This window comes from Lathamus discolor, chromosome 5 (assembly GCF_037157495.1).
Source record: "Lathamus discolor isolate bLatDis1 chromosome 5, bLatDis1.hap1, whole genome shotgun sequence".
NCBI classification, from domain to species: domain Eukaryota; kingdom Metazoa; phylum Chordata; class Aves; order Psittaciformes; family Psittacidae; genus Lathamus; species Lathamus discolor.
In genome coordinates, this window is record NC_088888.1 from 96,633,443 (window position 1) to 96,777,621 (window position 144,179).

Sequence of the window (144,179 nt, forward strand, 5' to 3'; positions counted from 1 at the left end):
AAAAACGAGCATGTTATTAATCAACTACAATCAACATATTCGTTCCATTCTGTGAGACCTGGATGCTGCCGTTGTCAACTTTAAATTGACTACAAAATGTGATTATTGAAGAATTTAGCAAGTCAAAGGTTTTCCTATGTAACATAAGGTAATTAAGTGCTTTTGCAAGATTCCTCTGTTTTTGCAATGTCCATATGGACAGCAAACATGTGGAACTGCTTACAGAAGGATGTGGATAAAAGACAGATCTTTTGGCACTCTAGCTGATAGCCCTCCACCTTAAATAACCCATGATCCTCATTATACTAGACAGACTGCATCACTGAGCTGCATCAAAAGAAGCATGACCAGCAGGTCAAAGGAGGTGATCCTGCCCCTCTACTCTGTCCTCGTGAGACCTCACCTGGAGCATTGTGTGCAGTTCTGGTGTCCTCACCATAAAAAGGACATGGAACTGTTGGAACAAGTCCAAAGGAGGGCCACGAGGATGATCAGGGGACTGAAGCACCTCCCGTATGAAGACAGGCTGAGGAAGTTGGGGCTGTTCAGCCTGGAGAAGAGAAGGCTGCCTGGAGACCTCAGAGCAGCCTTCCAGTACCTGAAGGGGGCCTATAAGGATTCTGGGGAGGGACTCTTCATTAGAGACTGTAGTGACAGGACAAGGGGTAACGGGTTAAAACTTAAACAGGGGAAGTTTAGATTGGATATAAGGAGGAAATTCTTTCCTGTTAGGGTGGTGAGGCACTGGAATCGGTTGCCCAGGGAGGTTGTGAGTGCTCCATCCCTGGCAGTGTTCAAGGCCAGGTTGGACAGAGCACTGGGGGACATGGTTTAGTGTGAGGTGTGCCTGCCCATGGCAGAGGAGTTGGAACTAGATGATCTTAAGGTCCTTTCCTACCCTAACTATTCTATGATTCTATGACTTACAGGGGTGAAGATGCCAAAGTAGCTTGTAGAGTACCTTGCTAATACCAGGCACGACACTGAAGAAATGCCTTATATGGTGCCTGCTTCAGCTTGCAGCAAGGCAGATCCATGGTTTTCCAGGTTGCGGAATGATAGTGATCAGTTGGAGGGTGACTCGAGTTGAAAGAGGGCAAGTCTGCAACTGCACATGACAAGGTAAGAATTCCAGGGAAGACAAAGGAAATAAAGAAAATGAAAGAAAAATGGTGAAATTAAAATTTCCTCCTATTAACTACATCACTTTCAACACAGATTTGCTGAATATGATTGTTATTAGATAAAGAACAACAGTTTTTTAGTGTGTTAGTCCAAATTCACTTCCAACACAGGCAGAAGCACAATAGCAGCAGTGACAACCGAGAGGAAAAAAAGAAATTAAAAAAGGGATAAAATGACTGCTCTATGAATATAGAATGAATAATGAAGGTGTTACAGGTTTACTTATTATAGGCATTTTCACAGCACAACATATAAATCAACAGCCATACTGAATGCTGGACAGTTGTGGAGTAGAATTCTTATTGCCTGACTCCTGTGACAGGGCCTACCCTACTCAGGCAGACTGCCTGTGGTGGTGACTGGGATCTCAGGAAGACTACTTCCTGGAAAAAGCTGATTTGTTCTACCCTGAATTTTAACCACATTCAACAGACAGCCAAGGTCCAAAACTAGGGAAGGCCACTATTCTCTTTAACCCAGGGTTTAGGACATTCCTGGTTCAAATCCACTCCTTCTCTCATTCAGCAAAAGGCTCCAAACTGAGGGTCTGCCATCACAAAACAAACTCTAAGGTACCCTGGTGTGGGTAACCTGCAGTACCTCCTGTTCACAGGAGCAGGTACCAGTGCCCAAAATCAGTTATTCAAGGGCTAGAAGACTGTTTTCTCTCCTGTGGATCAGTCATTATCTGAGTTACCTTAGAGAAAGCAGAAGATCCAACACAAGGATCACACACTTCTCAGAGTGCTTGCAATGCCTTTCTCCACCTCCCTCAGGAGTACACTACTTCACACCCGGTGGCCAGGGCAACGTCCTCAGTTCCAGATTCCCTTGGGCAGAGGAATCAGTGAAGCCCTAGGTCTCTCACATCCCAGCCCCAACCACCTACCTTGCTCATTACAGCTAGTGACCATGTGCTGGGCTGTAATACCTGAGCCTAACCTTGCAAAGATCCTTTAGCTCCTCAAACAAAGAACTTCTTTGTGGATGTCGAAGCACCAGCTCTTCCCGAAAGGTTAAATAGGGCCTCGACTCCTTCAATTACTTGGCTTGGAGACAATGAGCTTTAGCAGGCAAAGCAAAGCTCTGCATGTGAAAACAACTGAACTGACATGTATTTAGTATGTTGCTGGCTTCTCCTCCCAGAAGCTTTGATCGATGTTCAGAGAGCAGGTAAAACGTGTAGTGCATGCCCAGAACTAGGACGCCAGTGGCAGTTCCAACAAGACACCCAGGTGAAAAAACAAATTTGATCGGACAAAAAGGGAGGTCTGTGATGCAAATAATGAATACCACACAAATCCTCCCATCTGCTGATCTAAAGAACTCTGCTGATGGCTCCCCAATGAGTTTTGCAGGCACTATGGGAGCATTTTCTCCATTTTCAATGCCAAGAGGCTGAAGCTTAGGGAAATTTGGCGGAAGCCACAGAGCAAACCTGCCATGCCAGAAAAGAGCTCCAAGCTTTCAGCTCCTATTCATGTTTCAGCTCCTCTGGTCTTGCTGCCTTTTGGTGCACCAAGAGCAGGGACACCAGTGAAGCTATTTGTAAGTATGACTGGAGACCACATTGCTCCAGTCATACTGTGTAATCAAGTAGTTCTCCTGTGTCCCTTGAGCACAACGGAATGACAGGGTGACCTCTGGGGTGCTGAAAACCCTTAGAGATATTTCCCTGGGTATTAATATGACCACTTTTATTTCAGATCATGCATTTGTATAACAATGACACCTTTAGGATTTAGAAAAACGGGGGTGAAGACACTGGACAGTGAGGTGCAGAGTAATACCACACTCACCCTTTGATCTAGAGGTCAATGGCCCACCAGACCACATCTGTCCAGCTTAGATTTCTGCAGCAGGTGACCACAACTGAACCACTTAGTGAGACTGGGTCCAAGTCCATGGACTGAACATTGCCTCAAGGTCCAAGCTGGTTCAGGTCCAAACCATGCTGGGCTCAGTAGTAGCAGGTCAACAGGACCTCACAAACACCACAACAACAGGACCTCACAGACACCACAACAAGATGCAGCAGTGAACCTCCTCCATCTTCGGAAAGGGTGCCGAGTCCAGCTCTGAGTGTTCACACACAGGCTGTGAACAGACTTTCAGGGTTATTCTGCCAGCAAAAGGCGTTTTAATTGCTAGGGGAACAATGGCACCTTCTTACTCACAGTGGCCACACCTGGGCTCTACCAGCAGGAGGGACCCTCTACAGCAGGAGTCCCCAACCTGCCGTAGTCAAAATCAGCTAGATGATTTTAATGTACCAGTGTGGACTGTTCAAACACATGCAGCTGACTGAAGCTCACCAGAAGCTGTCTATACGGGCTTGTACAGCACCAGAGCTCTGGAAATGGTCACCTCCAGCAAAGGGACAGTCACCTACATCCTGAAGAGACAATAACATATTCAAACGGCATAGCTGACAGCAAAGTGGAAGTTTGCTTCTGCCCTTACTCCTGGGGCACTGACTTCTCTGTTCCAGCTGATGAAAAGCACCGTGTCAATTTTTCTGTAAAAAGAGCACAGGCAACACACCACGAGGAGAAAATCCAGACAGGACAGATGCATCCAAAGGCTCACAGCATCTTGGTGGGGATCAAGCTGAGAGCATGTTAAGCTCAGTTGTGGTGGTGATTTATGACAAATGGGACTGGATTGCTATCAACATGAATAAAGCATGTCAAACAGACACTAGAAAGCTTCCAAAGAACAACCTATCTCAGTCATGACCCATCCAATTCATAGCCAAATTAGCAACCTAGAGAGTGAAAGGGTCCTTATCACGTTACCCATCCAGCCCAGAAGCTATCTTCAGACACAGAAGGAGCTCTGTCTTGTCTTCAGACCATCCCAGATCTCTTGGGTGAGTATGAGGAGGCAAGAATACGAAGGTGGAAATGTACCATGAAAAAAATAAAGCAAGCTTAGTCCCGTGAGCTGGAAGTGAAAAAGAGATCGTAAAGAAGAATAACCAAAGTAAACTGACTGAAATGAGATATTGGACCTTTAATAGATGAATAGATTTAATGGTGTTGTGAAAGTATTTTAACTTAGGTGGTATTTCTGCTGCTTTATAGCATATGAAGAAGGGTGGATATTTTTTTGTTTTACTTCCTGTCTTTTTAAAAACTCATCTTCTCCAGTTATATTTGGCACATTCTTAAGTAGCAAGGACAAGATCTGATATTCTACCAGTCCTTTTCAAAGTAGCAAAGAAGTGTATTGTCTTCTGATTTGAACTGTCACTGTTGTACAAGTAGAAGCTGGTTAACACTGTGTGAACTGTGTTAACAGTGCAAAAACCCCAAAATGCTCAGAGTTCTGCACCAATGTAGTGATGTGCTTTGAAGACTGGTTTAGAAAATGGCTTAAGGAAAACTATATTCAAATTGATTTCAGCAACCTGACCAATTTGCCAATATTAATTAACAGGCTATAAAATGTGCTAGTTAAACCAGTGCTAAACTGCCTGTGGGAGATGGTTCAGAGCTCGTGCAAAAAAATTCTCTGGTTGATCACCAGACTGTTGCTGTTTGTGGATGTAGAAGAGCCTTTGAAAACATGGGTTTAAGCAAAGCCAAAGCACAGCTGCCAACAGCTAAAATAGCACAGCTATCTACTTTAAACTGCAACAGCATGTGTTACCTTTGGAAACAGGAGGAGCCATTTCAGAAGTGGACAAAATAAGTAATTTTAAACAGACTCATGAGTGCTGAGCCCATCTGTCGGTGATGGCAATGTTGTAGGAATGTACTGTCATGGAAGCCTTGTGCTAACCATGAGGAAAGACTTTTCTTCATGGGCAAATTTACCTACACACAGATCATTACAAGTTATACACAGCAGGGTAAAGTCTCTCCTTGTTTCTAGGCTGCACACTTCAAAGATCTCTAGCTAAAAAAAGCTGAATGTTTTGTCTATAGGAGACAAGACTCCTGCCACTGCGATACTTTTACCACTATCAGACAGCATCCCTGAGTGGCACAGCCTATGGGCTTTTCCTCTCGTACTTGTTCGGTTCTCATGACCATGTTCTCCCATTAAGCCACAATTTCACGACCTTTTTTCCTCTGAAATAGGGAATTGCTCCTGTTCCTAAAATGCAACAAAATGAAGCAGTGTTTAAATGACTTTCAAAATCCCATGGGAAAGTGTAGGTAGAAACTACAACTGCAGTTCAGTCCTACCAGTCCAGTGTCCCAATTGTAAGACCATCCTTCCTTCTGAGCTCTCAGCTTCAGCAGGAAGCTGAGATAAAAAAGGAGGTTTGCCGTGCTGCTGTGCCTCACCGCTGCCTGCTCCACAGAGCAGGAAGCACCATTGTTATTCTGAGCTGGGCAATCCCCATACATCCACCTCTGCAGTGAGAACACAGCCAGTAGCAGCAGCCACAGCCAAGGACACTGCTGATGAAGATGTCATGTTGAAACAGACATGCAGGATGTTTGTGATCATCAGAGTTGGGCGGGGGGGTCTCTGCACCTGGACCAGTTCCAGCACAGAGCTTTACAACTTTCAGCGGCCCAGATCAGAGCCTGCCCCTTTCCTGGCTCCCTGCTGCTCTGTAGTTGAGTGTGACAACGTTTTTGCTTGTGTGGGGAAAAATACAGACACAAAGGAATGTCCTTTGCAACATATCGCATGAATGGGAAGACTCCGCATCCACTCCAACCTTCTTCAATTGGTTTAGAGGGCATAAATCCTACAGCAGCTAAAAAGATATGCGGGCCCTACCTGCTGCCACAGCCTTGGGAAGGCAGAAGTTCTGGGGGTCCCAGGATGAGATGGGGAAGCAATCCCGTGCCTGGATACACATTCATGGTGGCTTCCTGGAGACCGCTGCTGGGTTGCCAGGACTGTCCTGGACTCCCGCACCATCCCGGGTGAGCCTGTCACCCTTTGCACATTTGAGCTCACGCGGGTAAAACCCCTGCTGCCTTCCAGCGACGGCTGCAGTTTTACAGCGTGCAAAACAAATAGATCCCATCTGAATGAACAGGCCCTTCTGCCAAAAGGCTCAATCATAGAAGCAGTCTCATCGGCCTTGCGGGGGCTGATCCGATGAGTAAGGACTAGTCCCATGAGTAAGACCCATGGGACTGGACGCGGCTTGCTGGTTTTTCTCAAGTGCGTGCAGGCCTGCTAAAGCTGACCTGCAAATCGGGAAAGAGAGCAAACAGCACAGGATACACGGTTCTCTCTTCAAAGGCAAATGCCGGGGTGCCTGAAGCACTCTTTGTTCCAGTCGTGCTCCCTTGGTCTCTCCAGACAGCCCCAAACTTGGGTTACGGCACCCTTGCTTGAAATGAGAAATAGCGTGGCCAGCAGGACTAGGGGAGTAATAATCCCCCTGTACTCGGCACTGGTGAGTATTCTGAACACTGTGTTCAGTTCTGGGCCCCTCACTGCAAGAGGGACATTGAGGTGCAGGAGCAGGTCCAGAGAAGGGCAGCAAAGCTGGTGAAGGGTCTGGAGCACAAGTGTGATGAGGAATGGCTGAGGGAACTGGGGCTGCTTATCCTGAAGAAAAGAAGGCTCCGGGGGACCTTATCACTCTCTACAACTATCTGAAAGGAGATGAGGTGGGGGTTGTCTCTTCTCCCAAGTATCAAGCTATAGGACAAGAGGTAACAGCCTCAAGCTGCTCCAGGGGAGGTTTAGATTGGATAATAGGAACAATTTCTTCACAGAGAAGGTGCTCAGGCATCGGAACAGGCTGCCCAGGGCAGGGGTGGAATCACCGCCCCTGGAAGTGTTCAGAAACAGTGTGGATGAGGCCCTCAGTGACACGGTTTAGTGGTGGCCTTGGCAGTCCTGGGGTAACGGCTGGACTTGATGATCTTCAAGGTCTTTTCCAACCTATCTGATTCTGTGATTCTATAAACTTGGATGAGCCCCACCAATTTCCCAAACCTCGTTGGTTCTCTTTGCTTTACCTGGAGTCCCCCCAGTGAAGCAGTTAACTTGCCGAACCCCCATAGCATGTACTTAGAAACAATCTTCTTTAAAAAATGTGTGCAAAAGTGCTAATGCCCGCACGGTGAGAACGGCTGGAGCCGGGGCTACGGGCAGATAACACCACCGGCTTTCCTCTGGTCAGCATCCCCTCCGTTTTCCGGGGTGGGCCGGAGCAGAGCTGACCTCTTGCTAGAGCTCCTTGGATGAATCATTTTTCCTTTAGAAATGTTTTTACTGATCCTATAGCAACTGCACAAACCCAGACAGGGAGGCTGGTGGAGGTGAGCATGCAGTTCACATTCCCTCCTACTCCAGTAATTCATTCATACAAGTACATTCACGATAATGTATGTGTAGCATGTGTGACAAGAATGAAGAGCAAACAAACGCACATCGCAAATGCTGGTTTAGTAGGGAATGCCCCAAGACAGGAGTCACTGGAATTTGCCATGTGCCAAATCACAGTGAAAACGTCTGCATGCTATTCTCAGATTTGTTATCACCAAATAACACATGCATGCAAGATGCATATTATCAGCTCCTGTATGTACACAGGATCATTTAATGTCCTGATGTCTCTGAAACACCTCCTGCTACCATGGCTGACACCGGACAGAAGAAAAGAGAGAAAATATCAGTGGTGACACTGACCTAGAAAAAGGCTTGCTGCAGCCTGTTTACAGCGGATTACTACAGTGTGCTGATAAAAGAGGTTACGATTATCTCTTTAAAAGAGATTTATCCACTGTGATGGTGTGCATGTAAATACCTCACTGTAGCTAGAGGAAAAGCTATAGTCTGACAATATCAGATCCAAGACCAAAATATTTGGGATGAGTAACAGGAAATCTCTTAGAAAGCAAAGAACATCTAGCCAGATGTCACTAAAATGCGGCTACGTATGATTTCATCTGACAAAGCCAGTGTCCAATCCCCCATAAGTCAAGAACTGGCAAAGCTCCAGTGATCAGCTGAAGAGCTGGCCTATCCAACAGATCCTGTCTTCCCCTTCTGCTTCCAAAACAAACCAGGCAGAAAGTCAGGAAACCTAGCAGTGTCAGAAGTGACAGGCTGAGGTGGATTGCCATAAATCAGCTTTTAAATCAGCCTTTGAGAGGCCCTCTGGAGTTGCAATGACGTACCATGCACCATACACAACACGGCTGCAGTAGGTCATATCAAATCTATAATGTTGCAGGCATGAAGCATGGGAGAAATCCAGGCCCATACTTTTTAGAGCATTAGTCTACGGATTATTTCACCTTTAAAATAAATGTTTGAAGATTCGAGGTCACACAGGGGTGGTGTCAAGCTCACCTCCATCACAAGAGATCAACTTGCACCATTGCTGACCATGTGGTGATGGAAGGGCCACCCCAGGGGATGCGGACACAGGGAGCCAGAGCCTAGACTTTAGCAGCAGCTGAGTTCTGTGCAGCCCTGGTTGAGGCAGCTACAGCTCCGAGACTCAAGTGCCTCCTGCAAAGCTTTCCCTGTAAGCAGGATGCTTTGCCTGGTTGATTGGTATCCTTGGAGTCACTGGGGGATGGAACTGCTTAAATCAGGGTGTTGCAAAACCCAAGACTTCAGAGCAGATCAGTGACAGCCTGTTGTTTGTGATCATCTCTTCTGGCATGACTATGTGGGAAAAGGCCTCTTTTAACTCTGGGCTCTGGCAGAGCAGCTCTAACCAATTTTGCTGCAGTGGTTTAAGACACCCCCTTTATCGTGCAGTGCATCCAGACAGATGGAGTTTGCAACTGCACCCCAGCTACCCAGCTCATGGCACAGGGAATTAACTTGTCCAGCACACAGGCACCGAGCCCAGTTGAAGGCACCCGTACTGCTCTGCCACCTCGTCGCCTCTGCCATTGCCTGGACCAGCATGAGGAGGGTGATGATGGGGAGGATGATGCTGCAAAGCAATTCAGTGACAAAATCACCCTGCCAAGCCAAGACTTCCAGCACACAGCTCCTGGAAAGTCCCACTCAGGAGGGGTTACCTGCAACAGAGGTCACTGACAGCCCAAAAAGCAGGAGCCACATTCATTATAAAAGAGGAGAAGAATTCAGAGCCAATAAGCATCTTCTGTGCTGCAGTCCAGAGGCTAGTTCACACCTCAGAAGAGATGGGAAGATGTATCCTAGGCTCCCATGTTTGTGTCTTTCATCTTTAACACCTGTCACACCTGGGTAGCCCTATCCAGCACCCCAGGGATAGCCTCTTAGACTATGGATCCTGCTGGCAAGAGTGGTCCTACTCCAGCCTGAGCACTGGGATACAAGTCAAACGAGGTGGTTCCAAACATAGTCCTCTCAACACCACTGATTTTGGAACTAGATGTCCCTTAAGGTCCCTTTCAACCCAAACCAGTCTGTGATTTGCCTGTCTGTTTTCCTAACTGGTGGCATATTTCAAGCTTAAATGACCTGCACCATAGAGTGAATTAATGCTCACCTTTAGCTTTCCAGATCCTTTCTGCAGCCTATACTTTGGACTTCTGTATCCCCACAGCACACCCTCACAGTAAATCCAGTTTCTGCCTCCTTTCACGCTTGTTTTCGGTTACAAGGGTTAGGAGCAGGAGATGGAGTGTCCTAAGACAGGCTGGCAGGACCAGGGATGCATCGGCCATGTGCTGGCGTCTCCTGTGCCCCTGCCCTGGCTAAGCTCCTGGAGAGGGCAGAGGGAGGGCTAGGGTGCAGCCCCAGTTTCAGACCTTCATCCTCATCAGAGCCCTAACCTAGCAGAGGGTCAGGGTAGAGGCCTCAGGGCCGATCACAGGACTGTGCCTTATAGACAGTTGCTCAGTCCAGATTCAAAGGTCACTGAGTTTCTTTGCCAGAGCTGGGAGCTGGAAGGGGAGAGGTTTCCTCTGGGAAGCAGGGCCTAAATATTGAGATACTTTTTTTAGAAAGCAGTTATTCTTACCTTCCAGTTCAGTGAGGGCAAGTGATTTACAGTTGCCTTTGTCTCCTATACTGATGTGTTATTCCCCATCCCCTTCATTCTTTCCACCTTCCATGTTCATCACTCCTCAGTTCTGAAACCTGGCAACTCTTCCCTGGGCTCATCCAAGTCTACTGTCCAGAAGACTGAACTCTGACACTTTCTTTTCCTCTTGTTTGCACTGATACAGAACAAATCAACATCTGCTACCAAGCCTTGTGGTAAAAGGAGAGCCTTGCATAAAAAGTCTCTAGCACTGAATGCAGAATTTTATTAGAATAAGAAAAAAACAAATTATTAACACTATTCTGCCTCTCTCCATGCTCCTGCCAGGGACATACCCAAATTACTCCCATCTGCCACCCTGCTGCAAATTAAAAGCAGCAGTAATCCGTAGATCATTGCAATTACGATTAATTCTATCTGTGAATGAAGAAAACCTCAGAATTCAATGAAGTTACCACATACAAAAGAGATGTTGCCTAATAGTGGCCCACTTTTATTTTATTAGTACAACACTGAAATCAGTTGCCAATGTTTTGAGGTCTGCCTTTGATCTTAATGATGTATGTGGTGAGAATTGGACAAATCGGTAATTGTCTCCAGCTGGAGACAAAGCAGTTGGAAGAGAAGCCATTTCAGGATCTTCTGTAGTTGCTTAAGTAAATCCTAAGATTAGGAACAGGCAAATTTTACTGGGGAAGGGAACAGAGGGGGGACTTGCAGTGTTGAACAGAAAACTGAATAAAAACTATTTTAGGTGGGCTAGAAATTGAAAATGTTTGATTTTAATTAATTTCAAGAAAATGGAAATCTCAGTTTTGGCCTGCTCTATCTGCAGTGAAAGCCATCGGCCGAGTCCCCAGCTGCAGGTGGCAAACCTATCACGAAAGTTTGTCAGAGTTAGCACAGAGAGGAAGAAGAGACATGGCAGAGAATTGCTTTGGAGGCTTCTGTTATATGAAAGCAGGCATGAGGATGGAGACCTCCCTCTGTGTGGTGTCTGTTAATCACTTCCACACACCATTCTGGAGTTATCCCAACCTTACCTGATGAAACTGTTCTAGGATTTGGGTGCAGCAAATCTCCACAATGGAATGTTTGAACTATAGGCTATAGAGTAAAGGATATTTGTTCTGCTGGCTGAGCAAAATGCATTGTTCCTCAGAGAGGAACAGATTTTTCCACTCAGCCTGTGTAAGAGACCCCAGTCTTCTTCCTCCTGTTGTGACCAGTGCCCAAAATCTTTCAAGAGTCCTGCCTAAAGAATCTGGGGAATTCAGATTGAGTTTAAGCAGGCCAAAACTGCACTTCTTAACAAAAAAACCTGCTCCCTATAAACACTCATTAGGAACCTGGTTAGGATGTTGCAATGTAATCTTTGATTCCACTAATGTTGGGAGCTAATAAGGACACACAAACAACAACGGTCTGATACCACATCATCTTCCTCCTGCAACTATCATGTGATAGCTCCAGGATACGCCTAGCTAAAGCAAATGTGATTCTTTTGGTCTATCTATGTTAAATACAAAAGCACTTCAGGAACAGCAGAGGTTAATTCCTATCAGGCTCTATTTTCCAGCAGGATTACAGAAATGCCACCTTCAAGGCTACAAGCAGTCAACCGGCATTCTTCCAACCAGGTTTTACTCCACAAACACATCCCTTATGCTCTAATTTTTTATGCTATGCCTGCATTTCATAGAATCACACAATGGTTTGGGTTGGAAAGGACTTCAAAGCTCATCCAGTTTCAACCCACCTGCCATGGCCAGGGTCACCTTCCACTAGACCAGGTTGCTCAAAGCCCCGTTCATTTAATGAATGCAAATTATATAACAAAAAGTAAACAAATGAAACACACACACTCTCTAATAACCAGAGGTTGTCAGCAACAGCTACAAACAAGCTAGAAGTATTTTCATTTGTTGCTCTGGTTTCAAAAGGTCTTGCCCCATATGAAAAGGAGAGGGCTGGCAGAGGTGGAATGCATTTATGGACTGCAGGTTGCTGTTTGCAATTATTATTTGTAGGACATACCTTAATAGAACTACACTGAAATGGTTTTCCTGTGGTTCCAAGACTGGACGTTACTCACACTTCACATGTAGTAGACACTATAAGGCTGACTTGGGCAGGAGCCATCAACCACTTCTGGCTGTTCAACCTCATAACATGCATGATATGGCCATGGAAGGCATCTTCGAGTCTCTTCACAATAGCTAGTCAGAGCTTGGAAGCTGTTTTGCCTCTGAGGAGGGATTACCAGAGGAAAGTTTGGATATTTGCCTCTGGAAAATATCCAGAGGCATCTTTGGGTATTTGTGGTTAGATGCAGTTCCAGTCTCCTGGACTGAGGGCTGACGAGCTGGACTGAAAGGTACAAGTTCGGCTATCTTCCTGGCAGTCCTGCTTGTCTGTTCATAACAGAAGACCTCAAAGAAAGTCGGTGGAAAAAAAAGGCTGTAGCTCACATAAATCTTCAGTCATTTTAAAAGAGGACATAGGGGAATATGTACTAATTCACTGTTTGCTTATACCTTTTCTTGAACGCTGTGATTTTCAAATGCCAGTTCTTGCTATGTTCTTTGGGAGCTCAATTCATCTCTGTAACTGCAAGTATAGAACTCTTAATCTTTTTTCATGTTTTTTTTCTCAGTCTGTTAGCTCTTCAAGTCTATTGCTGTCCATTTTCAGGGCTATCTACGGGGATTCGTTTTGTTGGGTGAGAGAGAGCAGGAAGCAGACAGTCAGGGCTAACTTCCCTATGGTATTGCCTTGAACGTGCATTCTGAGAATCTGCTGCAATTGCCCTCCCTACCATGAACATTAGCCTGCATCTGGCAACAGGGTCCTGCAGGTTAGCTTACAGTCCAAAACCACAATCATACCAAAATCAGAAGCTAAGAGCAGTATGTAAGGGTGAGATTGCTATCTGTCCCGTAAGCTCATTCCTGGTCTGTCCTTTTTCCCATGGAAACCTCAAGGGCCAGATGTGTTATGATACTGCTTCATCTAGATCTTCACAGCTTCTGCTGGGAACTTATAACAACCGCTCATACCTACAGGCTCAGTGGTTGCAATTCCTTTCTCCCAGGGCTGGAAACAACGTTGTTCTGCCACTTGCACTCCTCCATGGGCAGGCTGCCAGTAACACAGCAGACTGACATGATGTTGGCTCCAGCGCCTACAGACCTGGCTTATGGCTTAGCCTGGCCTTTGAGTCACATCCTGGCATGTGTGCTCTGGTGTAACTCACCCTCAGCCTCCACAGTGATTGCAGCGGTGGGAAGATTACATGAAGGCTGCAAGCTCTGCCCTTGTTTCAGATTTCCTCTCCTTTTAGCACCCAGGACTACTTTCTGTCGTGTCCTGATGAAAGCCCAGAGGTGGGAAGTGGAGAAGTAGGCACTTTCATTCACTGTCTCCACAGAATTGCAGGAAATGGGATCAAAATGATGTTCAAAGGGTCCCTTCCCTCCTGAAGCAGAATAAGCTTTATCTATCCCCTGTCAGAGAGACCTTTAGTTAATCTGCTCTTAAGCTCCTGTGATGGAAATCTCACAGCCTTCAGCATGCTCACAACAACATACAAATGCAGGCAGACCAAAGTTACCTGCTCCATTGCAGATACGTCAGGAACGGATAAGGAACAGGACAAGTACAGAAGGATCTTTTTCTCAATACATGCTTCCAGTTTCAGGCAATCACTGATTTAAGGATTTCTTGAGCTGAAATGGCATCCAGGTTCTCAGGTACAGTAAATCTCAGCAGATTCATCATTTGTGAACGTTATCGTACCCCTTCTAGGACTAGTACCTGCATTTGGCCTCCATAATAGCCTAAGATAACTAGCTTCATAATGTACCTATACATCATATACATAAATACATCATATACATAAATACTCCCTCTGTTTGTCTTAAACCTGCTACCTGATAATTTCACTTGATGGCGCCTGGATCTGACATTCTGAAGAATATTTAGTAGTAGTTTTGTAACGTTCCTCCACATACCATTCCAACTATTTTATGGGCTTCTATCATATGGCTTCTCAGGTGTCTTTTTTTCCAAGCTGAAAAGTCCCACACTGTTTAACCTTTATTTGCAAGGAAGTTCCCCATACCACTTATAAAAATGCTGCTTCTCTTCAGTGCATGGTTATACCACACCCTTTCTTAAAGCGAGGTGATCAGAAATAGAACACCCAAGGTACAGGAGCTCTCAGGGCTTATGTGTAGCACAGACAGTTACTGTTTTGTTTTCTCTTCCTTTCGTCTCATTTCCAGCGGCATTTGACTACTGCTGAACACGGAATCAGTGTTTTCAGAGAGCTTTCTCCCGTGACAACACCTTTCCTGAACACCAGTTAGGAGCTGAGGGCTCACTGTTGTGTCCCTGCAGCTGACTGGATTTTCCTGCCTTGTCTCCATGAGTCTGCACAGCTGGCAAGCCGCTGCCATGTCACAGCATGTGACAAAGTGACAGCTGTCTCTTTGTTTTCTACCCAGGTTTACCGAATTCTCCTGCAGCTCTTTGCAGCCTTCCTTATTACTTACTTCCTGGGCGACGCTTCATCTTTTCAAATCACTTGTAAATACATGAAAGAGCACAGGGCTCCACACAGGTCCCTGGAAAAAAACCCCACCACTACCCTCCTCCTGGCAGGGAAACTACCCATTTATTGTCACCTTTTCTTTCCTATCTATAACAACTTATTACACACAGGATGAGCTCTCCAGCTGACAGAAACCAAGCCTAGCTTTCAAGTAAAAAACAAACTATATTATTAACAGCATTTCAGAAAGGCAAGTGCTTTGAACTGTTTGCATGTTTATGGATATCCCAAACATGGAGCAGCTTCTGCATGAGGAGTGACTGAATAGTTCAGGAATTTAGTCTGGAAAAGAAGCAACTTACAAGGGTCACGAAGGAAGTTCTACAAAATCGAGAATGTTGTCGCAAAGAGGATAAAAAGGGAACAGCTGTCTCACTGTTTCCTCAAAGCCACCAACTGGAATGAAACTCAAGTGAAGCCATGAAGCCAGGCACAGCACTGGAAGTGTCTCCCCATGCAGTGGCAGTACATTTTGTGGATGTTAAAATCTGCAGGCTTCAAGGGGAAGCTGAAGGAATACCAAGACACAGAAGCCGTACCAGCTAAGCCTGTCCCCAGGCTAAACAGTGCTGATCACTAGGTGACTATTAGGTAGACACCACTGCTGTAGAAAGAAGTGTCACATCTCCAAGTAGGTATGAGCTATACCATAACTATGCACTGCTCAAAGAGAAGTTTCACAAGAAAGGTACCAACTCACCTGAAGCTGCACATGTTCATAGGGGTTTTGTCTCTCCCCATGCACTCTGACAGTTTGCAATCCCACTGCCATTTTCTAATCCTTTAACCACATAAGAAAATGTGCAGTCACCTACAGATACTCATTCTCCAGGGGAAACTTCAAATCCTTTCTGCATACAACACTCAAACAGACACGGCATTTAAGAACTGCTCCTGATTGTTGTAGTTGCACACATCTTTGTAAGCCAGATCCATAGTTTCAAGGGCACGAACCACACAGAAGTCAACTTCTGCTCTCCTTTAGCTCATCAGAAGTAAAACGGAACAAGAAAAGCAAAAATCAGCAAATTGTTTTGTTTAATTATGAATTTTTTTTTTTAAAGATACTCTAATTTTTCCTTTGAGATTATATCTTCTCAGAGAAAAGTGTCTGGTTTAAATGGTTAGCAACACAACTGGGGACAGAGATGCTTTGACAAATACTGTCTCTAATTAAGTCACTTCTTAAGTTGAAGGGAATGCACCTTTTTTCCCCTGCTTTCTGTGTAAGGCAGAACCCATTTGCATTTAACCACCGTCTGGGTGTGTGATGTACCCTACTGTCAGAAAATCAAGGCAAAGATGTAAAAGGTCATGTTAGTCAGAGCAGAACAACACTTCAGCTCCTTCCCATGACAGCTAAGACAGTGCTCTGACAGAATCACCCAGTGGATTCAGAAACTTCCACCTTGCTTCTCAGAGACATAATCCTTGTCTCATCTCTTCCAATTTTGGGATCCAGCGTAGCACATACATTGGGAATGGCTGTGAAACAAGGGAACAGCAGAAATCTTACAGAGTTTCCATTGTTTTCCTATATGTGCCTTCCACTTTGAGAAATCATTTGGCAGCCAGAAGCCAGGTCTATGCATAGCATACAGCAGATACAACACCCTGAGGAGGGCACCCTGACAGACTTGTGCGTGATCATCGGAATCATGAGCTGCTCTGCATGGCCATCTTTAGGCATCAGGGCAGCAAATGTTAGAGCTACTGAATTCCCTACTCCTAAACAGCTATTTTCCCCTACCCCAATCCAATATACACCTTCCCTTCAACTCCACCCACCAGAACAACCCAGACCAACATGCAGCCCATAAGCCTGACAGTACCTTGCATTTGTCACAGTAAACACTGGTCGTCATCTCAACGCAGGCAAAACTCCGTTGATGTCAGTGCGAGCGTGGCTTGCGTCAAAGCAGCAGGATTGACCCTGTTGTTTTGGAGGCTGTGTAGGTGGAAAAGACAAGACCTGCAGGTGGAATAAAAGCCCAAAGAGAATGAATTGAGAAATTATTCAGAAACAGTTCAAAGCCTTACATGTGGGATGAAAGCTGGCTTATGCTTCATAAATCTAAGAAATGATTCAGTAATAGTTCATCCTGTGCAATGGGTTCTTCTCTGTAATTAATGTAAGCAGCATCCATGAGAGCCAATACAAATTAAGTACCAGTTGTTCAGATTAACTGTCTGCCTTTGGGCTGCTGCAGTTTGTGTACCAAAGTAAGAACTTTTAATTGAGAGAAAAGTAAGCCTTTCTCAACAATCACATGCTAGCCAACCTGAGCTACAGATCTGTTGTTGAGGGATTTGGAGCACAGTCACCATAGTTAGCTCTGACAGCATCATTGCTTCTCTGGTTAAAACACCCATTGATATGGCAGAATTTCCTTTTAATGCTTGAAATCCACATGCAAAAGGATGCTCAAAGAAAACAGAATAGCTTCCCGATTTCTTGTTTAATTTTGAAGCATTTGCATCAGATGCTCAGAGACCAACACTGAAATGCCTCAGAATCATTACTGTCCCTTGTTTATTTATGCCCTTCTGCCTTATTCTTCCTTTCTCTGAACCCAGTGGCCAGCTTTTCCTTACTTCCAGAGACCCTTAACATTTATGGAAGAAAATAAAATCTACTAAGCATAGTTTTGGTTCTATCGCTCTTCAGCTTGGTGAGGTGGCCCTGCTAGGGAGTGTGTGGTACCTTTCTGAAGCACCAGAGATATTTCTAGATGCACTGGCCTCAAAACACACTGACATACTGAAGGCTTTCAAGAAAGAGCAAGAAGATTGCTCAGCAAATGGACTGTAGAGGGAAGGCTGGAAGCACGGCTATCGCCAAGCTTTTAGGACAGCCTTGTGCTGAAGATTTTTGAGCTGTGGTCTTAAAGGCTTAACTTTACTCCAGAATTCCCTGTCTCCTCCCCTTCAATGGCACAGGGGGATGTGCAATGGGGGCTGCGGTCAGTTCATCACATTACCTCTGTCGCTCCTTCCTCCTCAGGGGCGGACTTCTCACACTCTTCGCCTGCTCCAGTGTGGGCTCTTCTCCCCACGGAGCTATGGATCTTGTCAGAAGGCTGCTCCAGCGTGGGCTTCCCATGGGTTCACAACCTCTTCTGGGCATGGTAAAATTAAAACCCATAAAACCCCAAACCAGAACACAGTAGTTTCAGCTGTGTTTCAGCTCTTAAAAATCTGACATCTACATTGATAAGCTTTTTTCTCTCTTGAAATGTGTTTTAAAAGAAACACTTGGACAGATCTCAAACTATTTTCCACCTCACTTTTCTCCCCTCTTTCCCAGCTCCTTTACTGACCGCCCTACTAGACACTTTTCCCAAATTTTATCATTTTCCATGAGAAATTCCTCTAATTTCATATGGAGCCTCTGAAGGAAGGAGCTCTGCTTCCTCAGATCCCCAGGGATAAGAGGAAATAGTAAGTCTTAACTGACACCAAAGGTCAATTACTTTTCTGGCGGTATCACTGGCACCCAAGCAAGATATCCACTGTGGGCATTACTCTCTAGAAATTGCTTCAGTAGACATCATGTACACATCATGTAACAAGGGAAATTAAAGAAAGGTTCTCTGGCACAACAGTGGAGAGGAGGAGCTGCCTACCTTGACTGCTTGGTTATTTTATCCACCAGTATCCTGAGGCACAGTGTTCTCTCCACTTGGGTGTAAAATCTCACTTGCTTTGGTCACATTCAATATCCACCACATGCTATCAGCCCTGCACTCACATCTATCCAAAATGCCACCACTGAAATCAGCTTTCATTGCCACTATACCATGGAGGTTAAGCATCTCCTGAACACCTGAAATAGCTTTGTACCTCATGCCTGCTCTGGAGAAGCTTCCATCTTCTTCCAGTTTTGACTGGAACTTAGAATTCATAGAATCATAGAATGTTTAGGGTTGGAAAGGACCTTAAGATCATCTAGCACCAATCCCCCTGCCGTGGCAGCGATGCCTCACGCTAGACCATGTCGCCCAAGGCTCTGTCCAACCTGGCCTTGAATTTCTCATGGCTTGAGGCTGACAACAGAAATAAAGGACCATCGGCTTTGAATTCTCCCAAGCTAACTTTTTTTAACCTTATCAATGCTTCTACATGTCTTTCTTCCCTTAACTGGATAAACTACAGTTAAGTTAGTGATACTAGTCCCCAGCTACACACATGAGATGTTACACATTATGTTCTTGCCCGTTTCTATACTCGTAAACTGAAGAGCATCAGGTCCCATCCCAAGCACTGGAGCATGATCATCTGTGCTCTGCTCCTAGTAATATTTAAATTGAAGCAAAGTAGTTACCATGGCAATGTGCAAAAGTGATTTGTTGTAACCTGTCTATAGTATCTCAGATAGAGGATAGTTATTAGCTGTGGAGAGCCATTTAAAACATTGCCTCATATTTTCAGTGTAAGAGTGTCACAGGCCCATTGGGCAATCTCCCGTTTACATCTGGGAAAGGATTAAAACACAGTAGCTAGGGAGTGTTGCAAACTTCCTTTTTGATTCAGTTTACAAGGAAATCAGCAAACCCCTAATAGACAAGATAATTACTGTTCACTAAGTTCTCATTTGCACAAAAAGATTAAATCCTTACAGGTAAGCATGTAGGCTTTTATGACCCCTACTGTATGCACTCCACTTGTGGTATCTACTTGCAGTATTACAAAGGTTGAAATACATGAGAAAATATATTTACAGAAATGTTGGTAAATGGAATGGACATAATATTCATCACTGAAACCAGATGCTAGATAATTTGAATCATAGAATTGCGTGGGCTGGAAAGGACCATAAGACCATCTAGTTCCAACCCCCCTGCCATGGGCAGGGACACCTTCCACTGGACCAGGTTGCTTAACATTGAACCTTTTGTGTAATTGTACATAATGTAACTGGACATGTATGTAATTGTACACTGCAATTGTACTAACACAGTAGTAAAATTCTAGAAAAACTATAAAACCACAACCACCCCACCCAAACCACCCAGACCCCCACTGAAGCAGAGCTAGCACAGTGGTGCAGATGCACACAAAGCAGTACGAGTGGAATTTTGGGGGATAAAAACATCCCCCCCTGCCTATTGTCAATGACATGCACAGGAACATGCGCCAGCTCTCCGAACCCCCACCGTGCACTTTGGTGTCACAGCTCTCCATACCTCCGAGTTCAAACAAATACATCTTGCTCAAGATAAGCCTATACACAACCTATCTACTATTACCATTTTAGCGCTCAAATCTGTGCTGTATCTGTACAAATTTTACTATAGATCCTGATATTAATAGAAAAAACAGTAGAGATAGGCACCTCACAAGAAATAGCCAGATGTTAAAACAAGATTAATAAGCAGAGTAGCTTTGGCAGAAACTGCTGTAGGGAAGGGAAGGGTGGTTCCAGGAATTAGGAGCATAAATTTTGATTAGGGCTGGGCTGGTATTTCCCACTTCAACTGCCTAGTTTTCTCTTTAATAAGGAAATGGGATTTTCACTTCTGCTCCACTCGATGTAGAATTAAATGCACAAAGACTCGCCTTCATAGGTAAGCTGACCCAAATGCCACTTGTAAAGCATGATGACACTGGCAACAACAGTGTTTTAAACTCATACCTCATCTTGCTGTAGAACTATTTTACTTAAGATCTAATTGAATGTAACTGTCACAGGAACTGCAGCACTGTTGTGGTTTAAACTCAGCTGGCAACTAAGTACCATGCAGCCACTCACTCACCCACTCATCCACCACCCTGGCGGGATGGAAAGGAGATTTGGGGGGTGGGGGGAGCAGGGGAAGGTAAAACCTGTGGGTTGAGGAAAGAACAGTTTAATAATTGAAATAAAGTAAACTATAGTAATAATAGTTGAAAGAGAGAAGAATACAACCTCAAGACAGCCAAGTGATGTCAAATGCAATTGCTCACCAGCCACTGACCAACACCAGCCTGACCCAAGCAGCGATTGGTCCCTTCTGCGTAACTCCCCCCAGTTTATACACGAGGCATGACGTGCTGTGGTATGGAATACCCCTTTGGCTAGTTTGGGTCAGGTGTTCTGTCACTGATTCCTCCTGGCTTCTTCTGCTCCTCCTCACCGGCAGACCATGAGACTGAAAAGTCCTTGATCAGGGTAAGTGCTACTGAGCAATAACTAAAACATCGGTGTGTTATCAGCATTGTTATCAGACTAAATCCAAACCACAGCACTGCACCAGCTACCAAGAAGAAAATTAACTATTTCAGTCCAACCCAGGACAAGCACTTATCTCTGCAATTATTTCTTTCAAACAGTAAGAGAAAAATGACTCCTTCCTGAACATGCTCAGGGTAAACCTCACTCCTTGCACATGCACCACTGTCTAACACACTAAACAAAGAACAGTGAGATACTGAAAAACACTGTCAACAACAGCCAAATACATTTCTGAATTTACAGTAGTGTGGATGACTTCGTCATTGTGGTCTTCATGCACTTGTACAGAAATCAACTTATTTTACCTCTGCTCATGTGCAAGTGTTCAAACTAGTCTGGTCCATGGGATGCTCACAAGTATTTCATACAGAAATAGCACTCTTACAGTACAAATAGAGGATAATGTGACATTATAAACAGAAATTTGCCACCAGGCACCATGTGGATCAAGGACCTAGGCCAAGTCAAAAAACAGAGGAGGAAGGAAGTGATACTAAAATTCAGTTAACACAGAGTCATCAGAGAGAGGAATGGTGCAGAGAGTGAATGCCTAAATTATAGGTGGAAGAATGGGTGTGGAAATTAGCAATACCTAGTTTAATAGACAGAATGACTTATGGACCATGTTGGAAGGTTTACAATTATGCATCTACAGTCTTTAAATGCAGGAATTCTTTTTCCTCCAGTTGTGTGAACTACAGGCTCTGCTAAAGCTGATTATTTTCTGCAGGCTGTACTATAAATTGCTCATTTTGGCGACAGAATTACTTCATGTTCTTCACAAAGAGTTAGTTGTTGAGTAAAATGGGCTTTGAAACAGAGAGATAATGATCAAGGGCTAAAGTTTATTAATAGATTTATGTGCTTTCATTCAGCTTAAAAACCCTATACTTCCCAAGATCAGACAAAATATATTAGCTATGGAAACAAGCCAATAAAAGTATTTAATCTTCATGAAAGAGATAAAAAGATAAAACTAGCGAGTGATTCAGTTAAAGGATGGCACAAAGGGAGAAAATTACTCTGGTCAATTAATGCTGAGTGTGTCTTCCTTATGCCTTACAACATTTGCAGTCTTTGGGATGGAGAGATCCTGTGAAGTTCATTAATCCATTCCTCCTTGTCGTGGTTTAAACAAAGTCAGCCATAAATCACGCAGTCGCTCTCTCACTCCCCCCCTTCTTGCCCTCCCCCTACTCCCGGAGGGATGGAGAGGAGAATCAAAAAGAATGCAACTTCCACGGGTTGAGATAAGAACAGTTTAGTAACTAAGGTATAACACAAACCACTACTGCTACCACCAATGATAATAATGATAAAGGAAATAACAAGGGAAGAGAATACAACACCTCAACACCTGCTGATAACTCGCCCCCCCCCCCCCCCCCCCCGACCAAGCACTGCATGATACCTCGTCCAACCCCGCAGTGCACTAGCCCTTCCAGGGTAACTCTCCATTACATCCTGGGCACGATGTGCTGTGGTATGGAATACCTCTTTGGCTAGTTTGGGTCAGGTGTCCTGTCTCTGCTTCCTCCCGGCTTTCCCTCCTCCCTGGCAGAGCATGAGGCTCAGAAAGTCCTTGGCCAGAGTAAAACATTTGTGTTACCAGCACTGTTCCCAGGCCAAAAGTCAAAACACAGCACTGCACCGGCTGCTAAGAAGGATTAAAACTGACTGCTACTGCTGAACCCAGGACACTCCTCATCGTCCTTACGGCAGGCTCCACTATAGCCAGGGGGGTTCCTGCAGATGTTTAGTCTGACATCACAAGTCTTTCAGTGGACGTTACACAACCTCCCTAAGTAAGCTGTTTCTTCTGCATCTGAAAGGCAGCCCATCCTCTCTTCCTGGGATTCAATTCTACTACTCGTTTTCTCATCTGGAAGCACAGAGAACACAAATATACAAGGCTGTTAGAGTGCAAGATGGAGTAATGTGAGAACTGTTGCACCCTCCCTCACAACCCTTCCTGCAGCTGGTAATCTCAATCATACCTACCTTAAGCTAAACACATAAACGAACCCCATGAGTATAAAAATGTGTATATACATTTTACACACACTTGCTATTTATGCAGGGCAATATTTTAAATCCTATTTCACCATTTTGCTCAGATATTAAAAACCAGTAGTGTGGTACAGTACATTCTTTCTTTGTTTTGTATACCTAATGGATGCTTTCCATTTCAGACAATTACACTGGCCACAGAACACAGCATGCTTCTTGGCTTGGCAACAGCATTTTGGAAAGAACATTTCACAGATAATTTTGGTTTGATGTTTGTTCAGTGATTAACAGCCTACCTGAAGTAAGCCCTCTTACTTGTGGAGTGAGAAAAGTGCTGAAGTATATATAGGTGATGCATCAGACCCAGGTCTTTTCTTTATCTCTGCACTCACATTTAACCACTATCTGCAAGTTTATTTATAAGGAGTTTTTTTAAACTGATTCTCACCGCTAAATTCTCCTGTGTATGAAATAAGCAGGGTTTCACGAGCCTACAGCATCTGATCACTCTAAAATAAGAGTATGAACCTTAAACCTCAAAAAGGATCCCAGCAGTTGCTCAGCTTCTAGGAACGGCAATACTGGGTCAATACCAGTTCCTGCAGTCCAGAAAATGAAGCAGTGCTGAGAGAAAAAAGGCTGATGTAATCAGGCTGATAGCTAACAAACACCTGCTTTGGTTGCATTACAAAGTTAATCAGTTGCAATGACACTGCATTAGTATGTCAGCTTGTCTGAAATTTCAAATCTTCCCCCTGTTCAAGGGCATTACCCTACTTTACCAGTCTCAAGAATCTAAACACGCTTCATGCAAGGTCCTTATGTGTGCTGTTGGACTCTGCTACCTCTCCCCCACCTCGCCAAGGCTTTGGCTGGCTGTGCAGAAGGCCAGCTCTGGTAACAGCAAAGCCAAACAACTGGGGACCAGACTGCTATGAGAGGAACTGTGTGAGAAAGAGCTCTCAACAGCCCCACCAGACCCCTGCTCCTACTTTGCCAGGGAGCCCATCACCCTTGGTCCTTGCTTGAGCTATGATGCAGGTCTGCCCATGCCTGCCCAAGTACTTCATGATCCTGATCTTCTCTCTTGACTTTGGATGTGCCCCATTACTATGAATTTGTCTGGTCCATTGGCTGAACCTAGTTTCTGTCACCCCACTGCCGCTCTTGTTTGAGGACTGCACCTCCTGTCAGAGAGGTCACTGCCCCTGCCAGCCTTGCCACTCTGAGCTCCCTGCCTTCCCCCCAGAGCTGCCCAACTCCTGCTGCTCCCCGATACCTCAGAAGCAAGGCTGGCAAGGAATCTTCATCCCTATTTCAGCAGAAAGCTCTTGGGCTTGAATGTGTGCCAGGCAGCTGGGCACAGGCCACCAAGTACAGCTCACCTGTATTCCAGAGTTCTAGTGCTGGACATCCTGAAGAGCCATGCCTCACTGCTAGCAAAATACAAACACCAATCACTTCTCCTGACCAAAGCGAGCAATATATAAAGACAACCACCACCACCCCCTTTCAGACATTTAATAGCCAGATCAAGGCTAGGAAATTGATTTTCTGCATGCAACTGGTTCTAATCAGCTGGCAGTTCATGGGAAAAAGGAGCGTGAGATTAAGAATTAGTTCACTTAATTTATGAGTTTTAAAATTACACACTAGCTTTCTGTTCCAGAGACATGCTGGTTATCCAATCTGCCTGTATTAGAGTAATGTGTGCCTCCTTCAGGAATGTATCCACAGCAGGAAAACACCTTTGGCACTGAGACCTGCTCCTGTTTAATTCTCCCTGGTTCTTCAATTCTGCATCACTCACTGGTTATCTAGCAGAGCATGAATTCAGCTATAGCTAAGATGGAGACAGCTTTGCCTCTTCTCCACCTTACACAAATGCCCTGTTCCACCACAGTCTCACACAAACCCTCAGCAACCCAGAGTTTCTTCCAATGAAGAAATTGTTGAATGAAGAACTGTCCATCACGCAGGTAGGTGTTCCTGGGCAAAGACAAGCAGACAAGTTTACAACCCAGTCCAGTCATGTTTACCATTCACAGATATTCAGATTCTTGGGCCAACTCTTAACGCTCTCATTCACAATTACTACCTGTGACTTGCGGTTTTCCAGGATTCTTCTGCATAATGACTAAGTACCTTCTACTTGTATTTCTATCTCTAATTAGCCTGGTTCTAGCAAGATTATACATATATATATATATAATTTACATATGTTGCACATAAAAATACAGCAAACTCACAGGCAAACGCTGCAGTGCTTTGGAAACCCAATGCAGTAGGGACTATCTTCAAACAACATAAGCTATGAAAAATACATCAAACCCGTCTTCCAGTTTCCATATTTGCTGCCTATAATATGCAAATCACAGTCACAGCCCTACCTTTCCAGTCATCTCACAGGTGATGCATATTTAAACACTGTTTAAAGTGTATCCCAAATTCTTTTATGTGAAATAAACAGGGTGCTAAAGACAGTTTGCATGTGCCTTCTCTCAAAACAGTACCATGTATATTCCTTTAACTACACTGGCTCCAACCCAAATACATGATCAGTTTTATCATAATGAGGTACTCTGTAAGTGCATGAAAAGCAAAACACTGACCTAAGCCAGTGTCAGTAAGAAGAATCTCAAAACACAAGTACACTTCTAAGCTGTGTGGTCCGGTTGATACGCTGGAAGGAAGGGATGCCATCCAGAGGGACCTTGACACGCTTGTGAGGTGGGCTGATGCCAACCTTATGAAGTTCAACCACGACAAGTGCAAGGTCCTACACCTGGGTCGGAGCAATCCCAGGCACAGCTACAGACTGGGCAGAGAAGAGATTCAGAGCGGCCCTGCAGAGAAGGACTTGGGGGTGCTGGTTGATGAGAAAATGAACATGAGCCGGCTTCAGTGTGTGCTCGCAGCCCAGAAAGCCAACCGTATCCTGGGCTGCATCAAAAGGAGCGTGACCAGCAGGTTGAAGGAGGTGATCCTGCCCCTCTACTCTGCTCTTGTGAGACCTCACCTGGAGTATTGTGTGCAGTTCTGGTGTCCTCAACATAAAAAGGACATGGAACTGCTGGAACAAGTCCAGAGGAGGGCCACGAGGATGATCAGGGGACTGGAGCACCTCCTGTATGAAGACAGGCTGAGGAAGTTGGGGCTGTTCAGCCTGGAGAAGAGAAGGCTGCGTGGAGACCTAATAGCAGCCTTCCAGTACCTGAAGGGGGCCTATAGGGATGCTGGGGAGGGGCTCTTTGTCAGGGACTGTAGTGACAGGACAAGGGGTAATGGGTTAAAACTTAAACAGGAGAAGTTTAAATTGGATATAAGGAGGAAATTCTTTCCTGTTAGGGTGGTGAGGCACTGGAATCAGTTGCCCAGGGAGGTTGTGAGTGCTCCATCCCTGTCGGTGTTCAAGGCCAGGTTGGATGAAGCCTTGTGTTGGATGGTTTAGTGGGAGGTGTCCCTGTTCGTGGCAGGGGGGTTGGAACTGGATGATCTTGAGGTCCTTTCCAACCCCAATTATTCTATGATTCTGATTCTAAGCTGAAAGTTAACCATTTTATACTTGGTTCACTGCTACCCTGCAGATCAACTGTCTTTTTGTACTGCTCTTGACAGCCAAGAGAATCACTGCTGAAATAAGGATGCCTTATGCCATAAATGTACCTCTAATTCTTGATCAAACATAACGGGATTCAGGCCTACCCTGAGACAGAACAAACTCCTCACAATTCCTGTTCTTCTAGTGCCAATTCTGTCCACCTCTTCCCCAGTTCTCCCTGTATCAACCAGAATGGTGTCATGTTTCCACCATTAATCTTTCCACACTCAATATAGTCACGCAGATGAAGCGAACACACCTGCATTCCATGCAGATAATTTTTAAGAGATAACACAATGCTCCAGGGGAAAGATGTTGCACCAGTACAAATTTTAACTTGTCACTGTGCAAGGATTTTAAAAGGCTTGAACGTTATCAAAAGACAAGGTTCCAAGAAGAGGGACATACCCTGGAGCACTCACAACTGCATTACATTTTCTCAGTAGCGACAGAAAAGTACTTATGGTACTTGATACACAGTATGGGTGAGACTGACACAGGAATACTGGATAGTCCTGTGTTAAATGGAAAGCATGAGAAGCTTATGGTCAGTGCAGGAATTTGACAGCTAGAGGTTAAAAATAGGTAATGAGACTCATCATTTAGTTGAATGCAAAGACAGAGAGGTGCTGGTTACAATTTATGTTTTAAAGATGCAAATACCAGGTGCAAAAGGCATTTTTAACTTGAAGGAAACCATATCATTAAAAACAGAAGCAAGGAACTAAAGCAGGCAAAATTAAATAAGGGAGAAGAGGAAAAAAAATATTAACCATGTGACTGATTAATCTTTTACCTAACACACACCAAAAAAAAGTATTTGGCTATTAGAAACTAAGGTTTTTACTGAAGTAACTGCAAAAATTTCATGGCAAATACTGTCCAGGAGACCTGACCACATTAACAGCCTCTCTGGTTTATAAAGCAAAACACTTAACCTCCAAATCTCTTAAAAAGACTTAGAGCAATGCACAGATTCACTGATTATTGCTGGATCCAAAGTTCACAGTTTCTTGGATATAGCAGAAAGGACAATTTATAAAGTCTTTTAAACAGCAATAAACAAAACTCCTTTAGGATCAAAGGTAAAAAATCATTTATTTTCTTAACTAGTGAACTAGTTATGTAAATGATGGGTTTGCAAGATAGAAGTCAAGAAGAGATGCCGTACCCTGGTTAGCAACAAGTATGATTTGGGGAATCAGAAGGAGACATAGAAAAGATTCACCATTTCCTTAATATAGGTTCTAGCTTCTCAAGTTAATTTAAATTAACTTTTTGAAGGACAGGAGGCTACTGGTATGGCCTTAATATGTTTATTATATGAACATACATCATTTGGTCTATGTTGAAACACGGCTGGCTTATCAAAATGTGTTAAACCTGGTCCTAAGGATTCTTAGTAAAGGCAGTATTTATGAAGTTTAACTTAACAAAACTATGTTTTCAAGATTACACTTTGTACATCAGTGTGGCAAGACAGGCTTCCTTATAGAGTGCCTTAGAAGAATATGAATCAGGCATTCCCAATTGCCCTCTTGACAACCATTTGTACCTCTTCCTGGCTACTAAGGCAATCCAAGAAAATAAAGCCAAAGTCAGTTTTTGAAAAACACAATTGTGTGTCATCCTTTTAGAACCGTAAAAGTGTTGTGCCCTTGTAAAGGTAAGTTTTTAGACAAAGCAACTTACCCTTGATCACACACGCAAAGATTTCAGAAAACAAAACCCCACAGCTCTTAAGTTAAATAAAAACCAGGCAGCCTTGTTGTAAACATAAATTCTTATATAGAAAACATCCCGGGTTACAAAGTAACCAGTTGCTGGTGATTTCTTCACAAATACAGTTCACACTGGAGTTTATAGTTTATAACAAACCATACCTGTAGTGTCCTCTGTCAATGCTTTCACCTTTATACACTTTCCAATAATTAACACAGGGTTTCACAAGTTCTGGCTTTTGTGTTCATCAATGAAACAAAATACAAATACATTGGTACAGTGTCCCCGTTAGAAAAAGTCCCCATTTCAAATAAAAAACTAAGTTTCTTAAAAAGATAACATAAATCAATGAAACGGTCGTCCTCTTCCTCGTTTGCTCTTAAGATGACTAGCAGGGCGCCTAAGGGTTTTCCTCTCTTGACGATGTTGTTTCTCAGCTTCCTGCTGTTTCCTTTGCTGCTCTGACTGGAATATCAAAACAAAAATAGACTCAGGTTCTTATAAACCTACATATCACCTCATTGTTCAAGTATCTAGATACCAAGTCAGAATTCCATTACGGAAATCTGGATATGTTACTGTAAATGGTCCCATGCTATCTTGTCTTAATTCTGGGTGTCCCTAGGCATTATCATTCCAAGTAACTCAGAGCAAATATTTAAGACAAAGACAGCAAAAAACAGTGAATAAAATAATGCATTTCAGATGAAAACCAGTGTTTAACAGTCGACTGTAAAAATTACAGTCCAGATTTTAACATTTAGTGCCCTTAAGAAAGTAAAATACAATTTGAGCCATTCAGAATTTATCGTTTAATGTCCTTAAGACAGCAGAGCACTACTTGAGGCTATTCGGTACCCCCTTTGGTTAACTAGCATTCCCACATTTAATATTTGCACAAATAGATTTTAAAAAGACAGACCAGTTACTCAAATTTGCTGAAACCTACAAGTTCTCTAAAAAGTGTTCTTAGAATGATATGCTGTATGCAACCCTAGAATGACTTGCCACATGAAAATAATTGTAAATCTCTGCTGCTGTGGCACATGCTCTACTGTTTTTCTTCTTCAAAAACACACTGAAAGGGTTTCATTTACACACCACATAGATGAAGTGGCTCTTACAGCCATAAACTATTTTCTTTGGAAGACTAAGGCTAGTCTTCAAACTAAGCATAAACTGAAACTAGCAGACTTGACAGGCCAAGCTCAGGCAGCAATTACAGCAATTTCATTAGCAGCACAGGGTAACTGCATTCATAGTGTGATAGAAGAATTACTGAATGTGTAGCTGCATCCCCACTGCACCTAATTCTATCAGCAGCAGTATTCATGCACCAGCCCATCTGTCCCTGAATCTCCCACTAAAGCACCATTTAAACTTGAGCTAGAGATTTGCATGCAGAGGCAGCATTTTGGCTGAGGCAAGATATGAACCAGTTTATCATCTGTAGCAGTAAGCCCTTAATGGCATCTTGGTAATAAAAGCTAGTGGTCTCTAGACTTTATAGAATTTATTGACTCCTGTTTCACTGCAAGAATTTAAATATGTAACTAGTTTCTCCCTCCAGACTTCACGTGAAGCAGTCTTGGGAAATCTTAATTTAAATGTTGACTCCTACTGCTAGTGTACTGAAATGAAAAGATCGTGATTTTATTTGAAGCTTTTTGGTTTGTTTTTGTGTATTTTGTTGTGGGTTTTTTTAATGTCCTCTATACCTCCTTAGTAGTATAAGTGCTTAGGTATAACAAAATAGCAGGGTTTCTAAAATATATATTTGCTATGATAAAGCATGCTGAAAATGCAAAAACAGGGTATCACACTATACCAACCCCCCCGAGAACTAAACTGGGAAATATTAATGACATTTTCACTGTTGGGTCTGTCAGTGGTTGGTGGGCGTTCAGGAGGCTGGTAACATACTGCAGCTGCAGTAGCCAAGTTCAGTCCCAATTCCACTGACTTGCAAGGTTGAGTGATACCAATCCTATTGAAGCACAAGTCTCTCCCCTATTAAATCTTCCTACCTACTCCTAAACACACCTGTGCTTTAAGGAAATGGCACCACAAAGTGGAAGTTGATGATGAGAGTAACACTAAAACCCCTTTTTTGGCTTGCCAACTTCATCTCTTCATCCTCTGAAAAGGAGTGTGAGAACAGAGCATACTGCATAGTATTATCTCTTCCTAGCTCTCCCTGCTTCATTCCCGGAGACTTAAGAATATATACACAGGGTCTGCTTATTTGAGAGAAGACTTTTAAGTCTTATTTTGCTATTCTGTTGATAGGAGAAAAGATCTCCATTGCAGATGCATTAATTTTTCTTTTAATTAGACTTTAAGAAGTGTTTTAATGCAAATGAGTGCAATGTACATATTTCAATAAAGCAACATCAGTTAAAAGAAAAAAATCCATATATGTTAGCAGCAAAATAATTTAAGACTTCAAAGCTATAGCATATCTGATGGTATCAAGTAAAAATGGCATTCTGAAGCACAGCTGTATCTGTCTTCTCCCACCTTACTCCCAAATCTTTACAAAACTAAGAAGGTGATAGTTCATTGCTCATCACCAACTGCAAGAAACCTTGTGGCTTTGTGCTTTATAAGTTAAAGCTACTATAAAAAAGGCTGTGCTTTCGAAGCCTGCAATGCCCATTTAATTAGCTGCAAGACACTAACATATCAGTTACAGCAGTTAGTAAAATCCCCTGAACTGTTATCCTACACAGCACTGCAGAGGAATTCCACAGTCAACATGTTTTAAATTCCAGCAATAAAGGAACCAAAAAAGCATATGAAAAAGGATGTCTGCAAACATAAAATAATCAAGTAAAACAGGTAAGATAGAAATAGTCCATCTGTGTTATTTAATTTTTTTTTTCAGGCATACCCCATGTAAAATCAAGTAACTACTTTTAGCCATTTTTTGACAGCAGTTTTACTGATGAGAATAACATTCGACCACTGTTAAGGAGAAACATACTACAGCATAGAGGCTTACCTGAAGAAAAACAGTTCTAACTCAAGTACATTTTGTCAGCTTAACATCAATTAATATGTGTCTTCTGGTTTTATACTGTGTCCCTTTCCCAGTTCTAAAGCAAATTTCTATCAAAAAATCCGTAAGTGTTCTACATACAATTAACTCTGCCCACACTATAAATTAATCACCTGTCTGTGATTTACAAAATTCCTCAGGATAGGAAATCAAAACCATTTAGGAAAGGCAGATAGGCAAGAGTCAACTACACACTTCCAATGGAATTTGGCAAGTAGAACAGGATCAGAGCTCATTCTTGTGAGATCTGCTACACAAGTTCAATGACAAAGCTAGTTAGGAACTTTTTTATCATGCTGAGGCCTAGCAACATTATCAACCAAGAGAAAGCCTGTTATCTACAGCATTTGGACCTGCGATCAAGATCTGATCAGTCCTGGCACAGAAGTCAGGTAAGGTCACAAGCTTCTGATGGTATGTCTGCACATAAACTATTAAAAGATGGGAGCCATTATTTTCCACCGGAACATAAGATTTTATGAGTGCTCCCTGAGTTATAAGGATATAAACACACAGAGTACTACCGGAGGCTTTCATTCTCCTGGCAAGAAGCAGAAGAGTTGGCAGCTTATAAAGAAACGAAGAGGGACATTTGTTTGACGGTTTTAAAGTTCCTGTTCTTTCATGCAAAAACTAAAGTTACTTGTGTATTGTCTTAAAAAAAAAATACATATATAGCTTACCTTCTTTAATTTGAATGTTGCCTGTTTGCTGCCTACCGTGGTATCAGACACATTCAGCGTGCCAAGTTTTTCTTCAAGCTTTAAACGATCTCCAAGAGTTTTCCTGCAGAGAATAATTAACATTAGTCCCTATTCTTGCCATCTTTTTATTATAATAAAGACTGATAATGCAGTGAAAACTAATCTCAATTTCTCTGAAACGCCAGAACTCTAAAAAATAAATATTCAGTAAACAGAAAACAGACAAGTTCAAATCATTCCCTCCAGACACTGCTTTCAGCAGAAACACTTCCAAAATTTATGTAAAACTCATTGGTTTTTTTCTGCTAAAAAAGCAACAGGACTCTAGTTGAAAAAGAAACCACACCCTTCCATCGCTATAGCTTTCTATGAAATGTCAGAAAAAGTCAGGAATATTCAGCTGCAGAGTAAGAGATACCTGCACACACACCCCCTCCAAAAAAGGGCTAGATACATACAATTTTCTTGAAATCTTATTATTTCTGAATTGGAAACTCTTTTGAGGGAAGGAAATAATCTCAAGTACATCATCACCAAATAAATCACTTCAGTGATAGAGACGAGTCCAAATGCAAATGACTGCTCGGACACTGTGTTTGCTATAGTCTAATGCAAACAGTTTTCTAAATAAAAGAACACTGCTAACAAGTGAATGTGATAAGACAGACCCTGACCCCAGAGAGTAGATCCACATAAGCACATGCCTTCAAATGCACTGTGCTTGTCCATTAGTTTCTGTAAGCAACCTGGTACAGAACCTCTCCCTTGGGCATTGAAGTGTGGCATTTCTACAGAGGAGGAGATAGTAGCTGTTGCGGCCTAAACAGATACCGCCTTCAGCTCTCCTCCACTGGAGGATGTCCTACAAAGACAAGACACATGGATGTGCCCCAGCGGCTCTAGGTTGCAAGCTGATATTTAATATTACCATCGCTGAGTTCAGTTACATTGGGTTGTAAACTGGAACAGCTGAAGAGTGGAAATACACCTTGTTCCCGCATAGCCTCCAGCACAGGGTGAGGCAGGAAGGCAGGCAGGGATGGTGCTGGCTTCAGCCAGCCTCCCAAAAGGCACCTGTGAGTCCTGACATGGCTTGTCCTCCCTTCTAAAATGTGGGTGCTTATGAGTATGTAGTGCCACCTGATAATATGACATGGCCTGTAGGATGAGACAACCTCGCTCTGCAATACGCTTAGAAAACATTCACTTAGCTGTAAATGCTGTAAATGAAATTAGTTGCTGCAATTTGAGATGTAATAGAGCATCAATAGCAACATCTCTCTGAAAAGGGCTAAGACACATTTTTTGTACAAGTTTTAAAGTGGAAAATAAGTCATCATGAAAATACAGACGATTAGCAGCCAAAGTTGATGACATTTACTAAGGATGACGGGCTCATGGACTGTGGCCTATGCACGAAGCCTCTGAAGTCCACTGAATTTTGGTTAATGAGCCATTTTATGTAACAAAGACTTTTCAGATTAACAATAAAAAATTAATGTCAAGAATTACTTTATTTCTCATGACTAGGTACTTTGTATTTTTTTTCTGTAGTACATTTTTCATTCAGTACATGTAAAAACTTGTTTCCTCTGTGTGAATCAGGAAGACAAGCTAAGCCTTAGAGCTAACTATGGCAGAAGATCAGTCACTGACATTGTGGTGGGATTTCTACATTCAAGTGAAGTCCTATTTTCCTACCCTTTGAAAATGAACTGGAGAAATATGGCTACTACCCAGCAATTATTCAGCATGACTGCCTAGATAATGCTTCAGTCAGGAGAAAAACTAAAATGAGTTGATACTAGCAAAACACTGTGGGGTTCCTATTTTACTGAACAAATGCAGGTATGGCTGTATTTATCTGAAAGTGTGCAGACCTCAAATGATAGTGAATTGCACACACTGATACACACACACAACAGCTGGGTCAGTTGTTTGTTTAAATCATTCTCAACAAACTGATTCAAGGGATGCAGCAACACTGTTATTAAAAGCAACTTCCCCTGCCCTGCAGTAAAAAAACAAACAACAAAGTTGCCCAGGCACTTCTTTTTTTTCCCCTCATTATAAAGAGAGCAGCTTTTTAAGGCTTCTCTTGCTGTTTTACTTTACCAATACCTAGGAATGTCAACTATGCTTTTGTTGGCTTTCTTGCCCACTTCTGAAGATGTATACAGTGACTGTCCATCATACTTTATAAAGCATGACTACTGTAGTTTTTCATTTTGACATGCTCTAACTTCAATAACAAACCTTTTAATGGGACATCAAGAAAATCAAAAGGGCTCTCAGCATGCTGACAAACCCCCTTTCCTTTTCTGGATTCCTTTTAAGTCACTTTGCAAAGAACTTTTGCAGTAAGTGAATAAAGCAAAGTTCTGCAGGTTTTTATGTGCAAGCATTGGAGTGCAAAAAGGGAAAATGAAATGTAGATGGATTTGAGACAAGGAAGTTTTTACAACCACGAGTAAATTTTGCAGCTTTCCTGTGCAAAGAAATGCGTAGACTGTTGGCCTATGAAGAAATTTATAGTACACACCAGTGCCTTAGAAGTTGGGCTTAGAGCCGTGCTGAGTCAGGAACATGTCGAAAGAAACACCCAGTTTTATATAAGTCATAAACTGTTTCCTCAGGTAGAACATTATACGATTAGAGAAAAAAAGAACACCTAGCCATTAAATGCATAGTGAAGGTATTAAGGTACTTAATTATATTGGTCACAGACCATCATTCCATAACTTGGATAAATCAAATCAAAGACAAACATGCCAGCCTCACCAGATTGTACATGCCACTACAGTCTGTCCAATTTTCAGTATGTTACTTGAATTAATTATTTTTATGCTGACTACTTATCAGTGAATAAGGCCAGCTGAAAACATATTTCAGTATTTTCTTCAAGAATTCTAATATGTGAAAATGCTTTTTAACCAAACAAGTTAGCTCACCATGCAAACTAAGTCATTGTGATTACAGAATAACATGTAAGAAACAGATACCAGCTGTTAATTTATATATTTTGCCTGAGAATTTGACAAATATCAAACTCCATACTGGAGTTTCTGGATGAACACAAATGGCATCAGTGACTAGAGAGCTAACTACTTAGAAACAAAAAACAGGAATGAAAAGCCAATTCAATGACAGCAACTCAGAAAATCAGAAAGGATGTGATGCTGTCATATCCATTTTTTGGTCATCCTATTCCACCCTCAATTTTCTATCCTCTCTCGTTATTTTTTTTCCTTTTTTAACATTTTACATTACACTCCATCTGTGCATCTGCCACAGAGAGGGTATGTAACCTGAGCCTCCTAATTATGATTCTATGATTCCAGATATGAGGAAGGTATTTTTTACAATGATGGTGGTAAAATGCTGGCACAGGCTGCCCAGAGGTGGTGGATGCCCCATCCCTGGAGACTCTGAAGGCCAGGCTGGACGTTCTGAGCAACCTGATCTAGTTGAAGATGTCCCTGCCCATGGCAGGGGGTTGGAACTAGATGACCTTTAGAGGTCCCTTCCAACCCAAACTATTGTATGATTCTATCACACCTTGCAAAATATTCTGCAAAGAATTAGCATCAAATCTTATGACACATTCTCTTTTTCCTAAAAGCAGTCTTCTAGAAGTCTTTCTGTGGTTTACATCATTGATATTCCTTCTTCCACTGGACAGGTCTGTGGTATTTGCTTTCATTTTTCACAAGCTGAAGCAATGATTTCTCTTCCTCAGTACACCAGATGAAAGAATTTACTTTGTCCTGTGTTAGACTGTACTATTTTTTTTCCAAATGTTTCTCTTCCTTACATTTGTCTTGGCTTATTTACTTAACTTTCAGTATCCCCGTTCACAGTTAAGCCTTCCATGTTTTGAACAAAATGAAATCCTAATATTTCAAATGGAGTGTCCTTGAGAATTTTCTTTTGAGGTCAGCAGCTGAATATGTGTAAAAAATTCAGTATGTGAGTAGGCTGCAGCCATACTGTCTTTTAGTGAAGTATTTCAATGGCAATGAGAATACAGTGTCTTTTCACCAGTATCTTGTTCCTTTCAAGTCACTTGCTAATATGACTATAAATCTAAGTACCATGTAAAAAACATCCTTAACCCACAATACTCTGACAGAGTGTCCAGTGTCGATTTTCTCCTGACAAAGAAGAAAACCTGACAAAAGCAAAAATTTGCTTCATCTTCTGGAAAAGAAAAATAATCACAAGGAAGTTGATGGAGAAATCTAAGAATGTTAAAGTTCAGAGTGAATGGATATATTCAACATGAAGAACAAAGAAACACCTCTGTGTTAAAACACTTGCTGATAAAAACCAGCTAAGGAAAAGGGGGGAATTAGTTCTGCAGAACTGCTATAAACCCCAATTTATAAAACCTACTACTTCTATTTAAAGAGGTCTTATAGGTACAACATGGAAAACAGACTACTAGGTTACTGTAGAAACATTTTCTCAGTAATCCTTAAAGTCCATTTTACCTTATAATTCCAGTTAAAATCTTGCACATTTAAGGGACAGGCTGAATTTTTATCAAATATTTCTTGATGTAACTCCAGAAAACTTCCCTCACAAAACAACTAAGTTGTAGAGTCAGTCATTAGTGACATGAAGAAACAGCCCCATTATATATATATTATTCACTTCCTTTGACTGTATAATTTCATTCTAAGCAAAAATGTAATGGCTATTACAAGATCCATCTAGCCCAGCACTTGCTTCTAACATTAGTTCTGCTCTGCATCCAGAACACTGGAAGATCTTTGAAGCTATTGTGCTTCAAATTTTCAGCATTAGTGTCTATCCAAATAATAAAAGGCTATTAAATCTCATCTTCCAAAGGGCTACAAAAAATATCAGTGAAATTTTCAGGCATTAAGCACTTCAAAGTGCTTTAGTTTGACATATTCAAAGACAAGTCATTTAGTATGACGTACTTTATACAGTACCCAATTACTTTAGTTGATCATCAATTCAAGGAACCCCAAATTAAAAAACAAAACAACAAAACCAAATCTGATTTTTCTTGTATCGCAAAAAGGAAACCAGAAATAGTAAGGCCTGACAATATAAGGCCAGCATTGTTTTTTGGAAGTTTCTGGATGTCATAAAAATACTCAGAAAAAACATTTTTATTTTTTTACCACCTTGATCTTACCCTCAAAACCAGTGACTACTGATGCAGTATTCTACATCTTTTTGGAGGGTCAGATGAGAAACATCCACACTGTCAACCTCATTCTGACATAGTGGAGAAATATAACCAAGTATCACAGTGTTATTTGTGAGAGCAGCAGTTTACCAACACTGAGTAATGGATCCTCAAATCTGGCTCAGAATATTAATCACTTACTCACCTGTGTCTCTGACATATTTCAAACATTGTATTTAACTACAAAACAAAGCTTTCAACAACTATGATGCTTTAAGTTATACCCTTGAGTCGCCAGATGTGGCATTACTAGCTAGCATTTCCAAGCCAAAATGCCACTGGCCTGCACTGTAGGGAAATACTTGAGTATCTTCCACCCCCAGCTATTAAAATAGGAACATTAGTCTTACTTCATTAATTTTTGTTTTTTGGCAGAGTCTTTGAAGCTTCTGAATTCCTCTCCTTCTTTAATCTCAAAAAACTGAGGTTTCAGTAATGTTTGCTGATCCTCCTTGAGCCTTTCCTGCCGCTTTACTTTTTCCTCTTGGCGTAGAAGCTTGCGCTGTTTCCTGACCTCTTCAACCCAGCCTTTTTCATCATCTGAACTCTCAGAACTTTCTGCATCACTTGCTTTTCCTTCTGGTTCTTCCTCCTCTTCCTGCAGACAAAAATAGTATAAAATAACAAATCATCATCTACTTTTCTTTTCAAACCATTCCTGCAATTAGAGTACGTGACAGCTTTTACATAGATACAGCTGAAGAGAACTAACATTTGAAGTAAAGAACAGCAAACTAAGCAGCAGGTAGATTATAAATTTGTTTCCCCACACATATTTTACGTTTTTCAAACCTACATTCATGTAGACACAATACTGATCACATCTAAAAACTTGGACGACATTATAAATTACACTTAATTACCACAGCTGTTAAGATATTCTTTTATTGCCTTTGTCTTCTAAGGTGAAAAATCTGAATACTTGAAGCAAAGGGAAAAATTCTAATTCAAATGGAAAATATTTTACCTGTTCTTGTGCTTCCAGTTCCTCCAACATCTTTAGTTTCCTCTTTCTTTTCTCACTTATTTTAGAAACAAGTGGGTTAAGTAGCCTAAATTCTTCACTCTGCTCATCCACCTGGAAGTCCGGATTCTCAAACATGACTTTAAAACGATCATCTTTCAGAAGACTAGGCAGATTCTAGAAAAGCAGCAAAGCATGAATGAGTTATAAAATTCTGAAACACACATTGGTAAAATAAATAACACCTTTTTAATTAAACAGAATTCAAAACCACTATTTGAAATGCCAGTTTCTTTATGCTTCCAGGTCATATAAAAATCAAGATTTATGCTTATTATATTTCATTACATAAATATCATTGAAAGCTACCTGTAAGCAAGTCTTTTTAAATGCACACTACAGACACCTTAAGTACACAATTACTAATATTTCTGAATTAATGTTTCTCATACATTCAGCCAGCTAGTCTGGAGACATGTTTTTATCTATTGACTAATCAGAAGTACCTCCAAGGCAAATACTCTGTCTGACAGGGATGATTCTACAACATGTGCAACAACTTATCAGGGTAGACATGTCTTTATGCAATGCTACTACTGTTTTACTGAAAATAAGAATGTTTCTATACATCTTACAATATTTCTTCTTCACTGCCCATGCATACAGAACAGAAAAGGCAGTTTCATTCAGTAAAATGAACTCAGTATAAATTATGCTACTGTTGAATCAGAAGCAGTTCAAGCTACGCTTTCAGCTTATGTAAATACCTCTTGTCGTCATTTTAAAATCATTGAATACATAGCTTTTTACTATAAAAAGCTGATCTTTCAACATTGCCAAACTTACACCAGCACATTCATTCCACCCCAGCATTAAACTTGCAGTGTTACCTAAGAATGGGGGGGCCGTGGGGAGAGAAGATACAGACAAAAATAAAATTTTCTTCGTAAGACTTAAATGCCATTTCAGAAAAATAACCAGAATGTGCATCTTTAAGTATGGTTTGTTAGTCTGCTTCGTAACACAGTCTGTATGTACTCCTAGACACATCAGCCCCCAGTTACTGAACTCCTATTTGCATTGTAAAACTGGCTTAGACAGTCTGCATTTAAGGTTTTACCACCACCTACTTCTTCAGTAGTTAATGCTTCCAACCAGCTATAACACACAGGATTTCATTAGATGCCACATGAAGCTAATGCCTGCCTTACATGTATGCTATATGCCTGTGGGAATGAACACCTATGAAGTGCTACCTATAGAAAGCTCCCCCCCCCCCCCGACTAGATATTAAACATTAACTCGTTTTTTTACTTTAGACTTCAGTTAGGATAAAAATGGATTCTTTTCAACATCAGGAAGAATTCCTAGTGCACAAGAGCAAACAATTTTGGCTGTATTTGTTAACCAGGTACACAGAAGCAATTTTATCTTCCAATAACATCATCTGTTTTGTCACGGTCAGCACCAAAATATCATCAAATGCAAACAGGTCTTTTTCTGTCAACTTTGGTATTGACTCTGCATTTAGCAGAGTCCTACAAGGCCCTTCACAGTGAGTATTTCATAATTTTAAGCTTTAAGTTTCTACATGGCCTTTTTGGTGCTGCAGCTACTGCAAAATCCACCTTGAAGCCACCTACCAGAATAAGTTATATATGAGAAACAGATACAATGGAATTTTGAACCTGTTTGGCTGGATAACAGCGGAAAAAAAAACCCCACAAACCCAACAACAAAAAACCTCAATACTGTAAGCATTACTATTTCTGTGCCCCCAGTTACAGAAGTCCCCAAAACAAATGCTCACCTTCTGTTTCCTTTTCCTAGTAACCTGTTGTTCTTCTCCTTCTTCTTCAATGAGTTTGAGTGCAAGCTCTTTATTGACTTTCGGAAGTTTCTAAAAGCAATTAATCAGTAAATTACTCTTTTACACATGCTTTACATTCCTAAGTGTGGTGAGGAGAGAATTCTTACTCATAACTTTCAGGAAAGCTCCATGACAGGTTCCACATATTTCTAGGTACTATTAAAGCAATAGTACTTGGGGAAAATTTAAGCAGAACTACTTTATAATCTTTTTCCCTGTAATGCATCAAGAACTTAAAGTACCTTAAAAGAAATTATTTTTTCCTGTATGTCAAGCAAATTCAATCTAGAAAGCTACTAGTTGTAAAAACAATACTACTTTTATATACCTCTTTCCAGAGTATTATGTTTTAATGACTTAAGTCATTTAGTTTAATGACAGAAGTAGAAACTGCGAATTTCACCAGTGGGTTATCTGCTTAAATGGTAAATGTGGCGAGAGCTACTCTTTTAAACTTGGTATCTGTATTTTTCATTTGTGGGTATCACACACACGGGAACTACACAGCTCCATTCAAAAGGTTCTATAAATTATTTTGTGTCTCTGATGATATACAGAATCAAATCCTACATCATTACATCTCTGAGATATTCTTAAGAGTATATTACTTTTTATGACTAGTTTTCCCAGAAGTACAGTCACTGTTTACAGTATTTACCTTTAGTTGAACTCTCTGTGCACGTGTTTCTTCTATCTTCTGCCTTATTTTCTCTCTTCTGTATTCTTCATAGGCAAAAGGATTGGCCATCATTTTTGCCTTTGAACAAGCAGGAGAAAGCAAAAAGGAAATACCTTTAATACAGGACAGAGTCCATTGTTTGGAGAAACCCCCCCCTCCCAACCAACCAACCACCACAAAACCCACAAAAAACCCCAAACAAAAAATCAAACCAAACAAAACCCTAACACACAGATTTTATTGCTAAGATTAAAAACTGACACGGATCAGCCTTCTTTACCTTATGATAAAGTCTTATGTCCATGAAAAAGCCATGCATATAGGCTCTGAGCAATGATGATCCAATGAGATGAGTAAGGCCTAGGGAAAAAAGTTACAGAGGATTTCAAAGAGCTTTCATATTTAGAGAAATCCTGTTCCAAGCCAGGCACTTCACTTACCTGACTCAAGACAAACGAGAAGTGCCAACACATCAATCTACCAGTCACATCCATTACATCAAAACTAAGCAAAACCGCAAAAACACAAACCAAAACAGAAAAAAAATAGCACCCCACAGTTTGGCCGGCAAGAAATTTGAGCCGCTTCAGAGCCACAAAAGATCCATTTTTCTTGCCATAACATATATTACTGTGCACTTCTTAAAATGCTCACATGCTCTCCATTCCGTAACAGTTTAGAAAGGAAAATTCAAGATGATTTTTTTTGAAAGCCCATAGATGTTTGACAATCACTCTTCTAGTGTGGTATAGAGATGTTTTTAATTAAAGTGTTTTGCCTTGTGTAACTTTCCTTGAAGAAACAACATATTGAAAAAAACATGTCATAAAAGTGTCACCCTAAGCCCTAACCTACGTAAGAATGAGTACTTAAAGAGTTCTCTCATTTTCTTTTCCCGTATCAACACCAAATTCCAAGACTGAGAAAAAGAAAAGGTTTTAACAGCAAAATATCCTCCACAACCCCCAAATCTTCAGAAATTAAGAATTAACAAACTTCTTCCAGAACTAAATAACAAAAAAATTGAAAGAAACCACTGCATGCCTCAGAAAGAAAAGTTTTTGCTAAAATTTTAATTGTTTCCAGGAAACAATCTTTCCCCATATTCCAAAATATGAGTACTCCTGCTAATGGGAGTATTAATATACAAAGAAACCCTGACATACGAAATATAAAATATCCCTCAGGCTGGTTCTTCATTTGAAAGCTTAAATTTATGGCAAAATAAATTTGACCAAGTTATAGTGAATTTAAAGCAGAATAAGTATTCCAAGTCAAGTCTCTGTAGATAATACCACATTGCTTTATTCTGTTACAATGTGGATAGGGGTCTGAGGGCTACATTCAGACCACCTACTCTAAGATTCTAACACTGAAGATGCAGGTCCTTTGTATGACCTCCTCCTTGTATGGCCTCCTGCAAGGCCAAACCCAACTCCCATATCCAAAGGCAAATTAATTAAACTGTATCAAAACACTGCAATTAAAAATATGTAATGGACAGAAGAAGGTCTAACTGGCTTGGGAGAAGCATGCTTGCCTTCTCTGCTATGTAATTCTCAGGATTCCAATTCCATGAACTTGTGCTTCTATTAGCCCCAGAATGATTAGTATTTTCTGGAAATTACGACATTCAAATAGGGTAGCCTTTGGCAGATTTTGCTGTGAGTTCCAACATCCTATTTGAGCACCCTGAAAATACATTGAAAACTAAACCAACTTCTCTTCCTATGCCTTTCATTTAGTGTCTGAAAGCACACACAATACATTCCAAAATATATTAAATCAACCAATTATCATCTAGACATTTGCAACACATCTCTAATGATGCACTGGTTCGGAATCAAAGAACACAAATCCATCAGTCTGGGATATGACTAACCAAGAAGACTAGAGGAAACTTCTGCCAGTGAATTTCTAACAGTCCTCATACATCACAACAGAATTACAAAACTTGCATGTGAAAGTAATTAAAAACTGAACAAAGAAGCCACCTAAAGAGGACATTCAGCTGCTTTACCTAAGCTTTCAAGGTCTTTTCTGGTGACGAATTTGTAATCATCATAAACTGTGCTCTCTGGATTCTCTTCCAGTTCTTCGGTCAAGTTGTCCAAGAAGGAACACCATTTTGGGGCAGGTCCTAAAACCTGTGGACATTATCGAAAGTTAGAGCTGTATATTCTTACCAAAAAAACCCTACATTTAGGGTCCTAACTACTGTGCTATAATGAAGTAACAAAGGAACCCCTCTGAAATCAAGCAGACCTGAAGAGCAACAGCGGTTAGAGAACACAATTCAACCCATTGCTTGCAGTACCAGTAATGAGTACTATAGATTATGTAACTGTTGTTTTCATTTAGGTCATTTATTTTAGACCAACTATCTAGAGTTTCATGCTGTCCCAGTCCAATTGATTAATTTATTAAAAGCTCAGAGCCAGACATTATGAGTTAATGGTACTACATAGCAACTGATCTATACAGCACTGTTGGAGCCTGAACTCATTAGGTTCACTATGCAGTCATATTAAAACCTATTCTGCCCTATTGATTTTAATTAAAACACTACAGATATACTTAAATGTATTTTTATTCAAGGATAAGCCCAGACTGTATGAACAGATAACAGGAAGTATTTTAAAACTTGCATATTTCCACCATGAGGCAAAGGATTTATTTGAGCAATATCATATTGCACTATCAATGTACTTTTCCATACAAGTTTCCTCCAACTTCCCAAGTTAACAAATTAGCTCTCTTCACTTTTCCCTCCTGCTGTTCTGATTGAAATTCCTCTCTATCCTGCTGCATGCATCCATACTCAGCTGTTCCAGTACTATTATTTGAGTAGGCGGGTTAGCTAAATGGAAAAATCCAACACCACTTTTTTTCTCTATAGCAAATCTGCTGACATTTTAAAACATCAAGTGGCAAACTCCTAGAAGCCTTATTAGAAGTGTAGCTCTGATTTGTTTGCTGAATATTCACATTAAAAACTCTGCGGTCAACAAGACCGTAAGAATTGTTGTGATTCAACAAAACCATTTTAAGATCCTATTTGATTATGGAAAAAAGTAGAAGTAATTTTATGTATATAAAATACATATAGTTTGTTTTAACATGACAGTGTGGTAACAGCATGAGATAATGCTGTTCCTTAACAAAAACAAACAAAAAAGTCTTATTTGTAGGGCAACTATACACAAAAAGTTATAAATTTCTAACCCACAATATTCTAGACAGTAGAACTCCACGGGAACAGATTGTATTCCAGACCACTACAGTCTCTGTATCAAGTATGATTTATCTTTAAGATTTCAGCTCCAGCTGAGAACTGTAATATGCCAAATGAAAAAAATAATACTTTTTTAAACAGTGCTGCGTATTTTACTCCAATCAGGAAGAGCTTCCAAGGAAAGACCTGAGATGTCACTAAGAGGAAAGCTTTTGCCTACTCAATGATTAACCAAATCCCCATGTCTGCTCCAGTATTACTCAGCTTAAACACTATATATATATTTTCTTGCCACCATTGCAGAAGCTTTTGTCTCCACCCAGATTTTAATTTTTTCAGTTATTCCTCAAAACCAACTTCTTCAAATCTGAATGCCATATTTTTGTATTAATATAAGAAAGCAATTTAGATATATTATAGGTACCACTGGTTTCATGCCATTCAAGCAACCCGTTATCTGGGCTTCATTACCAGATCATCAAAGCATGACTGGGGCAGAAAAATCTTCTCTAAAATTTACCTATAGTTTTGTTTTCAACGAAACAAGTTGCTTATTAACTAGGAAAAAAAAAAAAAAAGAAACAACCCAAAACAACTTCTCTTGCAATCAAATTTAAGTACAACCTCTCTGCTGAAGATTATTAGAAATGAAGATTAAAGAATCCTTGACTCACATCCATTCCCATTAAATACAAAGTTCCCCTTCATTCCACCTTGCTGACACATCATGTAAAGATCTCTATCACTTCAATGAACCTTTTTCATCACTTCCATGTCTACAACACGATCTGCTCAAACCTTACAAAGTTTACATTATTCATTAGAACTCAGGCCTCTCCAACCAGTTCGGGTAATCCCGCAATGGGATCTTGACTGGTATAAATCTTTGAACAAGTAACTAAAGCAGAAGTCTCACAAGAAAAGGAAAACAGTTTATCTGCTCTTCAGCTGTAGCCCCACTCACTGTACTCAAAATTGGTATCAAGAGTAAAACCTTTTGTGGCACAAAACCAAAAGACCCATTTATTCATTATAATCTGCCGAGTGAGTAGGATGATCAGAACATAGAAAACAAGGAGAGGGAAGTGAGATAATTAATGGAAAAAAAGCAGTGGCAGGATACCAGGAAAACATTGAAAGTCCAACCATTATTCAAATTTCGCATGCAAACTGACAAAAAGGAAAACCCCACCGAGATGCCTGTATATGCTTTATTGCCTTATTTCCCTCTCTCCCACCCTGCTGAAACCACCTGCCTACTTATTCTAGGACACCTGAGGAGTTTTGCTTCAAATATTAAAATGGAACATTTTAAACAAAGTTTAGGAAGAAATTTAAGAATAGAAAAGGCAAATAATACCAACCATGACAAAAATATATAGACAAAAACCATCCTCCTGTTGTAATTATAGAATCGTCTAGGTTGGAAAGACCTTTTAGATCATCAATAGTAATTCTTCACAGAATTTAACTGCTACTGCATTTTAACTGCAAAGTCTAATGTTCCTCTCTTATACCCTGTCAACCAACAGACATGCCAGGATGGCACCACTTCGAAATGTCAGGCTCTGCCACTCCTGTACCCAGACACATATGGAACAGTTCAGAGGGCTGCTCTGCATTGTGTCATCAATGACGAAGCAGTTCGGTGATGCCAGCCTGTCCCCCCTGCAGTCCATATGGGTTTCCATACAGCACGACTGGGACTCCCCAGAGATCCTGCCACCACCTCAGCCTGGTATGCAGCCCCCAACAAAAAAGCCACCAAACTGTGGAGCTTATGCAGGCTAATTAAAATAGTTGTCAATTTAGACTGGGAACGTACAACTCTCACTACATCTAGGGGACAAAAATGCACTGGAATTTACAGCAAGGATAAGGAAATGTTACCAAGGTAGGTAACACATGACTAAACTGACAGACCTCATTTTCACAATATTTATGATATACCAAATAAGTTTCTCTGCAAGCTTCAGAAAAGTTGCACACAGCTAATGTGAAAATCATCATGAAACGAGTGCACATCTACACTTGGGTTTTACTCAAATATCTCTTAGGATAGGAAAACCAGACATCATCACCACCAATGACTGAACAACTATTTTTGCTATTTTCATTATTTTTCTATTTTCAGTAGGAAAACCACCTCTTGGAGACAATTTCTGCCAACTGCTGGTGAAAGCTAAGATGATCATCTGAAATTATTTTTGCCTGCCCAGAGAGGAGCCTCACCTGCGGGCTGGGCTCTGCTGGCAGCGAGCAGGGTGGCCTGCTGTTGCCCCCCTCCAAGCACTCTCCTCCTTAACCCACCGAAAATAGCACCCACGAGGTGACCGAAATGCAGTTATTGCACCACCACCCTGCAAGAATCAGCAATGGCTGGGTCATGCCAGGCAGCAGATGAGCAGCAGCCAGGGAGCACAGCCCTCTCCTCCACACAGGTACCTTGCCATTGCCTTTTGTGTCTTATACCAACCAAAAGAAGATGTGGACTTTATAATTATTAGTATTGTGCCATCTAATGCCAGGGTTTTTTTAGTACTTATTAGAATGTTTTCTTTTAACTTCAGACACAGCAAACAAAATATGAGTATCTAGCACGGAACCGAGCAGAGAAAAATGCAAGGCCAAATTGTTCAAGAAAAGGAAGATAAAAACATTGACAGAAAAATATTTTTTTAAATATCACAAAATAAGTTCAAAAAACCACAGGCCTTTGTATCTATTTTACAAGATGTTTAACTTAACAGTCTTGTAGAACCACAAATCTTACGTGGTACACCTCTGCCTTATTCCTGAGCACTTCTGTAGAAAATACCATGCTGTCATCAGTCTGTAATTCCCCTGAAATTAATCAACGCTGGGAAAGAGTAGTATTATTCCCAGCCCACAACAGATGTTCCTTGTCTTCAATCTGGAACAGCAGAGAGCACTTGTATGCTTTTAAATACACTCAACATGACAGCCAGCTCCACAGAGCCCTTAGAGCCACAGAAAAACTGGTCCAATCCCAACGAGTATTAAGCATATTCAACAACTTGAAAGATGCCAAGACGTGTAGAGACTTCCAGAGTCAGATATCATGAGATTTAAATTAAGCGACTTTGAATACACCTACAGGTGAGTATTAGTAAGTATCCTTTTGAAGGTTTCAGCAGCCAGTCCTACACGAGTGAACTGAAGAGCTGACCTTTTCTTTTCAGAGGGTCAAAACAAGCTCCAAAATCTATTTTCCAGGATGTTAAATAGTAAGTCCCTGGAAGATTTCATACAAGGCAGTGATCAACTCTTCAGTTTAAATAAGTTTAACTTTTCAGCTGTAAATAAGGTGTCAAAACATATGAAGACTCAACCAGCAGAAACGCCTCCCAACCTTCACTGATGCATTTTAGCAATCAAAAATATACAAAATACTCACAGCATAAATCAGATTTGAAAACAATTAACTAGAATTTGCTAAGTTTACACTGGCTGAATTGCCTCTAGAAGACTAACTCAATGTCCACAGACATCATTCAACAGAACACTCCCAGAGGCTTTGGAAAGCAGAAGTATTAACTGCCATGGCTGTACAAGACAGTAAAACAAGCAGTTTCACAGAAGCTTTGGATTCACAAAGATTAGTACTGTGATGCCACATCATGCCATAGCACAGTAACACAGCTAATAACAAGCAAGTATGAAAATATAGACTGCGTCATTGCTCTTTCAAAATGCATTTTAGAAGTTAAACCTTTTTTCAAAAAAAAAAAAAAAATTCAAATTGTTTGTTGTGGTACCTTCTATGAATTTAGACTGTAAGACCTTTACCAGGTAGCAGAAATGTACTAGCTAAATCATTCCCTGCTATACTATTTGGGCAATGTTGATTACAACAAAAATAGCATATTTCAAGGCCTTCAAACAGAGTTCTGGATACAGTATATTGTGTAAAATTACTAAGTTAAGAACTTTAACAACTGTGAGGTTAGACAGAAACTAGCTAATGAGAAAGATTTCATGTCAAAAGCTCTGTCGCTGCACAGAAAGCGGGTTACAAGTGAAGCTCCAAGGACTATCCTATTAAATATTTACAGTAAGGACTGCCATATGTAGTAGGAAAACACCTATAAAATCTGCTGATGACAAACTGTCACACAAGAAGGGTCAAAACCTCTCAGGGAAAAAAGCTACCTTGAAAACAAAGATTCTGGAAATTGGATGAAATGTACAGCCAACAGCTATTAGCTGTAAAAAAGAGAAGAGGAGAAAAAGATACTAACTGTATACAGTATATATAATTACACTAAACTCAAGAGAATAAAACAGTCATAGAAGGCCATTGTATTAATATAGACTAGGAATAAAGACTCAATGGAGACCTCTCATACAACTCCATGCAATAACATGAATGCAGACTGTAGCGTGTACACTTTGCGGGTTTTTGCTTATTTGTTTTTTAATCAAATGGTACAACAAAAAGCATTTTAAAGTTTTAGCAGGACATATTTGCTGGAGAAAGCAAACGCACATCTACACATGCATGTTCTCAGCTTCAATCAGCACAGGAGAACGGAGATTACAGAAGGTCTAATGAGGGAGAAGAAAAAAAAAAAAAGAGGTGATCCCTGGGGTGTGGGCAGTGATTGAAATGTGCAATTGTGTTTTAAAGGTAATTAGCTCCCTAATTGCATAGCCAAGTTTAATTAATGCAATTACATGAGTAATTAATTACTATTCATTTTAAGAGTATTGTTTTCAATGTTTTGTTCTCTAATTTTTAGAATTAGACAGATCTCAATATGTAGTAACTTTGAAGTTTCCATCTATATGCACTTAAAAAGCAAGAGAAGAAAGAGCACCTTTTTAACAGTCAAGATTAATTCAACTGCAATTGGTAACTCTCAAAAAAACAGATGGATTATTTCTAACTTATAGACATGAAAAGCTGTGGGTCTCCATTCCCATTTCTATGCTTTTGGGCTTCAGTCATACCCAGCCCAAGAGCTTCAGGGAGCCCAGGAGATCAGCCTGTGTCAGAAAGGAGCACTGGAATCACATTACCTTGGTATGTTTTTATCCACCACGTTTCCATATACAGCGTTTCCCTTAGCAACCAACATGCTCCCAACAATTTGCGATTTTGAATTTTATTCTGCCATTCTTTTTTAATCTACTTTCTTCCCATGAACACTCTACAATCAACTCCAATTGCACCCTGTTAATCTCATGAGTAATTCCATTTAATGTACTGAATACAGTTCTTTAATTCCCTAAATTAAATGGGGTTTGGGAATAAACTCCAAGCACATATCTCATTTTCATTTTTTATAATTTCATGCTTTCATTCACTCTACATGATATGGTGTAGATTTCATGCTTTTATGGCCGTCAAGTACAGCTATGGCCAGGAGAGGCTGAACAGTATATTTTTCCTTTTCAGCATACTACTGAAAACAGCATTGCATTTGGTTTTAAGCCCACACACTCATAAATTTTACTGAGCTATACAATGAATTGGCTCTCTTATCCTAACTCCAGCACATCCAGACATTTTTGGCAGATTCATTAATCAGAGAGGTTGGTTTTCCTACCTTTCACTATGCTATGGTAGGTGCCAAATCAACAATGCAGAGGTTTTACTCTTCAGAAAGCCTATTGAAGGAAACGTTGCTTTTAAGATCTTCCCAGTGTTAAATAAAAACTGCTGCAAGAACTTGCACACATCTTCTAGGAATGAGATACTAAATCTTTCAGCCCTGGTAGTTATCAGATAGTAAGTACTTCCAGCCCTGGTAGTTATCAGATAGTACTTCTTTTTCTAATCCTAAACTGTTTGGCTTTATAGTGTGCTTTGGGGTTTTTTTAATCTCATACTGTGGTCTGACAGGTATTACAGTCAGTTAACTAGTCACAGGTCTGCTCTCACTATTTCGTCTTGATAAAACTACCACCTTTCAAAGGAGGCAATGGTGCTGTTGCTACTGCTCATAATGTTGGGGAAAAATGCCCTTCAAGACAGGAACAGCAAATAACTTTCTAGCAATGAAACTTACTCCTTAGAATTGTAAATAAGGTTAGCAGAATAGTTCTCTTCCTCACAAAGACAGGAAGGAAATGGGACAGTTTTCATGTCATCTGTAACTTACCAGTCATGGCATTAAGAGTAAGGAGTCTGATGCTTACACTGTTATCCCTATCATGTTCTGACATGCTAACATACATAAAAGATAAACACTTGTCACTATTGCTATGGATCTTTTAATTTATCAGACTCCCTACACATTTTAGATCTTTAGATAACAGGAGCTGAGACAATCTGAGCTCAGAAAAACAGACAGAAACTGGAAGTAGGAGCCACTATTTTCACATTAAGTCAGCTCATCAAAACGAAGCTCAAGAGGTAAGAACAGAGTGGCTTCTCAAAGCATGTTTCAATGATAACCTGCATCAAGCACTTTCCTGTAAATATGAGCTGGACATGAATTAGAAGTTCCTGAAAGCCTGTTCTCACATAGCAGCTTCTTTAGCGTATCTGCTGTAACAACAGAGGCATGCAGGTAAGTTACTTGAATACTGTGCAATAAATTCAGCTGAGACTCACTTCACATTATGTATTTACCTGTGAACATCTGCTGATAGATATTTCTTTATCCATGAAAATAAAAGGTGCAGATGAGGTATGATCTGCTGATCTAATGCCTGGCTAACAATAAAAGGTAGCAACCACACTTTGGCCATCCACCCATCCCACCCCATATCACATCCGTCTACATGTTCTTACAAATTTGCTTGCATAGGTTCTGGTATTCATCAGACCTTTAATGAAGCCAATTTACTGTTCAGTGACTCAATGTCACTGAACCAGCACAACCCCCCGACAAACACAACTTCCACATTTTATATGAAGTTTAACAAAAACCACCCTAACCTTTCCCTACCACAGTACTTTCTGAAGAATATGTATCTCTCACAAAGTTCTCCCCCTGCCCTTAACAACTGTGACTGCAGGTGAGACAGATAAGGCAATAGAAAGCGGGAGACTTAAATAAATGCCTTAGCTTTTTTCTACTTTGTAGAAGTAGAGAACTTCTACACAGCTTCTACCTGTTCCAACATGCTCAGAAATCTGTTTCTTAAAATACAACAGCATTTCTTCCAATACTAAGAGCGTAAGCCACCAATGGACAAAAATTCCACTACTAATATAGATGCAACATGTACACTGATTTTAGCGTGTACATAGAATCATAGAATAGTTAGGGATGGAAAGGACCTTAAGATCATCAAGTTCCAACTCCCCTGCCATGGGCAGGGACAACTCACACTAAACCATGCAACCCATGGATGGCTTTGTCCAACCTAGCCTTGAACACCACCAGGGAGAGAGCATTCACAACTTCCCCAGGCAACCCATTCCAGTGCCTCACCACCCTAACAGGAAAGAATTTCCTCCTTATATCCAATCTAAACTTCCCCTGTTTAAGTTTTAACCTGTTACGCCTTGTCCTACCACTACAGACCCTAATGAAGAGTCCTTCTCCAGCATCCCCATAGCCCCCCTTCAGATACTGGAAGGCTGCTATGAGGTCTCCATGCAGCCTTCTCTTCTCCAGGCTGAACAGCCTCAACTTTCTCAGCCTATCTTCAGGGGACTGGAGCACCTCCCGTATGATCATCCTCGTGGCCCTCCTCTGGACTTGTTCCAACAGTTCCATGTCCTTTTTATGTTGAGGACACCAGAACTGCACACAATACTCCAGGTGAGGTCTCACAAGAGCAGAGTAGAGGGGCAGGATCACCTCCTTCGACCTGCTGGTCACGCTCCTTTTGATGCAGTCCAGGATACGGCTGGATTTCTGGGCTGCAAGCGCACACTGAAGCCGGCTCATATTAAGTTTCTCATCTACCAACATCTCCAAGTCCTTCTCCACTCCTGCTCCGAGTCTGTCCTCTTTGCCCAGTCTGTAGCTGTGCCTGGGATTGCTCCGACTCAGGTGTAGGACCTTGCACTTGTCGTGGCTGAACTTCGTAAGGCTGGCATCAGCCCACCTTACAAGCGTGTCAAGGTCCCTCTGGATGGCATCCCTTCCCTCCAGCGTATCAACCGAACCACACAGCTTGGTGTCATTGGCAAACTTGCTGAGGGCGCACTCAATACCACTGTCCATGTCAGCAACAAAGACGTTGAACAAGACCGGTCCCAACACCGATCCCTGAGGGACACCACTCGTTACTGGTCTCCAGCCAGACATTGAGCCATTGACCACAACTCTTTGCGTGCGGCCATCCAGCCAGTTCTTTATCCACCGAGTGGTCCACCTATCAAATTGGTATCTCCCCAAGTTAGACACAAGGATGTCATGTGGGACAGTGTCAAATGCTTCGCACAAGTCCAGGTAGATGACATCAACTGCTCTACCCCTGTCCATCAGTTCTGTAGCCCCATCATAGAAGGCCACCAAATTGGTCAGGCAGGATTTCCCCTGAGTGAGGCCATGCTGGCTGTCACCAAGCACCTTGTTGTTTTTCATGTGCCTTAGCATGCCTTCCATGAGAATCTGCTCCAAGATTTTGCCAGGCACAGAGGTGAGACTGACTGGTCTGTAACTCCCCGGGTCTTCCATTTTCCCCTTCTTGAAAATGGGGGTTATATTTCCCTTTTTCCAGTCGTCGGGAACTTCACCTGACTGCCATGATTTTCAAATATGATGGACAGCAGCTTAGCAACTTCATTTGCCAGCTCCTTCAGGACCTGAGGATGGATTTCATCAGGTCCCATGGACTTGTAGATGTTCAGGCTCTTAAGATGGTCTCGAACCAGATCCTCTCCTACAATGGGCCTAGGGTCTTCATTCTCACAGTCCCTGCATCTGCCTTCCAAGACTTGGGTGGTGTGGTCAGAGCATTTGCCAGTGAAGACTGAGGCAAAGAAGTCATTAAGAACCTCAGCCTTCTCCAAATCCAGGGTAGCCTAGATTATAGTAACAGCCTCAAACTGCAATCTAAATTAACAAGCATGAACCACCAAGAATAAGACAGAAATGCAAAATTCTGGCATGTTCCCTCCTCCATTTCTCTGATGGGACAGGAGAATTCCAACTGTCACGCTGTGCAAAGACTTGCTTCTTGTGCTTTTAAGTGTCTGGGACCTACAGGGAATAACTCTCAGAGTACAAGCCAGATGCCAAGGAACATTACAGCATAAGTATCTTTACAGTTATGAAAAGAAAACTTACTGTTGTGGAGTTTAGAGCATGTCCTGCATTTTAGGGACATATGGGGAATGCGACAGATATAAAGGCAACAGCAAATCCAACGGTACTGGAAATCTAGGAAAGTGCGAGCTTTGTAACAACTCTCTACCATAGCAGCTTTATTTCTCTTTCCGAACCCGAGAGAAAGATTGCTTTGTGAGTTTATACAACTACTGCCAGACAACACGAAGAGAAGGAAAGGCAACTACCTGTTGGGAATCTAAAACTCCTCCAGTCAGATAATGAAGATAACCTCAGTAAAACCAGAGCATAGTGCTAGAGAGAAGAAATCTTACAGATCTTATGAAATAAGATCTTTCAAATATGTATCTGAAACCTTCTATATATTTGATGGTTTTATTTACCTCTGAGATTTGTGTGATAGAGATCTTAAATCATCACAAGTTTGTTACTGGTTTTGTATGAAATAGTCATAACTCACAACAGATTTGGTTTGCTACTGAATGCAGTTCAGAAGATGACAATACAGTTAGGCCCCAAGTCACTTGCCTCTGCTTTCAAATATAATGAAATACTTACTTGAAATTATCACAGAGAAAATTCTCATGTACTTTGTATCTTTTTTGATATAAAAGCTAAAAGAGACACTGATTGTTACTACATGCTAATAGACCATAGTATAGCAAAAAACTTCAGCAATTACATCTTTCATTATCTGTGACTGCTTCTCTCTTCACTGACAGATGCTGAGCAACTGCATCTGAATTTTCAGAAGCCAAGTGAAGAATAGATGGCCCAAAGGAAGGAACGAATGCAACTCAGGTAATTAAAATAAAAAAATCTTTCAGATACTCAATGATTATATTTTCTTCCACTTAAAACGGGGAAAATAATCCTCCCTCAAAATACAAACTCATGAGCAGAGGGTCCTTTACTACCAATTGCTTAAGAAAGTCACAGCACTAAAAGACATCTGAGTCTATCAACTAGCATAGCCGAGCTATAATAAACCTGTACATAACCTGTAATAAACCTATAAATAGCCTGTTATAATACAATAAAACTTCAGCTTTCAAGAGTTTTCTCCTTTGCCCGATGAAGAATCTGATGTAAACTATAAGGAAGTATTGACTTATCAGTCAGCATGTTGCTGTATCTATTAAAAAAAGAAAAAATTAAGTGCTGCCTATCATACTATCATCTACAGCAGTAAGCAGGGATCATACACCTTCATAATCTAAACATTATACTGAACTACTACATCATCAGCAACAAAAAACATCTAAAACAAGTTTTACAGGAAGACCAGAAATTGTTTCCTGATTATCAATTGTTGGTATTTTCCTTCTATATATGTGTGATAAATGGTACAGTGTCCTGCAGCCAGTGCATGGGAAATGGAGGATATCCTTTGTTGGGAGTAAGCCCAGCATGTTATTTTTCAGTTTGAAAGTGTTTAGGTCAAAAGTAGGAAGCTCACATTTCTGTTTGTGAAGATAAACAACTTTTTTCCTATGCTTGTAAATACTGTGAGATAGGTAATGCATCATTCACCAGACACTCTTTTTATATTGTTTGCACAATATTCTGTGTAAATGATTAGACTGTTCTGGATGGAAAACACAGTTCTAAAAGACTGATACAACAAAAATCAGAATCAGTTTAAAAGCCAAAGATGCACTCAAATGTCCTGTTATTAATGGAAAGTTTTTTTTCTTAATACTTGGCAGCCCCAAAGCACAACTGTAATACGCTACTTCATAACAGTCCTGCTTTCCACTCATTTCACAGTTCTTAAAATGCACAAGTGACCATTAAGACCAACACTTCCTATTCTACCTCACAGCTACTGTATTTTATTTTACTACATTTTTTCCCAGGGAATGAAACATTTTTCTACACTACATGTTGTTTCAGGAAAGGGAAAAAAAATAAATAAAAAAAAAAATCAAAGAATCTCTTAGCACAATTCAGTTAATTCAGTTCCATGGCTGCATTGAAGGAGATGAACTCTAAAATACAGCCTCACCATAGGATCTCCAAGACAACAACTTAAGACAGCATTAACCCAGAATGACCTAATTCTGCCAATCAGAAAACATGAAAATATCCTAAAATAAATCAAAATTTTCACTCTAGCCTACTCTGTTCTATTATTGCCAAAATCCCAGACACAAATCTTAAAAAAATTGCATCATTTGCTTCATAGCTTTTACCATGTAGAAGCCAAAAATCAGTTCAGAAGATCTTGCTCTAACTCTTAACAGCACCCATAAACTATTTGAAAGACACCTGACTGTACAGAACGTCAGTCTTAAGGGCATGAAGTACAAGGTGTGAGTAGGTGTTTTTCTCTAATTGCATCCCCTCCATATGAAGACCCAAGACAGAAGACAATTAGTAGATCCCAGAATAACTGGGGTATGAGAAGGCAAGTCTTAGAGCAATTAAATTATCCTGAAAGGCTATCTATGACCATAGAGGTAAGTGTGGAGTGTGCCACATGTGAGAAACATCCCACATCTTTTAAAGTGAAAAATGACAGTCTGTAAGGATGGATGTCTGATGATCATAAACCCTTGTGAGAACGCTGTCACCAGACTGAACAGAAATTACCAGCTGATTGCAGATAAATGTTTTATCTGTCTGTGAGTGAACTGAACACAACTCTTTGGCCAATTCAGTCACAAGTAGGTTTAGAGGCAGCTAACCCAGCCGCCTACAAGCGAACCAAAGCATGTTCATCCTTAATTTACAGTCCAGGACTGTTCAAAACTAGTATGAAGAAAACAAACAAACAAACAAACAAGGGGATGAACTAAGGTCTTAAAAACTGCCTTCATTGCCATTTCCTTCAATGCGAGTTCCCTCTCTGGATTTGTTTTAGCAAATATCCAGTGCATTAAATGAAGATATAAAAGCTAGTAGAATTTGGTGTCTCAATCTGTGATCATGCTATTTCAGCATTAGCTACAAAGGAAAAACTAGCTTCTAACTTTTTCTATAGCTTTTCTTTCTAAATCTAAGGAATTTTTTTATTCTTTTTAAATAATGAGCATTTTTGAAGCATATTCATAGCAAGAAGATGGTGATAAAGAAGAATTAAACCAGGCAAGTAGAGGACCTAAAAAATGGACAAATGAAATAATTTAAGATGTCATGTATGAAAGTAAAATAATACCAGGAATATCAGGTTTAGCTGAAAAGTCACCCAATTTGAAGACGGCAAAATTCATAAATATTTCTTGCAATAAAGAGATCCACACATCCAAAGCGGGTATTGTATTAGAAACCAGACCCATTTCAAAGATATTCTTGGAGAAACTGAATCATTGAGTAGGCAAGAAATACTTGTCCTTGAAACATTTCCAGTTTATAACTCCAGCAATCCTGAACTAGGAGCGTGCTAGAATATCAAATGATTTTCCAAAACCACCTGAAAAAAAGCCAGAGACGCTCCAGGATTTATTTTTTTCTTAAAGAGCTTAGTATCTTCTCTACACCAAAAGTACATTGCTTCTAGCCTTAACAGGGAATTTTCTGCCAAGACTGCAGGAAAGTAAAAAAAAAATCCAGGACACAGAATATTACACTCAATTAATTACACACTTAATTGCTCTCTTAACAGCCTAATGAATAGAACAAGTTTCAGTTTCAGTATGTATATGTAGCCCAAAGTTTCAGGCCCAATAAAGGAGACGGGACTGATTTGAAACGTCTGTGCTAAGATCAGACATGTTCGTGTAAGCAGTACTAAACACTCAGAATAAATAACCCTTGCTTTCCACCCTGAGCTAACATGTAGGTTGCTTTCTGTACAACCTGAAAAGAGAACATTATGTGTCAGGGAAGCTGTCAGCCTCAATTAAACTTAAGAGAACCTGGCTCATCTTAGATCCCAGGCCAGTGGACCATCATGTGCCTGTCAGTGGATCTTCTTCCTTTCTTCACTTCTTTGGCCAGGACCTGGTTGCACTATTGACTCAACTTATGTTTCTGAGTCAGTAGTCTGAAAAGTATCCCAAGGCACACACAACTTTCATTTCAACCTTCCTGAGGCACACATCAAAGCGATATACCAGGAAGCCAGCTGGCAAGAAATAGGTTTCAAATGTTTGCATAAACTGCAAGTTAACTATTAAGCTATTGGCAAACAGCCCAATTCCAGTCAGAGGCACTTGCCCTCATTAAAGCCCAACAAAATAAAGTCTCTTAGCTAAGCCACTGAAGATGTTACCTATGTAAAACCAACATCTCATTTTAATGGTCAGATTCAATTTGGCTATACTCACTCTCTGAACTGTGTACCTGCGTGAGGCATCTTGCCATTTAAAAGCAAACCTGCCTGTCCTTTCTAGCAAACCAAAAATCGCTTTCTTTTCCCTCTACTAACAGCTTTGCAAAAGAAATAACTGATTGGGGTTTTTATTAGCTTTTTTTTTTTTTTTAAGAAACACATAGTTCTCTCAGACATTCCCAGTCTCCACTTGCATACCTATCTTATTGAAAATTCTGCACGAAAAGCTGATGCATGCCATTTCATTTGCAGACATTATGATGATACCTGCTGTCAATTCTTTTATTAACACTGAAGTTCAAGACACAGTCATTTTTTGGTTTTGCAATGGAAATTTAGCTTTGGCATTAACAATGGAGAGAATGGGCACATGTACACAGATAATTCAGTCAGACATGAGCTCAGTCAGACCGTACTCCAAGCTGGCCGGACATGAGCCAGCTCTCGTTCACAAGCCATGTAGCTGTGTTAGCACAGCACTGTGCCCACACTAATAAAACCTGCTGAGAAGCAGGGTATATTAGATTGGGCACAGTCCTACACTGTCTGGCCAACTTCAATCAAGGACAGAGGATGATGGGTATGTCTGCACCCATCGTGTACATACGCATGCCTGCTCTGCAGGACTCCGACTTCTGTGCATATCTTCTCCTGAAGATTTTATTTCTTATGCTGTAAATTAGAGGGCTAGTGCACATCACCATACATTTCAGAGATTTTAAGTATCTTCCTTGACCATAATAATGATAATTCCCTGTAGCTGTTTCAGTGAAGACTTACAAAAAGAGGGTAATAACTAGCACTATAGGGCAATGAGGGGCTAGGGCAACTGAATGGATTCTACTTACACAAAAGTACTTCCAAGAGCTCTGAAACATAACTGTCCTTTCTAGTAGTACCATTTCCCCAAGGCATTTATTCTGTTGTGGAATTCAAGAACTATAATTAAGTTCTTGTCAACATCTCAAAAATGGAAAATACATTATAAGGAGTATTCACATCTATCTCAAAGTAAACAAACAAATAGAAAATTAAGCTATTCATTGGAAAAACAATGAGTCCTAGTTGTTACAAAAAGACAGAAAATGAAATTATGAAAAGAGATCAGATAATAAAACAAACCACTAGTTCTTTAAAGTTTTGCTCCAAAAACACATGCAACTAAACTCATCTTTGCCCATGCAAGGAAATTTACTCAGTGTTCCAAGGACGGAAAAAACCCATGTCTTAGTAATCTACTGACACAGAAACCAAAGGACAGGTGTGCATCTCTGAGCTCAAATAACTAGCCCAAAAGATCAAGGTACAGAACTGTAATATGAACACATTAATAACATCAAGTCTTCCTTAATAACAAATGCCCTGGAGCAGTTTGAGGCTGACACGACTTCGCCACTTTATAGCGCCTTCATTTAAAAAGATTTAAAAAACAAAAACAGATTTAGTGAGCTACAGATTTGATTTTTAGGAAATGCAGTAAGAAACCCCTCAATTACACAACACTATCCCAGCCCATTCTGTTCTGGTCATGAAAACGAAGACAGGGTAAAAAAGCCAGTTATGAGACTGAGACTTCTGTCCTATTTTAGAGTAACTTCTCTGTACCTTTAACTTTTCTGTTGTCTAAAATAAGCATCCCATGTTTTGAAATTAACTACAGATTGTTGAATACTTATTGTATTTAAGGTATCCTCAGCATCCTTCAATCTCAAAGCCATTGACATGCACTGGAAAAATTTAGCTTATGGAAAAAGCAAATCTCATCTGGGTAGTAGCCTTAGAATCAAATTGTAAGTTTTCTTAATACACAATGCTATTTTAAAGACAGAACTCTTAATTGGTTTTACGCTTTAACATTCATAAATTGAGTCAATTTGTACACTCGTGTGCTACTGTGAATGCAAAACCCATAAAAAGGGAGACTGAGGTACCAATAATCAGAGAACAGAGAAAAAGGAAGAAGGTTTAAGGAAAGATTTGTGTTATTTCTCATTGGAATAGCCTGCATGCTGCAAAAATACTAGATAGTATTAGTCAGTTTTAGTTTTGCAACAACATCTGTTAAATATGATTTAAGATCTAACATACATTGTTTATTTTTCTTGGGTAAAATTACTTATCTGACTTCAGGAAGGTGAATTCAGTATTCACAGAGGATTTTATGAGAGCAAGATTTTTGAAAGAGTGAAAAAGAAGCATTCTTCATTTTGATTTACAGTATGTGGAAGAATACTCAGAATAATACTGGCTAGAACAAGTTCTAACATTCATTGCTGGTGACAGTCAAGACAGCTAAATAGTTTTTTGGCTAAGCAGCAACACTGCATATGTGCCTGCAATGTACTATAGGTGTAAAGTCCATACATCATACACACCTGCATAAAAAAAACCTCAGTGCACAATTTTCAGAGAGAAGCTGAACCTTACTCTTAGTGACAGAAGGAATGTTTTTTCCATCTGAACTACTTAAATTGAGTAACTAGTCCATTCAAGTTTAAAAACTAAACAGACTTTGAAAATATGGGAGTTTATCTTCCTCAATCCATTAGTTAAAAAGAGAGATAAAAGAATGCTTGTAGAGGTACTCTTCAAAACCTTACAAAGGAGAAAGTGAACAGAAACAAAGTATTCAGCTTCTAACTACAGCTAAAACTTTGCCTTAATACAAAAACCTTTGTTGTCCCCCTACCCCTTGTTATCCAAAGCACCAAATAACTCCAGTTAACAAAATTTAAGTTGGTTAGGGCTGAATTAGAGACATAAATAATTTACATCCAAAGAACAACCTGACATAAATGACACACAAAGAACTCATGTATAAATTTTTAAGTGCAAAAATCTAGTAATACCAAAAAGTTTAACCAGACCACAGAATTGTTTAAAGGGATATACTGTTCTCTCTAGACACGTACGTACAACAGGTATATAGTGTCTACTCCATAAAGAAAGATATAAACCGATGAATCTCCATATTAAAATGTAATCAAGATCATACTAGGCACACAGGGATAACTCAGAAATAAACTAAAGAAATTAATTAAAATTAGTTTAAAATTTATAATTTGAAGGAAGATTTCTCAGCTGATTTAAAAACTAATTAAAATATATATTTCAAAATTAATAAATTTTATCGTTTATCTAGAATGTGATTCAAATGACTCAAGTGTACATATTTTTAAAGTCTGGTCAGATACTCTGTGTATATTCACATGTATATCCTACTATTTATCTCCTACCAGGCCAAAAATAAAATGCACTGCAGAACTGAAAACAAAACAAGAGTGAAACACACATGCAATTTTCTGTAACATTCCCTAACCCCAGGCAGCTTGCTCTTAAGTCTCCTGAAACCAACCCACAGAAATACAACATAGCTAACCTACAGTTAAGCCCTTCAAGTGAAGAGTTTCTCAAGAGAAAAGCTGCAATTCAAGTAGGGCATTCGGCAGAAGCTACAGACAAGAGCTGTACTTGAAGCCACACAGTAACATTTCTTTGTCAGAACAGAGAAGAGTATCTACTGCCATGACCATCTTACTATACATCACATATTAAAAGGCAGTAATGAAACACTTCACACCAAAGAAAAGTTATTGTCTTGAAAGTAAGTTACATGGTCCCAACTCAGGAATTTTTTCTGATCAGCTATCAAAAACCTACTTTTTCTGGCAAAGCTCCATTTGAATCTCCTTCTGTCACTAGCCAGTTTTGGAACTGGTAGCATAAGGCAACTTACAGGTTGTTTTTTCAGTAATTACATATGCTACATTAATAAAATATGGCAGACTTAAATTTACTTTATCATGAGAAGTCAGAGAATGTAGATGGGAATTTGCATAAGTAATTTTCCAACATGAATACTTCAATGGCACCAAACTACTAAGTTTTAAAAAAGCAGTATCAGCAACAATTTGTCTTACTTACTGGTATATAATAGATATTCATTTTAGGGGCTTCATTGGCAGTCATTAGCATTCCTAAAAAGAGATTTCCACATTTAAAAAAATTGGTCACAAAAGGATAAAACTACTTTTTAAATATATATTTATTTATTTTTATATATATAAAAATAATTTTTTATATATATATATATATATATAAAAAAAAAAATTGAGGCTTTTAATTAACATTTTTTTGTAGATTTGTACATCAGACTTAAAATATTTTTCCAGGAAAAGAAATGGGAAAAGTGGAAAAACTGATAGCACCAAAAGCAAAATAGTAAAAATATCAGAATGGCAACCTGGGTATTTGTAAGGAAAGAACTCTTCCTAGGTTAGGGAAGTAGGGTGAAATCACATTACCTGTAGCTCGTACAGGGAACATTCTTGTCCTGCAATGGAACAGCTAATTTGGATCTATAATCAGTCTATGTTGTATTAAATGCTAAAGTAAAAAAGGTCTGAAAGCAACACAATTAACAAGCTTCCTTTCCTACACATTCATCCCCTTTTGTGCTTTACCTTAACTGCTCAGCACCACTTCAAGTAACGCTAAGTCCTGGCAACTGTGGGTTGAGAATTTTCACACCAAATTTAAACAGTTCATCCCATAATACTATTTAGAACAAGTCCAGTTAGTACTGCACTGAAAACCCTACCTTAGGCATAAACTTGCATTATGAATACAAGGGGGTTTGGTTTTGTTTTGTTTTAACACACACCTACAGTCTAAACAAATTCGTAAATCTTAACATGGTTTATAATACCTCTGTTGATATTTTATCTTGGGAAACCAACACAAGAGCAGCTTCTCAACAAGAAATGAGAGAAATATTGTGGCTTCAAATGCAGTAATATTAGCCAACAGGGGCAAAAGTGAAATTCTGAAATATCTATAAATATACCTAAGAAGCACCACAAACAAGGGCTGTAAATACTCTAAATACAAAATACTACTGGAGAAGTGTTAAAACCCATGGAAAATCTCCAACTACCACAAGACTTCTTGTGAGCTCAGAATGAGAAATACCCTCAACTTCCTTTCACATAAGGGAGTAATAAGGACATCTGGCATATACTTTGACATTTATCTCAACTTTTTATTTCAAACATAGCTGATCACCAGGTAATGCAACAAATGGAATATGAAGAAGAAAAGAACAATCAAGTTAGATAACATTCTGATCTAAAAGTACTCTAACATATGCCACTGAGACTATGAATAATTGGGTCAATTACTACACACCCAGAGGGTAGAAATATAATTTACACCCAAGTAGAGAAACGCAATTAACATGGGTGGAGTAATCCTTCCTACCTAATCCTTTTATTAAAAATACACAATGCAGCTGGACTCAAAATGTCAGAAAAAAGGGGGCTTTCTTTCCTGGCAAAGCAGGGCATTTGTGAAAGCTTAGTCAGCACACTGAGGCTAAAAACCATACATGGAAAGGTCTGCACGCAATTGAAGGGAAAAGCAAGAATTTATAGTATATACATATATATACAGACACACACACAATGTACTATAGCCTAGTATATAGGTTACATGCTCCGGTAATATACCAGCGTGCTCACTACTGTTTCAGGAGACAAAACATGTCTCCACTGACTTAATATGAATCACTAGAAATAAGAGGACAGAAATTAATTCTGCAGGTGCTTCAAAGATATCAGTAAAGGGAAAACCTCCTCTTTGAGTCTTCCACCAATAATTAAAGGAGGCAAAACCAGTCTTTGGAACAGTACATGGGTGTACACTGCAGGCAAACTGAAAGAATAAAAAAAATAAGGAACAACTCTGTGAATGGAGAAGCCTACTCCACACATTTTCATTGTTTCAGCTCGTTAGTTTTAAGCAATTTTTATGGGAAGAGAGACCACACCCTAACAAACTACACAGCAGCCTAGTTTGATCACTTTAAAAGGCAAATAAATGAGAACTCTTTTTTCAGAGGGAATGTTTTAATAAGACCGTCTTTGGAAAGTTCTCTGCAATACAGTATCTTCAATTTAAAGGAACCAAAACAAGAATATGAAGCGACAGTAAAGGGGAGAAGCAGTTTTATAAAACACAGTTTTAACATAAGAACTTGTTTTCCAGTAATTAAAACAAATGAGGCACAGATTTCTATACCCTGAAGATGCCACTGAATTTCATTTATAGTCTACAACTTAACTGAAGCTGAGTCAATGCTACTCCTAAGTGTAAACCTTTTTTCGGGTAGCCCCATTCTGTGCATGTGTGATCAGAGAAAAGAGATCCACAGCTACTTTAAGACATCCACACTAAAATCTGTCATCATGCAGTTTGGTCAAAGACACAAAAGGGGTTGCTTCCCATGAAAGACAGCAATACTCAAGCTGGTTGGTAAAATAATTTAAAAAAAACCCCAACTACAACAAAACTCACACAAAGCTACTGAAAAAGAACAATTTCATGCAGCCCAGCATACTGGGTTTCTGGTACATACTGCTGGGTCATGCCCAGCTTGTCAACCACCAGCACCTCCAAGTCCTTCTTCACAAGGGTACTATCAATCCCTCATTCCCCAGCCTGTACTGATACCAGGCTTTGCTCTGACCCAGGTGCAAGCCCCTGCACTCAGCCTTGTTTGCATGGGCTCACCTTTGAGCCCGTCCACTGTCCACTGGGTGGCTTCCTATCCCTCAGGAGTGTCAACCGCACAATCAGCTTGGTGTTACTTGCAAACTTGCCAAGGGTACACTCGATCCCACTATGTCACTGATAAAGATATTAAACAGTACTGGTCCCCGTATGGATGACTCAGGGGACATCACTTGTTATTAATTTCCACCTGGACATTGAGCTGTTGCCATAACCCGCTGGATGCAATCATCCAACCAATTCCTCATCCACCGAACAGTCCTTCCCTCAGATCCATACCTCTCCAATTTAGAGAACCAGATGACATCTGTGGTTTTTCCCTTGTTCACTGACATTGTAACGTAAAATGCTCTGGAATAGTGACTACGTAATTTCACCTTTCCATTATTTTTTTTGATTGTGGCAATGCAGTGTTAAAACCATTTCCTAAGGGTGAGATTAGGGTATGGACTTTCTAAGCAGCAGTTTCACACCAAGTGTTAAAACACAAGCTAGGCAAACATCTTTTGGGTTTCCTGTGCCATGCTGGCTTCACAAACATTCAGCACTGCTCTGAGAATGCTGGGGCACCAATAAGAGCACTGAGCCATAGCTATACTAGCACACAGATATTATCTATCCAGTTTTCCATAACTACAACCTCCTATTACTGGAAGTATTTCCTTATTTTTAGATATTCAATTGTTATTATTCTTTAAATTCTGAATAAGCATGTGATGGACCTAAGCATCCTAAATTCTGGAGCAACAGTACTTATGACAAACATGCAATGCACCACCTATTACCTTAAATCTCTTAATTTCCACTGCAACATGCCCTAGTTTTTCCCTTCTGCCTCTGTGTGATTATAAAATACAGCCTAACAGTTCTTACCAAAAGATATCAATCTGCTGCCCTACAGACATGATCAAAGAACAAAAGAGTAAAAAAAAGCAGAACTGACTTAAGGAGGAGATCCAAGACTGGAACACACAATCTAGATCACCAACAGGTGAAAAAGTAATGTCCAATAAGCAACATTAGGGATATATGCAATTCTTAGGGAGTGCATTCAATTCTTTGTGCTACAAGATTCTTCCTCCACAATCTCATGAAAATGATTTCTGCAACAGCACTTGAGGTCTGCCTACGTACCAGAGAGACTACAGAGCGCCCATTGCTGAGTAACATCCATTCTTGTACATATTCAAACTTGACTGGTTATGACCCAAGCAACCTGATCAGACTTTGAAGTTATATACAACTTCAACTTTGGCCTTGCTTTGAGCAGGAAATATATGACCCTCAGAGGTCCCTTCCAAACTAAATTATACCAAGATTCAACACTATCAAATAACTTACTTCTGTTTCACTCCCTGTCATGAGCTCTTTGTTATCAATGCTGCACAGATGTTAATTCACACCTGGGCTCTCTTTTGGATCAGATCAATAAGCTCAAAGGTGATACCGGGATGAAATGCTAAAGATCATTTACTTCAATGACCGCTCTCTCTGTAGCAGTTATGGATGGGAGAAGATCAGGTTTTTCTACACCTATGTTGCACACTCCACAGGTACCATGCATTTATTCTCAAATATACCCCAATCAACTCATACACAGAAACAGGGCACACAAGATGCATGCTCAGCCCATGCCATAATGCCCCAGTTTTGGCAGGCTTCAATTCTTTGCTTACATTATTTCTGGCACTTTGATCTGAGAAAAACAAATACATGGCACACAAATAAAAACGGTATCAATGTCTTTTTGAGGGCTCAGAAAAACCTAGCCCAATTCATAAGTAGTGGAACATCATCACAGGGGGCTAAACCTGAGCACCATGGAAGTGACTTGGCATTTTCAGCAGGAAGTTCCTGCAGACCATTACTGTTTTGTGGCTGCATAAGGTCAAAAATGCCCACTTCCTCAGCAGGGATCAAGATTTAAGTGCTCATCTTACAGAAAAAGAGAAAAAAGGACACATTCTTAACTGAAGTTGGCAGAAAAGACAAGATAAGTTTTAACTTGCTAGAAATCTCAAATTCGCTTATCTACAATCTTGAATTTGAGCTGCTAGCACGAATCAAAGTCCAAGTCACACTGTCTTCACTGCTACCTCTAAAATTAAGATAACAGCAGTTTGCAACACATGCATTCTCTGGATCAAGAGCTTTTTACCCTATGCCATCCTTGTGGCCGTAATTTTTATTTAATCTTTTCCAATACTCTTGCTAAAAATGAAGCAGGTATCACATAGTAGTTACGAGCTAAGCAACTCAGATCAAGCGAGGAAAATTAAGATCAGGTGCAATCTGAGGTACAACCAAAGCATACATGTACATACGAACATTTTGTAAAATATTTTTACTCATGTGGTGGGATCTGGAAGTTTTAGTTAAAAGTGACCGTCAGTTTTGACCTCTAAGCATAATGTTGAGACACCGTAAATTTGAAAACAGTCATTTTCAGAATTCAACTCTGTACACTTAGGAATCTACACTTAAAACCAAAAAATTCAGTCTAAGGGAGGGCACAGCAAGGGCTGTATCTAAAATAAGGTAAGACCAAATAGCTGTAAACACTTGTAAAAATTGTAAACTTGCTGTAAAGCGGTTTTTCCTAGCTCTAGAAAGCAAGCTCTAACTCATCTGGGGCTTAGCCAAGACAAAAAGCCAAAATTCCTATTGTTATGAAATGAAACACTTCAGATATTTGAAAGAGCAAAAGAGGTCAACCACTTAATTGACAGCACAGCAGCTTCTAACTGTGAAGAGGCTCCAATCTAATACAGATGCAGAGGAAATGACGCTGACAAGTAACCATTTATTCCTAGCTCTAGGAGGAAAGTAGAACTAATTCATATCACCTAAACAGAAAAAAAGACAACAGCTTGGATTAACACTGGCTTTCCCTTTTGAACTTAATAAAGACATTAATATAGCTAACGTACCTGAATTTGGATAAAGGCAGACATCATTGATATCGTATTCTGGCTCCATTGAAGTAAATATCTTCCCCTGAAATTGTAGGAAGAAAATATGTTATGAAGTACTCCAAACAACATGATTTAGTAAACCTTAACGTTAAGAATGGCCATTACAGAAGCTAAGAAATAGGATGGAATAAAGATGGCACAGATTTTGCAGAACACTAAGATGTTATTAAAGTATCTGAACACAACACAAGGAACTCAACATTAAATTTGGTCTCTGATCTGATCTCTTACAAGGAAGTCTAGCCTACTAGTTACTGAAGACACAGCAACATACAGTGGCACCTCTGTTTTCTCAGCTCACACTTTTGTGTTGAAAATGTATGCGTCAGATTTACTTTATTTTGTGCAAAAGGCGGGTGAAGTCCATAAGCTCCTGGCACATTGTCAGTGTAACTCCCATCTTGTTCAACTCAGTGTAGTATCATTAAATCATTTTATTTTTTGAAATGATGGATTGGGAGTGGAATTTGAGTCTGGAGCTTGGTTCTTCCAACTTGCTCATCTTACATGAAATATAGCTCAGCACTTTATAAACTCAGTATTAAAGCAGCCTAAATATAAAAGTAGTAAAAGCACCCAGTGGCATTTAGCTTAGACCAGAATTGAAGTTATAAAGGTTATTTAAGAAAGAGGTACAAGCAGGAAATAACATTCCCCACCCCCCACCCCCTGCAAAAAAAAAAAAAAAAAAAAAAAAAAAAGAAAAACAAGAATGGGAACAGAGTCTGAAAAACCCAGACATAATACAGGTGCTCTTATAAGCCAACACACAAGACAGCCAGTAAAGGAAGAGTCTCTAAGAACTGGGCCACAGAATCTGGAGCATGAGAGTACATGCCTACACGGTTCTAAATGAGGGACAGGAACAGAGCAAATTTTGATCCTATTCCTCTTTTTTCTTTCCCTGCAGCAATCCCACCTACCTTTCTGGGCCCTTCCTTTCCCTCCCAGTTACATGCTGTTACCCCACCCACCTCTGGTCTCTCAGATGATTAATAAGAGTCCTCCTCCACCCGGTCTTAGCAGACAAAAGCCTCATGCTCCCCACCCCAAGGCACGTCTCAGCATGGGGCTATTCTGGTATCAAAGCCATACGATCTCCACCCCACAGTCTGCCTCTGCAGTTGGTTCCCAGCCAGAGATAGTCAGGAACCAACATCTGGGAGAGGTGGAGCCAGCTGGAACATACTCTAGGAAAGAGTCCAAAGCTATCTTTGCCTTCCAGCAGTAAGAAAACCTCCCTTTTCCCACTGCAGAGGCCACCTGACAAACCTTACAGTGTTTCATTCCCAATAAGGGAGATGTATATACCTAGGAAAAATGGAGAGAGGCCACTGCAGATGTTTTAAATAATAACCAATAATTTATTTGCTCTTTTAAACAATAAAAAAATAACTGCAGAGGAGCTTACAAAAAACTGCTTCTGATCACAGAAAAAATAAAAGAGGCTGCTGAAAGTTCATAAGGAAGCACAATAGAGAAATGACTGCCTGAAATATTCAGAAAAAAGTGTCCCTAAACTACAACTGCTCTTGGTATGTGTCACTGTAAAGCCAGAAAAGCATAGATGGAGCACATTTTTGAGAAGGAATACATGACTAAACATAGCCCCTCAAACCGAACAAACCAAGTTACAGTAATATCACAATGAACCTATGGGGTAACATATTTTGTGCAGGCTTCATTGGAAGAGTAAGATAAGGAAAATAACAGCATAATACAATGAAATAAAGTGTTATGAAAGCTACAAATTTCTATTTCACTTAGAGGTGCAAAAAGCAAGGATAGAGACATTGCTGCAACATCAACACAGCATAATACATGTTGTTATTTGGATCCAGGCTTCAATATCCAAATAGGCTTCTGTGTAAATAAGCAGCACCTGATTTCAATGGATCATAAAATACCTTTGAAGTCGGCCCTTCTTTGCGCAAGAGAATTGGAATAACCATGTTTCTCTCTGACGAAAATCATAACTGGATGTGTTCAAGCAGACTGAGAAATATGCAAACCAGGGCAATTGCTAAGATACTACTTTTTCTGTTTAAATCCTTCTACTGAAAGAAGCATCTTAGGCAGACATGTACAAACAGCTAAAAAAATACCTGACTATATCTTTATCCCTGACAGGCTGTTGAATAACTTCTCAGATGTTGCTTTATTCAGTCAGACTGGACAAAATGCTATGGAAATTAGACATCTTAAAAACATGACTTCCTACACTCAATTTCAGCTTTATTATTTAAGCTGCATGAAAAAAAAAAACAACCAACCAAAACACAAGTAATAATTGAGAAAACTGAACGCACCAACATAAAAACACTTACCGTATCTTTGTTCCACATTTTTATGATTCGAGAATCTGCAGAGATAATTAAATCCAACTGACGCTGAAACTGAACTGACTTAATAGGCAGGCCATAGTGGTGATCTTTGACTATTAACGGATTACTAGACCGGAGATCGTATAATAAAACCTTGAAGAATGAGACAGATTAAATTTACAATATTGTAAGATCAAGAGAAAGTCACGCACACTAAAGATTTAACTAAACTTGAGGTTTTTTTACTTAAAAGCAAGGGCAGGACTTACAATAGTAGTTTTAAATTCTGAAAACAGAATTTACTTATTAAGAGCACCTAGTTTATTCTGGCAATTTATCTTAACCTCAATGTGCTTCAGTCTAGAAAAATTAAGAGCAAAATTAAGACCTCACCATCTTTCTAAAGTCTTTTAAATATCTAGTGAAAAAAATTAACAGTTTTCAAGGCTCTATGTATTCCTTAATTATTAATATTTCACTTTCAGATTCTTGTGCTGTTCTTACAAGGTTTGAATTTTCTTACCCCCTTCGACATTCAGTGACTATCACTCAGTGAAACACCATATATATCTGCTCTTGAACAAGCTACAGTTTTCTAAACCTGTGAAAAGACTGACCAAAGTAGAAAAAAATCCCCATACTTCACTTTAAAAATACCATGCCAACAATGAATAAATGAATCTAAATGATCCTTTACAGAAAGACAGTAAAAATGGTAGTTGAAAGACTTCACTTTTACCTTTTTGGCCACCATCAAGGTAAGGGAAAGCAGATCTGCTGAACTGAGATGATACTGATTAAGAGTCTCAAAAAGTAGCAAATTCCCCAAATACTTCATAAAAAAACTACAGAATTTGAAGTTGTGTAGTACGTAGGTTGTGATGGTATTAAGTGGCCCCTACTTCTGAAGGGCAAGATGATCTGACAAAATTAATCTGCAGTTTAAGAATGGCTATTGCTACTCTATGTGATTTATGCTCTTGCAAATACCTGTATTTATTTGTATTGTCATAGGTATTTACATTACAATAAATGCACTCAACATGTGATAGACCTGGACTGGCAATTGCAAAACCAGGATCTCCTTAGAACTGTTGTACATGAACTTAAGTCTACCTGCCCAGTAGATGTTCCAACAGCCATATTCAAAGCTCCATCAAATTTCAGTGCTGAAATGGATGGTAAACCTTCTAACCTGCAAAGCACAATGCTTAGTTAGAGTTAAGACATTCTTTTACTAAAGGCTGCAAATAATTTTTAAATGTTAAAAACAACTGAGACACTTAATGTAAATTAATTTACAGATACCACTCAGAAACACTACTCAGAATCACAGAATCACAGAATAGTTAGGGTTGGAAAGGACCTCAAGATCATCTAGTTCCAACCCCCCTGCCATGGGCAGGGACACCTCACACTAAACCATCCCACACAAGGCTTCATCCAACCTGGCCTTGAACACTGCCAGGGATGGAGCACTCACAACCACCCTGGGCAACCAATTCCAGTGCCTCACCACCCTAACAGGAAAGAATTTCCTCCTTATATCCAATTTAAACTTCCCCTGTTTAAGTTTTAACCCATTACCCCTTGTCTTGTACTTCAAAAAGCTGCACTGTTTACATTTACAACTTGTAGTCGTATATAATAATAGCCACTACTAAGGTCAACGACTAAGAGACTCCTTTATGACAGAGAAAACCCTTCATTCACACTACCAGTGGAAGAGAGGACCATGAGCATGCCATTTTAATGTAAAGTGGGATTTGTTTCTAAAAGCAAAACTTCTGGAAAAAAAACCAACCCAAAAGATGACACTTTGAAAAGGTGGCCTTTACTCACTCAGTATCTGCTGTCACACTGCTTAAAGCACAGTCCAAGAGCCCAACTCGATTTCTAGTTCTAGGGTCCCAGCATTCCACTTTACCCTAAAGAGTTTAGAAAATACATTTTAAGCTTACGCAACTGATGTCTGGTATCCTGAAAATGTTGAAAATTTGTATTATTTAATCTATGATAAATCAAATTTCTTAGGCTAACATTAGTTGTTCTAATAGTAGCATACAAGCTCCACACATTTCACTTTTGATTTTCAAAAATGTGATATGAATCAATATAATTAACACTAAATCTCTGATGATTAATAGGGTACACATGCAGGCTAATTTCTACAGATGGCTACACTGTAAAGCAAGATAACATTTTCTCTCCCATTGGCAAAATTCTTGAGCATCTCAGCAACCAAAGCAGCTCAGAAACTGCATCTGCCCTATGCTCTAAAAAGTCACCTTGTTTAACAGATCTATGCTTAACACAGCAATGAGATCACATTCATTAATTAGGTTCCTGTCATGACTCCTTTTCCTCACGCAAACCAATATAAAAAAAGCAAACATTATTGCCCTTTCATTAAAAGGAATGCTAACATTTACCTCAGCCGTCCCCATAGCAAACAGGAAATGTACAGGATTTATGTCACAGACATTACTCTCTCTGAAACAGAAAAAGGAGCAAGTTTAATGACCTCAGGCTAATTTAACACATGAACAACCAAAAAGATTTCTGTAATCAGGTACACAATTGCTCAGCCTGGAAAAGTAAAAGCTGGAGGGAGAGAGAGGCAGGGACAGACAGATAGCCACCTAATAGCAGTTTCTTACACTTGTAGGAGCTTACCAAGAATTTGGAGCCATCAGAGACACTTCTGATTACTTGAAATAGGTAAGGTTCCAACTGGATGTAAGGATAAAGTTTTTATGCTATATGGATATTTAAGCACTGGAACAGGTTGCCCACAGAGGCTGTGCAACTTCCATCCTTGGAGTTTTCATATCCCCTGGGAAAATTCATCTGAATTCATAATGACCGTGCCTTGAGCAGGAGACTGAGCTCTACAGTTCTCTCCAACCTGAATGACTCTGCATTTCTCTGCCCATACCCACCACAAAGCCTTGCCATATTGCTCTGCTCCACTACATTCTTAAACAACCGAGTTATGTCAAAAGGTCTTCCCAATTACTCATGTTCGGAAGCTTACACCTCCACCACATTCTGATGAATGGCCTGTCTTCCTTTCCCTCACCCAAGCATCCTATTTCTCAACAGGGCACCCAAGAGCCCTGTATTTTTCCAGCAACTCTTCCAAAGTACAAATATTTCTCTTTACACCACTCATCATAGCACTTTCCAGCTTTTTCCATTCAAAGGCCTCCACCTCCAATTCTATAACCCATCCAACTTCCCCACTTCACAACCTTTTCACAACTTCAAGTCTCACCTCTCTCAATTCAGATTTTACACTACACACTTAGCTCTCTCGCTGCAGGATTCCCCTTTTTGTCTCTGCTGCTCAGTCTCTGTAATGTGCCTTCCCAAATATTGCTTCATCCATTAAGCTATCCCACCCACTGAACACCAGCTGCTGCCCACCAACGAGCCACTTTATCTCATCAAGTCTGTTGTTCTCATCTGCCTCTCCCAACATGAAAGAAGCCGGGCTCCTGCTCTAGTAGTGTTTTCAAAAGAATGAGACAAATGCCGGAGATATAAAAATTCTCTTTGGGCTACTCCAAAGCAGAAGGACAAAGACATGTCTGGGAAAGTACATACCCTGTGGGTAGATCTCTATAAGATGGCTAAATTGAACAATAATGGCACAGTTTTAATGAAATGCTCTTAAGATCAAGTTATATAATACCTATTACAAGTCTATATTAAGCAATTTTAAAATATCCACAAAAGAAAACTCAATTAAAACATAAAAACTAGAACAAATAATTACAGAACATAAAACAAGGCTCAGGCTCGGCATATGTTCCTTTTCAACTCAGTGCATTTGGGCAGTATTCAGATACAGCACTGATGGCAAGCATGTTAGTAGTTTGCTTCCACCTGGTGGAAACGACAGATAGGCGTCATGCAGCCCAGATAACTTACGAAGCATCAGTTTGCAGGGAGTTCAGAAACCTTCCTTGTTCCAGATTTAGCCTGTATACTTCAGAACTACAAAGGAAAAATCCAAAATTACTCCTTTCTCTTATAAATACTGAAAAATACTGTCGTAAGTTAGGAATAGTTATAAAAGTTCTAACAGCCTGATTTTACCAAATACATAATTTACAGACTTCACAACATAAAAACATAAGACGAATCTATCCTTCAGTGTTAAAAACAGAGAAAAATGTGCATTCTTACCAAATATATTTATCACACTACAATATCTTACCAATTATTCCTTTTGCAGGGAAAAGATGCATGAATTAAGATCTTTTCTTTTCCTACGATTTATGTTACACCTTGAATTGCTATTTACTTTGCTTGAAACCCTACAGACCTCATTTTATTACTGTCTTCTCACAAAGTCAATTAATTGTTTCATGTGATTTGACTCACAAAACATCAACCAGGATAGAAAAGATATACAGTTTTCCTTACTTAGATGCCAATCACTTTTTAAAACAGTACACTGAATTGCAGTTTCTATAACAAATTTTCAAATATATGATGTACCTGGTTTAAGAATCAGAAAGTCTTAAAACAGTACAGGAAACCAAATTAATCTTAGTCTTCCCACATTAACCACTCTTCACAAACAGTCTCCATTATTAATTTGGAGGGAAATGCCACTTCCAGTTTTTAACTCTTCTGGTATTTTAATGCTCATTTTATTCTTGGAAAATATTGCTAACAGTAGTGAAATAAAATGATTCATTTAATCAATACCTTGCTCCTACAAAATACAGGTCACATGATGGATAGTGGTAAGAGAAATCTCTACCAAATTTTGGTATTCTTGTCTTGTAGTAATGGCCATGCTGTGAATGAAACTCCACAAATCTGCCACACTGCAGGAAGACAACCTGAAAATAAAATAGAAAGCACTGAAGCATACAGAAGCAGATTACAGTCTCCTAATCTTACAGCACAGACTTCAGTGATGTTTTTTAAGCTCACACAGGTTAATCACAACTTCTTTAAACCATTTATATTAAAATGATAATCAACTAGTCCTTCATCATTCTCACCAGCTACAGCAAAGAGCTTTACTAATAAATATTAAACGAACATCCACGAGAGTATATGTGACAAGACACCCTAAAAGCAACTCTGGAAGCAGAGCAGCATTAGTTATCTTGGTGTTGTGCTGCACCAAAACTAACATCTGTACTTCCTTCAGGCACCAGATTTACTGATTTCTTTCAGGCATAATGCCATGCCGACACCAGCACGCTCACAGACATTAAGAACAAAAAGTACATACATCCTGATGCACAGCAGCGTTCCAATAAATGAACCCCAAAGACCTTTGTATATTTTGTTTGTCTGCCATATGAATAAGCAGATATTTTCTTTCTGAAACAGGCAAACACCTCAGTCCTGGAACACCCCACAGGAAAGCATTTTTAGAAGGCTAAATCTATGCTAGTAAATAAAATCGGCCAGAACTTGCCTCTATAGTCCTGATGGCAAGTTAATATAGCAGAACTCGTATCTGTATGAAAGAGCTCTTCCGACTCCAGAAACAACATCACCCACAACCTCCGTTACACTTATGCTGTATCTCAAATCATGTTCAGGCACTATGTGACAGAGGAACAGTTGGCCTGGCCCAAACTCATGCCACAAAACATTCAAACAAATTATATGGATAATTACAGGCTAGCTCTTGACTCTGAGCCTCATCCCTATTTAGCCTAGATTTAGAAAAGCTGTAATTTAGTTTAGAATATGTATAGTCCATGACTCTTCTAAAAGTAGTAGATAATGAAGATTTTAAGATTCCTACTGCTGGAGTATATTGTTAGCAACATGAACTAAACATAAGGATGAGAAGCTCAGGAAAGGAGAAGTACAAAAGTTATTCAGAATGTCATCTTTATTGATGTATTTGTACATTCTTCCCTTACAAGACACAGAGAAAGTACTGATCTTGGCTAGAACTTCATGCTTATTTATCAAGTCCCCCTCCTTTTTCTGATATTGATATCAGAAAATGTTTACCAAAATACTGATATCGGAAATGCTGAAACCCATAACGTTTCAGCCTGTATTTGTGGACTCGCTCATCCTGGTCCAGGACCAAGTGGAATATCATTTTTCAAAAGCATAACTACAATTTTGTATGAGATTACAGATGCAGCTGCACAGTCAGTGTTACATAATAATGTTTTCCATATACATCCTAATCAATCCCTCGTGTGCCTAATGCCTTTATGCTTTTATCTGCCTAATGATTTATGCTTTTAACTGGAAGTTTACCACAAGCAAAGCTCTTCACAGAAGTTCAACTGGCCTTGTGGATACCTGCATGAATGAAAGCCAACATCGCGCTCTCACTGTGAAAATGAAAATAAGCCTCAAGAGTCAATCTTATGAGGACAGGGGGACCAGGCTGGAGAGAAGCTAAGTTCCGTGCGCTACTAAAGAACGAGGCAGTGTGTCTAGTGCTGGGACCCTAACTCAAGATGGATGTTGAGAGCATCAAGAGGGCTACCAAGACAGACAAGGAGCAAAACACAAAACATACAGAAAGGTTGGAAGAATCTCAGCTCGTTTAGCCAGGCAAAGAGCACCCTGCAGGGCAACCTAACAGCAGCTAGAACTGAAGCACAGTTACAAAAATGACAAGAGTCAAACTCTTTGCAGTAGCAACAGTAAAAAATTTCAGATTTTCCTGGGCAGGTTGAACAGGAAGAGAAAATTATTTACTAAGATGTAGTGCAGTATCGTGACAATTTATTCAGTGAACTGTGGAACTGCCATGCTTGCAGGTTTTGAGAGTCCTGCTCAGATGTCTGAAGGCCCCCTCAAATCAGCATTTTCATGATTCTAACTACTTCAAGTGCAATTTCTCAAATAATATTCTTTCTTTCTGGCATGTTCAAACATCATGACAGCTACCTGAAATTAGTTTTCTTTCTAATGATTTGGTAAGTTTTAGAAAAATGAAATCGAAAATTGGGTTGTATTAAGTTGTGAAAGTAGGGCTTCAGTCTGAAATATAGTACCAATTTCAGCTGAAAAAACACAGAACAACTACTGTTCATAACCACTCAGAATCAGATTTGCAAACACATTGTGTTCCTCAGTCTCCCAAATAACCAGTATGTACAACCAGACGCATTCCTCTACAGACAAATAAGCACGAGGCTACTGTACTGTATTCAGTCACTGCCTTCTGCTACTTGAATTCATGCACATCTTTGGAAATATGGGAAAAGTTTTGAAAAGACTAAAGCTAGAAGGCTAGATGACACTGTCTCTGATCAAATAAGAAATATTTATTAAAACAAACCTGTACCAGAAGTGCTAAGGTCTCTTCTCAAAAAAAAAAAAAACCCCAAAAAAAAAACCCACACAAAAAAAAAAAAAAAAACAAGCACTTTAAAAACTGCAAACAGCTTTACTTCTCTCCACAATTTTTGCCTCATTCATATGCTTACAATCATGTTGGCTACAACACTACTGAGAAATTAGGCTATTAACTAACCTGCAGCTATCCCACCTCTCAAAAATGGTGCATCGGTGTATCACTTGTCATAATGGACTGTGACTAAATGTCATCCTAAAAAGAATACTTCAATTCTCCTCGTTATTTTGTTTGTAAGAAAAAACATTATTTGACTTTTTTCTCTACTGCAGACAAAAGACCTTAAGAGTGGTAAGACAAATTATAATACAAAGAGAAAAGAAAACAACATTTTGAATGTACAAAAAAATGTTTTGCTTTTTTAAAAGAAAGCTTTCTGTTCCAAAAGTTGTGTTGATTGACTGCCTTTACTATATATGAAAATGCATTTTAATATACATATTAAACCATTTTTTCATTTATACATTGAAAGCATTCAACATACCTTTGAGTAATCATCTGATAAAATCTCAAATGTAACCACTAGAGGAGAGAGCAAGAGAATTTCAAGTCAACTAAGTAAGCAAACTTACTTGCAAACATTGGCATAAATCCTCAAAACATTTACACTCATGCTAACCTTTAGTCATATAAGTATTCCCCACAGGTGTCAATGCATAACTCAGGCATTGTGATAAAATCTTTAATTATATAACTCTATTTGCAAAATAACAAGTAGTTTTCTAAAACTTTAGAAACATATGAAGCATCTTGTAATCTCTTTATCGTTCTTTTATACTTGACACGTTCCTCAACACAATGCTCAGCTGTGTATTTATTGGCTCAGGGAAGGTCTAATCAAATGGTTTTCATTAAGTGTGTGGTCTGGGGACCTTTAGTAACCCGTCAAAGATGATAAAAAATGACATAAGCTCGGACATACTATGCACAAACCTGCACATGCAATCCTTCTACAGGGTTAGTAGAGTTTCAATATTCAAAAAAAACCCAACAACTAATCACAAATTTGAAAGCTACACTGCTGAACACTGCAGTGTATTGAGCTTTGCCTAGTTTCAAATGAGCTGGGTTGGGAACATTAGGGAGTAGCTCCTTCAGCTAAACTGGTTCCATTCAAATGAGGTAGCTCATTTAAAGTTACCTGAAGTGACTCTATGCTACCTTACAGATTAAACATGCTTTCACAGTCTAGTAAGATGCCAGTTCAAAAAAAAAAAAAAATACATACTTTAAACTCTAATTACCAGCAATCATTTACTATTATGACTCCTACTTTTCCGAACTGGGTCTCACTTTTGCCATACCTTCCTTTCCCCAAGCTCTCTGAACCCCTGCCCCACCATTACTCCTCCCCTATGTTGTAGCACCATGCCTTCACCCTACCTGACTCCTTGTAGCCCTGAGGCACAGGGTAAAAAAAACACTCCCCTTTTTCTTACCTAACTCAGTGTTTCTCAATTTTTATTTTTCACACCACTTTCACACACATCACAGACCAGTTTCATTTTTCCCTAATGATTTAGGACTTCTGCCACTCTGTGCTCACCCCTTCATTGCTTTGGTCACCCCTCTATCCCAGTTTTCAGCCATCTGTCTTCTAACATCCCAGCCCTCAAACAAAACAAAAAGCCAAACACCATTCCTCAAATCTGTGCACCCTAAAACTCAGAGACACAGCAGCTCTGACCTCCTCCCCTAGTCTAACTGCCAGCAGATTCCCCTTTTCCAATTGTCTAGGTGGCTCCTAGCTTTCCTCACCACAGTTCTCTGCTCAAATTAGTAGCAAACAAGGTGTAATTAGATTCTTGACCATGCTACCATCTATCCTCAAGTACCTTGCTTCCAAGAAAACAAACAAACAAACCAACCAACCCACTCCCAGGAAATGCTCTTTACCCTGTAACTGAGCTTGGGCTCCAGAAAGCAAGCCATGAGAGCTCATTTCAGGAGCAATGGTGCAACCATAGTGCATTTTCCTACCTTACTGCTTCAAAGGGGAAAAAAGGTAGATCTAGCCACCACCCAGCCATCATACCCATGTTACATTCCCCACCCCAAACAGAGCACAAGACTTCAGCTTCACTCACGCTCTGGGCACAATGCTCACTAGCTAAAGGTAAATCTTACATTCTTCACACCACCCCAAGGGAGGAAAGAACTTTGAAGGAGGAGGAAAAGGGAAAGATACAGAGGTAAAGACAAAGTGATGTTTTACTCTAGATTCGTATGTTCCCCCAATGTACATTTTGCCCCTCAGCACAGAGACAGAAGTTTCTATCTGAGTACTATCTGAATTACACATGAAAGACATCTTGTGCTAACAGCTATAGCTTATACTAACCTTCAGAATCTAAGCATCTTTCAAATTTCTGGGACAACTGATAGGCATCAAAACAGCGGATTCTTGGCTTGTAAGTTCCTAGAAGAATAATTTGATCTTTAATTAAAAAATTTAACAAAAATATAACATTAAAGCTTGTTTTTCTTTCCTGTTTTTTCTCTTTACTATAATGTCTTACATTACTTTACTGCATTTCAACTATAAGTATTCCAATCTTACCAAAGTCTCTGTGATTGGAAAAACTTATCTCTTAGTAACACAACTCTAAAGCCTTGTTTTTGTCTTTGGTGCCTGAAAGCACCCTTCTTGTATGTCAGTTCTTCTGATTAATAGATACATCATACAGAACTGAATAATACCTTCCCTAAGTCTGAAAGACCAAATCTCCTTATGTTATTACTACCTACTTGAGTATTGATGCTTGGATCCCTCTTTGACGAAGTTACAAAATGTAGCATTATCCTCCATCCTTTAAAACAATACTCGACTATGATGTTCAGAACTTATTTAAAGCAAATTTAAAGACAACAAAAATAATGAAGAATTTAGTTTTTAACTGTCTTATAAACAGTTTAGGTTTTAATTGTATTATAAACGCCCAGTGGCAGGGAGGTTGGAACTAGATGATCTTTAAATGTCCCCTCCTAACAACATCTGTATTCTAAAAGCAGAGTTTCACAATACCACTACCAAGACAGCAGTCTATCACATCTTAAGAGTAAGCTTCCAAAACAGCTCAATGCTACTTTCAAAAATGAACTCTTACCAATTCTATCTGAAATACTAAGTCATTCTGCAATCAAGGTTTTCTAGCACTTTGGCCCTCTGCTACAGAGAGACACTGTTAACTCACCAACTGCCATAATATACTGTCCATCTCTTGATACCTTAATCTTTGTGCTAACCGTGGGCATTTCAAAGTCTTGAATAAGCTCAATTCTTCTACGGATATCTATTAAAAAAAAAAAAGAAAAAGAAAAAGAAAAAGGTTGTTGTTTAGGTAGCACAGTTGTATCAGTACAAAAACCTATCAATGGTTTCTTACGGAAGAATGTTGAGTTAATTGGATATAGGGAATATCTTTAAAAGTATATATTTATTTATTTATCTTTTAAATATTGTTAAAAGAATCTTAGAAAGTATAGAGATCTTTTAAGTATAATTAACGTGTTATACGCGGATTAATAGTCTGTTAACCCCACGTGGGGGCTACCTCCACACAAAAATAAACGTCTAAGGTAACTACATAACAAGTTACTATATAATGTAGTAGCAAATATTTATCATACATTTTATGCAACTTAAATGTTGTATAATGTATTCCACCCTCCTGTTAACTCCCTGCATTTTTGGGTTGGTTGAGTTTCTTCTTCCCAGCCATTTTTATTTTGTATAATGATTTCAGGTTAAAATTATGATCTTCCTGCACTCTAAGGTTAGCATAATACAATAGGGGAGTTTATAGTTGGAGTATATATATATATATATATATATATGGAGTTTATAGCATATATATATATACATGGAGTTCATGGTTTATAAGCTATACATGTAATTCATCAATCATGTTTCTATACAGTCACGTAGTCACGTAATTCATCCATCATGTTTCTGTAGAATCTACAACCCCAATACTTAATGTCTGAAATTTAAAACAGCACAGGTAATATGCTGTTCACATAAAGCTATACAGGAAGTTGGAGTAATTATTTATAGTTTTAATTCTGTAGTTTTTAAAATATAAGCTGTGCATAACTTCCCTGTATCAGTCAGTGAAGTGTCTCCCTCTGGACTTGCACCTTATAGTGTAACTGAGTATTACAGAGGAAAACTCACCCACATCTTTCTTCTGTAAAGCTCTTTTCTTCCTGTCTGAGAGCCACTGCAAGAAAACACATAAACCAGTCTTGAGCTCATTATTCATAAAGAAACCAGAGAATCACTTAAGGTTTATCCAACTTGTAACTACAAGACATTCAGGCCATTAATAATTTATTTTTTTTGTTTTTCTCCTTGATTATTTTAAAATTTCCACGGGTATTTTTAACCATTCCACATTAAAAAAAAAAAAACAACTTAGGAACTCGTGGGTTTTAGAGACCTACAGAATAACACACCTACAGTTACAGATGCACGCATTCAGTCTGCATTCGTAGCTTAAAAATACCCGCAGGTGGTTTCAGTTACCGACCCTCCACCCTCACCACAAGCGCATACGGAGCAGGGGCAGCTCCATGAGCCGCTCGGGCCCAGGCTGCAGCTGAGGCCCGAAGCGTACAACGCGCTTCTAACCGCTCGCACTGTGGCACACGGCTGAGGGAGCGCCTGGCCCGGCCGGCGGCGCGTCCCCTGGCCCACCCGCAGCCCTCCCTCGCCCCGCCGCCCCTCACCTCCGGGAGGCTCCTGCCGGCGCTGAGGCTGTAGATCTTCACCTCGTTGAGGCTGGAGACCTGCATGGCCGCAGCTTCGCCCGCCTCTTCCGGGGCGGAGGGGAAGCGGAAGGCTGCTCGCTTCCGGCCTACTGCTGCTTCCCCCGGCGGGAGGGCAGCGGGCCCACGGCCGGGGCATTCGGGGGCGCCCGCTGCCTCCCTCTCACGGGGCTGGAGCACATCCTTCTCGCGGGGAACGAGGCGGGTCCGTGGGGACTTAGCTGCCGCCAGTGTCCCGAGCGCTCCTGTCTAGCGATCCAAAGGTGCCCGTGGCTCTCCTTGTTCTCCGCCCTGTAACACCGGGAGATGAAGAGCGCTGCCTGTCCGTGAGGCAGGCTGTGGTGCCGCTCCGGGTGGTGAAATCACCACGGCAGAAGCTGCTTCTGCAGGGTTGGTGGAAGAGATGAAGAAGGTTAATTTTCTCACCCTACAGCAAACCATGCCCGTTGGCTAAGGAAAGGGATGAATCCAGGGTTTGGTGATCTGAACCTCACCAGCACACTTAAAAGACCTTTGTGTATTGCTCTGTAGCATCACCGTTTAAAGAACAGGCATGCAAAATTCTGACTGTTCCTAGTCTTAACTTACAAGAGCAACAGCAAGTATTGGAATAATGTATATCAAATTAACAAGAAACAATGAAAACACAATTAAGTCTCATGCTGAAAGAAGGCAGATTTAGATTATATATTAGGAAAATGAATTTCACTGTGAGACTATGGAACAGGTTGCCCAGAGAAGCTGTGGCTGTCCCATTTGTGGCAGTGTTCAAGGCCAGATTGGATGGGCCTTGAACAACCTGGTCTAGTGGAAGGTGTCCCTGTCCATGGCAGGGGGGTTGGAACTGGATGAGCTTTAGGGTATCTTCCAGCCCAAACCATCCTGTGATTCTGTGCTAACTCTGGTACAAGGTGCAAGCTGAAGCTGTTTCAAGTAGGTCTTCTACAGTATTCCTTGGATGATACATTGCAAGAATGATGATGCCAATATCATTAATAGAAAGGAGACTATTCTAGGTTGTATTAGAGGGCATTGGAGCTGAGATTCATGAGAGATCAACACACCTAAATATAGTTGCCTATGTGGATAGTAGACGTCTAAACTCTCGGTTCAGAGCTGAAGCTTCACTTGCCTAAATGCAAGTTCTCTAGTGGCGTTTGAGACGCCATAAGGCATCAGGACACCTAGATGGGACTGACACAAGACCTGTGGACAACCCGTGCCCTTCTGCAGCAGGAACTGGGGGCCAGTCAGGGTGTGCAAGGCCGTCTCAAGTAGCACTAGAAGCTCAAGCAGCTCAATCTCAGCCCTAGTAAACGCAGTGCAGGAACCCTGAGGAGCAATGTAGCCCGGTAGCCACTAGGTGTCTTCTTCGGGGGGAGAGCGATGATTACCGAGTTCTACTGTCTCATTACTTAGACAACCACTGGGACCTGAATTGTGCAAGTGAAGCTTTGAAAAGGCATATTGCTTTCGGTATAAATCATAGAATCATAGAATAGTTAGGGTGGGAAAGGACCTTAAGATCATCAAGTTCCAACCCCCGTGCCATGGGCAGGGACACCTCACACTAAACCATGAATCCTTGTTGCATGTAGTAATGATACACGTTTAGATTTTCCATTCAAATTAATATACATGGAGCAGATAGGCACACTGACTACAATAAGCATTAGAAGGGCCCTTTCAGCCAAGAGCAGATCATTTTGCTTGCTTATTCTTTCTGTTTCTAGTGTCAGAATTTGCTGTGTGCGTTACCTGGTCACAGATGTGGTAGTGCAATGTTCTGAAATAACATGGTGATAAGCAACTCGAATGTTGCCTTTACTGATTTTAATGACAGCTAGGCAGTGCTCCTTCAGTACATACATACATACATATGAGTACTAGTTGTCAGGTACACTCACATTGAAACAGCATTTCACATTCAGTATATAAATTCATCAGAAAGGCTCTGCTGCACTTCACAGTACAGAGAGAGCAAAGAACCAATATTCCAGTATTCTTTAACATAATTAAGAAGCAGATACACAGCTAAGGAATTATGATAAAGAAGTAGTTTGCGCACTAATCTTAAAGCTACATAGAATGTTTTCATTTAAATAATATTTTATTATCCATTATCAAGTTATTTAAGAGTTCCTTCATTAAAATATTTTAGACTATGATTTTAAATACCTTGCTACAATAATAATAAAACACATGACTGGGAAATAGGACTTGAAAGATTCTAAGCAGACAGAAAAAAAAAACCCCACATGTTACTAGAAGACTAAACAGGTAATGCACGTGATAGATGTATAAATTGTTTTATAGAGAACTACAGCTCTGTGGTTGCTGTTTTGCAAGCTTAAAACAAGCTTTCCCATTAGTATCAATGTCATCATTTTCTAGGTAATTAATTTTGGTTATCTGTTTGAGAAATTTCCCTTGGGAGATAACTTCAAGCAGGGTATTTCAGTACTCCTAATAGCTGTTTGGAGGCAGAATTTTGCTCCTTAGTGTAACATCTGAGAGATGTCACACTAAGAGAGAGGCAAAGTCACTTAAGGTTCATTTCCTTGATAGATCAAAGGAGGCAGAAAAACACATGATGATCACGAGGGAATTAGACAACTTTGAGATCACATGGCACCGCACACAGGACCAGGAAGGGGAATGGCAGGGGAGACACAAATGGCTGTAGCTGTGCTACCACCAGAGCACGCAGCACACTCTCCATATCCCATGGCATGTGGTTCTGTATGCTGCTTCCCTCCTCCACCTCCACTGCTGCTTCATCCAGCCTGAAAAAAATGTGTCATGGGGGAAAGAAAGATTTAAAAGTCACAGTAGAACCAGAAAATGTGATAATAGAAAACGTTCAATAGGGCATTGTTTAAGCATTAACATCATGAGTCCTTGATAATTTTCTACTAAAACATTAAGTAGCATAATATTTTCCATTTTAATATGAGTAATCAAAGCAAATGAGTCCACATGGAAAAATAAGAAAAGTGACATTGCTGCAATAAAAATATTTAGGAAGGAAATAGTGTATATTGTAGAATCTAGAAATCCAACAATTCTTCAGCTTGGACTTTACCTTATTCACTATAATATCCATGTGTACAGGAGCATCCCCAACAGCCAGCGCCACTGCAGCAAGTAACATTTCTCATGTGTTAACAATAGCATCAGCTAACACAATTCTATATATAAGATACTTATGACAACATAAGATTTCTAAAATTAATCATGCAAAGCATTTCCATGGCTTGAGACTGCAGCAAGGATCCAGTGAGAACTGTACTTGAGATGGGAAAGAACTTCCTTGTTAGGTGATGAGGTTTACTACACCTTTCAGATCACTAATCTGTGGGTAGAAATATATCATGTGCATATCCAAACATCAGCGAATTCTGTTTTCATTATTAAAAAATATCATCTAAGGGAACAAGAAAAAAGGAAGATTTGGCAATAATCGCTATTTATATGACTGTCGTCACACACATCTATGTGTTAGTTATTTTGCATAACTTCTGGAAAGTCCTTTTTTGTGTCCTAGAGGACACTATGGTTGAAAAGAACTATAATAATCACAGTTATGAGCATTGAACGCTAGCCTAGAAAGGAAAAAGAACAAACAAACAAGGCAGGAAAAACTCCCCATAGAATTGTTATTTCAGCTACAAATCTTTTTCTGGAGAGCTTTCAGTAGAGACTCTCCTCCTTCACACATGTATTGCTTTTTTATATCTCACTAAAAATGTGAAAGCAAAGGAAGATTAATCCTTAGCTAATCTAAAGAGTCCATAAATTTAGAGTCTAAGACCATGACTTGCACATTAGCTACCTAAAGCATGATTTAAATGGAACAGTTCAAGTCCAAGACTATGATTCAGGATGTCTTCCATCAGATGCTTCTTCCTAGTGCTGGAGAAGCTTAAACCCATTAGGGGTATTCATTTAATGTTCTTGGAGGTGTCAAGGGCTTTGCTTCTGTGCATGACCAGATCTGCCTGGCACCAGCACCCCAAAATCCTCTCAGTTTAGGACAGATCCTGTGGAAACGCAAGAGCATCCTTCTGTTTAATTTCTTGTGGGGCTTCATTTCCACTTGGTGTGCAGAAACATGGACAAAAATAATGCAGCAGTAGTGAAGAGGTTGCCTTACTGCTGTATGACAGCACAGTGACTGGATCACTTGGGTGGAAAATGAGAACTGGCTGCATGTTCTGGAGAACGTTACTTACTCCACATGACCTGTGAAATACTCCCAGTATCTTAGCCAAGCTTAAAGGCAACAGAAGGCAAACTCACGACTTAGTAAGGACTAAAATCCACAGCTATATTCTACCAAGGAATAAGCATCCAAGGGGGAGGAAGAATTACTACCTTGCAAATGGACTCCTGCACCGCTTGAGTGTTTGTTAAACAAAGCAGGTAAGTCCCAAAAACGAGAGTTTCCTAACAGTTTCTTTATTCCAAAACGTTCAGACTTGCTAAAGGAGATCAGCGTTTAATAAAACCAATGGACTCTGCCTTTTGGGTTTTTTTTTATGAGCGTTTAAAGGACAGCAAAAAGGTGGGAAGCTGCAAGAGATGAGAAGCAGCAGGATTCGGAGCTGTTGGGGGCTGGTCTCACCCGGTGGCCCTGCCCTTTCCGCGCTGAGGCCGAGCTTGCACCCGCTCAGCTCACTTCAGCGTGGATCCAGCGGCTGCCCACCTTCACTCTCCGCCCTGCCCCGCCCCGGCCCAGCCAGCCTCACCGAGCGTGTCCGTGCCGGCCCGCCGGGAGCCGCCGCCACCGGGCTGGTAGCAGCGGGACGGCGCCGGGCAGCGCGCAGGTGAGGCAGCGGGCAGCGGGCAGCGGGCAGAGGGCAGAGCCCCCCCCCGCCACCGGCAGCATTCCCCCGCTCCGGCCCGCCCCGCGCCCCTCGGCGCTGCTCCGGTCCCGGGCATAGCCGGGTGCGCGGGAAGCAGGTGCCGCATCTTCGCTCCTGCCCGTCGCACCTGAGAGCAGAGGGGTGCCAAGTCGCGGGAGAAGGTCCCAGAGCAGCGGGAGATTCCAGCGTGGCTCTGCGGCTCGCTGTCCTGCCCTGATCTCCTCTGTGAACACCGGCGTAGTTGTCCTCCGAGCGTTCTCTGTATTGCCTACCTTGTGCTGATACTGCCTCTGTACACCGCGACCTGCCTTCCTCCGGCTCCTTCCTATCCAGCCTGGGAATTAAAACACATGGGAAAGCAATACTTCATCTTGCTAGCGGCGCCTTTTGCAGCGTATGTGTTCGGCAGAGGTCTTTGCGCACCTTGCTCACTTTTGCGTACCAGTGTCCAAAAATTTGAAAGAATATTTATCAAGCAGAAACAATCATGTTTCGGGTGTTTAGTCAAGTCTCTGAACTCCACAGGGGGGACTGGACATACAGGACGAGGCGAACGGAACAGGCTGGGAGGGAAAAGGGGAGGAGAAAGGTTTGTTTTATTCATTCAGAAACTGGATGTAACCCTGAGAAAGGAGGAACAGCCGCACTCTTTCCGTGACATTCTGGAGAAGGTCATGTTCCATCTCAGCCTGAGACACAGGACTGACTCACTCTCCTGCTGTTTCTGGAAAAAGAATCAGAGATCCATCCTATCCCTTTCTGTTCTTAGGGAAGAGCCTGTTTTGTGTGGGGCTCTTTTTAACCACGAGCCTGTTTTGTGTTTTTACAGTAACCAGGAGTGAAGGGAAAACATTAGATCATGTCGGAGTTCTGGCTAATTTCTGCCCCGGGAGATAAAACAAATCTGCAGGCATGGGAGAGGATGAACACGGTGACATCTAAATCCAACCTGTCCAGCAACAGCAAATTCCATATTCCGGACTTAAAGGTAAACGAGGAATCGGTTTGTGTATGGGCGATCCAGCGTTTTTAACCATGGCCAAATAAATTTGGGTTAAATGTGGGATTTATCAGTTGGGATAATATGCAGAGAGTAGAAGAAGATTGCATTTGGGAATGAGTTGCGGTCAGTCAACTGAAAATTGATCAGAAAGAAAAGAACTCAGTGTCATTGTGACCTTCACGTTGCAAAGATATACATATGAGGAGTGAAAGTGAGATGAGTCAAATAAGTAATCTTCTGTATTCAAGGTGCGATTTGCTCCTGGTTGTGCAAGTCATACAGCATTGTACATCTTGGATGGCTACTGCAAAGGGAGTAGCCAAGTACCTAGAACCATGCCAGTGAGACTACTGACAGAAAACAGTGCTATATGCACATTACTCCTTGGGAAATGGATGTGTGTGTTTGTTCAGCTACATTATCCAGCTTCATATCAGCATATAAATAGGAAGACTATTAATGCATTATTAATATCTTTGGATTATTTAATCTTATTTTATAAGATCTGAACCTTACTTTTATTTCACTTTTGGCTGTGAAAAATCTAAATATACTGCATTAAAGTCAATGGAGCTACACAGCAACTTGGTTCCTTGGGGATTTATCATCACCAATCACTTAACAAAGCTACACTTAGTGCATCCAAAATCTGGCTTTAATCCAAAAAGATTGTTAACAGTTATAACTTGAGCTATTCCAGTTACATAAGGATGCAAGTAAAAGGGGAGCCTGTTCTCAAGTAATAACTGACTGAATTGTCACATGAATGTTTCAGTCTGGGAATCTTGCTTTTTGCATGTGCCCCTGAGATTGATACGATTTTTACCACCTATGGGCCTTACCCAGATTGATGTGAGTCTGTTAATGTTAAAGCCCATTAATATTCTGCTAATTGTTCTATGTAAAATTTGATTCTTCTCCTTCAGCTTGACCCTTCATGATGTCGAGCTGGCAACATTACAAGAGAAGGGTTTAGCAATATACTGCAATACCATAAGCATGGGACTATGACTGTAACAGTCATACAAAAAGCAGATGTCAGTATTGGAGGAAAAGGCTTTATGAGAGTCTTGCTATTTGGTAGTAGCAAAGAATGCAGAGAGAGACTCCCTTTTGAATAAGTGCTCCTTTCCTCATTTCTCTTAGTACGTCTGGTTTGTTTGTATGTGTATGGTGTGCATTTCTAGTCACTATTTTAGCAGGTTGAAGAGTAGAGTATGCAATTCGATGATACAGAAATGAAAACAGGAAGGAAGACACTGATATATGCTCCGGAGACTACACATACTTTTTTCCTTTACTGGAAAAAGCTTTTTATGCCCTAGGTCTCGGTAAAGGAATTGCTACTATTTTCCACCAAGTAAATAAGGTTCTGCCCAACTATTGAATTCACAAGGGCAAACACAAGTTGGTGTCCCTAAGGCTGCCAACAGAAGCCTTAGGCAGACTTGTGCATCTTTCACCTACTTCTTATCTTTTGCACAGGTGGGGACACTGGATGCGCTTGTTGGTCTGTCAGATGAGTTGGGAAAACTTGATAGCTTTGCTGAAAGGTAAAATAGATCTTATTTACTACCTACGAATGAGAAACAGACATTGTTTTTATGGGACAGTATGTCCTTGTGTTCACCTCAGTCTGACTCAGTTCAACCTGAACTACAACTGGACTAAAGTGGATTGACTTTGTTTAACCCTTTTGTTGGTTGTCATGGAGTCATCAGAAAGAATGCTAATTCCTTAAAATTTAGCTGAATTAAGTCTGTGATAGTTTTGTCTGCACAGCAATCTGTTTGAGTGGCAGTGTGAGGGAAGCTGTTTCTCAAAAGGAAACTTATAAGGGTTCTTTTATTTTTATTTTTTTATTATTTATTTATTTATTTTTAAGAATATTTTTAAGAACACCCCATCCATAAACTTAAATTGAGCATTTACAGAATATGAAGCCTTCCTTGATCTTATTTTCCAAGACTAGTTTTGTTGAGCCTTCTTTTCAACCAAATACAGTTCTGCTGTTCTGAATGAAATCTGGACCTCTTCCCTCTTAGACTTTTAAACTTCTTGAAAACCAGAATGTTGACTCTCATTACATCAAACTTATTTACGCAAAGACTCACGTGATCTCATTGTTGCTCATTGCCCAGTTTGCCTTTTGGGCCAAACTGACCTGGGTGTTCAAAGAATAGTATACTACAGCAAGCTGAGAAAATGTCAGGTTGTAAGATACTTCATGGCTCAAAGTAGACTTTGTTGTTGAGGCAATGAAAGTATAAGCTGTTGGGGGTTCTGGGTCTTGATAACAGAGGCATGTTAGTTCTGGGGCTTTTTGCCTTTTTCCCCCAGCTATGAGCGATAAGGATTTGTCTATATATGCTCGATACTTTCATAGATTTTCTCTGGCAGTTGCAAACACACACTGATAGAAACTGCTTACATCTGTGCTAGGCAGTTTGGGTAAAAGTAAGTCTGCTAGAATACATTTCTCCAAAGGATTTTTTACTTTACTGGTGCTATAGCAGGGATGTATTAGGATGATCACATTTGATCCTTCTGGGTTGCATACAACATTGAACTTTTAAGAATACGACTCATATCTTGAATTAGAAGGGACTCGTAAGGATCATCGAGTTCAACTCCCTGCTCCTCAGAGGGCTACCTAAAACTAAACCATTTTTCAGGATTTGTAGCAGGACAGAGCAATTCAATTCATAAAAAATACCAACCCCAAACCCCTTTTCCATTGTGATCCTGCAAAAAACCTGTCACAAATTCTTTATAAGCATGTTCAGGCCTCTGGTTCATACTGCAGAGATTCTTCATGAAGCAGGAATGGGGGCAAATTTGGGGAGAGACAGTGCCATAGTGCCAGTACCTGTTATCTCTGTTCTGATGGAACATGTCTCTACTTAGGGCAGCAGATGGGCAATCAACTGTATGATCTGGGTTTGAGGACTACCAAAAATCACACAGAGCTGGTTTTCAGAAGGGCTTAACTAATCCCCAGCTTTCTGCAGAATTAGGACTTCTGAAAGGCTGACTGTAGGATCTGTGTAAGATCACAAGGGGTAGTTTTAAGTGAAATGTCAGTATGAGCTCCCTAGGCTGTCTGGCTCCTTTAGTTACCTATGTCTTAACTTGACAACATGGTACAGTTCAATGCCACTTTACTCCACAAGTTGTCCCTTTAATGCCAGTAATGACTCTTACTATGCTATAGCCACAAGCAAAGGGGTCAGTGAGGCCCCTGCACTTAACCTGCTGATTTGAGGACTTTTCCTGTTTGTCTCGTTTGCCTATTAGTCTGGGTAACCAAGAAGAATCAAAAGGTTTTAAAAATAAGAAGAATGTGTAGAAAAATAAGAAAAATGCATTAGAGTAATTAACAGAGAATAACCCACACTACTCTGCCGTGTCCCACAAGGACATAAAAAGCATTTTGTGCTAAATAAATGCCCAGGGCTATGAGCCTAAACAGTGATTCGTGGGTTAAAATGCCAAGCGCTCGAATGACATCCAGAGGGCTACAAGCCTGTTCAAATGACTGGAGCATTTATGTTCCTGCTCCTCTGAAAGAGCTACCTGCTAAACTGTTGCTGGATAAACACAGCTGCCCATAAAGCCAGGCAGTGCAAACCTGTCAGCGCTGCCTCCTGCCAGGACAGCAGAGAAGGGGCAGGAGTTTGCAGGATCTATTGTTTCCACATACTTTTATTATTTATTTACGCAGGGAGGCAGAGTGTTTTTCCATGTCACCCTGTGGCAATGTGGAGCTCTCTGAAGCTGACAGTCCCCTCAGTCACCCTTACCCCGGGGGTTCTCCTGGATACTTGGTTGGTGGAACATTCTGCAGCAGCATCAGATTGCAGGGCTTCTGCTCCCTGCAGTATTTTGAAGGCCTAGCTGGTGGCAACTTTTAACCCACAGTTAACACTTAAAGAGTGTTAGGACTTTTTCTTTTTTTTTTTCTATTTTTCATTTTTTAAACTAATGGGATTGCAGCAATTCCAAAAGCAAAATCTGTGAGTCTTCCAAGCCATAATAATAGGCTAAATGGAGTTATTCTCTCCAATTACGGGTTTTTGTTACTACTTCTCAAGGCAGTTTAGCTGAAACCCTTTCCCTTTATAATGCATTATTTGAGGATGATACTTGCTCAAGGTCTCATTTAAGGGCAGAGGTTTAAGGGTTGGATGCAAAAGCTGCTTGCTGATGGATGTCACAGTAGGCGATGGGGCTTCTACAGAGATCTGATTCCTCTCACTCGCCTCAGACATCAGCAGTGCACAGGGTGCGTGTTCTGTCTTTGTGTGGGGAATGTATTGGACGAGTGAATCCCACTTGCATTTCATGGGATGCAAGGCAAGGCACAGAAATTAAGCCAAGACTGGAGAATATTTCTCTGTCCCAGTGTATACATGCATTCTGGCTGTGCTCTGCTGCAGGGACCTAGCCTGGGCAGCTATGACTATCAGGCGCATGAGAGCACATACCTGTCCCACCATTTATACCTGTGGAGAAAGACCAGAGCTAACTGTCTCCCAGCTATCAGGTTAGCCACCAGCTGCACTCCACAGTAATGAAAGCAGTTCAGTCCCCTGGGAAAAGCTGCTGGGTCATACCCTTTTCTTTTGGCTACCTTCTCTGTAATGTCTTTATCCTCCTGCTATACCAGTCTTACCAACTGCGCTGGAGTCCTGTCTTGTTCCAGGTTCCTTGGGCTTCCTGAGCATTGTGAAGGAGCCAAAACCCAGCTGCGTCTGCAAGCTGAAAATTGCAGAAATGCTTGGCAAGGCCACAGCTGATGCAGAAGCTCAGTGTGGACCCTGCACCGTCCCTGCAAGCTGCTCACAGTGAGGGGCTCTGTTCAAATCACTGCTCTGAATCGGGAAGAAGGAGGTTTTGAATGTAATTCTCCCACACCTTAAAGGAGTGTCTTGTCTGCAATGATAAAGAGAGGAAGAGTCCCCTAAAGAAGAAGAAGAAGAAGGAACTTCTCTCTGTCCATCAAGAGAACACTAATTTTCCAGAGTACTTTGTAGGAACCTTATCTCAGCAAGCCTAGGGGTTTATTTAGCATCCCATGGAACAGATATTCAGCCTGTATGTGCCTGCCTATATGCTGCCTCTTGTTCCTCCATCACCTTTGGCACTTTAAACATGGGTTTCTTCCTTTCTGGTTTCTGCTGAGTATCTTGAGGGTACAGAAGACTGAATCTTGATCTTCTGGAAGTTTAGAGCATGGTGGAAATGCTACTGCCTGTGTGTTTGCAGAGATCAGTGTATTTAGAAATAAGGCATTTGGTTCTGCAATATGCCATAGATGGTTTATCTTAATTTGAATTTCGAATTAACCTGCCTTGCTTTAGAAGTGTTTTGTTTGGACATCTCCATGTTTATCAGATCATTGCGGCAACCTTTTTTGTAATCATTTCTTCACTAACAAATCTTCTCTTTTTATACCTCAGCGTAATAAAGAAAATAGCCCAGTACATAGGAGAAGTTATGGAGGACTCAAAAGATAAAGTGCAGGAAAATCTTCTGGCCAATGGAGGTAGGTTCTGTGAATATGAGGTTTTTGTTTGCTTCAGAAAATGAACATGTGGCATTGAAACACGCACACATTAGAAAGGACAACCATCAGCAACATTTTTAAAGAACACATCTTGCTGGCTCCTGTTTATTTCAAAGGTAGCAGAAGCTCTGTCCAGCACCAACTTTGCTTCCAGGGCAGTGTTCGGCACCTAGTACTGAACTGATTCCTAACAGAGCTGAGGAGTGAAGAGGAAAGCAGCAGACATCTTTGTGCACTTCTAAAATGACCTAGCACCTTCTTGTGCCCTCTATGGGCTTGATCTCTTACAGGCAGCTAAATCTCATTTTGTATGGCTGCACAACATCTGTCAGTGGTCTGGCAGCGATTTGCCTTCCCTCCTACAGTGCTGGGATAGGTCATGTTGTTAACTGTGGATTTCTGACATCACAGCTGGGTGTGGGGCAGCAGCTCCAAAAGATGGAGCCAGGGCTGCACTCACAAGGTTGTGCTAGGGGCTGGCAGGACATACAGGTGCTACTCCTCTTAGGAGGAAATGCCCTCCAGTGTAGTCCTGCCCTTGCTGCCTGCAGTAGTGTGGCGGAGAAGAGCAGGCAGTGACAGCAGGGGCATTTCTGTCATGCCAAAGGACTGTGGGAGCCTATTACCTTCCAGTATGCCCCCCTACATCATCTCTAAGTAGTCAATGCAGTGTTTTTATAACCTCCATGAAGTAATTTTCCCTGCTTCTTATCTAGTATGGTATTCGAGGCCATAAAGGGAGCCTGTGTCACGGACAAAATTAACATTGAGAAACTGACAGTTGCTAGACCTCCCCACACTTAATTAGACCCTGAGTGTGTTTCAGATTAAATTCCTCCCCAGCTATCCTGGAAAAGTACAAAATTGGATTTGTTACAGATGCTAATAACAGGCCTGTAGAGTGATGCTTTTACATGAACTAAGAATGCGCACTCCATCTCCCTTTGACTGTCTGCAGTGTTGTACTTTAGACCTGTATGAGTAAATGATGGGGAGGAAGTTCTGTTAGAAATGTCCTCCTTGTATGACATAAGACTGACATTTGATGAGTCAACTCTTTGCCAAATATGATAATCCCACTTACTGTGTTTCAGGACTAAAGGATAAAATGAAATGTCTCAAAAGTATGTTGAGGATTGGTGATTGCAGTGTTGTTACAAGCATGCATCTGTGTGTACTAGTGCTAGAGAAAAGTCTTGGTCTGGTTGTAGAGATACAGTGATCAGGTTACGATGGATTTCTCAAGTAACAACCTCGTAGCTTGATCACGATATCCCTATGACTTGAGAAACAACAGGTTTCGCTTATTTCCCTTGTTTCCTCTTTTTACACCAGTTTCTTTCCCTATTAACTCTGCATGTGTTGTAATAGAAGGATGTGAAAATTATTTGTATGTGTTACTAATTTCTGTATTCTATCTGGATTTGGTCATTCAAACAACTCATACTAAACTGAGCCATGAACCTTTCCAAGATTATCTATTATTACTATTATCTTAAAAAATTAAGTGAACTTTATTATATGGGGACTCCTCTAAAATACTCCAGTGTCATTCTTTATAAACAACAGCAACTTTGCTATACGAATTCTTCCTTCTCCCCTTTCTGGTCAGCAAAAGGACCCTAAAGTTGAAGACTTCCTCAAGGTCATGAAATCAGAAACAGAACTATAAGACATGACTTCATGCTGCATGGTCCTGGTTCAGACTATTACACTGTTCCAACTCAGACTTTGGTTTAAGTCACCCTATACAAGTTTTCTGATTTTAGCTCAGTTGCATGTAATCCTGACAGCAGTTTGGTCCAGGGACCGATGAAGATGGTGGCTGTGTGTCTAGCAATGGTTTGGTTAGATTTGTGTGAAGAAAAATACAAAGTCCTAGAAAATACAGCACTTTAAGTGAACACATCCCCTACTTCCCAGTGGGCAACAGTCAGAAGCAGCCATGTGGAGATGTCTCTCTTTTGTGTGTTTGTGTAATAAAGGGAATTTTAGTATATCACCACAGCAGGAAATGCTTTCTTGCCCATGACAATAAAAAATGTGAAATGTAGGTAAAGCTTTTCTTCAAAGATTTGGATCAAATTCTCTTCCGTTTATAGTAATGTTAAACCCAAAGGAGTTTTAAGATTTGGTAAGTGGTGAAATAACTCTGTTCTTTACAATGAGCTCAAAACAAAGCGAAATGGGAAGCATAACAATTTTGAATAATTGTTTTGAAGGGAATGTGTTTAACATTGCCTCTTAGAGCTGGGTGAGTAAATTAGACTTACCAGAGATTTGTGCTGTAGGGTTCCTGGGAAGCTGTGGAGGCATTGCATCAAGTAGGAAGCATCTTCCCTGTATGGGTAACTATGTGAAAGCTTCTAGGAGTGACTTGACAGGTTCCGTACGTGACTGGTGTCATTCCAGGAGCATCAGAGTGCTTGGACTGCATGGCATTTTAAGCTCAGCTCTGCCAGTGTGTTCACAGAGGTTTGTGCCATCCCCAAGATGAGCCTGCTGAACTGAACTGCACCAGAGCTAGCACACTGCTGGGGAGTAAACTTGTGAAGCGGGCTGAGAACTCATGCTTAACTGCCTAACATTTAAATTCTGCTGAGATTCAAGGAATGCAAGGATAGAAAGGGCATGTGTAGGTCTTCAAGGAACTTTCATATCTCCTCAGCTATAAATAGGTCAGTGTCTGTCTTTAAAGAGCCTGCGAATACACCGTTCCTACGCTCAGCCCAGTAATACCATGCTCTTCGCAGTTTTCATTCTTATCCAATTCAGCAAAGCCTAAGCAAGAAAGCCTGGAAGAGAGGCAGCAAGATGAAATCCTTGTGTCACCTACCCTGTGCTGGAAATGTTCTGTGAACTCTGTGGCTCAAGTATTTTTTTACCTCCCTGCCTTTTGCCCAGAGACCATGAGTAAGCCCTACCAGCGAACCACATGCACAGGAGCTTTGTGATAGCTCTTCCTACCTGCAGCAGTCATGCCCCTTCCCACACCCTCCCTCTGCAGGAGAAATTGCCTATTCCCAATCACATATTAACAGGGAGGGCTGGATCTTTGCCTTATGACTCCTGTCACCTCCCTACCCCTTGATGTGGCTGAGGTTTACTCAGCTGTAGTTTTAGAAAGAGGGGGAGAGCACTATCATACCAGTAGTCTCTGCCTCCCAGGCAGTTTATCCCTTGCTAAGAAGCCTGTTTCCTTCTAGCATAAGACTTTCCATGCTTTGGAAATCTAATAGGGTAAACTGACTCTGTTGTGGGGTGAGAGAAGCCTATGGAAAGGATAGTGCTCTCCTGCCAAGGGTATTCAGTATCACAAGACAGGGTAGTACCCTCAGCCTTTCAGTATGGCTGTTACACAACTTTTCACACTCCTCATGCATCTTGGTTCATAAAGTTTTCCCCACACCCTTGAAATCCATCCCACAAGAAACTGCTCAAACCTTGATGTGGGACTAAATTAACTCTGGACAAGGCAGCAAAGAGCACTGAGCCTCAGCATGCCCTTCGTTTTACTTGGTGCCTTAAGCTTGTTTTGTTCCCCATTTCCCCAGAGCATTCTCCATGTTTGCCCTCCTGGTCTGGAAGGAAGCCCACCCTACAGGTGACATTTCCTCTGGCCTCTCTGCCTTACTCTGGACTCTGTAACCTGCCCCTTTGCTTGTTGTGGCAGGATGTGTGGCTTTATCCCATCCCATAAAGCTGACCAAGAACACTATGTAGGGGTGTGTTTGGCATCCCAAAGACTCTCAGGACTCAGGTAAAGAGCTCTCTGATTTCATGAGCTGCTAGAGGAGAATTCCTTATTTGGTACCATAATGTACCAAGCCTTAATATTTTCTCACGTTAAAGAAGCTCGGTGTTCAAAGTGAAACACCATGATCCTCTTCTGGGAGCTGGGTGTCATATGTGTCATTTCCCCTCAATTCTGGGAAGAAGCCATGGCACCCAGGGTCTGAGGGTGCCTTGTTTTGGGGGACTGCATGCGCAGGGCCTTGCTGTGAGTTTCTGTTGTTGGATGTTGTGACTGGATTTATCCATTCAGAGAAATACTGTACAGCTTTGTGTGAGATGGTGAGCTGTGTGTGCAAAACTGATGAGGAATTTGTCACACCTGAATTTGATTTCTAGCGAGTGCTTGACTGCATCACACAGAAGTGGCATCAGCTACGCACTTAATACCATTGATTGAACTCTCACCAACCTGGAGTATTACTGCTGGTCTTGGGCACAAAGTATTTTTCTGATAGCCCTTGCCAGGATTAAATTCAGGCATATTGCAATAATCTAGATTGAGGTTACATGAAGCTGTTTCTCCTGTGAAGAAGAATGGCTGCACATTGCTGTGTCTTGCTGACACAACCAATTCTACAGTAACGCTTGTTCTCTACTGTTAGGTGTGATGCAGAAAAAAATTCTGGTTCAACTTCTAAGTTCGGGGATGTTTGGAAAGATTATTAGATCTGATGTATGATCTGTGCAGATTTGATCTGGATCAAATTTATGTGAGGACTCAGTGGTGGGCTTCTGGCTCACTCCCATCTATGATGTTAATCAAAGCTGTGCTTAGGCTATAGCTGGGGACTGCTACCCAAACTTTGATCTGCCATCTGGTAAGCGATCTGCTTTCATGCATCTCTTTGCATTTGCAGTTGACCTAATTAGCTACCTGACACGGTTTGAGTGGGACATGGCCAAATACCCCATAAAGCAGCCACTGAAGAATATATCAGAAGCATTAGCAAAGGTAAATTGTACTCCAGTTTTTAAGAAGATATCAGCATGGGCAAACATGTCTTTTGACAGTTTCTGGTCCCTCCTCTCAGGGCAATCAGTGAGAGCTTTGCCTTTGGTTTGGGCAGGAACAGGCTCAGAAGCCTGCACTGAACCAGTTGATATTATTGTAATTTATACTGTAATAATAATGGTACATATATTTACACCTATCTGATCTGTAAGCATATGGCACTTTATCAGATTTACTAGAGTACATTGACACACTTTCTGCACTTTAATCCCCTCTGTTATAACATTTCATTGTTTTTATCTACTGCCATGTTATTCTCCATTTTGGAGTTCTTTTGTGAGATTGTTGGCCTGGCATTAAATCAGACATGCTGTAGGCTGATTGAATGATTTACATTGTCAGTCTGTTCACAAAGGAGTGATGTGTTGTTCAATATAGGTAAGAAATGAAACCGTGAACTTGCTCCTTAGGTACAGCTGTAGCACAGCTAACTGAACCCTGCTTTCTGCAGAGGGCTTTGCCACGGGTGACCTCTGACACCAGCTCCCCCTTGGCCACAGTGAGGCAGGTTTATGGGGGCTGACAGCCATGTCCTTGTGTTAAAGTGCAGAGGGAGCAGGAGGGGGCAAGGACAATGCCTTGAGCACTGAATTGACTCATTCTCTTTACTTTGTTTTAGCAAGTGACACAGATAGAAGCAGACCTAAAGACCCGATCAGCTGCATACAACAACATTAAAGGAAATTTGCAGAGCCTGGAGAAAAAAACGGTGTAAGTACAGCACATGGTGTTTGCATCTGGAATACTGCACATCTGAACTGAGGACAGTGCATGCTCACACCCACTTCTGTGCAATGGACCATGTGTGTGCTGGTGGGAGCAGTTCTTCGTCCTGCTTGTTCCTATCCCTCACCAGCAGCACACACACATTTTATTTTGTTTCATTCTGTCGGTCCAGGCAATGCCCTATCAGGGCTTCCCAAATGCTCTCTCTCCTGTCTTCAAGTGTTTATGGTCTTTACCTATGGCAGTGCTGATACCTGGATTTTTTTTTTTCAGGGTATCACTAGGGAGAATAGTAAATTCCAGGAAGTAGTAAATTTAAAGCAATTTAGATGATGCTGAGCAAGCGCTTGCCCAGCACATGCTCATATCTGCCACTGCTTTCTACTCTGGTTCCTTGGACACAGGTCCTCACCTTCCTGGCACTGCAGGAACTGCTGTCCTTTATGGAGACCTGCTCAACATGGGACTGCAGCGCCCATAAGGGTCAGCAGAGCCATATCACAGTTACATCTTCTCTCTCTGCTGAGTTCCCGTGTCCATGCCTCACCACCACCAGCACGCACCACTGGCCTGTGCTTCCAGCTTGGTATAGACAGTGTTAGACATGTTTGTCTCAGACTGCATCCATGTGGTTAACCATGAGTGGGAGGTACAAGGGGACATTAACTCCCATTTCTCTTTTCTGGCTCATTCATATTTCCAGTCCACTCCTGCAGCATCTCTCCAGCTTCCACATCAGCTTTAAGCTCCTGTAGATAGACAGAAGCCCTGCGTGGGGAACATGAGCAGTGATGAACAGAGACCTTGTGGTCCAGGCCTATCTTCCTCTCACCACCCCACCCAGCTTTAAATGCTGACATCTCTGGCATCTCCCAGTGCCAGCTAGCTTGGGCTGAACATCTAATAAGATGTTACGGGCTAGTTAATTAATGTTTAGATTGGCACAGCAAACCTCAAACCAAAACCTACTGGGTTTGGTCCTTCTTCACTTCTCATGGCTGCCCTCCCTGGCACTGGGAAGGAGTGCCTGCCAGCCACGCCTGGCCAGCCCCAGCCACCGACATGTCCTAGGTATGCAGCACTGGTAGGACTTCATGTGATCGGGTGGGCTTAGGCTGTGAAGAGACCCCCTCCTGCAGGTCCCACCTTGCATGAGACCACTGCTCCCTCTGTCCTTCACCTTGAGGGAAGTATCTCTGCATGCTTGTCCACAGCAGTGCAGGTTTGCCAGGGTTTGATGGCTTAGGTCCATTGCTTACTCTGACTGAAGCATGGTCACACAGGGAAAGAAGGTGGCTCCTGTGAGATGCAGCAGTAACTAGGAGTGGACCCGTAACTTCAGATGTGCACTTCCCAAGCAACTGCAGCGTTACTGTAGAAACAATAGTAGCAGAATAGTGTCATTTTACCTAAAGCGCATAAACTAGCTTAGTGCTAGTCACCAATATTCTGTCATTAGTGTTAGTTGCCTTTTTTTAGTTGCAATAAAAATAACTAAATGGCCATTTTAGAAGTGTAGACATGTCCTTTAGCCACTTTCTTCCTGGCCTTCTTCAACCCTGGTATATGCTATTAGCAACTATGCCCACAGCTCAGTGCCTCCAGTATGCTGCTGCTGGGCTCCTGCTAGTGTTATTTTTTGTCTTCTTCACCATAGGGGAAATCTGCTGACTCGGACCCTAGCAGACATTGTGCATAAAGAAGACTTTGTTCTGAACTCTGAGTATCTTATCACGCTGCTCGTCGTGGTACCAAAGTAAGGCAATAGTGAGCTCACGTGCTCATGTGGCGCTGAGTTTCAGGCCAAAGCACCGGATCCAGGCGATAATGGATCAGGTTGAGGCAGGTCATCAGCACTCTGGCTGGGGCATAGGTAGAGCTGTTAGCAAAGGGGAAAGAATGGTTTCTGCCAAGGTAGTGCTGGCACAAAAGGAAGAGGCAAAGATGTCTCCAAACTCACAGCAGGACAGAATTGGGATGTAGGTGTTTAATGGTTACACAGTGGGTTCTCAAGCAGCCTCCTGGTAGGAGGCTTGTGCAGGGGTCCTGGAGCAAAGGATGTTGTGTGGCAGCCTGGAAGTAAGCTACATTCTTCCCACCATCAGCTTCCTGCTTTGGGCCCTTCCTCATGCCAAGAGCCAAAGTGACAACTGGGGGTGCAGCGCAGAAGGAAGTATCTCTCTAGTTCATGACTAGGAGAGGAAAGGATAGGAGAGGCTTAATGTATCTTGATCACATAACCCAGCATGAAGAGCTCCAACACTTCTAAGACATTAGCTTAATTAACTTTATTTATCAACACCTTTGCTTCCATAATATAGTATGTGTTTTCTGTGCTTTGTTTTGTGTTGCTCAAAGGTCAAGCTATGTACAGTGGCAGAAGACCTATGAATCCCTCTCTGATATGGTAGTACCTCGCTCCACCAAGTAAGTGAAATTCCAAGTAACAGTCCCTGTTGGTTTCAGAAATCTCTGCCTTATTTCAGCCCCTCACATTGCTGGATCCTGGAAGGAATCATTTGTCTGATGCAAGGGCTCCGTTTGAACACAGAGATTTACCCAGTCTCATTCTCAACTGGAATCAGAAATTACTCTGTTGAAGTGAAGTGCAGATGAAAGAAAAAAAATCATCCATGTTTTGTTTACAATAGCTTATTGTTCCCTTTTCCCGTTATCTCGTTCTTTCCACTTTCAACCAGGGCCTTTTCTTTTTGTGTAGAATTGCCAAACAATTTGTTACAGTAATCCAGGCATAATTCAGACACGTGCAATCACATACAACCTTATGGAAAGTACTTTTTACAAAGATCAAACACTATCTTTGCATCTTTAATTGCTTCCTGCTGCAGAACAGGATAATTCAGTGTACTGTCATTTGCGTAAACTTATCCTTTCACCTGGAGTAAACAATCCTTCCTGGGAATTAAATATTCCACTGCTCAGCTCACACAGACCGTGAGGTCCAATCCAGGGAACAAGCGACAGTGCTGTTATCTGAAATGGAAGAAGCGCGAAGCACAGAGAAAGAAGAAAGGTGTTTGTTACTGCCCGTCTCAAAAGTGCAAATGCATGGGAAGTGGGGAATGTTACCAGGAAGCACAGAAAAATCAGGCAGGCAGAATGTGTGTGTTCTGCGATGGGTTCAGGAACTTTACTCATGGGAGTTTTATGTTGGAGGTGGTGTGGCCAGTGCTAATGAAGTTTTTGTTTGTTATTTTGTTCAGAGCAGTTCTTGAAAAGCAGGGTGGTGGTCAGCAGCATAAATGAAAAGAACTGTGAAATAGGAAGGTAAAGAGGCACGGGGGATTTGCTGTGTCAAATCACAACAGTGATTTCCCTCCTGCAGAATGATTGCTGAGGATGCAGAGGGAGGACTTTTCACTGTGACCCTATTTAGAAAAGTGATGGATGACTTCAAGGCCAAAGCCAGGGAAAACAGGTAAGAAGCACTGATTGCTAGGCCGGGTGGGCTGCAGCAGACCGGTGGTGAGGATAAGGGGAAGCTTGTTCTGTGTGCAGTTTACTGAATCCACCACTGGGTTTGGGACTTGTTTACTGGTTGGGCTGCTCTGGCCCTAAAGCCGTGGAGAAGGCAGGGTGGGAAGGAGCTGTGGTAGCAGAATCACTGACTCTGTTCTTTAAGTACCAAACTACAGATCCTGGAATTGTCCTTCCTGCTCTCATGCTAAGACAGCAGGAAGCTTCCTTTCTTGGGGTGACTTCAACTCCCACCCTCCACACACTTTAACTGGTTAAATGGCTAGCAACTTTGAAACACCCTGTACCTGCTTTTCTAGGTGAGCGTGCATATTGCTTGGACTATGGCTCGTGAGAGCAAATGTCATTTGATTACAGGTTCATGGTTCGAGAATTTTATTTTGATGAGAAGGAACTGAAATGTGAAAAGGAAGAGCTGATGAAATTAGCTTCTGATAAGAAACAACAATATGTAAGTAGCACGTCAACTTGGTAGCCCATGTAACGACATCCTTTGCTACTGGCATGCCTAAGCAACCCACTCAGAAATGGCTTTATAGTTCTGGCAGTCTCTGGGAGCTCCATTTAGCCCATATGACTGAGGCAGAGGACAGAGGCTTTCCCCGAGGTCACCCAGGTTCTAATAAACTGGAAACCACTAACAAGCTGCCTGACAATCTCACTAGCATGTGATGGTTGAAGTGGGGTTAGCTATGGAGTTGCTTCACAGAGCAAAGGGATCACAACGCTGTTGTATCTGTTCTCATAGGGCCCACTGCTGCGCTGGCTGAAAGTGAACTTCAGCGAAGCATTTGTAGCCTGGATCCATGTGAAAGCCTTGAGGGTTTTTGTTGAATCTGTCCTGAGGTAAGCAGGGAAACAGCCAGTGCTGGCAGACATTCCTGCAGAAGTCAAAACATAACAGCTCTCTTCCTGGGGTAGGTCTTTGTGGGAGGGAACATCCCTTACACACCTTGCGCCAGGGGCTCATCACAGGAGACAACGGAGATGATCACAAAAATGGTGACATTCAAAGCTGATGAAAAACGGTTCTGTGGGGGCACTTTCAAGGAAGGGAAAACCAGAAAGACACTGTTTAGTTGAGGTTTGGCATCAAAAAGGAAATGCTTTCAGGTAAAGAGGCAACACACCACCACTGAGGTTGTTTCTGCAGTGAAACATCAGCTAGCATGCCAGGAGGCAGAGGGAGAAGGGAAGGAGCAGAAAGGTGTGCCTCTGCCCAAGAGGTGATCACGTATGTTGATGTGTTCCAAGGTATGGCCTCCCCGTGAATTTCCAAGCAATGCTGCTGCAGCCAAACAGGAAGTCTGTAAAACGGCTGAGAGATGTCCTGAATGTGGTCTTCAAACACCTGGATGAAGTTGCAGCAGCAAGTATAATGGATGTATGTATCTGGACTGCAAGTGCACATGCTGTAGCTTGTGCCAGCTTAGCCAGATGAATACTTCCGTTGCCTGGGGGCTAAGGCACACATCTCCACACACCCTGCAGTGCTGCTGGATGCAGCTCTAATCCCTGGTGGTTACAGATTAGATTACGGTAACAGGCTCAGATTACAATGAAAATGCATAGATTGCTTACATTTTCTGTTGAAGCATCTGATGCTTATAGCCACTGGACTGAAACAGATCTGCTTAATTATGTTCAGATCAACACAAGCAAGAAAATTAATCCAGAAGCAAATGCTGGGGCTGTGACACCTCTAGCCCCTGAAAAAGGCTGTTACTGACCAAATACCTCAGTTTAAACCTTCAGCAGCACTCACCTTCTCCCTTCCATAACTTGATTGTACAGTCAATTCAGGATAAACCACTAGGCATTAGAACAGCCTAAAACCAGCAAGTGCGGGATTCGCAGTGCAGGAAGGGAGGAGAAAGAACCGAGTTGGTCTAGAGCTGAAGCACACAAGAGTGCTACTACACATGCTCATAAAGCTGCAACCAAGCCTGACTTCTCAATGCTAACCTTCATTAGGCAGCCCAAAACCACCAAGCAACCCCCAGATTCTCAGTGGCAAATTCCCCCCTTTTAGCACAGCAAATGTAAAACTCCATTCCACCTGTGGAAAGGGGCATAAAAGCAAACCATTGTTGCTTGGAACTGTGCAAGCTTGTTTCTGCTGCTAAATCACATTGCTTCCTTTTGCAGCCTGGCATGGACATCCCTGGTCTACAACTGAGTAACCAAGAATACTATCCTTATGTCTACTTTAAAGTGGACCTCAGTCTTCTTGACAGCAGCTAAAGAAAAATGGCTCAAGCTTCATCTATTAATTTTCAACCCTAATGTTGCCGTAAACCAGTCTTTAGCTCCTGAAATTCAAATGCAGATGCTGTAGCAGGATAATTACACAAGATCTTCCCCCCTTTTGCAGTAATTCCTACAGTGACTTCAATATGAGTATCTCATACTTTTACAAAAACATATTTCAGAGGCAGGAGGTACTATAGTAGTATTTATTATTTTTGGTAAGTTACAAACATGGAGTATCTACTGGACTTGAAATAAAGCAATTTAAAAAGTGTGGTGGCTAATGGATCTACCAGGTGTATACAAGTCCTGATCTAAGAAAGCAAACTTAAAAAAAAAACCCAAAAAACCCAAACAGAAAACCTAAAAAGCATCAGAGCAAACCTCAAAGTTTAATTTTTTCAAAAATAAAAGCTTAAGAAGGATCCTCAGAATTGCTGCGGAACTTACTGTAGAATGACCTCTAGTCCCAAGTACTCCTTGGTTTAGTTTTTGCCAGAACCTTTTAGGTAGAACTCATGCTGGGATGGCTTAGAGTTGAGCACGTTCCCTGCACCAAATCCCAAAAATTACTGCTGGTCACCGGTGAGTCTTACACTGCCTTTCATCAGGAGGGAGCTCTCCTTACAGGGCTATCTCTTACAGACACTACACAATAAATATTCACATTAAATTATTTCCTTGAAAGGAGGGTAAACTTTCAGTTCTTTCATTCCTTACTTAGAAACAATTCCATAATTCTGAACTGATCGTATGAAGGTCACTTCACTGGACACAAGACATGGAGAGCAACAAAATATAATAGTATTTGTATTTAAAAAGCAGCAGCAACCATTGCCACGCCCAGTCCTGATTCCCCTTCCAAGGAAATAGTGATTTCAAATCAGAGCAATGTCAGATGGGAAGTGAAGAGTACTACCACTACCCAATTTGCTGGAGAGCGCACAATGGTGTTTTTGTTAGCACCTTGCCCTAAAATGTTAGCTTATGCCCTAAAATGGAGATAAGCTTCACCTCCAATCCTGAGGAAAGACCAACAGCTCCCTGTGTCTCCCACTGCAGCAGCCACCCTGCTTCCATTGTGTTAAAGATCTCACCAAGTCTGGCACAAAGAGAAAGACCCTGAGAAAGAAGAGGAAGACTAAAGAGCATTTAAACTAGGATTGTCCATCTAATCAGGCTTTCAGCCAAACTGTCAAGATCATTCACAGCAACGGATGGTTTAAGGACTCCCCTCTGCCCCAGCCTCTATAGTCTACAGCTCATTTTTCAAGAGTCATCCAAAATAGGATAGCTTTTATCATGTGCACCTCTGTTACGCTATACAAGACTAACACTGTGTGTCAAAAATATTTTGTTTTATTCTTTAATTGAAACAGAAGCTGACCAGGTTCCACCTCCATGAAAAAAAACATCACGTTTAAAATTGGTTACACTAACAGCCTCCAGCAACACTCAAACAGCACACTATCAACAAAACAAGCCCCAAGATGTTCCAAAGAAATATCCATGTTGTCCTCAAAATATTTGTTACACAGAATACAATCAAGTTTACTGGTTATGACAATTCATAGAATTTCTGCAATGTTTTCTTGAGATGCGTACAGTTCACTGCTGCAGTGCATCACATAGCACAGTGTGGCATGTGCTAGTTCTCCATAAAAAGGCCACTGGAATATCCATCTGATTGTGAACCAGGTTGCAAACTGCTGCACAAGCTCACCCAAGAAAAGAAGTTTCCTGAAGATCTCACAGCTCATCTTTATCCCAGTCATCCAGATCCACATCACTGAGATCAATATCATCTTCAACTGGAAGCTGTGGAAAAGGGAAGGTTTTGAGCATGGGTTTAGAAGCACTTAACACAGGACATCACTGATTCTGAAAGATGCTTACTTCGTACCGAGAGTAAAGCTCCCTCCTGTCATCTCTGTCATTCATAAAAACTCAGTGTATTAAGCACAGGACAAGTGATCCAAGGGTTTAGACTAGGAGGTTGTTTTCTACTAATAAAAATACTCCAGATAAAGGCAAATACAGATGTGCTGATACTACTGTATTCTGCACTTTAATTCCATCTGAAGTAGATCAAAGAATTGCAGTAACTTAAGTTTTTACAGCAATGTTGAACCTTAAGAACCTACTTAATCCCTATTCTATTTATTACATGGGCTTTCCCTTACAAACTGTCCGACATTAAGACAACTGATAATAAGGTCAGCATATTGCAGAATGAAAGGCTCTGAAACACTCATTACCTTGATTGCATACACTACCACCTCCCTTATTCAGCACAAGTAGTAACACATTTCAGGCTCAAGGGATTCAACTTTCAGACCACATCCCAACAGCTAGGCAGGAGTATCTGTCCACAGTGTCAGGTGATGAATGTGGTGTTTGGTCTCGTGGCAGGATTTAGATAATGGGAAACCATCAATACAGCTTACCACAATCTTTGAAGAACAAGAACTTTCACATTGCCAGTTCTTAGTTATTTTACCTAATCACTTCTGAGCCTAGCAAATCATCATCACTTTTAGAAAAGAACGCCCCTTACCTCGCCATCTTTGCCATCCCAAGGTTCAACTGAATGAATTTTAGGGAAAGCTCCACCAGCCACTGGTGCTGTAGAGCCACGACCAACAGATAGTTCCCTGAGAAAAAAAAACCCAAAACAAGCAAGTTAAAGAAGTTTCTTCAGTTCCATCCACCTGGAACAGTGCCTGCTTCAGATAAAAGGAAGTCAGCTTCAAGATATGATCTCTGGAAACAAATCTAAACTGTCTGGAAGCAAAAACTTTTCCATCTGAGAAGCAGAAAATTATAGAGCCTTTAAAGGAGCATTGCAAATTTGCAATTGGATTCAAAGAGACAAACAATGTGAATTACATTATTTCACATTTCAGCAGTCTAACAACCGTGGACACACACAGCCCCTTTAACAGTGTGTTATCACTTAAGGCAACTCCAAGAGCCTTCTAGTGTTGGAATTCACCTGCAACTGCTACTTGAAATCTTTTATAATCATCTTTTTAGTGATGTTTTTAAGCAGAGACTAAGCATCCACAGGTTATAGTGGGGAGGAGGTAACCAGCTTCGAGATACTCCATCTTGCACTTGCTAATTAGACTTCCTCAAAAAGCCTTAATGTTAAAATCCCAAACAGCTAATCCCTTTGCACTCTTTCAGAGGCAAGTAAAACTGAACAAGCATTCCTCCCTAGGTGGGACCTAAATTTTTATGCACTTCTTAGTGCCAACTTCTTCACTTTTGGTCAACACTGCTGAGAATGCCTATTAGATTACAAAAGCTGCACACAGGAAGCTGAGTTAACAGCCAGCTAACCCCCAATGTGATTGTACATTCTCTAGGCAGCACAGCTGATCTGAAGTGTCAAGTGAGAGATTATTCTAGCAGGAACTGCTCTGCAGTAAGACAATACCAAACCAATTACCTAATGCAATACAAGCTGTTAAGTTGGCTGCAGTGTCCTGAAAGCACCGTCCACCCTCACCAGGAGAGGCTTCACTAAGATGGATTTTACACACTAAGAGACATTTCCCCATGTCTGAGACAGGCAGATGTTTCTCGCATGCATTAGTACAAAGTGATTGGTATTACTTTCCTTGCACCTGAATCCTAATTTTTACTTGATGTTCCAAGAATGGTCCCTTTTTGGCATTAAGAAGACAGTCTGATCACTTACACAGGTAAGAGAATATAGCAATGTATCTATTAAACCAGCATGAAAAGGGTTCAATTAATGTGCTTCTTATGGCAAGGTGAGGAGAGACTGTTGTATTTGCTTTTGTAATTCTGACTGTCCTCTGCCATTCTTTGAGCAAAGATACTGCTAATGTAAGCTCTCAAAGGCTTACATTATATATGTACATACATAACTTATGGCAGCTGGTGTTTTACCCAGAAGAATTCCCACTTCACTTTGACCATGCGTAAGTAATGGTTTAAGCTTAGCTGCTCTGTTTAATTGCTGCTGCCACCTTCTGTCATTTCCATTTTCTCTCCCCATTCAGTTCTTTTCAGCACTGGCTCTTGCCCAGCTACACAAGAAGCAGTTTCACTGAACTTGAGCTGACTTTTTGGATGGATTGCTTCAGGTCCCTCAATTAGTTTACCAGAAGCCAGGGGAATGGGGAAGGTGGGAGACAGAAGACAGGACTAGACCAAACCACAAAGCTTAACAGCAGCATGATTTTTTTTCAAAATTGAAAAAAAAAAAAAAAAAAAAAAAAATCGAAAATTGAAGTTCAACCAAGCCAAGTGCAAGGTCCTACACCTGGGTCGGAGCAATCCCAGGCACAACTACAGATTGGGCAAAGAAGAGATTCAGAGCGGCCCTGAGGAGAAGGACTTGGGGGTGTTGGTCAATGAGAAAATGAACATGAGCCGGCTTCAGTGTGCGCTCGCAGCCCAGAAAGCCAACCGTATCCTGGGCTGCATCAAAAGGAGCGTGACCAGCAGGTCGAAAGAGGTGATCCTGCCCCTCTATGCTGCTCTTGTGAGACCTCACCTGGAGTACTGTGTGCAGTTCTGGTGTCCTCAACATGAAAAGGACATGGAACTGTTGGAACAAGTCCAGAGGAGGGCCACGAGGATGATCAGGGGACTGGAGCACCTCCCATATGAAGACAGGCTGAGAAAGTTGGGGCTGTTCAGCCTGGAGTAGACAAGGCTGCGTGGGGACCTCATAGCAGCCTTCCAGTATCTGAAGGGGGGCTATAGGGATGCTGGGAGGGACTCTTCATTAGGGACTGTAGTGACAGGACAAGGGGTAATGGGTTAAAACTTAAACAGGGGAAGTTTAGATTGGATATAAGGAGGAAATTCTTTCCTGTTAGGGTGGTGAGGCACTGGAATCGGTTGCCCAGGGGGGTTGTGAGTGCTCCATCCCTGACAGTGTTCAAGGCCGGGTTGGATGAAGCCTTGTGTGGGATGGTTTAGTGTGAGGTATCCCTGCCCATGAAAGGGGGGTTGGAATTAGATGATCTTGAGGTCCTTTCCAACCCTAACTATTCTATGATTCTAACATACAGAACCTCAACAGCATCTATTTAGATACCCAAACTCGGAACTTCCCGATTACCATAATCTACCATTTGAATCAGACATTATTGATTACCAATTCCTGCCAATGTCTTTGATTACCAGAGAATCAGAATTTTTCAAGATCAAAGCATATTTCTATTTTCAAACTGTTTTTAATATTTGTGCTAAAATATTCAAGTCTAAATGGCCAACTTCTTAATTCTGCCCACCATAAAAACACAGTGACTGCTTTATTAGCTGAAATCCCCACTGAAATAATTCCCTGACTCCAGTGAATACGCATTGCCTTAATTCTCTTAACTGTGCAAGTCTCACCTGATCCAGGAGGGCCCGATTTTGTTTTAAAGAGTCACGAAAGAGAAAGATTTAAGTCACTTAAAGATGTCATACCTGAGAAACTCATTAATCCCTTGCTCACTGAATGATCCTTTCAGAAGGGCAAATTTCATTTTCCGAGCATTAATAGCTGCCATTGCTGGATACCCAAAGCCTCCAATCCCCAAAGAGCTCTCAAGATCTGACTGAGCACCCGCTTCTGTCCACAGCCACCTTCAGGAAATTATAAAACAGAAAAGTAATAATTAGGATGAGCACTACAATCATGTAAGTCATACACATCCCAAAACCCTGTAGAGTTCAAGCTGGGCTCTGAACTGCCCTTGACAGTGTCAGCTGTTATTGAAGTCAGCAGGATCCCAATCTTGAACCACGTAACAGAAGAAAGCCCCTCCCTGACAACACTTCTAGGCCAGCCCCATGCTCACAGCCACTAGAAACTGGACCAGAACAGCAGCAAAACACAGTCCAGGGAAAGAACTACGTTACCAATCTGAACAAATTGCTACACTTTAGTATATAATAAGTAAGGTTTAAAATGGTTCACAGATCCAAATACGACAAATTTACCGCCCAAATCCCACTGCAGAAGATTTCTTGCCAAGATCTGCAAGACCAGTATGTCACTCAGTTCCTTGCTGGTCAGGTTTCAGTTCCTCTAAAGCTTAGAACAAGTCCCCTGAGGAACCTCTGAAATCAACTAGTCTCAGCATTTTCACCAGGCTTTCAAGCCATTTTGCCCTCTTTTCACAGCAGTCTGTGTCAGAACTCTCACCTAGAGAAGCCCCAGAGATCCTAACCTCTGCTTGAGAGGAGGAGAAAAGGCAAAGCCTGCTGGCCTGCTTCACTGACAGCATGAGATTTGTTAATAAACTGCAGTTTACTTTCATTTTTTGAGGATTCAGTCATACTGGCAGACTCACCCACCAGTAAAAGACTCTAAAAGAAACTGGATAAATGCTGTCCTAAAATATTGTAGCATTCAGGACAAAAGTAAAAAAATCTGATCTCATTATTGCTTAGATAACATTTGCAGATTTGAGAGGATGAAAAGAAAACCAACAAGGAGTATGAATAAACCAGGAGTTTATTCATTCCCACCCACAGCACAGTTTGTGAAATACCAAGATACACTATCCTGAACAAGGAACAACTCTTATCTGCAGACAGATTGCTATCATACAAATTAGATCCTGTTACCTCTAAAAAATGCTCACATCTTTTTCAAAGACAACTTGTCTACAATGAGACTTACCCCCACATTTTCTTTTTGTATTTTTCAGCCATTTTTAACATGACATCCAGGTAAGAATTCCTCCCTGAAGCTCCTGTTAGACAGGATTGAACAAGTTAAACACAACTACATGCTCTAAGTGACAAATTCACACAGAAATCTGTTTGCTTGTATGTCTACCTGTGTCAAGAATATGAGGCAGGACAGAAATGATGCAGAGCTGATGAGCATCACAGGTATTCTTCAGAACATCTTCACTGATTATCTAGAAGAAAGCAGCAGAAAGTCAATGAGATTAAGACATGGTTACCCAGCTCTGTGACTGCACTTCCCGCCAATAGCCTATCAACTCCATCCTACAAGATAATAAGCATTGGAACAACTTGCCAGAAATGCTTACAAGACTCTTCTACTTCACTGGTCCCCCAGTGCAAGACTAATTACAAAGAGTTCACAAAGTCCTCTGCCAAGACTTCATAACACAAAAATAAGCCGTACCAAATAAGGCCTAGAGAGAATAGCAAGATCACAGATGCTAAAAATCACTGTCCTTGGAAACAGCACACCCAGACCTACACGTATGCCTGTAGGCAGGCTGAGGAAGTTGGGGCTGTTCAGCCTGGAGAAGAGAAGGCTGCGTGGAGACCTCATAGCAGCCTTCCAGTATCTGAAGGGGGCCTATAGGGATGTTGGGGAGGGACTCTTTGTCAGGGACTGTAGTGACAGGACAAGGGGTAACGGGTTCAAATTTAAACAGGGGAAGTTTAGATTGGATATAAGGAGGAAATTCTTTCCTGTTAGGGTGGTGAGGCACTGGAATAGGTTGCCCAGGGAGGTTGTGAGTGCTCCATCCCTGGCAGTGTTCAAGGCCGGGTTGGATGAAGCCTTGGGTGACATGGTTGAGTGTGAGGTGTCCCTGCCCATGAAAGGGGGGTTGGAATTAGATGATCCTGAGGTCCTTTCCAACCCTAACTATTCTATGATTCTATAATACTGCTAGTATAAGGAGAGCCAGCAGGGTGCAGCATCTGCTGAGGATTAGGACATTTAATCAACATTAACAGCAATACCAGTTTTGTGTGACCTACCTTAAAAAGGAATCAACCCATTTATCTACACCTCCAAACTTTGTGCACCTTTGCCAGTAAAAAAAAAAATCTCTAAGCATACAGCCCCAATACATGTCTATCAATTACATGCATGTACTATTGTACTAACATTATGTACATTATAAGCCATGCAGAAAATTGACATTTTGAAAGGGTAACAAGGATGAAACAAGCATTGTCTTTAAAGATATTAATAGTACAAATCTTTTCTTTCTGTTCCTGCACCCCAACAGATTTTCTTGGATACACCTCACTTTGGGGACAACTGATCACCATTTCAAATCCACCAACATCAAGCTGAAACTAGCGGAGATTTTTGGACAACAAGCAAGCTCAGTTCTTATGCATCTCCTAATGGATGGCTTGCCAATGACAAAACCATGCCCTCCTGTTATAAGAAAAAAGATGGGGCACAGAACCCAACCTTTTCACCCATTCCTCAACAGGATTCAGACACTCTGATACCATCCCATTAGTGTCTTCACTGTACCAATTCTGATAATCTTTCAGTTCAGAAATTCAGTGAAAAATAAATAACAGCTGAATGATCAGACTTGTCATCCTTGACTTTCCGCTGCAAAAGAGTGCACAGGGCAACATGTTTAGGCTATTTACAATAACATAGTCCTGTAAAAACTGCAGCAAAGGATATGATGGAAAAGCAATTTGAGAAAATGATGTAGAGGTACCTCCAGGAGCTCAGGTGGTGGTGCATTATCAGAAAATAGATCCAGAGCACGAGAAACGATGTCAGATCTGGTTCTCCCACCATCATAATCAACAGGGTCTTCTCCTTTCTGGAAAATTTTAATGGTAGGAAATCCACGAATCTGCAAGAAAAGTAGAAACCATCAGATCACATAAATCTGAAAATTTATGGTGGAAATTATGTGATACTCTGACACATTTTAGATGAACTACATGAACAACCCTAACTATTCTATGAGTCTATGATTCTATGAAGAAAAAGGAAAGAGATTCAACACCTATGTGAATCAAGTCTCCCAGCCTGTTACTACTGAACTTGAACAATTGTTTCCTACTTGTGCAATAATTCAAAACAAGGTTAACATACACTGATACACTGTTTCAAGTCTTAGGTCCGATAAATCAGTAATGGTTTCATATCAATTCAGATGTACCAAGCACTGCAGGTTTAAGCGCCATGAGGACTATTTTAACTCTTAATTTTTATTAGACAGTAGTTTCCCCAGTTTTTCTTGGGTAGGGGGGGACAGCACTGTGCCTATATGGCAACAAGTAGACCTTAAGCTCCCCCTGCTACACTCCCACTAAAATTTGTTCAGTGCTCCCACTGACCGCCAGTCATGTGCACAGTAAAACTAAGCAGCATACTGTGAACGTCCTGTACTAAAAATTAAAGAGTATCAGTTCCTTTTGGACTCATAGCATAGCTGATGGGGGCAGCTAACACTGTCAGTGATCTCCAATATCTGGCTCCAACATTTACAGGTAGATGTGCAAGTTCTGGAGATACCCAGCCAGCATATAGTCTGAGAGACCTTTCACTTGAGATGATGAAGCTATACAAGATTTCATGGACATGAAGAGCCATTTTCATCAGCAACATCCAGATTTATTCATTTATCTCATCCCATTAATTTATGTTGTTACTGACATTCAGGAAAAAATATTGGGGGAAAAAGGTGTGTGACACAACATTATTTTTAGCACAAACATTTAAATGGTACCAGATTAAGGAACAGTTCAGTATGCATTACAGGGAAATCTGACTTACTAGAGACGTAAAAGAAATTGTAACCACTGCAGAGCACACTTACCCCATATCTGCTTGCCAGCATCTGATTAACAGTTGCATCTACTGCCGCCAGCTTTACTTTTCCCTTTGTTTGTTCCTTCACCTCAGTGGCAGCAGCTGCCCATTCTGGCTCCAGGCTGAAAAACAAAGGGTACAAATTCTCTAAGCTTTAAGAAAGCCAGCAAAAATACACCATGTTTCATGTAGCATACACCACGCAGGAAAAAAATAAAGCCTCTGCAGCCAGTGACAGCTGAGAGGGTTATTCCAAATGAGACTCAAGTCCCACATAACTTTTGGATCTTATTTCCACTGGTAACTGGGCATTTTACTGCTAAGGCGGGATGCAGCCAGAGCAGCATCAAGGTGCCCTGAGCAGTCAAAGCCCACAAATGCTTGTTAAAACACCTTACAGAAACACCCACTTCTGACATACCAGAGATGCAAGTTCTCCTTTAGGGGACTAAGGGTATCACACAAAACAAAGCATTAATGTGAACTCAATTGTTGAAGAAAAAGCTCATTTACTTTTTGCAGTGCCCACACCATGGAGCATAGAACTCCACCATCCACACATCATCACTATTTATGACGTTCTTATCGAAGCTGTCATCAGTCAGCTCAATCACATCCCTCTTATCACCACCTCCGCTCTCTCGGCTCTGTAAGAAACAAACAGACCCTCACATAACTGCGTCATGTCATACCAAATGGTCTTTATTTGAATGAGACACAAAACTGGCAGTATAGGTTACACAACTTCTCCATTTTTAGAACTGACAATACACACAGCCTACTCCCACAGCACTTTCAGGAAACAGTAAGCGATCCTTCTCTTAAAAAGAAAATCAGGTCAAACTGACTAACAAGAGGAGGGAACACTTCCCCAGTTCTTCACTGAGCTGCCCAAGAACAAAGTGCTCTCCAACCCCCTCCCCGCATTGTTTTCTGGTTTCCAGGCAAAACAAACACGTGTAGGAGCAATACACACTACAGGGCACAGATCACCGAAGTCTTCTACTTGCCCAGCCTGAGGATGTTGGAGTCTATTTGCTCCATGATTTAGAAACAGTAGTAGGAGCCAGAAGCTTTTCAATTTGCCTTCAGCGAGAAATCCAGCAAGACAACTTCAGAACACAACCAAATTCAGAAAAGCCTCATCCATTCACAGCTTAGACTAGAACTAGGCAAATGATACCTCAACCAGCTGAAGAACAGGGCTAACAGGGACCTCAAAGTTCAAAGGGAGACACACCTGGGGAAGAATCACATCATATTTGGGACTAACTGTAAAGTAGCTTTTCACAGGGACCTGGGGGTCTTGGTGGATGAGCCGAGCCAGCACTGCACCCCTGTGGCAAAGGCAGCCAACAGCCCCCCAAGCTACACTTGGGGTTGCCAGCAGAGTTGGGGAGATCTTTTCCTCTGCTCAGCACAGTGTGAGACACCCAGGAGTGCTGGGTCTAGTTCTGGGCTCCCCAGCATACCCAGTATAAGAAGTATACACACACTGGAGCAAGTCCAGCCAAGGGTCAAAGCTGGTTAAGGGCTTTGAGCATCTGACATATGATGAGAAGTTGAGAAAGATGGGATTGCTCAGCTGGAAAGAGAAAAAATTTAACATGGATCCTTATCCATGTATATAAATACCTGAGTGAAAGGGAGTAAATGAAACAAAGGCAGGCTCTTCTCTGCAATACCCAATAACAAGACAATAAGGGCGTAAGTTGAAACACAAGAATTTAGTTGAAATACAAGAGAAAACTTTTCTACTCTGAGGGTGGTCAAACTCTGGAATAGGCTGCCCCTAAAGTGCAATCCACGTGGAGTCTCAGTCTTTGGAGATACTAACAACTTGGTGGGACACAGCCCTGAGCAATCTGCTCAAGCCGGCCCTGCACTGGGCAGGAGGGCAGGACTAGACAGCCTCCAGAGGTTCCTTCCAACTTCAACTATTCTGTGAAATGAGCACAGGCTCTCCTGTACAGTCTCCAGTTGAACACATACATCCCCTCAAATACCTGTTTCCCAGAACTATATCCTCCACTTCTGCCACTAAGACGGTCTTTCACCAGGGACCGAAGAGCGCTTAAAGCAGCATCTACAATAGCGTCACTTGTCCTGCCACCTGCAACGCAGCAAAATGAGCGATTGAAGCATCAAAGGTTAGGTTAAGGTAGGCCCCCAACTTCATTAACAAACTTAATACTCTCTCACTCTACGGATTTTTCACAAAAAGCAGGGCTGGACTATGAGTGATACGGTACTAGTGGTGGGACATCACGGACAAACAATATGATTACTTCACTCCAGTTTTTAACTAACACCCTTATCTGATGTAGGGTGACTGTGGCAAGCTCCCAGTAAACAGGAAGAAAGGAATAATTCTTTAGAACTGCTCAGCAACCTCCACCAACTGCAGGTGGGACTGTTAGCCCACACTAAGACATACACAATTTGGTCAAGTTAGTCCCACCCACCCGTGTATCAGTTGCTACAAACACTAGATGGGAAGGAAACACCACACAAGACAGCATTGGCAGCTACCATAATTACTATATTCAGGAAAGTTTTCAGGCATGCAACACATGAATAAGCATCACATTTACCCTGATAATCCTCTGCTTTGTTTTTGTTGGCCCCAAATATCTTGATAGTTGGAAACCCTCTGACTCCATATTGTCCACCCAAGGACTGATGTTTGTCTGCATCTACTGCACCTACTTTCACTACACCCTGTGGAAGTAAAAACAAATAGTAAGACAAGACCTTTACAACGATTTAACACATTTTATACTCTGTGTATGCTGTGGGGGGCAGAGAATGTGTTATTAGGAGGGTACAAAAACAGTCACCAGAAGAGAGGTGCAATCCCCCCCCAGAAGCACTAACCTACAGAATACCATATGTCCATTCTTTCTTCATTCTGACAAATCAGATTTTACATTGTTTGGCATTTTTTTAGCATGTGATTGAAGAAGGGGAATATATTCAACATAGGCAAAAGTTTAGCAAATCACTACCTGACCAAGTTTTCTGTAATTAAAGAAATATTCATCACCAACAGCTTAGAACACTGTTTTTACATGTTTTTCCTGTACTTTAGAGGCAGGCAACAGAACAGTGAGGAAGAAATGAGGAACATGCTATCTGGGCGGATAACCAGATTCTAATGCCTTCTGGTGCTGTTAAAAGCAGCCCTGGAAAACAGTGAAGGGAATTCACAGGGACAGAAATTACCTGCTTCCTCTATAACTCAATGGCTTCTTTAAAAAAAAAAAAAAAAAAAAAACACCCACAAAAAATACTGTCTAAGTGCTTCTGACTGGCCACTTCCCTGGCTGGACAAGTCTGACTAAAGTGATACAGTTTTGCGGACCAAGCCCCAAGCCAGATGACCAAGAGCCAAACTCTCCTCAATCCACTGCCACAAGCACATTTGAAAGGCTAAACAACTTACTTTTAATGCTGTCGCTGCTTTCTTCCACTCCGGGGTTAGTCTTTGACAATGACCACACCTTTTAGGAAACAAAACACAGTAATTGTCATTCAGACCTGATAACTATTTCACAAAATACAGAGTGGTTTTGTTGGGTTTGCAATTACTAAACAATCACCCACAGCAAACTTAGGAGAGTTAAGATCTTCTCATGAAGAGGGGAAAAGGCTATGCCACAACATCACATCATCAGACTTCTGAAGAAAGCACATGTACTCCACATGTATTATACAAGGGCATGCAAACATACGTATGTGCACACATCTCAAAAGCTAGCTGGCTTTCCTAGCACAGAGGCAAACATGAGCATCAAAATCCAGATTTGCACACTAGTCTGCTTGTTACAAACTAATATGGATGTGATGGGACCTGAAAAAAATATTCTAGAGGTAACTTCTTCACTAGCAAGAATTTGTGGCACATTTCCTGGAGGTGTCTGGCAGACAAGAGCAACAGCTGACTGGCAAGTAGAGTACAGTCACAGTATCACAAGTCTGTAGGGAAAGAGGAGCTCCCATTTTACTTATACCAGTTCCACACTTGATTGCTATTGTTCAATAAAGCTTTCTTTTGTCTGTAAAGCTGCAACAACACTAGAGGTGGCACAACAAGCTTCCCGCAAGCCTCTCAGTCCAGATTCAATCAGGCTGTTGCAGTGAAAGGCCCCTTTCTCCAGAATGTGGAGCTTTGGATGGCAATAGCACAGAGGACTTGTGCAAAGGTGGACTATACATCCCCAGAATTTACATGGAAGAGACTCCACGCTTTGGACATGAACAGGACAAAAGACAGAAGTGCTAAATTCAGATGCATAAATCCAGTATTTTTCAAAAGAAACTGGAAATTCTAAGTGTGAATTCAAGCTCTGTGCTTCCATATCAGCATGAGTGAGACAGAAGTGAGAGGCCTTCTCACCTCCTGCACTTTGACTAGTCATTTTCAAGGCTGACTTCAGTAAAAATTGAAGTAGTAAAATGGCATATAAGGTTTTGTTATTAGACCCTATTTACCAACTTGAAACCAATTCCTGCCTTTTTCCCTCATGAGGGAATTCAAAATAAGAACTCCAACTGGAGTTATTTTGCTAGGCATGAGGCCACCAAACTGATAACTGTACTGCCAATAACTGACTGAAACCCTGCACTGATCAGCAGCAGATTCCTATGCTGCTTCTCCACGATAAGAACAGGCAAGTATGCAGCTGTAATTCTTACCATGGGGCATAGAACTCCACGAGCCACAGGTTCTCACTCTGAATGACCTCCTTGTTGAAGTTAGTTGGTGTCAGCTCTATCACATCATCACTGGCTGAGTATAAACTGTTAACCACAAGGAATAATGTGCAGCTCACTGTGCCTAGAACAAAAAGCAAAGAAATCAGCATTCCTGCAGAACATCTATGATTTTCCTCTTGCCACAGCTAAATCATCTCCCCACTCCCTGAAATCAGCAGGGAAGTTAAAATTAAAAAATATAAAAAAAAAGATGGGGGGACACAACAGACTCAATGGATTCAAAGGCCACTAAAAAAAAAAAAGGAATTTAAGGCAAGATATATGCCTCTCCTCCTCACTTAAAACAGGATGCCACAGGATCATGCAATATATTCACTGCACCTAAAGCTAGCTAGGGTTATGCCACTCCCTCTATAGCTCTCCAAAGAACAGTTTGTCAAAGCTGCTACTCTAACCCTACCAGACCAGCAGAGCTTTCACAGGGATCCCCACAATTAGCTTCAATTTCTTTCAGTTCTTTCTCACAGAACCTCTTACGCCCACACCTCTTGCACAGCAGGCAAACACATCTTTCATAGGACCACATAACTCAGGACTGTCCCAACTAGTTTTAGTACAGTCACACTGATTTTAAGACTGGCTTGATGCTAGTGTAAGGAGATCCTTCATTCTTGCTCATCAGGATCTTAGTCTACTACTAAGTTATCTCTCTAGCAACAGACTGGAGAACAGCTAAATCTCTGGTTAACAACTCAAGAACTCTTAGAATCCTAAAAAATTGAAAGGTACAAGGAAATTGCTTTCTCTGAAGAAAGACTTCGTACTTCTGGATCTTGTATCTTCACACTTGGCACATAAAACCTCATAAACCTTTCTACCAAGTCAGAGAGATTGAAAGATGACAACCATCTCTGTAACAAAATCCACACAGCAGAAGACTTTCCTTAACCCACCAAAGACTGGGGGGAGTAAGAGTTCAGACAGCTAAATCAGATCTACACAATAAAGTAGTTAGCTTTGCTGTGAGTGGTTAGCAAATTGCATAGGAAGCTGCACATTGTCTCTCAAGACTGAATATGAGAGGAAGATACAATTCAGTGATGCAGAAACTTCACAGCACATGGTACACAGACTGCACAGCATCACCTATGCCTTATCAGTTCTGCTCAAGAAAAGCCAGTTTCTATCCTGCATCTTCCAGGTTACTCAACCACAGATCTGGACTGAATTGCCGTGCTGCAGCCCACCACCCTATCCATTGCACTACTCCTTCTTCTAAATGCCTCTTTTAGCCTTAGGACCCAACCTTTTTCTTCTGGTGTGATCCTAGTTGGTTTACATTACCAGATTTATCCGTTAGATTGGCTGTCTCCATTCAGCATGCCTATGTATAAACAGCACTTCATCAGAACTGATCAACTGACTTCCAAGGCAATCTGTGGCTGTCACAGCATGTTACGGTGACCTACAGTAGCAGCTGCCACTGCAGTAGAGTAAGAAAAGGACAGAAAAAGCTACTTGAATGTTATAGTCACTCTCAAGCAAGAAACCCTTCTTTAGGTGGAATGAGACCATTACATTTACCATATTTTAGCATCACCTAAGGAGACCTCTACCAAAATCCATTCAGAAGCTGAAGAGCTCCCTCAGCCATTTCTGCCACTTCAAATAGAAAAGTCCTAGTTTACCTAAAAATACCTGCTGAAAAGAACTCACAAAAGAAAGCATACAGTGAAATTCACCAAGTCACACATCACTGCTTTTGTTTTGCCACTCATGAACTGGTGGTATAATTTTCCTTTCTACAGTGCAATATTCAAGGTTTAATTAATCTAGGAAATAAAAGGATAATTTTCCTACAAGCATCTACGCCAAGAAAATGCAGATGGAGGGGGGGGGGGGGGAGAGAGAGACAAGCTTTTGCTATGGGACGTGGATGATGATTCTGAGAACTTCCTCCTTAAAATATCCACTCTTTCCTCAGCAGAGGAGCCCGAGTGGGACTGCTTCACAGGTTTACCGATTTATTTGGTACAGAAGACCCAGCAGCAGGGGAAGAAGCAGCACAATTCCCCATGGCCTCCTCCTTTTGTCTTCACTCGTTGCTTTCTTGCTGCTCTTACAGCACTAGTTCCCACGTCAGGGCAGCCAGGCAAGTAAACACCACTGCTCAATAGAAACTAAAGCTTGCCTGTTTCTATTACGGCGAGAGATGAGCACCTTTTGTTTGTTTTTGCTGCCGAGACCTTTAAACTATCCACCCGCGCTTCAGCAGCCCACCGAGGCACCCATAACCCACACCCCCGGGGGCGCAGCGGCCGGAACCAGCAATGGCCGTCACCCGCCCCGCTGCCGGCCACCGCGAGGAGCGACCCGCACGGCCCAGAGCCCCCGCTCCTCCACGAGCGACAAACGGACTCACGGCGGTTCCGCACCCGTGCCCAGCGGCCCCCCAGCACCCTCCGGCCGCGACGGGCCCGCAGCCCCGCCGGGCCCCGAGCAGCCGGGACAGGGAAGCCGCGTCCCACCTCCCCTCCGGCCGGCCCCCGCCCCGTCCCCTCAGCGGCTCCTACCCCACCACAGGCAGCCCGCGGCACGCGCCCCCATGGCTGCCGCCCGCTCCGTAGGCCACCGCTACCACAGCCGGCCCGCCCCGTCCACACCGCCCACGCGCCGCGCGTCTCCCCGCCGTGGCTGCCGCCCATTGGCGGCCCCAGCGCTCGCGCACGGAGATAGCCAATGAGAGGGGTCCGCGTTAGCCGGTGCGGGGCGCGGGTGGCCGGAGCAAGCCTGGAGGGGCGGAGATGGGCGGCAGGGCCCGGGCTGGGGTGCGGGCATGGGCGGCAGGGCGGCCCGGGGAGAGGCGCGCTCAGTCTGTTTCTAGCAGCTTCCCAGAGTCTTGGGGCACTGCGGGGTGCCGGGCTGGACCCCACGCAGGCCTTCAGGGAGAAGGTCCTGTTTGGTGCCCGAGCTGCTGCTCTGCTGCCTCTAGGCGCAAACATCAGCCTGAGGACTCGACAGCCTAAATAGTGCTGCTGCGAAAACCAAGCGGGCATCGGCATCTGAAAAATAAACTGTTTGCGAGTCACAAGCGTGCATGTGAAAGCGGGTATCAGCCTGGTTGCATCTGCTGTAGGCCAAGGAGATAACTACAGGGGGAGGGGAGGGCTAGTGAATGCTGATACAAGCGCTGTTAAAGTCTGGATAACCTGCTTGCACTTGACAGAGACTTGGGAAGCTTGGGTTCAGCAGCACGATATATATATGGCTGTTTAGTATGAAAAATCAACATCCCAGTCAAAAAGCTTTAGAAACAGCTGTCGAAAAGCTGGTTATTTCCATCCTTTCCAATGATGGCATGTTGCAGGGGGGTGCTAGAGCTTGGGCTGTCTTGTTGGGGGGCATAGATCTGTCCAAAAGCTTTTGGATTCAATGGTTAACTGAGCTTTTTAGTGTAGGTAATAGCTGAGCTTTATGTACCACTAAAATAGTTTTCCAGCAGTTGAATTCACATGCTTTGCTTCAGAAGTAGCACTTTTTCAGTACGATGAAGTCCTGCTTTTTAAGAGTATGAAATTGCTAGCACCGTAGTGAGGATAGGCAACCATTTGCACTTCAAGTTATTTCAGAAATGGAGGAACAGGGATACATGAATACAAGTTTTAATTAGAATGGCTACACAGTAACCAGCATCTTCTCATTTCCATCCCTAAAAGGCAGACTGCTGAGGAAGCAGGTTCCAGTCTGTTCCTATGTACTCCTAAAGCAAAGGGGAGCTGCTTTGCTGATCAGCCTTCCCACGGGAATGAGTATTTCTCTTAAATTGCTCTTAAGTTCCACCTGTATGATGAAAAAAGCAAACATGACACCTTGGGACACTGTTGAGCAGTTATCATGACATTAACTCCAGGTAAAATCCTCAACACTAGAGATAATAGAAGGATAGTTTTATGTAAATTGGCAGAGAAAATGAGTAAGTAGGGATGTGTGGCTAATAGAAGGAACAGGATAGGGGTAGTGTGGGTTTTTTCATCAGTGTCATGCAACAGTAAGTTGAATGGCTGTGCTTAATATTTCTATAGCATCAAGAAGGATGTGTTAAAGTATGTATTGCCAAGTAAGAAGCTTTTAACGCAGATCTTTACTGACTCAGTACATTCCTAGTGAGTTTCTGCAGGAAATGATTGTACACTAGAAGCAATTCAACATTTTTATGTGTGTCCTGGAAAAACACATAAGATAGTGCTGACGAAACCTGCACCAAGAGAAATATTAGTAGAGTGATAAATAACGATGAAAACAGAACAATACAGAGTATTTGATAAATGCCTTCAGACAAAATGTACTAAGAGTTTTAATAAGTTCATGTAGGGCTTTACTAGCTCAGTGAAGACAGTACTTGAATGGAGTCTCTGAAAGATGATTTAGGGGCTATTTCTCATTGCAGCATGAACTTCTGTGGTGTTACTGGTAAAAAAAAACCCTCTCATGACTCATGGCTACATAAAAAGGGGAATAATGGGGAGATACTTTATCTGGAGAGGTTAATGACACAAGTTACTGGGTCTATATTAAAAAATGTACAGGTAATTGCAGGGACAGGATTAGAAGGGACTTTCAGATTTCCAAGGTCAGCACACTGATACAGCAGGGATCGTTCCATACATGAGTCCATGAGACCTCATGGGTGCCTGCAGGGAAGCTGGCTGATACAAAACCCACAATTGGCTACCAGAGAAAGGAAACAGTGTTTGAAGAACACTTGTACAGAACAGACTGTGAGAGGATTAATGTTATAAATGTAAATGTGAGGAATATTCTTGTATTCCACATTCCAGGGATCTTGCCTGGTTCGTGCCCTGGCAGATGAGTAGGAGGTGTATAACACACACGGATTCTGGCTTTACAAGTACTTTCTGACTCCAAAACTCAGAAATGGTTGAGTGTTCTTGGAATGCAGTTTACAGAAAGCAAGCTTCACCTGAAGGAGCATTTTTCATTTGTGTTAAGAACAGGTATTTAATCTTAGTGGCCTGTAATTACCAGAAGGCAGCAGACAGAAGCTTTTACTGCAGGAGAAGCCTTAGAACTAGTAAAAAGTGGTGGGAACAAGGAACAACTGGCTTGGAGGTGCCCCAGGGTCCATTTGTCTCTTTGCTTCAGCTTGACCAGCCTACTTGCAAATGCAGTAAGTCTAAAACCTTCTAACATGAAGTATCTAACAAGGCTTGACAGCACAGAAACAGCATTTTCAGCAGCTAATAATATATTTAGTGTCTTTGTGATAGATGCACTAGAACATTCTGAATTAAAAGAACAAAATACACAAAACCATTTAAACTAAACCAGTAAGTTTTTCAAGAAAAAACATGATGCCTGGTGGGGAGGAGACCATACCTCAGACCACAGGATCCAGGTGATTAACATTACTGCAGTTTGCTTCTCTTTTGTGCAAAACTTAGAAGCTCAGCCTTCATGAATCTCTGGGATGACTAAGTTGTATATGGTTGTACAGAAGGTCAGACTGCCTGTCACTTTGCAAGTCACCTTGGGATTATCAGTAAAAGACAAGCATAATACATACCAAATGTTAGGGAAGCCCGGTAAGCTTCTTGTCATTTTTCAGTTTAATGGTTGGCTTATTTTATTTGACCAGTGTGGCAAGGAGAAAAATCTATTGTAATAAAGTAAGCATAGCTGTCGTTCTTTAAGAAAAATGGTCTGATTTAAGTGTATCAAATATAGGTTGATCTGTTGTATGGAAAGGCCTTAGAGCTCACTGTGAATTTCTATGAGCACAGCTTGTTCTCAGTGAACCTCAGTCTTGCAGCTTGAATTCACACTATGCCTATCCTGAGAAAGAACCAAGGGAAATTGATGGGTCCGGATGGAATGCACCCACGGGTGCTGAGGGAGCTGGCGGAGGTCATTGCTAGGCCACTCTCCATCATCTTTGGTAAGTCGTGGGAAACGGGCGAGGTGCCTGAGGATTGGCGGATGGCAAAGGTCACACCAATCTATAAGAAGGGCAAGAAGGAGGACCCGGGTAATTATAGACCGGTCAGCCTTACCTCCATCCCTGGAAAGGTGATGGAACAACTTATTCTTGACTCCATCACTAGGCATATCAAGGATGAGGGGGTCATTAAGAACAGCCAACATGGTTTTATGAGGGGGAAGTCATGTATGACCAACCTTATAGCCTTCTATGAGGAAGTGACTAGGTGGAGGGATGATGGTAGAGCGGTAGATGTAGTTTTTCTTGATTTCAGTAAGGCATTTGATACTGTCTCCCACAGCATCCTCATAGATAAGCTAAGGAAGTGTGGGCTTGACGATCAAGTAGTGAGGTGGATCGAGAACTGGTTGAAAGGAAGAAGGCAGAGAGTTGTGGTCAATGGCGCAGAATCTAGCTGGAGGTCTGTGACTAGTGGAGTCCCTCAGGGGTCGGTGCTGGGACCGGTGCTGTTTAATATTTTCATCAATGACCTGGATGAGGGAACTGAGTGCACCCTCAGCAAGTTTGCTGATGACACAAAACTGGGAGGAGTGGCTGACACACCAGAGGACTGTGCTGCCATTCAGCGAGACCTGGACAGGCTGGAGAGTTGGGCGGGGAGAAACTTGATGAAATTTAACAAGGGCAAGTGTAGAGTCTTGCATCTGGGGAAGAACAACCCCATGTACCAGTATAGGTTGGGGGGTGACCTGCTGGAAAGTAGTGAAGGGGAAAGGGACCTGGGGGTCCTGGTGGATAGGAGGATGACCATGAGCCAGCAATGTGCTCTTGCGGCCAAGAAGGCAAATGGCATCTTAGGGTGCATTAGAAAGGGTGTGGTTAGTAGGTCAAGAGAGGTTCTTCTCCCCCTCTACTCAGCCTTGGTGAGGCCGCATCTGGAATATTGCGTCCAGTTCTGGGCCCCTCTGTTCAAGAAGGACAGGGAATTGCTTGAAGGAGTCCAGCGCAGAGCCACAAAGATGATTAAGGGAGTGGAACATCTCCCTTATGAGGAGAGGCTGAGGGAGCTGGGTCTCTTTAGCTTGGAGAAGAGGAGACTGAGGGGTGACCTCATCAATGTTTACAAATATGTAAAGGGTGGGTGTCAGGATGATGGAGCTAGGCTTTTTTCAGTGATATCCAGTGATAGGACAAGGGGCAATGGGTGTAAACTGGAGCATAGGAAGTTCCACGTTAACATCAGGAAGAACTTCTTTACTGTAAGAGTGACAGAGCACTGGAACAGGTTGCCCAGGGGGGTTGTGGAGTCTCCTACACTGGAGATATTCAAGGCCCGCCTGGACAAGTTCCTGTGTGATGTACTGTAGGTTACCCTGCTCTTGCAGGGGGGTTGGACTAGATGATCTTTTGAGGTCCTTTCCAACCCTTGGGATTCTGTGATTCTGTGAAATGTTGCAACCAAGGAAGATTGCAACAAGGGAAATTCTGGTTAGATGCTAGTAAAAAAACTTCATTTTGAGAGTGACTGAGCATTGGAGCACAGAAATTTTGGAGCCTCCATCCCTGTTAAAACACAGCTGAATATGACCCTGAGCAACCAAACTTAGTCTCTGAGGACCACCTCCAGTCGTCCTAACTAGCTCTCAGAAGGCCTGTCCCTGCATCTGCCCTGTGCAGTGCACACAGCATTACTAGAGTAGTTAAAGCTGGTTTTTTTTTTTTTTTTTTATGACAAAGAGTATTTCTGTACAAAGCTTTCTGGTGAGGTAAGCTTTTACCAAGCAAGGGTTTTTCCTTTATAGCTCTGCATAGTTCTACATATCTAATCACCATAACTCTGCTAGACAAGCACTGCATGTGTATGCGCAGCATCCTCTGCTCAGCAAAGTCAAAACATCAGCCCACTGAAAAGCTAAGAGCCAGCACCACAGACCTGAGTTAACATTCCTGTCAGATTGTTTTAGAGGGAATGTAAATAAGTTAAAAGAAAATCAAGTGTTATCTAGTTGTCCCTGAAGGGCTGCAGGTATGTAAATCTTGTTACAAACATGCATTTCTGCAGAAATCTGTGTTCTCAGGCATCTCATTTACAGCTTATGAGTCTGCCTCAGCTCCCCCTCTTTGTGTCTTGCTTAGGAAGTCACTGAATATAGAAACCTGTTTCCTTTAGCTTCTCTGGGCTATATTGGTTCTCTTTTGCCCCTGGGCAGGGGCGTTCAGCTTAAAACCCTGATAAGCACATCTCGTAAGTCCAGCCTGGCTTTGCTTGTGTTATATTGGAGCTTTTGGAAATGTTGATTTTAAAGGTTAATTAAGAAGAGTAAAGGGTGGAACAAGACTAAGAGAAAGCAGATATTGAGAGTTGAAAAACGCCACAGTGTATGTACACCAAGGGAAACTGTAAAAAGGGAAAAATACCAAACGTGGCAGTGGAGGGGAATATTTCAGATGTTTTATAGAAGTAGATCTCTACTAGCTTGTTTGCATTGGGGGGTGGAAGCCCAGTTTGGCTGGAAGTGGGAGCCTGCATACCAAACCAGCTCCAGCAGTCCTTGTATCCCTGGGGGTGCTGGCTGACAGGGCAGGGTGCTGTGGCTCTGTCCTGCTCCTCTTTTTTCAATGTGATCAGTTCAGGCTGGCAGAGCACTCCAGCAGAGTATTTCTGCACAATGCCAGACTATTTCTGGCTGGCCAGGAAGGCTGCATGATTATTGTGGTTGACTGCCCTGCTTTGCCTTGTCCTGAAGGTGTGGGCTTTTCCACATGGCTCATCTGCACTGGCAGGAACATATAGCATACAGGGCACTATAAAAAGCTATGAAAGTGAAGGGAAACTCAGACTAAAAAAATTATCATCAGGACTAAACAATGTGACTCATCATTTTGAATACATAGTCTGAATATTGGCCATCAGGCGAGCAACAGTACAGACAAGGTCACAATAAACTAGAATTGTATTCTGCTAGAACCAGGATCTGGAAGAAAGTGCATTGGTGAGATCCACAGGCAGTATTATTCTTGAAGAAGCTGCTAAATACAAAGAAGTAAATCAGAGACCTATGGGAAAGACTAGTGAGATTGAGCCTGGGGAACTGCTGACCAGCCTGCCTGGCAGATTGGCTTAAACCTCTTGCACTCTGAGACATCAAAACCTAGAAATACCTGACCCCACTACAAGCCATGGCAACTTTCCCCTGGCTGGTAAAAAAAAAACTTCCCCCTGCTAGTTCTGGTAAAAAGCAAATGTAAAGCAAAGATAAAGGCACTATATGGATTGGAAAAGCTGAGCTGGTTTCTGCTCCCACATGACTCCAGGAGGAGACATGACTCAGATGAAGAATAATGATTAAAAATTGTAATTTACTGCCTCGCTAGCAATGCATTGATATGTTACAGATTAATGTGGTGGTAAGAAGGTGTTCTGTGTAACCTTGTCAAGTTTTATTTTAGCTTACAGTAAAAATGAAGGAGTAAATTTATGAGTGGCATGGATATAGTGGATAAGTTACAGATAGGTTCCTATGGGCTCCTACTTTTTCCTCTGGGTAGTTAAACTGTTGAACTACTTGCTGCAGGATTTTTCAATGGTAAAAATTTAAAGGGATCAGAAGAGTAACTGGGCAAAATCTGGAAAGAAAAGCCACCCATGGCTAGTTAGCCATGAGCTCTTGTCTTGGAAAGTCCCCTAACCACCAAATGGTGGAGGCTGAGGCTGTGCTGGGAAAATGTATCTATGTTTTGCTGTTATTAGCTTCTTCCAAGGTACAGTGCTGGATAACTTTTTGGCCTGCTTTCATATCGCTGTTTTATATTGTCAAATCATTACCTATTGTTCACTAAGAAGTTGATTATTTTGGGGAAGGATTGGAAAAAGCTTGTGTAGGGCAGCTACCACCAAGCTTATTTGCTCTTTTGGAATTTCTTAGCCCAAGCTGCTACTGGGCAACAGAAATTCCCTCATTAGCTGCATTTATTTGTGCCATGACTACAACGACAACAACAAAAAAGAACTGTTTTGCTAACCGCCGCCCCTAACCAATAGACTGGAATTGTTTTAGAGAAGGCATCAAGGTGACGGAGGTTTAGAAAGATGAGCTGGAGTGACCAGTTTTCTAAGTAACAAGTAAATGCTGCATAGGTAGGTGAAAATGGATAACACATCTGTATGGTACAAATAGCCAGGCGATCAAGGAAGTTTTTTGCTGGAGTGTGTCGAAGCAGAAGGAGAGGTTGGAAGAAACTAAGGACCAGTTCATGAAAGCTGTATGTTGGAAGAGTAACTGAGAGTGGCCATACGTGGGGGGTGATCCCTGATGGCAAAGGTTTTCACTGTGGTAGAGAGGGAGGCAGAAGGGCAGAAATCCCAATTTCACCTGCTCTTCAGCTGTCTTTATACTCCTCTGTCTCAGCACTGGCGCAGGGGATGGCCCTAATGAATTAGGACTTCTGGCCCGGTATCAGCTAATGCAGTGAATATCCACTAGATGCCACTGTGCCACTTCTCAGTCTATGTAAGACTAGGTGCCCTTTGCAGACTGGAGGAGCAGAGTTTCGTTCCTTTCAGTGGCAGCTCTGATGCTTTTAGCTGATGGTGATCTCAGCAGACCATTTTAAAATGCGTGTGAGTGGGTTTGTGTACATGTGACCCAACAGAGACTTCTGACAACACTGTCACAGAAAAATCAGGGTAGATTATTCATTACTGAGGTAATGCCAGCAAGACTAGTTGTTACACAGTAGAAAGCAGCAGTGGTTGTTAATTTATAAGAAGTGTGTAATATTTTCCTATAAACTCTTCTTTGTGCTCAGTTTGAGTTGCCACATGCCTATGTCTGTGAGCTTGGGGACAGTCAGTAAAATCCTCAGTCAGGGCTACCAAGAAGGGGCACAAATGCTCAAAAGCTGTTATGCACCTAAGCATTATTAAAAAAAACCACCCTATAGATGGCACTCTCTTCCATGTTCCTACAAATTGTCACCTATTTAACACTGTTTCATGTTACCTCTGTTGTGACACATTACTTCTTTGTGACGTTACTGGTGCTGTTATATGCAACCTCTTTAATTACTATCAAACCAGAAGATTTTAGTAAGGTTTAGAAAGTTCAGGAAGGAGGGAGAGGGAGGGAAACCACACTATTCCAAAGCTAAGAGCTTATGGGTTAAATATTCCTTAGAGAAGATTTAGGGCATTAGCCCTTAATTTGCTTTGGAATATTCTTTTCTGATCCCCTACAGATGTAGTTTTGTGCTGACTTTGTCTCTCAGCCTGATCCTAAACCTAATCCTAGAGTGTTCCTCGGTCGGGGCAGCCCAAACTTTCTCTTAGTTACACCATGTTCAAGGACAGATGCTTTCTACAGCCCTTTCTGTCTTCTTCCAGCCCTGCTCCAACTGTGGTCTTACTCTCAGACCTAGTCCTGACCCTAGCAGTAGGATGAGCTGTAGACACATTGAGCACAGGCCCTGCTCAATCCAGGGGCTAATTATTCCTCAGATAAGAACTCTAGTAAAACCAGTGTTTTACTTCAGTGTTAAATTGAGAGGAAGAGAAAGCCCAGAACTGCAGGAGCAGGGCTGACAGCAGTCTTCCAAAGTGACATCTGGCGTCAGCCCTCGGTTTACTTAGAAAGACACTTTCCAGCTCTTAATAGCTGTAGCTTTGAGTTTATTATCTCTTGGCTCTGAAGTGAATCATAAACCTTGGCTGGACCTTAGACAAGGTACTCAAGCCTTTCCTCTAGCTAAACAGTCCCCATGGGGATATCTTTCTGCAGCTCTGAGCTTTCTTTGGCAGCTCCTTTCCATCTCCACCCCAGCTGCAGCTCTGGACTGTCTCTGTCTCTGAGCATCCAGCACTAGAATGAGCCCTTGGCCAAAACCCATTTAGATATGGGGATGAAATCAACACCTCTAATACATGTTAGCTGGTGGATCTCTGACAAGAAGACTTGTGCCGGTATGCACATTTGTTGAATTCCAGAGAACTGGCAAAACTTAGCAAACTTGCAACCCACTCCCCCCTCCCCCCCAGCCAATAAAACCCCACCAAAACCAAACCCAAACAGTACAGGTTACTCATCAAGGTAATACTTAGACGAGAAATGTAAATATTATACATTGGAAAACAGAAAAAAAAGCTTTTATCTTGTAAAGGATTTTGTGTCATTCTCCTGTGTGTTCCATTTTGCTTTGAGCCTTGCTGGCCCCATGCATATCTTTGTGAGTGTATGGATAGTGAGGGCTACGGTGCACACACGTCTGTATGGAAACTCCATGTATGTTTGATACTGTGACAAAGACAAGTTGTGACAGATACAGAATTTCTCAAGGAAGATGCTAAAATGAAACAGCAGCCAGTTTCACTTGTTTCCTTTCAGTACAAAACAATTTATGTATAGACAATTGGGTGTTAATAATATCACAATTGGCAGAAGACTCATGGAAAGAGAGACTGAGCATAAGCAAGGTTGCAAGAGAACTCAGAACCACCATGAAAGCTTGTCTTGCATTTGACCAGCCTAGTCCTGTGATGACCAGAAGCTGGTCATCCTAGATGTATATAAGTTTTTTACTACTGTGTTTTATTTAGTATTCACATAACTTGATGTATACTATATGACCAGAAATAGCTGGGGTCTTAACTCAGTGCTCCTCCTCTTAACAGGTGGTATCCAGTCTTTCTTGGGAGTGATGCCCTTTATTTTTCAAATATTGGTTCAGTTTTCTTTCTGCGGTTTTTCATTTGAGTGACAAATGAGTGACAAGCAAGAAATCAAAGCACCTTATCTCCAGACACCAGCTGGTACTCAACTGATGGCATTTAGACGTATGAGAAATCTGTATTAAGCATCTGAAAGGGCATGCATTTTCATCATTATGTTTGAATCCTGCTGGATTCTAGTTTTTGCGGTGCCACATGTTTTTCCTGCCAGAGTTTACAAGTCTGCAGACTAAATGATCTTTTTTTCTCACTCATTCTGTTATTGTTACTAATTAAAACATGTCATCCGTGAGAAAACTAATTATCACTACTGTACAGAGCAGCAGGCTGAGGAAAAGGTATTTGCTAGGAAATCAGAGCTGTGGCAGCTGTCTATTCAAATGGATGGACACAACACCCCTCCCTATGCTCTATTTTAGGTATTCTCTGAGATAGAGGATTATTTGGGCCAAGAGAATATTGGTTATGAATGTCTGTGGTCATGTTGAGGCATGGTCTCTTTTACCAGGTACCTGTCTTGAACCTTAGAAGAGAAACTTGAAATCTTTAAATTTAACTAACATATTACTTTGAATACCTTTTTATTGCAGCAAATCAAAGTGTTCTGAAAAATATGTTGTAATTTGATGCATTTCAAAAATTCTTGATTAGTTTGAATCAGAAGCTGAATTAATGGCACATGAATAGATATCTTTACTATACGACATTAGTGGGGATTGTGTGGGGAATATGATCTTTTCTCAACTACTGCTACTTCAGGATTGCCCAAGTTCTGTCTGAACCTGCTGTTCCTTGCAATGCTCTGAAAGAGCTGGCAGATGGTGCTGCTTACCTTTGATACACAGCTTACTTTATCACTGTACTCTTGGTACTGTCAGAACAGTTTGTTCATACAGGTGTTGTATGTTGAGAATGGAGATCAAGGGAGGAGGAGAGAGTAAAAACGAATGAACAGGAGTGAGCCTTACAGTCTTACAGTGCTTAAGAGTTTGATCAAGGATAACGTAGGTAAGATTAGTTGGAGCTAACATGACAACTTACGTTGTTTGCTAACATTAAAATTGAAACTCACATGTGCAAAATTAGACATACGGTGTCATATTTTTAACTCGTATGTTGATGTAGCCATAAACTTTAGGGTAAGAGAGGTTCATTCTGCCAGTCTAGGCTGACCTAAGGAAATGACACGTTACATTTTTTGCACTGAATATTATAGTACTTCTACATAAGAAAAAGCTCACATTGCCTCATGTTACATAACATCGTTGCAGGAAATAATGCTGCGCTGTTGTAGAAACAATATTCTAAACCTCAAACCCAGATGTTATATGGAGGGAAAAGTTACTTTATTTACAAAAAAGCCAGTTTCTCCCATCATCATACCTTCCTGGTCTCAAGCACCAAGACATATGTGTCCAAGTAGGTTGTCCAGCATTTGGGCGTCTAGAGTGATCTAGTGGGTCAGGTGGACAAGGTGGTCTGGGCTATATTTCTTGTGGTGAAGAATTCTGGAGAGGACTCTGATTACTGAGTACCCATCATATCTCCTGGGTTCTCCTTAGGTTAATGACCATTTGATAGTTTTGAATAAGCTTTTTTGCACCCATAGAAGCTGATGGTGACTTCGATCTTTTGCCTTAACATCCCATTGCATCTCACTCATTAAAATCTACAGATGGTCCTTTTTCTCTTTATGAGGGGATTTTAAGGATCCAGCTCTGTTAGAATTCCAGAGTGGATGAGGTTAGAAGGGACCTCTGAAACTTGTCTAGTCCAATACCCTTGCTCAAAGCAGGTTTAACTGAATCAGGTTTCTTAAGAGCTTGTCAACTTGGGATTTGGTTATTTCCAAGAGAGGAAGCTCCACAACTACCATTACTGACCACCCCTTAAATGTTAAAATTTAAACATTTTTTCTTTTATTTAAATGGAGTTACATGTTCCTTATCTTGTCATCATCATCTTGTAATGTCTCGAGTCTTTGTTTTAGTCTTGATGTAGGCTGTCCTTTGTTCTTAGGCTCTCATTTTTTTAACTCAACCTGAATGTGAAACATGCAGAAGCTGTTGGTAGATATGCTATGATCTTGATGACGTGTTAATCTAGGTGCCATCAATGTATGCTATTATTACACTTCTACTTCTTCCATGTGTTCTGATGCATCCACATCCATTTGCTTTGTTTCTTGCCTTGAACCCATCCTAATGTTTCTGTTACAAATCTTATCATCGGTGTCATACAGGGACACTATTTAAATCAGGCAAATGTTAGTAGAGAGTCACCAGGTATAAGGGAAGTGGACATACCAGGGTAAGACATTTTCCTTGTGACCCAGCTTAGAGAAACAGACCTAATTTCAGAGAACAGGGCAATATTTCAAATCAAAACCCACAAGTTCTCATGAAAGCTCAATCTATGACAGAGAAATAGTTTAGAAGGCTAATTTAAATAATTAAGAGGTTGATTTAGGAGGATGACAATGAGGAGGAATGCAAGAACATGTCCTTGCAACATTGCTTAAAGTTCATAAAATCATAGAATGGTCAGGGTTTGGGTTAGAAGGAACCTTAAAGTCATCCTTGTTTGGGCAGGGACACCTTTCACTCGACCAGGTTGCTCAAAGCCCTGTCCAGCCTGGCCTTGCAAACTGCCATCGATGGGGCAGCCACAACTTCTCTGGGCAACCTGTGCCAGTGCCTCACCACCCTCACAGTGAAGAATTTCTTCCTAATCTAAATCCATCCTGTGTCAGTTTAAGGCCATTACCCCTTCTCCTATTTAGCCTTTGCGGGTGTCTCATGGGAAGTGAACAGTATGATCACACTAGCTGGCCAAACACAGCAGTGTGACTAGTGAAAGTTCAATATCCAAGTATGTGTTATTAGGGGGCTAGGTATAATTCAGGCAAGTATCACTATTTTTAGAACCTGTGTTTGAATCTCTGAGCCTGTCAACTCTGTTACACCCTGGCTCTTTGCTTTCTCAGTAACCTGCCCAGAATATTTTTGTTAAACCCCTCAAAACCCCCTGGTGCTTTCTCGCACTGCTGCATATGAAAACAGCTAACACCAACAGTGAACACAAAATCCAGAGTCTAGATTTCACAAAGAGCAATAACTTATGGTTAGTTTTATGTTATATTTAGCCATAAAGATAAAAGGCAATTTTTCCTCTTTTACTTCCAAACTGATCAAGATATATGCCTCTTTTGGCTTCATTGCTTTGGGCTGTTGGTATACTGTAGTTATACTGCTACTGGTAAACTAAGCAAAACATGGATCCTTTTTTGGCCTTGAGGCCAGTTGGCCTGGTATGGCATGCTATGGAGCTTTTTAGTTTCTGGAAAATGTTGTGTGCATCTGGGTTGATGCCTGGCTTGCGTTAGCTCCAAAACTGTACCTGTGGATTGTGTGGGAAAGGGCTGGTTGGCCTGGGACAAAATTGTGCCATGGATTATTCTGATGATGTAGCCATTCTAGAAAATCAAGGGTCCAGGCCTACACCTCGAGGTTAGTTTATTAGTACAAATATAATCCTATAGGTTTCAGCATAGCTTCGTTTTTCATGGTAGACATAGTTCCTTCATGACTTCTAGAGCCAGGAGACAAGACTCAAAGCAAAATTTCCATGAAACTCTTTTCCTTTCACAAAGCACAGTAACTTTTTTACTCGAAACACATAATCATATTTTAAAGCCATTTATTAAAATGAGTTTCTTTCTCATTAGAAAAGCCCAGGGAACAAATGTAGAAAATGAAGCATCTAGCATGGAAGTTGTCTGCTAGGCTTCCACGTCAAATAGTTACATAGACGATGAAGGGATCTTAAGCTGTCTTTATAGCTAAAAGTGAGAAACAACCACTAATTTCATACTGAAACAATTATCTGGATGAGTCAGGTGAGTGGCATTATTTCTACCCAGGGACTGTACCAAGAGGCTGAATGAATGCAATATGTAACCTTCAGGTAGATGAAACTTCAGCAAGTGGATTCCTGCCCATTATGGCTAATATTAGCTTCTCCAGATATTTTGCCCACATATGGCAAACTCCTCAGTTGTTTTGGAAACCTTCTGTTGCAGAAAACTCAAATGATTTTGGTGGCTGCGAAACATGCTTGTGGAAAAATCTTGTTACAGGCACCAGCAAAGCTGTGTGGTGCTGCTGCTTTCCCCTTTACATAAGCTGTGCAGAAAAGGACCTTAAACTTGCTTTAATCATCGGGGATTCATCTCCCGTAGCTGTGTCAAAAAATAATTAACTTTGGTTTGCTAATAGGCATATTTCATTAATGCAGACTCGAAAGGCAAGGAAATAAAGAGCTGTCATTCAAAAACACTTCATCCTGTTCATGTTGCAAGCAGCCAAGGAAGAGAGCTCACCAGCTGGAACAGAGGGGCAAAAGGAGCTAAGCATGGGACTCAGCAAGGTGGCTTGGCTGCAGCCACTGTCTCCATCCCCCTGCCTTAGCCTTTATTTCCATTCAATTTCCATACCTCCTCAGACAGGTCAGTGCAAGTCTTGTATGCTAGTACAGCCTGAGGCTGCGCCTGGAATAAGCCACAAAAGTGGGAGAACAAGTTTCTAGCGAGGCAGACAATAAATCCTAACTCTTCAGTCCTAAATCCCCAGACGCCAAGCAGGAAGGCAGCAACTTCTTGTGGGTAGAGAGGTCTCAAAATAACACAGGCCACAAAGTTGCTGCCCTGCTCTGTCAGAAAGCGAATGGTTCTCCAGCCTGAGCTTTTGCTGTCAGAGAAAAATTTGTCCAGGATTCACATCAGGGGAGCATGCAGAAGTCACATTCTTGTGGGTGAGTTTTAAGCTGATCTGTTTTAGAAGAAGTGGCCTAAAAATGCATATAGTCTAGGCTGCAGATGATGAAAAGAAATCTTTAAATCTGAGGCTAAAATCCAGGATGGAGAATCTAAATTGTTCCCTATCAATAGTTAGGGGAATATTTTTCTAAAAATATGATACACACTATCTAACAGTCCCCCAAAGAGTTACTGCAGGAGTTATGAAGGCAAAATTTAATGACAAAAATATGAACTGAAGGGATTTTAGCTCTGCTTTTGTTACAAATTTCAATGAAACATCTGCTATGACATTACTACCAAGTCCTTTATCCTGAGCCATGATACTGTTCATTCTTTCAAGGCTGAAGTGCATTTATTAATTTAACAAAGTACTTCACTTAATTTGGAGAAGAATATTACTATTTCCTGGAACAGATAGCTTTGGGCTTTCATAGGAACAGCAATAAACACCAAATAATGCAATGAATGATTATTAGCTGCTCCTGGCCCAAGATAAGCTTACCTTTATATGAGTAATGTGCTTTGTTAAGACTGCAGGCCATAGACTGGACATTGGGCTGAGGTGAAGCTGCCTGAGCAGGATGTGGAAAACTATGGGATGTGACATGAAAAATGGCTGTATACAGTAGCTGGCAATATGAGTGACTGTCTAAGGTTAAAGCAGAAGGAAAGCTGGATTTCACAAGTTGTTATGGGGTAGCTACATGATAGATGGCTAAGATACCAGAGATGCTTGAGCTCCACAGGCAGCTCCGTTGTCCACAATATTACAACTAAGTGCTGGGACTTCCTCTGTGCATTCCAGAATAACCTTGATTTCTACAATGCTGTGCAGGACTGTTTATCTCTTTCCTATGACCTGTCAAGACCCAGTAATTCTGCAGGTTTGATAGATGCCCTGCAGAACTCAGTCCAACCAAAGCAATTAGGCAGGATATGGGGAGATTACTTATTCTGTTGTCTTCTTTGCCGGAGAAGCTTCAAACCTACATCTCATGTAGGGAAACAGCATTAAGCGATGTGGTTTTGAATGAGAAAGATAAGGGTGTTGAACCCCTTATGTCAGAGCTGTTCCTTTTTGTACAATAGGCTGGAAGGATTCACTGATAAGCGAGCAGGGTCAGCAGGCAGCAGATTAGTGCAGGCAGGGAAGCTCTTGTCCTGTCCTGGAGAACAGGTAGTATCTGCTGCGGATGTAAGCTCTGTAAATGATTTGGTCTTGTATGGAAACAGCATCACAGAATAATACCTTTTGCCTGTGTGTGTGTTGGGCACCTCAGTCTCTCCAGGTATAAACATTTAATAACAGATGGAGATGTGTGCAGTCCTTTAAGCTAACCAGGTGATGGCATGTGATGCTAAACTCTGATTTGTCTGTAAGAAGGTGTTGATTCTGGAAATTCTTAGATGTCCTGAGAAAAGAAAGAAGTAACACATTTACCAATGTTATCTGATCAGAAGTCTGTTTTAGCACTTAAAGCTGAGGGAGAAGCACAATATTAGCATTCTGTTAAAGAGTGACTATGGCACGCTGGGTTCATGCATTAAGAGTGCCAATTTGCAGACCAACGACTGGGAACTTGATTGTCCACACTGATAACTTGCTAGAGAAGACCTTGACATGGTTTTAGTCTCATTCAACTGGCACTCACACAAAGCACTCTTGAGAAGAACTGAAGAGTGATCCAGGCTAGGGACTTGTTCCAGTGAGGAGGTTGCACATCGGCAGCCTCTCTTGGAGGCTGAGAGAGTATTTATCTCGCCTGCTCCTGCCAGCTGGCCATGATACTGCTCACAACATCAGTATAGATGTTACCTCTACTGGAGCTTATTTGATCAGGTATAGATGCCTCCAATATACATTTAAATCACTGTCACTCTCAGCTCTGTGGTGAGAAACAGGCAGTTTTAAGACACTATTCATGTCACCTTAAACTCAACATCTAAATAAATTAGATGAATTAGAGCCTAAAATTTCTATGTGCCTCTCCACGGATGATGGCAGCACAGGCAACTGATTCAGATGAAGGACCACCTGTGTAAGTCCAGACAGATTCCTCCCTTGATGAACAGAGACCCAGTGGCTGTAGTGTTAAACTGTAAGTAGGGCCACTGAGGCCAAGGGTAAAGACAGGACCACTGTGATATAAGTGAAGCTGGAATTTTGTTCCTACTGCAGAGAGAGGAACTGACAGCCATAACAACACTCCTGCTCACTCTAAGAGGATACTTAGGTACTTAAAGGTTACCTTTAAATACATAGATTTGTTTATATAATCCAGCTGTCCAGTCTTCTTACCAATGACATCTTTTACAAATGTTTTTTTAGACATAATACATGTAGACACTGCTATTAGCAAATCTGGTCAGACTAGAACTGAGTAGGATGTTATTCCAAAGTTATTAGAGCTGAAAAACTTGTAGCCTTTTCAGGTGAAATAATAATAAACCTTTCAAGTTCACTGATAATAAAGGAAAGGAACAGTATCCAGGGAAAATGCTGTTCACAAAAGCTTTCAAAATATTCCTTGTAGCCAAGTCTGGGAGGAGGATGTAAAGGACTAAGGGACTAGCCCTTTGACCCATCTGCAAGCCAAAGAAAGATGAAGCTGTGGATGCCCCATCCTTTGCAGTGTTCAAGGCCAGGTTGGATGGGGCTTAGGGCAACCTAGTCTAGTGGGAGGTGTCCCTGCCCATGGCAGGGGGATTGGAACTGGATAGTCTTTAAGATCCCTTCTAACCCAAACTATTCTAGGATTCTATGATTCTGTGAAGGTTTGGTTCTGAAGGCCAAAGGCACAGACTTAAATGACGTGTTAAAAAAGGAGGAATTATCAAAAAGGGCAATACAGGTTTTGGCAAGCACAGAAAAGGGGAAGGTTAATTAACAATCTGCTTCAGAAAAGACCATCTTTAAGTGCTCTTTTGGATTTTTGGATCTGTCTTAGAATGAATTTTTCTAGCAAATTAAAATTGTAACCCTTAATTAACTCCAGGAACTGTTGAATTGTGGTGTGCTCAGAACTTCAAAGTAAAGTGGTGCAGGACAGGAGTTTTAAAAACTGTTAAAACCCCCAAATATTGTGAAAACCAGAGTCAAATATTGGTGCATTTCAGGGATGCTCCCACTGGCCTCAATGCAACTATAACACATGATTTTAAACTACTAGCTTCCTACCTAGACAGAGCAATTGTATATTGATCTGCCTTTTGTATGTGATGAGTATGGTGGATAAGAGTTGCTCAGATTTGCTTTTGAACCCAGCACACAGACCAGTAAATCATTTAACATCTCAAAGCAATTCCTTTGGCCACGAGAAGAGTCAAGCCTTGGTCATGTGGGGAGAATTTGTCCTGTGAAGATAATAGTTCCTTATCACGTAGATGAGTACAAAGTTAGCAAATGGAATTACATCCTGCAACAGTGTTTCTTGTTCAAGTGCCGAGTACTGTTCTGTCCTTATTTGTGACACTAAAGAATGTGATATCCATGGTATTTTCAAGCACTGAAGCCCCACTTAATTAGAAATAGCAAGATAAAGCCACCGGTTGATCTTTTGGGGAAATGACCACATACTTGTTCGATTGGACAGCATTAGATTACAATTTGATTAGTAGATTATATTTTATCCTCTTTTGTTCATACTTTTCATTAGAATGACAGGCAACCACTTAATGAGAGACTGTGGTTAATAATTAGCAGTAGCATCTCTGCTAAATTTAAAGCTTCATTTTTACTTCCTGCGGTTTAATGAATTAGGCAATGAGCAATTTTTTAATTGGTGCAAGCGCAATGTATCAACTTAAGCCTCCTTTCAGCAGGTCCTTTGACAGTGCTTGCTTTGATTAGCAAGATAATGACAGACCCTGCTGTGTGGAGGGGGTTGTAGTTTGTCGGTTTGGATTCTTTTTCAAAGGCCAAGCTACAGGATGTCAGCACCTAGAGCTTGAATTTCTGCAGAAATTCATGCTAATCTGGGAAGGTATGACTATAGCAAGCACCAGAGACAGCTTCCAAGCCAAGACGAAAATGAGTTTTGGAGTGGCAAATTCCCCTGAACCAGTGCCCGTTGAGGAATATCAGTACCCGATTATGTGTGGACCGTATTTCTACTTGTAAATCAAAGAATACTGTGGTACAGGTCCAAGCAGTGCAACCCAGTTATCTATGCAGTTAAACTGTTATCGTGACTCCTCATCCAGTTTAATACTGGGAACGCTGCAATGCCATTCCAGTTAGTTTTGATTGAGTGAAGTCAGTCTAGAAAGTACTTAGTGGAGAGGAGGATGTGCCCAAAGAACTCCAGAGGAAGCCTGTCTGTCTAATTAAATCAGGGGAACAATTTCCTTAAATCTCTGTTATTTGAGTTAGTTCAGCAAGTTATTTAGATCTAGTCAAATGAGATGTACATTAAAAGATCTAGTAAAAATACCTAGAATGTGATGAAACCAGAGATTTTTGATTACAAAGTTGAAATGAGTAATAACAAAAAGAAAAAGTTAAGGAGAAATGAAAAAAATTTATTTTGCTGGAAAGAAACTAATTTCTGAACAAAAGACTTTTTGCTTGTCCTCATTTTGAACTTTTTCATACAAATATTCATGTAATGTTATTTACAATTGCAATAACATAATTAATCATAAAATGATATTTAAAATTTTCAAATGCATAAGTTCAGAAGAACAGAACAGTACTTTGGAAAAGCAGAAGGAAGTGCAATACGGCACTCCGCCTCTGACCAAAATGAAACCTACTCCTTCATTGTCAGCCTCAAAAAGTAAAACAAAAAATCCCACAGTACAGATAAATGTTTCCGCAAATGAAATCCTATATAGTAAGTAAATTTATTTTTAGTCTTTTTATATTTAATTACGTGCACAAAATTGCCTTCTAAAGCTGTGACATAGATCAGTGATCAAACATTATTCTGAGATGTAATTAATATTCCTACATGCTGTATAGAAGAAACAGTCGTCATCAAGATACAAGTGGAATTAAATTAAAATTCCTGCGGCTCACACTAAGTACCTTTTTCTGCAACAAATATTTTCTTATATATGGAAAGTATAAAGATTATTTATGTGCCTGGGTATGGGCTATGATCTGTTCACTATCAATTTCCTTACCCAGAAGTGCTGAACACTAAATAATATGAAAGTACATTGCCAGCACAAGCTATAAAGTGAAATGCTTTGTTTATAGACTGTGAATGTACACAGACTATAGGCTTGTTAAAGCATGTAAGCATACATATAAGTGTGCACATGCACAGAGCACCGAAGTTATTTTATTGGGTATGTTTTATGGCCTAGTGGCTATGCCTGTTAAATGTCTGATTGATCCCTCTATTTTCTTGTTACCCCATAAAGACCTTAATAATTAAAAAGAACTGGACTTCCACATGTAGAGCCTCTACCTTCTAAAGCCATCTTAAAAGTTTTGTGCCTTTACAGCTGCCAGAGTCTGTAGTTCCTGGGATTTGTACTTGCTTACAGAAACATTTTCTTTTTTCTTTCTGGTTCTGCTATGCTTGGCATTATATCTTCCAGTGTCATTTTTTATATAATGTAACTAACATGAAAAACAAAATTAATCTCCTATTATTCTTTCCATGGTGGCTCAAAAATGCGGCTGCTTCTGTATTTATTTCACTTATTTGAAAGCACAGGGGTATGCTCCAATCCTAGGGCTACTAAGTGATATCCTCGGCAGGATGTCACCTCCACGGACCATTGGAGCAACCAGGCACCAGTTTGTGTTGTCAGCCAGAGCCTCTGTGGAGGTGGTGCTCTCTGTCTTGGATACAAGAGGGTTTCTTGCAGAAGTCTTAGCTTATTGAGCAAATACAGACTTAGTGAATGCTCCCTCTCTTGAGATTGAGGTAAAATTTAAGAACTACTTAAGCCCCTCTTGAGGCCTGTGTTAAGAACCTGAGGACCTGTTGGAGAGAGTCCAGAGGAGGCCACAAAGATGATCAGGGGGGCTGGAGCACCTCTCCTGTGAAGACAGGTTGACTGAGCTGGGCTTGTTCATACTGGAGAAGAGAAGGTTCCAGGCAGACCTTAGAGCAGCTTCCAGTACCTAAACAGTCTGACAAAAAATCCGGAGAGGGACTTTTTACAAGGGCATGTAGGCATAGGACAAGGGGTAATGGGTTAAAATTGACACAGTGTCGGTTTAGACTTTAGGAAGAAATTCTTTACCGTGAGGCTGGTGAGACACTGCCAAAAGTTGCCCAGAGAAGCTGTGGCTGCCCCATCCCTGACAGTGTTCAAGGCCAGGTTGGACAGGATTTTGAGCAACCTGGTCTAGTGGGAGGTGCCCTGTTCACGACAGGGGGGTTGGAACTGGATGAGCTTTAAGGTCCCTTCCAACCCAAACCATTCTAGGATTCTAAGATTGATCTTTTGCAGGGTGTAAAATTTCATCACTGGTAAGAAAAAGGGTTTTGAAACTTGTGCTACCAAGAAGGCAGCTGAACAGCAACATCTTCAGAGATGAGGTACTGTAAAGTAGTGTGGAGTCATCCTGCCATTTCCCTCATTTTCACCAAGTCAGCTGACAAATTTGGTTTGTTTTCAACTTTAATTTTTGATTCGGTGTCTAGAGCTCTTATTGCAGTGAGGACTTCATGATACTGATTGACTTGGTAAGAAAATGACAGGTGAAGCTCTGTACCAGTGACTGCAAGTAGCACAGGGGAGGAAATGGCCCTAACTAAACACACAGAGCCGGGCCCCTGCCTTAGCTACTAGCACTCAGGAAAGAGCTAATTTTCAACTACAGAGATGAAAGGAACATTAGGAATTGTTAAGAAAAAAACACCCCAAACCTGAGAACAAACCAGAAATAATCATGTAGGTGCTGTAGGAACCAGTGATCTCCTCACATCTCAATCACTGGCTGCACCCACTGTCATCACCCAATGGAGTCAAATGTTCTCTTAATCTTACAAGGTATAGCAGAAATAGAGAACAGAAAGATATAAGTGAAGGGAGGTGCGAGGTACGCTGCAAAAGTAAGTGGTCACTCTTGGGACTGTCAGATGGCTGTCACAGAGCACAGTCAGAGTTGTGGAACTCCTTGCTGCAAGACATCTTGGGCAGAGCAAGTGGAAATGGGTTCAGAAGAGGATTATGTGTCTAAGTGGAGGCGGCTTCATCAGGAACTATGAAAAGTAGTTGTCTGAAATGTAGCCTCTGCCTAAGTAAGTCCATAAACATCTGCCTGACAACAGATGTATACACACCTCAATCCTGTCCACCCATCATCTCTCTGGAGACAAGTTGCTGGATTACAGGGAAATCTGACCCAGGCAATCCTCTCATTTTTAAGGCTATAAATGTGGCTGGTTTTCTTCTTTCCTAAATATGCTTTAGGCTGGGGAATCTCACTTTATTCCCTGGCTTTTTACAGCTGGTAGGCACAGAACAATGCTTTGCAAGCTTTGCACAAGCTTTCCTCTCCTGGAGGCAAATGGCTGCTTAAGTGGTTTTAGAAGTCACTGAGCAATCTCTTTCTCCAGACACACGATACCAACATACATTTAAAAATCTGTGGGGCAGAAAAGAGTCTTTAGAAATGGAGCATTAAAAATCAGGTGGTGACTCGACGTGTTTTGTATACTGAGTTTGTTTGGTGTTTTATTTAGAGATAGAAAGTGTTAGAAATACACAACCCCAAAGGAAGGCACCGCCTACACAGGAGTTATTAGATAACTCAAGCTGTCCCACTTCTGATAGAGTGCCAAGGGGAGAGAGTTGTGTATAAAAGGGTTACAGGAAAATAAATGCCTTTTCACTCTGCAGCATTTTTTTACTGGCAATTGATGTTGCTTCCATAGAAAGAAACACCTATATATGGGGATAAGATATAAAAAAAGACAAATGAAGAGATACAAGTGTTCTCCCTGGAGTTTCAAGTTTCTAATACAAGCAAAATGACACAAAGCCTGATGTCTTACCTGCAAGGTCCAAACTTTGAAGTTTCCCAGTCACAAGATCCCATGGGCAGACCCAGTGAAAGACTTAGGGTACCTAAGGTAAGGAGTACACAGAAAGCCCTCCTTTCTCCCTATTACATCTAGACACTGTTGGATGCATTGACTGCTGTCATCACTTCTGGCAACCTTAGTTGTCATTGCTATTGGAGCTATAGTAGAAGGGACATAGCAGGAGTTAGGAGGG

At 41.4% G+C, this 144,179-nt stretch overlaps 3 protein-coding genes and 1 long non-coding RNA gene across 7 annotated transcripts; 1 reads left to right on the plus strand and 3 right to left on the minus strand.

The window, feature by feature from the left end:
• Positions 1-27,620: 27,620 nt before the first annotated feature.
• On the minus strand, positions 27,621-81,579 carry NOL10 (nucleolar protein 10). Its single transcript, XM_065681621.1, has 21 exons — positions 81,471-81,579; positions 80,917-80,962; positions 79,934-80,032; positions 79,081-79,158; positions 77,224-77,261; positions 74,093-74,229; positions 73,307-73,372; positions 71,803-71,863; positions 71,213-71,298; positions 70,487-70,565; positions 69,374-69,523; positions 67,002-67,068; positions 61,426-61,478; positions 42,793-42,919; positions 41,053-41,132; positions 40,752-40,850; positions 40,034-40,123; positions 38,227-38,400; positions 37,610-37,857; positions 32,015-32,117; positions 27,621-28,735 (listed from the first exon to the last, which is right to left on the minus strand). The coding sequence occupies exons 1-21, from the start codon at positions 81,534-81,536 to the stop codon at positions 28,616-28,618; spliced, it is 2,067 nt and encodes a 688-aa protein (XP_065537693.1). The 5' UTR covers positions 81,537-81,579; the 3' UTR covers positions 27,621-28,615.
• A 1,706-nt stretch (positions 81,580-83,285) lies between these two features.
• Positions 83,286-86,886, minus strand: LOC136015559 (uncharacterized). Of its 2 annotated transcripts, none has more exons than XR_010613253.1 (3): positions 86,801-86,886; positions 86,650-86,711; positions 83,286-84,295 (listed from the first exon to the last, which is right to left on the minus strand). It is a non-coding gene; the product is annotated as an uncharacterized LOC136015559 (long non-coding RNA). The 2 variants fall into 2 exon arrangements; XR_010613252.1 differs by having other exon boundaries at positions 86,505-86,711.
• Positions 86,184-104,504, plus strand: ATP6V1C2 (ATPase H+ transporting V1 subunit C2). Of its 3 annotated transcripts, none has more exons than XM_065681623.1 (13): positions 86,184-86,338; positions 87,207-87,365; positions 88,866-88,933; positions 92,843-92,928; positions 97,602-97,696; positions 98,376-98,467; positions 100,140-100,238; positions 100,841-100,909; positions 101,829-101,921; positions 102,338-102,431; positions 102,729-102,826; positions 103,235-103,364; positions 104,129-104,504. In XM_065681623.1, exons 2-13 carry the CDS (start codon positions 87,237-87,239, stop codon positions 104,222-104,224), a joined length of 1,149 nt encoding a protein of 382 aa, XP_065537695.1. In that variant the 5' UTR covers positions 86,184-86,338; positions 87,207-87,236; the 3' UTR covers positions 104,225-104,504. The 3 variants fall into 3 exon arrangements, with proteins under 3 accessions (XP_065537695.1, XP_065537698.1, XP_065537696.1); XM_065681624.1 differs by lacking the exon at positions 86,184-86,338 and adding an exon at positions 86,365-86,771; XM_065681626.1 differs by lacking the exon at positions 103,235-103,364.
• A 1,069-nt stretch (positions 104,505-105,573) lies between these two features.
• Positions 105,574-121,169, minus strand: PDIA6 (protein disulfide isomerase family A member 6). The gene is made up of 13 exons (XM_065681622.1): positions 121,064-121,169; positions 118,470-118,611; positions 117,217-117,274; positions 116,366-116,492; positions 115,778-115,884; positions 114,285-114,418; positions 113,779-113,893; positions 112,666-112,806; positions 111,048-111,132; positions 110,889-110,961; positions 109,688-109,846; positions 106,788-106,884; positions 105,574-106,048 (listed from the first exon to the last, which is right to left on the minus strand). The coding sequence occupies exons 1-13, from the start codon at positions 121,095-121,097 to the stop codon at positions 105,980-105,982; spliced, it is 1,341 nt and encodes a 446-aa protein (XP_065537694.1). The 5' UTR covers positions 121,098-121,169; the 3' UTR covers positions 105,574-105,979.
• Between the last annotated feature and the right edge of the window lie 23,010 nt (positions 121,170-144,179).

What these genes read in the sequence shown, in the direction of transcription:
- PDIA6 (XM_065681622.1), bottom strand. Translation starts at nt 121,097, where the DNA reads ATGGGGGCGCGTGCCGCGGGCTGCCTGTGGTGGG. An exon ending in GATATAGTTCTGGGAAACAG is followed by an intron (nt 114,419 to 115,777) that starts GTATTTGAGGGG and finishes TGTTTCTTACAG; the next exon opens with AGCCGAGAGAGCGGAGGTGG. An exon ending in CACCACCTGAGCTCCTGGAG is followed by an intron (nt 111,133 to 112,665) that starts GTACCTCTACAT and finishes GCTTTCTTCTAG; the next exon opens with ATAATCAGTGAAGATGTTCT.
- NOL10 (XM_065681621.1), bottom strand. Translation starts at nt 81,536, where the DNA reads ATGCAGGTCTCCAGCCTCAACGAGGTGAAGATCTACAGCCTCAGCGCC. An exon ending in TCCCTGCAAACTGATGCTTC is followed by an intron (nt 71,864 to 73,306) that starts GTAAGTTATCTG and finishes TTTCTGTTTCAG; the next exon opens with AGAGAGTAATGTCTGTGACA. An exon ending in CTGCCTTTATCCAAATTCAG is followed by an intron (nt 61,479 to 67,001) that starts GTACGTTAGCTA and finishes ATCTCTTTTTAG; the next exon opens with GAATGCTAATGACTGCCAAT.
- ATP6V1C2 (XM_065681623.1), top strand. Translation starts at nt 87,237, where the DNA reads ATGTCGGAGTTCTGGCTAATTTCTGCCCCGGGAGATAAAACAAATCTG. An exon ending in CTGATAAGAAACAACAATAT is followed by an intron (nt 102,432 to 102,728) that starts GTAAGTAGCACG and finishes CTGTTCTCATAG; the next exon opens with GGCCCACTGCTGCGCTGGCT. An exon ending in TTTGTTGAATCTGTCCTGAG is followed by an intron (nt 102,827 to 103,234) that starts GTAAGCAGGGAA and finishes ATGTGTTCCAAG; the next exon opens with GTATGGCCTCCCCGTGAATT.